At 39.0% G+C, this 144179-nt stretch overlaps 3 protein-coding genes across 10 annotated transcripts; 1 reads left to right on the plus strand and 2 right to left on the minus strand.

The window, feature by feature from the left end:
• Positions 1-4188: 4188 nt before the first annotated feature.
• MSANTD4 (Myb/SANT DNA binding domain containing 4 with coiled-coils) lies at positions 4189-12419 on the minus strand. The gene is made up of 3 exons (XM_059838633.1): positions 12314-12419; positions 7855-8483; positions 4189-6125 (listed from the first exon to the last, which is right to left on the minus strand). The coding sequence occupies exons 2-3, from the start codon at positions 8314-8316 to the stop codon at positions 5547-5549; spliced, it is 1041 nt and encodes a 346-aa protein (XP_059694616.1). The 5' UTR covers positions 8317-8483; positions 12314-12419; the 3' UTR covers positions 4189-5546.
• Positions 12420-14882: 2463 nt separating this feature from the next.
• On the minus strand, positions 14883-32336 carry KBTBD3 (kelch repeat and BTB domain containing 3). 6 transcript variants are annotated; one of them, XM_059838637.1, is made up of 5 exons: positions 32169-32335; positions 31224-31299; positions 24813-24945; positions 23265-23506; positions 14883-20503 (listed from the first exon to the last, which is right to left on the minus strand). In XM_059838637.1, the coding sequence occupies exons 4-5, from the start codon at positions 23486-23488 to the stop codon at positions 18883-18885; spliced, it is 1845 nt and encodes a 614-aa protein (XP_059694620.1). In that variant the 5' UTR covers positions 23489-23506; positions 24813-24945; positions 31224-31299; positions 32169-32335; the 3' UTR covers positions 14883-18882. The 6 variants fall into 6 exon arrangements, with proteins under 6 accessions (XP_059694620.1, XP_059694621.1, XP_059694617.1 ...); XM_059838638.1 differs by lacking the exon at positions 31224-31299 and having other exon boundaries at positions 23927-24945; positions 32169-32336; XM_059838634.1 differs by lacking the exon at positions 31224-31299 and having other exon boundaries at positions 32169-32334.
• Positions 32337-32513: 177 nt separating this feature from the next.
• On the plus strand, positions 32514-63069 carry AASDHPPT (aminoadipate-semialdehyde dehydrogenase-phosphopantetheinyl transferase). Of its 3 annotated transcripts, none has more exons than XM_059838640.1 (6): positions 32514-32698; positions 33485-33710; positions 46697-46818; positions 47548-47709; positions 54371-54448; positions 59030-63069. In XM_059838640.1, the coding sequence occupies exons 1-6, from the start codon at positions 32555-32557 to the stop codon at positions 59186-59188; spliced, it is 891 nt and encodes a 296-aa protein (XP_059694623.1). In that variant the 5' UTR covers positions 32514-32554; the 3' UTR covers positions 59189-63069. The 3 variants fall into 3 exon arrangements, with proteins under 3 accessions (XP_059694623.1, XP_059694624.1, XP_059694626.1); XM_059838643.1 differs by having other exon boundaries at positions 32628-32765; XM_059838641.1 differs by lacking the exon at positions 54371-54448.
• Positions 63070-144179: the final 81110 nt, after the last annotated feature.

The following is a 144179-nucleotide window of genomic DNA, read 5'->3' on the forward strand; positions in this document are numbered from 1 at the left end:
TCTGTGATGGGGCTATCCATCACAAGTGAGCTATCTCAGGATTGATCACAAGTCTGGCACAATGTAATTACTGAACCAAAAGCATTGTATTATATAGCATGAAATGAAATAGCAACTTTGCCTTCCACATTATGAACCCGTTGACTAATGATGGAGTGCTGCAATTAGAAAGTATGGAAGTAACAAGACAAGGTATTTCACAGTCTACTAATGTATAGAATAAAACTACTGATAGAGTGAAGCAGGGAAATTAAAACCAATAAAACTGGAACAGAAAATAACAATGGCATTCTTAATAATCTGTAAAAGGAGAGGATGGAAGTGTCCTCTAAAGCAGGTCAAGTTTACAAGGATTATGCACAGCATCTGAAAAGGGCTTCTTCTGGTCTTCTGCCAGGTGATCTATTTTTTTTCCTAGTATGTTTTGTGATGGCTGAGAACTCTTGAATTCATTGGCATCATGTGACCTACCATCAGGAGATTTTGCTTTAAGAGACTAGACAGAAAAACCCAATGAGGTGTGGGCAAGAGCTCCCATTGTCCAGAGCTCCCTCCTCCATTTCCATTTGATGCTGCCTGAGTGGCAAAAGGCTGATCACTGTGTCACTGCTAGATCACCTGGGGCACCAAGCCAAGAGCACAAGTGGCATAGCTAGTGCCTTGGAAATCATGGGTTTGGTACAAATTGGCAACAAAAAACAAAAACCAAACCAAAACAAACTAAAAAAAGCACAACAACAACAAAAAAAAAATCCAAACACACACAAGAAAAAGAATAAAAAGGAAAATATTAAGTACTACAAGTTGCCTCCAAGTCCATACTAAACATGTTCTTTGCATTTTCAAATAAGCTGATTATCTGGAAACAATAAAACAGGTGGGAATATATTTAAAAAATGCAATCATTTTTCTTTTCTTGTCTTTCTTTTTTTTTTTTTTCTTTCAAACTTGGATTAAACTCTTTCTATAGTCCTAATACCAACTAGAAACATTCTGAGCCCCTGATGCAAAACAAACCCATTATCCTACAGAATAATCCAGCCTACTTATATTTCATCTTAACGTTAGCTGCAAACTTCAACAGTGTCTGAGTGATGCAGGTATTCAGACTTATAGTGATACACAGAAAAGAAAATGAAAAAGAGAAAGAAAAGAGAAAAAAGGTGAATACTATTGCATGTGGTGACATTTTCTGACACAGTCTGGTTTAAATTCACTAATTAATTTCAGCAACAACAGGGAAAAATTAGTCTTTCCTCCTCCCTCTTCTCCCACCTATCACTTCTGTCAAGGCTCCTGACTGACAGAGAGTAGGATTTTTGAGGGTGTTTTTGTATTTGTAAAATATCAGCCCTAGGTCTGGCTCCATCTCCTTGGAGCACTCCGTGCCTTTCTGCAGGGAGCTTTTGGGGGCGAATGAGCCAGAGAGGATACTCATCAGTGATGCTCTTTTGTGGTAACTGCATGAACAGTTCTGTGAAAAGGTGAAGAAATATAAATTATGGGCTTCTGTTCCCACTTGCAAGGGGGCTTTTAGAAACTCCTCCTCTCCTGGCTGATAATTCCCTGGCTAGTAAAAATACCTTGAGGTGATAAGTATACAAATGCTTATGAAATCCTAACCATCTCTTGTTTATCTTAATAAACTAATATTTTATACCTTGTGTATGTTGCTTGCAGCACCTCTTTATGCACAATGAAAGTTGCTCAAAATGTCCTAGAAATAACAAAAGACCACTGACTCTAGGAAAGGAAGTTGTCTTTGAATCCTACTGTGCTTTGTCAGCTGTGTCCTGTTGGGACACTGCTCATCCTCTTCTTGGGGACTGCATTTACTCCATGATCAGTGTTGGTAGAACAGTGAGTTCATGTGTATGTTCTACCTTGGGTGATTTACAGGGTCAAAATCTTGACCTTAGGCTTCACCATCAAGATCACAGGTTGGTAAATGAAGCAAATAAAGTTCAAGGGATAGGGTTAGTATTTAAATATATGACATTTTAATTCAAATTATCACAAAAATGACTGCATTTTCATTATGAAAAAAGTAAGGTATAAAATAGATGTATTAAACTCTGTAATTTTCTCTAAATTTTATATTGAAACTGTATTTTCAATGATTTATCTCAATACTTAATTTCATCATTCAGTATTTTCCAAGACATTTTCTATAACCAAATGATGCATCATTTCCCTAGGAGGCTGAACAATTGTTAGGAAAAGTAACTGCTTACATAGAGCTCTATTAACATTTGGAAAAGTGTTCAAATTTCTGAAACAATTAAGAATTCAGAGATAGTTCAGATTTATCTACCTATTTTTCCCTAAAACCTTTAATGCTCTTGGGGTACAGTTCTGAAGACATTAAATCTAAAATACAAATAATTATCCTAATGAATAAATGGAGTAATTCATGCAAACAGAGGTGCTGGGATCAAGCAACAGCTCAACTACCTGTCCAAACAGGAGCCAGAATCTACATCTTCTCCTCCCTGGCAAGACACATCTTCCAGATAAGATTGTAGGAATGTTCTCTCTCTCCTGGTTTGGTCCTTCTGGTCACTACCTCTTGCAGAGCTGGCTCTGCTGCTCCTCGTTCCTACTCTGACCCTGTTTGGCAGTCAGAATAGTTATCTAGTAAGTTGGTCACCTCAGGGCACACAATCATAAAATCCATGCCATCCCACTATCTTGGTCAATGTCCTATGCACTAGACACCCAACTAACTCCGTGAATTTTGCCTCTTTCATGCTTTAAAAGATTTTCTCCAAATCACAGAAAGTTAATTTTAAAATCAATTTGCATGATGCATACCAGGGAACTGCCAATTTGTCTCTTTGTTTGGTGTATTGGATTTGTGAAGTAATGTCTTGGCAGCAGGAGGGGCTACAGGGGTGGTTCGTGAGAGAAGCTGCTAGAAGTTGTCCACATGTCCAACAGAGCCAATCCTAGGGGCTCCAAGATGGACCTGCCCCTGGCCATGGCCAAGTCCATCAGTGATGGTGCTAGTGACACTGGGATAATGTATTTAACAAGGGGAAAATGCACAGAAGCAAATGCAGCCAGAGAAGAATGACAGTATCCAAGCAAAAAAGCCCCAGACACCAAGGTCAGTGCACAAGGAGGGGCAGGAGGTGCCCCAGGTGCTGGAGCTGAGGTTCCCCTGCAGCCCACGGTGCAGACTTGGCAAGGCAGCTGTGTCCCTGCAGCCCATGGAGGAGCAGAGGTCTACCTGCAGCCCGTGGAGGAGCCCACGCTGGAGCATGTGGAAACAACTGAAGGGGAAACATCTGTGACCCTGGGGGAGGCCTGCACTGGAGCAGGCTCCCAGCAGGACCTGTGGAGAGAGGAGCTCGCAATGGAGCAGGTTTGCTAGCAGGACTTGAGACTCCACAGGGCACCCACATTGGAGCAGCCTGTTCCTCAAGGACTACACCCTGTAGGAACCACACCAGAACACTTCAGTAATAACTGCTGCCTGTGGGAAGGACTCCTGTTACAAAAATCCATGGAGGGCTGTCTTCTGTGGGAAGAACCCCATGCTGGAGCAGGGGAAGAGTGTGAGGACTCCTCCCCTTGAGGAAGGAGGGGAAGAGACAGCATGTGCTGAAGTGACTGCAGCCCCCGTTCCCCATCCTCTTGCACCCCTTGCAGGGAGAGGTAGAGAAAATCAGGAGTGAATTTAAGCCTGGGAAGAAGGGAATGCTGTGGGAAAGGTGGTTAAAGATTTGGTTTTATTTCTCATTACTCTACTCTTAACTGATTGATAGCAAACTAATCTCCCCAAGTCTAGCCAGTTTTGCCCATGACTAATTGCTGAGTGATCTCTCCTTATTCTTATCTCCACCCATGAACCTTTTGTTATGTCTCCCCTGTCCAGCTGAAGAGTGATGGAGCAATACCGGTGAGCACCTGGCATCCCATTGAAGTCAGCCTACCACATCCAGGAATAAAAAACTCAGGGAAACTTTCCCCAGGGCATTTTTATCTAAGTGGTTGGTATCTCCTTCCTTTTTCCTTTCTCAAGTAAGTCCCAGGTGATTTAAGTTGGCTCTGAGGAGTCCCATCTTTTTGACTCACTACATAGGGAATACAGGCAGCAGCAGCTCTGGGGTGCTGCAGGCTTCAGTATCCAGGTTTCTCTTCAGATGTAGCCTAGTTTCTCTGTGAAGAAAGCATCAAAAGCCATTTTGGAGTGTAGTAGTCAAATTTATTTCCACTGTAGAATCACACTTGTTTCAGTAATAAAAAAATAATCTTTGCAGAATAAAAGTAAACCTGTAGTGGTATAAATATTATTTACTTGCACACAAATTCACCTAAGTCACTCAACATATGTTTAGACTTAGTATTCCCACAGTTCTACATTTCCAATGGAGTTAACAAGACAGTTACTTGCAGAAAAATGAGAAAGGTGAAGTCTGGCTCAGTTGGGATTTAAACATATATGAAATATTAGAAAGCTTACTTCCTTGGCTTTTTTTTTTTTTGTTGTATGACTACACTGCCTGTGAAAAATACTAACAGCCTTCAGCACTGACCATTTCTGTTTGTCTAATTAAAATATATTACATAGAGAGCCACACAGCCAGACCTTGGCACTGGCCAGGCAGAACCAGCAATGAATGTAGAAATGTTCAAGCTCAGAGGTTCTTAGGCTGTGCTCAGTCTCCATATCTGAGATTCCTATCACCAGCTGCTGCCTTCCAAGAACAAACAAGGTCTAGCAATTTCCTTCAGGGGGTCATCACAGACTCATTAGACAGCATGCCTGATCAATCAGTAAATCCCTGTGCTATGCTAACACAGGTGCTTTACCCCATACAGCATTATTAATGGTGAGGTGAAACCAACAGGCCAGCTCATAGTATGTACAACTGATGTGTAACTTTGCCTAATATGAATACGTCACCCAAAAAAACCCACCATAAAATCTCAAACCTATTTTCTGCACTCCCATTCAGTTCAAGCCATGGAGCAACAGTAAACACAACTGCAACAAATTTAACTTGCACTTTAACTTCTAGATAACTCTTCAACTGTTTTTCCCAATTATGGGGGTGGAGAAAAAAAAGGGGGGGAGGGAATAAAATTTAATGAATCGCTCTCATAATGACTCTGTATTCCTGTGTTCTGCCAAAATCATACTTCTTTACCATATAGGCTATTGCCAACACCATGTCCTCACAGCAAATGCTGATTTATTCTGATCCTTCCTGTTAGTACAGTGACAAAAGTACAAGGTTCAGCCTGGATTCTTCACAAGGCCTCTATGAGAGGAGGACACCGAACTAATACAGCACAATACTGAAGACAAGAGAACATAACACTTAAATTCTGATACACTGAAAAGCAATTTCACATGTAAGATCATTTATGTAGGCACACTGACATATTGAGCACCATTTTTTTTTTTCAATTTAACATCAACATTCAACTCTGAACAGAAGAATGTTAAGCCTCTAGGACAGTTTCAGTATCAAGGAAAGAACTACTTCTAATTTAGAAACATCAAAACACTACTTTTGACACGTTAGCTGAGATGTTCACTGCAAGTGACCCTCTCTCTGAATTCGAAGGCGCTCCTTCTCCACTTGCAAGCGCTCCTTCTCAATCTGCAGCTTTTCTGACTCAAACTTTAGGAACTGCAGCCTCTCTTTCTCTAACTGCAAACGTTCTTTTTCAAGTTTTAACTTTTCAGTTTCTAGATCCAGAGGCTGCATGATGGGTTTTTCAGTTTGGGTGAGGTCATTTTCCAGGGCAGGTTTTTCAGCCTGCAGAGTCTCTAGCCTGAGTTTCTCCCACTCTATCTGAAGTCGCTCCTTCTCAATCTGCAGGCGCTCACGCTCCAAGTCAATGTGGCGCAACCGCTCCTTCTCAATCTGCAGGCGCTCCTTCTCCACTTGCAACCTTTCAGCTTCGATGTCCAGTCGCTGCTTCTCCAGCTCCACCTTTTGCTTCTCCAGATTAATGAGCAAGTGAGAATCTTCATAGGCTAGCCTAGCTTGAGCAGAGCTCAGATTTCCAAACTCTTCAATGTGGGGGAAGTCTGGTAGGTCATTTTCCTTTTTCGAATCTGGCAGAACTGATGACAATATTTCTTCTTCTTCTTCCTCAATAGGAAACTGCAGAGAGGAATGCAACAGACAAGAATTACATTCCAGTCTTTGTGCCAGAACAAATTTGTTACTTACAACTTTACTGAAAAGAACATACTGCATTTTTTTCATCATCTTTAAAGCAATTCAGAAGTGTTTAACTTATATTTTGTGAAATAACCATGCTACATCAGAAGATTTTTTTATTGTTACAGGAAAAGAAACAGGCTTTATCTGCAAGTTAGTGGAAAATGAAAAATGGAAAATCTTGTCAGTGAACATACAAAAATATCCAGAAAATACACCAGAGTAGTTATTACAGATAATTCAGAACAACTGATAAAAAACTGGATCTAGAAGACCATATGTCGTTCTTACCTTTCATGGAGCTGAGTGACATTTATGTAAGCCACCAGGCATTTGTTGTGACTAATTATTTATCAGAGCAGATGGATCCATAGGCTATGTGTTATGTAAGCTAGCCTAACCTTCGATAACTTGGGCTCATCCATTCCTAAAAAACATTTAACACTGACATTTTTCACATGCTCCTAACTCTTCCAACTCTATTAAGTGGGTCAATAAGCAGGACTTGTTTAACCATTTTGTATTATCACATTTGCTTTAAAAATATTTGTGACACATAATGAGATGGTTAGGACCACTGCTCTCAGCAGACTGCAACATTTTGTGTAGTATCACAGCCCTTACAAATTCATAGTACAAAAGAGATAAATTCTCTCCCAATATGCATGCTGCAAGAGAAAGGCAAACTGAGGAAGGCAAGCATTCAGAAAAACGTTAGCACTAGGAGAGCCACTGCCAGTCCTCTAGCATTAGAGAAGACACACACTGCTCTTCAGGAGTGTCTGGCAGCAGTTCTCACTACCATCAAAACCAGCTTACACTGGTTTTCTCCCAGCATACATATCAATGGAGTTAAGACAGGATTTGCTTCCCCACTCCTTCCACTCAAAAAAAAACCCCTCAACAAAAAATCTCCCCCCCCAAAAAACCCAAAGCAATAAAATGTCCCAAACAAAATTGTTTGAGTACCCCTTTTGGAAAAGAAAACTATGTATGTAAAGAAGAACAGCAAAACTATCCCAACATTTGATTGCACTCCAGCTGGTTGGCTATCCCAGGACAGTCACAGTACTACTAGGAATATCAACTTGTCTATAGAATCCACTACTGCTTGCCAAATTCACAAGAAAATTCTGAAAGAGAGGAAAGGCTGACTGACTAATTCAAGTAATGTTTTCATCTCCTGTAGGTTCATTTCAAGAAATGTAAGCAGTATCCTATTTCTTTCTGCACCATATTTCTTTCTGTATTCTATTTCTTTCTCTACCTGCAAGTAAAATTTACTTTCATTTGTTAAAGATGAGCACTTCTCTGTTCATCCATTGAGGCACTCTGAATACTAATATGACCAGTTTCCTTCAACAGCATATTTTCCTTGCGTTGACTCAACTAATTCTTATCTGTGGCACACACAAATGGAAATACACATGCAAAGACATACTCAAAGTTTAGGGATTTCAAATCAGTAATCAACATCCAAGACCTTACAGACAATTCCAAGTTGCTAGATTTGAACAGCATGTCTCTGAATTATATTTATTTCTACAGTTTAATTCACATGTTCAGAAAAAAACAGAAACAGATGCTATGAAGAAACACAGTAAAAAGCCTTATGCTGAAATGAAGCAAAGGCCATATTGCATATAGCTCATGTGTATCAGTCACTCACTTCAAAATTCTGCGGGTCTTCCTCTTCCTCTTCTACTTTGATTTCTGTTAAAGATCCCCCGGCTTCTCTGAAGTCAGTGATATTCTGCCACTCAAAACTAGATTCAATTGCAAATCCCATTTTCTCATCCATGTCTTCATTGAGAGCGTCATCTAAATTGGATGAAGGAAGGTGAAACCCAGCACCTACTACTTTGATGTTTGCATTCAGACGTTTTCTCTTCATGAGTGCTCTCCAGTCAAGGTATCGCCTTTTCACTTCTGTCCCTGTTCTCTGCTCTCCTTCACCTACAGCATTGACACACTCTGCTATTTCCTCCCAAGCTTTCCGTTTCATCTCATTAATTGTTGTATTAAGTTGCTTCGAAAAGAGTACTTCTCTCCTTTTTCTGATTTCCTTAAGGAGAGTTTGAGTTTCCTGAACACTAAAATTGCTTTTTCTTTTTCTTTTTAACTGTTTCATTTTTTCCAGGCTTAACCTAGTAATTTCACCACAGCAGACTACAGAGATGATCTGACACTAATCAGCTACTAATACAAATAAATTTAAAAGCAAATGAAAGCAGAGCTCAGTTCTCATGAAGTAAATTTTCTCTTCACTTTGTTGTATTTTTCTATTTGTCAGGCTTCCTAAGAGAAAAAGAGCAAACAAGATAAATCTCCAAGGTATACACCAGATATTTTCATTTAACAACTTGACTCCTAAGTAATCATTTAAGAATTGCACACTTTGAACTAACTGTTTATTTGATAAAGGAAAACCATTTTGATAAAACTTTCAATACAAAGTCGTCATAGATACTTCCTCTAATCTCCTATAAATTATAAAACCATGGATATATTAATATATCCATGTCACAAACTGTAAAGGTTGATTTAGTATTTTCATTACAAAACTACAGATATTTTCCTTCAGCTCTTAAGAGTTTTGTCAGTCGGGATTTCCTTAAGACTGAAATTTGACATACACATTTCAGTTTGAATACTCAAGTATTTACAAAAGAAGCTGCAATTGTTATATCATTACTTCAAAAACATGAAATGTTTAGGGGACTGAAATTTCTGAGACACATTCTAAATAAGAAACCATTTTCATTTTAAAAAAAAGTAAATCAATATGAAAAAGTGACATTTTTGAGGCTTTTCTAACCTAACATAATCATAAATAAAAGAACTGGAGCAGTCCTGTAGAATGTCACAAAATAACTACTAGTTCAAACAAATGTCATTCATTAGAGACATTTTAACAGGAAACAGATTTAAGGCACTATACGCCCACAGTAAAACCCTCCTGTGTCCTTCTCAGGCTGCTGAACATCTCCTGTCAGATACCATGGCAGCTTTACAGTTCATTCAGTGCTCTACCCTCAGCACCAGCTGGTCCTGTGCCTGATGCTGAAGAGAACATGAACCCCCCTAACTCACCTGACAGACTGTATGCAACTCTGCAGAGAAGTGGACAGTGAGTGGGAGGAACAGGGGACTATTAACACAGTAATGAATATTATTACTGCATTAATAACAGATCATATTACCAAAAAAAAAAACCCCAAACAACCCACCAAATCCTGGAAGCAAAGACTAAGAATCAAAAATGGCTCTTGCTCACAGACTGCTTTGCAATAGGTTCAATTTAGGATTATTCTGAACAGTCTTTTGTCCCACGTTACCTACCACTGCAGGTAGCTTTAAAAGTCAAGCGGGCCAGGGATTCACTATACACTACAGGCAGCTTCAAGCTCCTGTTTGTTCACTGTTCATGCAGTAGAGACATCGGTCTACCTGAAGGGAAATGGCTTCCAGATTATAGATTCAATTGTTACCAACTAACGGACTTAATTCTTAAATAACTCCCTCCCAGCTATACAGGATTCTTAAATTACTAAGTATTTTTCCTCCTATTGTTCTCCCTAAACTTGGTTAAAGCATACACAACAGCGCACTGCACTACAACTCCCCATCTGGGGAATAAGGTCAGATAGTTTAGACGTTGTTCTTCATCTCTGATGTACTACTGACTGTAAATAAGTGGCTCACTTGCAGTCTTCCACGTCCATGTTTTCTTTCATAGCCAACAAACACAGAAAAATAAACAAAAAATAAACTGGGTTTCCCAATCAAATTTTCATCATCTTCCAAATACAATTCTACATCAACATGGAAAATGCTGACGGGTAAACTTTTTCCTTAGTTCCGGAGAGGGCTGAGAGTTAAGACATGCAAATGTCAGGCCACCTTGTGGGCCAGCTCACTGCTCCTTGCACCAGTGCCCTGCATCACCTGACTCATCTCCCCAGCCACGCTTTCCTAAGTGTCTAATCTAAGTTTTGGATTTGATGCCATAAGCCAAGGACGTGACCTTTAAGAACTACAATACTAACCTGGAAACTATTGGCATCAAATTCCTTTACTAGGTGAAGCTTTCTTTTAGACTTTTAGTTAAAATTTTTGCTAGAGCACATCTGATACAAGCCCCTGACTTTCCCAGTGAAACATCAGCAAAACCTATATATTTTAAAATTACTATCAACTTCCAATTGGTAAGGACATCCTGCCTCTTTAACTCTTTCCTTTTTGATAGCACATTGCTTTATCAAGGATAATTCCTTTCTAATTAATAAAAATTGAGTCAGTGAATTGTCTTAACAGTATATTTACTCTCAAAGATGGCTCTGTGTACCTATCTGATATATTAACTAAAAAACATTATTATCTAACAAAAGCTGAGGTTTGGGATATTTGGTTCTTAGCCATTGCCAGATGTTCTCCAGGACATTACTCCTTAATGAGGAAAAATGAGCTGTTACATACTCAAAGTACCTAAGAGATGGGAATGTAAATAAGCTAGGATTTGTAGCCTTCTAGATAGCTACAGGAAAAAAACCCTAATATTCCAAACCTCAGCAGCTGGGATAGCATTAATGCTCATCCTAGTAGCTGGGACAAGGCTGTGTTTTGGATTAGTGTGCCAGTAATGTTGGCAACACACCAATGTGTTGGTTGTGCTTAAGCAGTGCTTACGTTAAACCAAGGACTTTTCAGTTTCCCATGCTCTGCCAGTGAGATGGTGCATAGAAGCTGGGGAGAATTGCAATGCAAAATGCATACTTTGACAGTTTGGGTAGAAACATGAAGTGCTGGCTAAAAAAACCCAATTCTGATGACATCATAAAGACCTCAAGGTCTTCCAGAAAAGATGGCAAAGTGGAACTTCGATTTTGGGCCTGTCAGGCCAAAAGCAACCTGTGATCAAGAAGGCTGTCATCACTGCACAAAAGAAATACAAACTGTTGGGGTTGAAAAGAAACAAGTACTGTAAAACTAAGCTGGAAACTCCATAAACAGACAGAATAGGCATACACTGAGTACACTTGGCATAGTTAAAGACAGAAGCATCCTCATTCTGCCTCTTTTCTGTCTCTTTTGTTCACACTTTATTGTCCAGCCACATGTTGGACCAACAACAACAAAAAAAAAAATTAGCAAATGGACCAAACAATGAAGCAAACAAAAAGATCCATGCATTCACCAGGAGTGGAAGACTGTTGCTAGCATGAAACTTGAATTTTACGAAAATCATTACTTTTTACAAAAGATGATGTCTTGATTTTATTTTTAAAAAAAACTTTTAGGGCTCGTGCTTGAATAAAAAAAAAAAATCAAATTACAAGGACCTACTATCTGTTAGTTTTCTGAAACAAAATTAGGGTCTTGTGTATCTTCTGCCTAAGGCTTTCTAGAAAACTTTGGCTTGGAGCAACTTTATGCTTTTGTGCAAAGGTTTTTACTACAGGAGGACCTGAGTGCTCAACTCATCAGCCCTGCAAGAAGCCTGCGGTTTACACAAACTGAAAAGCAGGCACAGAAGGGAACCAACAGCACCTAAAAGGATAATTCAACGAAGCAGGGAGAAAGCGCGGAAGATGGGAAGCAGCTGGGGTTCAGGCAATTGAAGGAAAAGACTTATCAGGCCGAAGCTGCCGTTCCCCTGGACGAGCCACGGCCACGAAGGGGAACAGAAGGCCCCATCCCTGCACGGGAAGCGCGCTGGGAGCGGCGGCTCCGGGCTCAGCGCGGTCCCAGCCGGAGCGCTGCAGGGAAAGCAAGGCGGCAACAAAGGGAGGCGGGGGCACGGCCGGCTGCCCGGCCAGCACAGCCCGAGGCCCGCGGAGCAGACGGGCCCGTGGGCCCTGCGGCAAGCCAGGGCCTCTCCGGCCGGCGGGGCCCTGCGACTCTCCCGGGAGAAGGAAAAACAGGAACGGGACCTCGCCGTGGGGAGATAAGACGGCGGGCAATCGCCTCATCACCCCGAGGGGCCGAGGGCGGCGGAGCCCCGCCGCTGTACCCCCGCGGGGGCGGCGGGGGCTGCCCACACGCCGCGGGGAGAACGGCCGCCCCATTCCCGGGCCGGTCCCGCCGCCCGCCCTGCCCGGTCCCCGGGGGCCGCGCGCGCGACTCACCTGCGCCCGGCGCTTCCCTCCGGGCCGCCGGCCCTTTAACGGCCACCGCCCTCCCATTGGGCGAGCTGCCTGCCTGTCACTCTTCTCCGCACGTCTATTGGTGCTCCGTGTCTGCGCTTCCCCCGCCCCGCCCTGCCCTGCCGCGCCAGGCGGGCCGGAATCCCCATCGCTCCTCCGCTGGCGGTGCCGCGCCACGCGCACCCGCCGGGCAGCCATTGGCTGCGGTCGCCGCTTGTCTTCCCCAGGAGTGCTGGTGATTGGCTGCGGGCTGCAGCGGCCCGCCCCCCTCGGCAAGGGACCCTCCGCGGGGTGGGTGTGATGCTGCCGCTTCGCCGGAGGGCGCAGCGCGGGGTGGGGCCCGGCGCCTCTGGGCCGCAGCCTGAGAGCGAGCGAGGCAGAAACAGGGGCAGCTCGAACGTGCGCGAACGTGCATAAGCCACCGGTGTAGCCGCCAGGATTATGATGCTGCTACCCAGAGCGAGGGCACGATAACCGGCTATTCGTCCTGAACTTCGCGGTTTGTGATTAAAATGGAGAAATGACGTCTATCACGTCCTGTAATGAAAGAAAAGAGTATTTTTCAGGAAGCGCTGCACCACGCCACTGATGTGGGTGAATATACACATAAAACGCTTTCCTGGAGCTTTCGGGCTTGGGCCTCCTCGTCCCTTCCGCCACACAAGATGTGTCTGGTCCTTGCCTTCGGTGTTAGGTCCTGGTTCCTTGATGATGTAACCCTACTTTTTCGAAGTTTGGTACGTCTAGTCTGTCGAACCTGATGTGTGCATTTAGTACTTCACATATTCGTTAACAGTTACTTACTCAAGTCTTTCCAAATTTTCACTGGATGGGTAGTTATTTATTACAGCTTTAAGGGATCATAACTGTGATGAAACTACAAATCTCCCTAAAATGGTATTTTCCAGTTTCAGCCGACTATTCATTTACCACTTTGCTAACTGGTAAATGTTAGGTGGTGATAGTTTTGTTGCCATGCTTGCCCACTGTGCACTGAAAATCCAGTTGAAAAGGAAAATGGTGAGGAGTAGTGTACCAAGACCATGCCACACTGCTGACAAATATAATACTGGGGTATTTCTTACTGAGATCCATGCATGAACTTGGCTTTACATTATTATCAGTATATTTTAACTGGTAATTTTCTGGTGCTCAGAAATAAGATTCAAGCACACCATAAAGGTCTTGCAAGCTAGTTCAAACTAGACTCAGGTGCAAGGAGGTGGACAGATGATGGAAAGGGGGGGTCATTAACAGTCTGATCCTCTACTAGTCTGCAAAAATAATTTGTCCTAATTGAATATTCTCATTGAATATCCTTCTTTTATTGTGACAGACAAACCCACTAAGTATGACTAGTATCCATTAGAATAATTTTAACTAAATATAATTTATTTATTATTTCCGTTAATAATTTTAACGGAATCATATGATTTCCTAGAGTAGCTATGCACATAAACCTAAATATCTCTACTTTCTTCTAGAATTGTTACTCTACTTTTATGGAGGTTGTTGATCACTGGTGAAAAATCCTGGTATGTACCAGATTCCTCCAACAAAAATCCTTGGACCTCCTTCATTTATGTGAATTGACTAGATTTTATGTGTAATTTCTGTGTATTTTAGTCATTAAATCCAGAAGCTTTCTTCCTTGCTTTTGATGACAGGAAGAAAATCCCTACCATATGGTCTACTTCAGATGCAAACTGTTTAAGTCCATGGTGAATTCCTTGGATCTCTAGAACATACATATACAGTTTCCTTTTGATTGTGCACAGGGTTATGCAACTTAAGCTCTCAGATTTGGTCTGTGAATCCCTTCCTCATTCAATATAAGCTTTTGATATTGTGAATGCTGCTGGAATGCTTTGTACATGTCTCCAAAAGGCTTTTGCTGGCTGAAAGGCTTTTGGGGCAAAGGCCTTGGAGTGTTGGACAGTTAATTTGTATTGCTGTAACTCTAATCCATCTATAGAGGAGTCTCGTGGTTACAGAATTTTAAGTTTTGGAAGGATACAAGACAACACTGGGCTCCATCACTTTGTATTGATGCCATTTCTGCAAGCTTTGGCATGAAAATTTTGGACTCTAGCTTTTCTCTCCTTTTAGATAAAGCTCCTTCTACTAGTATGAAAGATCTATTTCTGTAACAATAAACACCCAATCATTTGCAATACTTAAACACTTAAAAAACTGTGTATATCAATCTAATTAAAAAAATTATACCAATTTAATTGAGTACCTTATAATGGTAAACTTAAGAACTTTTCAGCAGATAATTAAAATTAGCATGGGAACAGTAATTCAGTATGCAAAGGAAATACAAATACAAGGTCCAAGGATAATTATAAACCCCCCCTCACTGCAGTTTTTATCCATGCTAACTGCATTCTTGGTTATGTCATTCAAAATGTTCTCCAATTGAAGGGAAAAAAAAAAACCAAAAGAGATTACCTGCATTAGAAACACTGTAGAGTCTCTGCAGTTTAAAACTCACTGGAAAGGAAAAAAAAAAAAAAAAAAAAAGAGAGAGAGAGAGACCCAAGAAGGATTCAGTTGCTCAGTGCTTTATTTCACAAAAGAATGAACATCTCAGCAAATGTGTAGTATCGTACTTTCCACATACCCGCAGAGCTCAGGCAGCAGCGAAATGTTACTGTTCTCTATGCTTTACTGGGTGTTAGAAGGAAAAAAGTAAATTGAGCATAATGTTCAACTATAAATATTGTCAAATACATTCCTGTTTCCAGTCTGTTTTAATTAAAATAGATCTTATGCTGCCTCCTGTTGGTCACTTACAAACAGAAGCATCTAAAATTTAATCTCCACATTAGGAACTGCAGTCAGCACATTCTATAGCCTATACCTTACCTACTACCCTATACTAACCAGAGGAGGTAAACAGTTTTCTTCACAGAGTAATACCATAAATAAATCTGACCCAGAAAATCTACTCCATTTAGTGTATATAACAAATTTTTAACAGCAGTAAACTGACTTACTACAAATGTATTTAGAGTATAGAAAACAAATTAATTAGTCCTTAAATAATAATCATTAAGTCTGTGCAAACATAATCAATAAAACACCTGAATAATTGATATTTATTATAACAACTAAACCAGTATGATAACATTAGCAAAGTGCCATAATGTTTTGATAGCATTCTTTAAAAATTAGGATTATCCAATATAATCATCACTGGATATTAAAATCCCACATACAATATATATTATCTTCGTGTATATTATACTGGTCATGCTTATAATGTATTTTGTGACATAAAATAGAATACTATTAGAAATGTTTTGGTTACATCATTTAAGTGCAAATAGTAGATTATAATTTTACATGCATTTTGTATGTTTAAACATCACTCTATTTCAGTGAGAACATACGTAATCGTTAATCTAGGTACTATTTTTAGAGGAAGGTACTTTTTCATAAAGCTTTGATTCAAAGAGCTTTGAAAAGTCATAAAAGATATTTTAAAAAATCACTTTGCAATAATTTTGTGACTTTTGTTTTTAATTGCATAAATGGTCTGTAGACTGAAAAATCTGTTTGATCCAGACTACAACTGGATGTACAACTGAATTACTCAAGCAAGTAATTCATTTTTGTGTAGTTCACTGAGATTTCTTACATCTTTAGCAATTAATCACACGGTTTGGAACATAGGTCCTTTCTTCTATGATAAAGCCTTGTTTTTAAACATGACTTTCTAACACTTCTGCTTCTTCTGCATTCAGTTCTACCTGATTTAATACTTTGTATGTGGAAATGTGGCAAATGATCCATTTTCTTTCTGTGAGAGCTGTAGTACAGGTTTACCTGCATAACTGCAGAAAATCAGTACCATTTCACAGTAACTTTTCTGTAAGCAATGCTAGAAAGTAACTGATATTGCTACATTATTTCCTGATCACTGAGTAAGAGCTCAACTCCCTGTGAAACCCATGAATGATTTTTCAGACTGGGAACTGACATTAGTTCCTGCACAAGTATAGTGTAGAATATTAAAGAAGCATGTCTATTTTCCCAATTCAGCTTCAGTCAGTTTTCACTGTCTATAATTCCTCTGTACTGAGGAATTTCTCACATACGTCATTGCTCTGGCTGATGTCAGATGCCAGAGTCTTATAGCAAGTAGCTGGGTGGAAGACTGCCAAACAGATCTGCTGCAGGGAAAAACTTAGAGGAAGGAGCATCACCTGAATGACTTACTCGCTTGCTGTTTATGTGACCCAGCAATCTGGTCATGACAGTGGCAATTAAAACACCCTGGCAATTCTCTAGTCTCTTCCAATTTGCATAGCTATTTATACCCATGTACTACGGGCATAATATGTTACTTTTCTCAATGCATAAATTGTATACTCATATTACTCAGGTATAAAAACACAACACAAATACATAAGCAAAGGTGAATTGGGCCTTGTATTCCAATGATGTGACAAGTTGCAATTAATGGTTAATGAAGTCTCTATGCTACTCTGAGTAACTTCAATAAAACTAAAACTACCATTTTCCTATGTGTTTGGTTTTTTCCTATTGTTTCAGTAAGTAGGAATAGTATTCTTCCTCTCTCTACTCAATACATTTGCTTTGCACTAACAAAAAGTAGTTGTGTCCCAATATAAAAATACTTGCATTTCTGCAAGGTGATTGTAGAAGTCACCTAGCTACATTAGTTAAAATATTATTTGGAAACTTATGAAAAAAAAACATAATAAATGTGGAAGTTGCCTGAAATACTGTAGCAAGCTACTTACTTCTACAGAACTGACACACTTATTACTATACAGAAATTACTGAGTGGAAGGGTCCTGCTCTATTAACATCTTCTCCAAATGTACACGATTTTATTTTACATACATATGAAAATTGTTATGACAAATGTTATCTAAATTTGTAAAGGTATATGATAACAAATTACAGAGTCAGTCGCAGAATTAGAACCTTCCATTGTTCACTGTTTAAAACAGAAGCCTGTTCTAGGCAATATTAAGCTTTAAGCATTAATATTCAGCTTGGGTTTTACAAAAAGTACATGCAGTAGTGATGTGATAATGAACTTACCACAGTTGTCTCAAGACACATGAAAGATGTCTCTGATGCCTCACTAAATTTTATTCATTATTTAAACTGCTTGAAAAGATGTGATTAAATGTTTAGAACCATTATTCTGTCTGGCAGAAAACAACCTTACTGCTTTCACAACACTTATATGGAACATAAGGGCTCTCAATGTCTTATCTCAATACCCGGTAAGAAAGGAAGTTCTCAGGCTGTGGAAGATTACAAATTAATTTATGAAACCTACCTAATTTCAGTGTCCTCCTGTCAGAAAGAAGACTGACTTTGTAAGCAAGAGATCAAATTTACTTCAGAACGTATGGCTAGACTAACATTAGCACTAAAAGTCCATTACAATTTTAACATTATCATAGCTGACTACTTAAAGTTTATCAAGCAATATATTTACTGCGTAATATTTTAACATCTAAAATACAATGAAGTTCAAGATAAAGTGTTTTATTTAATTTAAACCACGAGAGATGATTTCTCACCTCAGAAATACTATTTACTATTGACTTTTAATATGGGGGGGGGTGTAGTTTTGTAACTTTGTATTTGATGTATGACAAGATACAAACTTTTCCCATAATTAACGGAAGCAACAGCTACAATTCAGTTTACAGCTTGCTGCTATAAGCAGCCTAGTGACTGCTTAGTAGGTAGCACTGAAGACTTCGGAGATGAAGACTTCTGTTAAAAAACATCCTGAAGTGTTTTTTCTTTAGTTAGCAACATGACTGAAGCAAAGATATCACATGAATCATCTTTCATCTGTAGAAATCTGACCTACCCTGCAGTATGTTATTGAAGTTTACTTTGCCACAGTTAATGCCATGGAAACAGAAAATAAAGCTACTACTAAGGCACAAGGATGGAGAAAAACTGGTAAAACTGAAGAGCTGAAGTAAGATGACAGGAATTATCAATCTCTTCAAGTTAGATACCTGGTTTTAATACTGTGAAGGTCACTTTGGCTCTTGTCCTTGCTAAGGTCATTGTGATAAGATAAAGCTGACAATGAATTCCTCTTACAGGTTTATGAACATAGAAAATCTAAATAACACTAATGCAAATGTCTTTTAAACTTCAGTTACATAGGGAAAACAGTATCACAGTCAGTTTTCTCATTTAGAATTTGTCTGTTGGGACAACTGAATATTACAGAAATAATGACACATATTACACAACTAATTCCTCATGAATATTCTTTCTGGAAAATTAGTATTATTTTGAAAATTATTCTGACAATTACAGAGAAGAGTTGTATATAAAATTAAGCATATAATACTGTCTGTATAACGACTAACGTGAACGACATTTTAATGGAGCCTTCCAAGAGCAATCCTACAGCATTGAATCTAAACTGAAAATTTAAACAAATGAGTATATATTTCTCAAATCTGTAAACTAATACTTAAAAACTGTTCTACAACTTGTGCATTTAAATAGACTCTTCTGACTTGGGAGTTTCAAAATTCTCCAGAGCAAATCGTCAGTACCGGTGACCAGGGGTCCCTATATTTATTAAACTGAATGACCTGACAGTAAAACTCAGTTAAGGCTCTTGGCATTGGGGAAACTTCTTCCCACTCAGACCTACTACTGTGGTAGACTTGAACTTCATCTGTGATTTCTTCTGGAGCATAATCACCACCTAGTATATAAATTTTGTCTTCTGTCCCAACTGCCCCTGCATTAAAGCCAGCGCATTCAAAAGATCCTTCCCCTTTCCAAACACAGGTTTCTGGGCAAAAACTGTAAACCTTGTAGGTGGAGAGATCACATATGTACAATGTACAGTTCACCGGAACAGCTTTGATTAGAGTTGCATGGAAAAACTGCCCAAATTCTGCAACAAGCTCAGACCACTGATCAGTCATAGCATTATACTTAAAGAAACAGTCAAGGGATGGATTAAAGGCATCAGTAATCTCTACTTCTGAGCCAAGGACATAAATTATATTCTGGCATGCACTTGCTTCTGGATAGTAGATACCTCTTGGTAACTGGCTTACAGATTTCCAGTCTTTGGAAAGAGGGTTATAGGATTCTACATCCAAAAGACTCCGAGTTTCTTGAGCTCCTCTGGTCTTTCCACCTATTACAAAGAGCTGATTTAAGGTTACAACAGATGTGTGCATTGTCCTCGGTTTTTTCATAGCTGACACTATGGAGAATTCATTGCTGACTGGACAGTAGCACCAGGTTTGGTCAGTGGCATCATGAAACGGTTCAGCAATATGAAGCCTGACAGTCCTATAACAATTACCCTTGCATCCTCCAGTTATAAATATTTTTTCTCCATAGCTAGACAAACTTGACCCTGGCAGATCAATCATGTGCGTATGTGGTAGTTCTTTCCATTTATCTGTTTTGATGTTGTAGCAGAACGTATGTCTGTTTTCTCCATCTTCATCAGTTTTATGAACAAATATATATTTTTCTGTTGTTGAAGGACGTGCATCTGGAAACAATCCACTGAAGTTCTGCACACTTTTAACTGCATCATTGATTATTACTGAGCAATTAGCACTCTTAAGTAAATGTTCTTCAGAATGCAGAAAGTCCTGCAAAGTCTTTTCAGGTAACTGGTGTAATCTCACTTTTTTAATCAAATTAGGCAGGTATTTCTGCCGTGTTTCTAAGTTGTGTTTGGTCCACTGGAGGACAGCTTTCAACACTGATTCTTCCTCAGGGACATCTAGTTCATCAGCCTCGAGACATTTTTGTAATATCTCAAAATTCATCTCCAAGAAGTCACTCGATCTGAGCAGCAATGAAAAGTGGTGTTGTACAAAATCTAGTGCATGATCAAACAAGCGGACAGACCCATAACTTTCTGACAGAGAAAGCAACTGTAAGCAATTCACAAGATCAATACTTTTTATTAGAAAGTCACTACAAGCTTTGGAAAGGAGTGAAACTTGAAGAAATGACGACAGTTGGAAGAGCATTTCCACATTATCATTTGTTATCTCCGTTTTTCCTGTGTAAGCATAATCAAGAAAAGCTTTCACTGCCTTGGGTGATAGGTTACTAATAGTAACATTGCCATCATCCCGTTCTTTCATATTAACTTCAAACATGGCTCTGTGAATAGAATACAGAAGATATATACACAAATTAAAGATTCAGAAATCAAATGTGAACACTGATGTGGAAGGAGACAATTAAGGGCACGTAATAATGTGGCTGGTCTAAAATGTGGAAGTTCTTATATGAACAATGAATTTACTTGGTGTGTTTGAAGAAAAAAAATGATTGGTGCTAAGAACATATTCAAAGTGATGGTTTAACAAAATCATAGCAGCACCTGTGTTTTGTATGGATTTTCACAAACCGTGATGAAGTCTGCAGCTCTCAGCGTGAGAGAAAATGTGAAGTTTTCAGTACAGCATCAGTTTCAACTTTCGGAAAGAAAGCCTGATTTTAAAAAATACATAGTAAAAAAGCCCCATGAGTTAGGTCATGCAATTTGGATGAGTACATAAAATTATGTGGAAAAAAACCCCTTCCAAATTGCAGGCTGAGCAAATGGCCAGACAGATGATGGGTGTAGTCCTCAGAAATTAAAAGTAAGTAAGGAGTAAATGAGGAGAAAAAACATAAGGAAACTTAATTCTTGCTTTAGAGTTGACAGGGAGATAATATGAGTACAGGCAAATGTCAGAGAAAAAATGAGATTTTGATATGACTGCATGACACAATGAAACGGTGCAGAAAGTAGATTGTGACTGGAAACAAAGATGATGGTTGAAATTGTGGAATGAACTACTGACCAGGAGATTTGTGGAAATTTTATTTCAACTTTACCTGCTTTATTCTAACTATGTAGTAACATTTAACTCTTTCACACAATGTAACATGGCAAGATAAAATAATTAAAGTTTTACTAGTGGGTAAGTGCTAGCAAAAGAACAGTGCTGCAATATCCCTTGCCCTACACTCCCAGGGACTAAGCCTCAAGGTAGGATAGCAGTGGCTTCTGAATGTGACACAAAATAATAGTGGAAGAAGAGTTGGGTAATTCATCAAATGAAAAGTAGAGAATCTGGATATTAATACATCATAGTTAATTCATAGTAAAAAAAAAAAGTGTTATATCACAGTTCAGTTATAGACTTAGTATCTCTGTTGTATGGGATTTTTAAAATCTCATCCTTTCCTGAAGCCAAAGAGGAAGAAACATCCTTGTGTATAGCACATACTCTTTGGGATGTGAACATCTGGTAAAGCAGAAACTTGTCTGACTTCCCGAACAAGAACATAAAATCACAATAAGACACTTGTGTCCCAAAGACCTCTTTGCATACTAAGTCATGACCTTTATAATCCTTTCCTCATTAACCCATGAGCTATGAAATCTCTAATTAGGGAGTAAAATAGCAACTGAACAATACTAATAGAAGAAGAGCAATGTAGGCAAAGGCTTTGACTCCGAAAGCTAACAGGTGAGGATCAAAATGTTGCTGATTATTCGGTTTACACAATGAAGCCAAAACTAACAGAAGTCCAAAGGCCAAGGAAGACAAAAGGTGTTCCATTTCAAAATGTTTGTAGTGGACCTAGGTGCTTTTTACTCCTTGAAGGTAAAAAATGGGCCTTGCATTGCAGGACAACTTATGAACCTGATGGCTGCTATTATCCAGCATATCAACCGTTAGGAGCAGGGAGAGATCTCTCCCGGCAGATTTTAATCTGAAGAGTCTGTAGGTAACAAAAAGGACACATGCGTTTCCATGTGCTTAACTTCAGTTCTAAAAATTACCACTGGAAGCTATTTCATTCTAGTATTTCTTTCTACCAGATCATCTTGGTACTGTCAAGCAGTTAAAGACAAATGAAAGTAGTCCTGTACGTCAGAGAAAAAAACCAAATCTGCTCCAACAGTGGAGAAAGTGCTCATTTCATCTGCATTTCTTCTTTTTTTCAGTAATTCTTAGAACACATCTAGCTATCTTCTGTCATATATGGCAGACAACTTAGACCATGGGATTCCAGGACATTTGAAAATAACACTCACCTATGTATGGGCAACCGAACTGGGGCTACTAACTCATTCCCAAGAGTCCAGTTTTTCATTGTTGGAGTCTTAGCTTTGTTTTTAGTAAACTCTATTCAGAAATAATTTCAGTGTAGAACTGCAAGTTTGAACTTAATAAAAAGGATAGCAAGGCTTATTTATAAATTAATATTCTGTATGTGAAAGAAGTCTGTCCTTTAAGAATACATAGGTTTAAGCACAAGAAAGAAGATCCATTTCATGCTGGAAGGCTGCAATCTGTAGTTTAGGAAAAGTTTAAATACCTCTGAAGACAATTTCTACTATACTGACCACTCTTCCTGGACAAATGAAAACCAGTTTCATTCCAAAATTATGTACAATTTATCCACAATTGCTCAGTACAAGATGTATTTGTAATCAATCCTTTCACAACATAAATGTTGTGTACATAGACTATCATATAAAGTACATAGACTATCATATAAAAAGTCAAACAATATCCTTGTAGACCTTCAAGTACTGATATGAGGAACAGGTAACTCTTAAACATACATAACCTGTGTCAGTTTAACCTAAGAAAAGAACCACACATTTATGATTTGAAACTTGTATTACAGTTTCTCATGCTGTCAGAATCTGATTCATAAAGTCCTCATGGCTTTCTGAAAATACAAAGAGCCATAACTGGCATACCCCTAAAACAATGTTTGAATGCTGTGCTGAAAACTCTGCAGACATGTAAATTTTGACAATTTTTTAAACTTTTTTTTTTTTTTAATTCTATTCCCTCCCTCCCAGAGAACTTAGAATCTATTTCCTGCAAACTCACACCAAAATTAGGTTTACCTGAAAAAATCACTGCATGCTGCCAGTACACAACGATGACAGGGAATTATTTCATCTTTCACACGAATCTTAAAATCAAAAAATATATTTTGTTCTCTGAACTTTTGTAGTACTTTTAGAATTTGTTGTCCATGACCTTCAGCCACTAAGGAATTGATTTTATTTTCAGGAACAGAAATTCCATTGCAAATAGGTCTGCTAATGTAATCCCGTTGATTGGCCATGTTTTCTTCAATCTATTCCTGAAATGGAAAAATAAGTAATTGATTCTACAGTCTTATTATTAAAAAAACCAAACAAAATCAATACACCACAAAACAAACAAAGAAGTTCCCAGCATTGAATTTAGTTTGTATATCATATGTACAGTTAAAAATGTGTGTTACAAGTGACTTTTACACTGAATTTGATAATACTACTACTTTGTAAAATATATTCACATGGCAAATTTTGTAAAGTAGATTATCTGCCATATATCAGAGAACAATTCTACAGATAATACCCACCTGTAGGATTTTTTTAATAAAGTCCACAGGAAGCACATCAAGGAGTGTGTTTAATTGTCATTTAAGAGAAAAGACTAGTCCTAGGCTTACCCTCAAAAAACCCCAAACTCTTACAATTTTGTGTAAAATTAAGATGGAAAAAGAAAACTTTGTTACATATTTTACATTCCTAAAGGCTGATCACTCTACATCTTGTCGTGGAAGGAAGACACAGGCTATTAGACTGCATCCTAACTGGATTCCCATGAGGCACTCTGGACTGCAATAATGGAATACAAACAACACCAAGAGCCTGGCTGAATAACAGGATTGCTGGGGTTTACCAAACAGGGTCATTTAGAGACGGTTTGGTGACAGTACACCTTTGAGTGCTTAAGTCACTTGAAACTGATTTTGTCATGTACTGCTAGTCTTGTTAGGAAGCTTTGTGTTTGCCCTCTCTAAGTTTCATTTACAGTGGAGTAAATTAACTGGCTTTAGAACACATTTAAATTTAAGACCATCTCCTTTTCAGCAGCCAAGTTTTTCTTCTGGTGAAAATCCCTACATTGAAGTGTGGTTTTTTCTATGGTAAATTGGTTTGAACTGTTTTTTACAATTAAAATATTTTATACCACTTTGTCAATGTAAAGAAACTTTAAATATGAGTATACCTATTTAAAGAGCTATTTATATATTGCAGATGCATAAACTGCCCTTACTGCAAATCTGAGTCAAGATTGCCTATTTTAAAGCTTAAAGAAACATTCCAATTTTTTTTGTATTCCAGGGTTTTGCTTCCACAATTCCAGTTAAAATCAGCAACAGATGATGGCCCACCTGAATTGACAGGGGACAAAATATTCCAAGCAAAACCCAGAAACAAGAAAATACTGGTTTTGGTTTTTAATTTTCTGAAAAGGCTCATCTGATGACACGATATATTCACGATATATTTAGCAAACTAAACCATCAGGCAGTCTTCTTCATGTAAGGTACTTTCACACTGATCAGCAGACTGATCTATACTTTATCTAGTCAGGTAGCTCCAACCAAAATAGACCTCCATGTCTCCTGGAAGAGAAGAGATCCAGTGATCTTGCTGCCAGCACTGGCACCCTTGGAGCAGGCATCTTCTCCTTCCCATGGCCAGACAATCTCAACGTATTCACTCTTTCCATTCTAAGCCTGAGGAACTAGGAAAATACAGAAGAACAAGACCACCATTTATTCTGATAATGTATGGCCTCATAAACCCCAACTTCCATAAATCATGAAACTTTTTCATATGTCAGAATTCTCTAGAATACCCTTTTCTTATGAATTTAAAAGCCTGCTCCTCAAAAGGCTGAATCTGCAAAAGCAGAGTTGCTTCAATAACATTAGTTTCCCACATTCGAATGAAACTTTTTTAAAAAGTAGGTGAATTTCAAGGTTTATTTGGCATTACATCAAATAACAATTCTTCTAAAAGAAAGATAAACCTTTCTGGAAAATTCTTAAACTGACAATTGATATTAGACATCTTTCTCCAGTTACAGGTAATTTCTATAGCAAGCTCCAACCTACAATGTGCTTTCTGATGATAAAATTACCAATTTCAGTAATATTCATATTTGTATTATGAAGATGAAAACATCTGCTCTAATCAAGTCGAACTATGCTATTTTAGGCAAGACATCATACGATCACCTTCATACAAGCAATCAATGTTTTAGAAAGTTTTCTTTTACCACACTATTACCACAAAAACTCTATTCCAGTACATTGGTGTAGAGACTGTAAACCTCTAAATTACACATCAATTTATTAAGGCTTACATCTATTTGTTCTTCTGTTAAAATTCTTATTTGACTTAATTTTCCATTGTATATTTATTCATTCTTAAAATTATCAAGAGTGTTGATATCCTCTCTCAACTTTCATTAGAATGAATAATTGTCAAACTTTCCAAGGTCTGCTTATAAGGTTGAGTTCCTGGTTTTCCTTATTATTGCCTGCAGTTTTCTCTTTACTCTGGTTTGATCCTAAATTTTTATCACTGATACAACATTTGTTGTACAACGTTGTGGTTCAGACCTCATCATTGTCTCACTACACCAATTTCCAAGTCATCTAGTGCATTCTAATCCTAATCTCTAAGAGCAGTATCTTATTATTCTCCTAAAAGCAAAATACAGCAGTGTATCTTTAATGTTTTTGTCCATGATGAAGGAATATAGTAATGAACACTGTGCAATGACTTAGCCTAATTCACACTTCTCTCCATTAAAAAAATACATATTAATAAATTCAATTTTCTGCTATCTTGTAGCCAATTCCTGACTTACTTTATAATTTTGGTATTAATGTACCACTTCACAGAATCTGTTGATGATTTTAGAGCCCTCCAAACCCTCTTAACAATTCAGCTAAAACTTGGTATGTTAAAGAAGGCATTTATAATTATTTCATGCACTCTTCTACAAAGCCATATTAATTATCAGTAGGGGTTTTAATAAATATCTGATCAACTCTGACAAAGGGGTAACAAACGTAAGGGGTGCAGATATATGTTTAGGAGGTCTGCAGCTCAGGAATGCTGGGGAACACCCCTCCTTTTATTTGCTCCACAAACTCCCACAGGATTCCAATTGCAAAGCCTGTCTTCATGTGGATTACCAAGAACCAAGCTCCAGTAAATGGTTCATTAGAACTCGGATCTCTTACTTTTGCTTTTTAAGACACATCTATGAGAAACAGCTACTCACTTTTCATAGTTTAGGAAGGTTTATGAAACCTTATCAAAAATACAAGAGAAGACTGAATAGAGAAAAAAGGTCAGGGCGCCGGGAGCAAAAGATTTTCCCCGCCATGTGCTCTCTCTCTCACAATGGAGGTTTCCCCTTTTAACCCTTTAAACCCTCCCAAAGTTCTCTCCATCAACCCTTTCTTCGCTGTCCAGTGGTGGAGATCTCTTCCTCAAATCCTGACTGGAGGTCAGATGTCACCATAGTGACAAGCCAGCCCTCCCAGATGTCCCAACTCCAGCTGTCCCTTGATAACCACGCGAGGGGGTAACACATAACTATAAATCTATAAAACTTTTCTTAACCTATGTACATGATATTTGTCCATTTTTTGTGAGAGCCAATCATCCCATTACTCATCTATTACATGTCTGTGTGCTGTTCAGCAACCAGCCTTGCAGCCTCTCCTGGAACATGACACACGTACTGCTGAACGTGATCCCATCTCTCACCACTTGACAAAACCGCCTGCCTCGCGTACTGGATCTTTACAGTCTTACACTGGCAAATGCTCCCTTAGCTATTAGCCTGATTTTCTGAAAAAAACCCCCAAAACAACAAACCAACAATTGGTTGACAAAGACAACTGAAAATATTTCCAAAACTAAACTCTCCTAAAGTTTGAATTTTAACATTTGCCCTGGCTTATTTTTATTGTAAGACACCTCAATCAGAAGGCCAGTTGGCTGCTACAGTGAAAACTGATACAAACATCACAGTTATTAAGGTCAACCCCATATAACACATGTGTAGGATACATATATGTACCCCTCAAAACTGTCTGTACAGGTGTCCAGTTAAGGGGCCAGGCATTCTGCATGCCTGACAGTCAAGTGGTGAGCAATGGCCAGTCTGTGTAGGGCCACAGAACAGCCAGCAGTTGAAGAGAAGGCTGGGGATAGTAAGCTACTTTTAGTCATTATGATGGATGAAATAAGGGACCCCCTGAGATCTCGGAGTGTAATAGCATTCTTATGATCTGTCACAAAATCCAGTAATAAGGGCCCAGATCTCATTAGCTGTGCTGTTTATAAGACCCCTCTGTCGTAGAAGCATAGAGTGGTTTGGATTGGAAGGGCCATTAGGGATCACCTAGTTGCAACCATTTGCCAGTTTTAACACTGTCCTTTTCCCAGGACACTAAGGGACAGAGCAGTCTAGAACATAATGAGCTCATTGACCCAGATGCCAGGTAACCACACTGAAAACTCTGATAAGACCTCAGTCAAAATATGAGATATACACACATTCCTCTTAGTATCTAAGCATTTGTAAAAAGCTACAAGAAAGTGTTTAACTGACCTTGATTCCATGCAAACAGCTGCCAAAACTTCACTGAATTTCTAGTGGAACTTTTCACTTCACCAATGCTAATGCTCCCTTTCCAAAGATATATATGGAGGATGTAATGTATTTATAATTGTCTTTTAGTTAGCACCATCAACAATCCTTCTTAAGTGTTCTTATAATTCTGTACCTAGAAGACACTGAAATGTGTAATTTATTTTCTTATACTTTTCCTTTGGGAGGTTCAAATGACCTTTAGACATGAATTTAATAACCTGAATATATGTTGAATCCTAGATACTATACTGGGGGACTATAAACACAGCATACTGTTAACTCATAAAGGAGACCAAAAACATCCAGGATAGACATTTTCAGAACATTCAGGCATACACTAAAATCATAACCACTGTGCAGACGTCCTAGAAATGACTTTCACATTCATTCCACCAGATCAGAAACAGTAAAGCAAACAGAACTGTGAAGTGACCTTTGAGCAGAGATGAACTTTTGTTTGTGCAGAATCTGTTGTAGTTCCTACCAAAGCACTGATGTGAACATACTCACATAATGTACGTATATTAATAAACACTTTTGTTGAAAATATTTTGCTAAACCAACAGTCCAAATAGCCTTAGCTGCTACAACTGATAAATAAAATGGTTACAGAAGTTTAAATATGGTAATGAAGTTGAAAATGGTGGAAGATGTGCAATTATTTCTTGGTGAATAGCCAAGGAAAAAATATCAAACTAGGGAGAGGATGTGTAATAACAGTGGAGCATGAACACCCAAATGAGGGTCCAGAAAGACAGTGGCAAAGACATCAAACTGTTTGATCACTTTATAATAGTGAGATAAAAATATACACACAAATAAGTGTGACTTTGAAATAGCCTAGGAATATCTGTTTTGTGGAAGCACTGAGCACACATAAGTACCACACATAGCTCAGCTTGTACTTTACCAGGAAAAGCCCCTTAAGGCTTTGTCTGCCTGACAATAAATAGGACCAAAGCCTTGGAATGGGACTGAGGCTCCAGACTGTACCCAGCACAAGGGAGTGGCCATTCATAAATTACAAGTAACACTGCGCAGGTAGACATACTTGCATGGAAGAGTTCTCTCCTCTTCCAACACAGCTGGCAAAACCAGTCTAAACTCAACCCTGATTTGGTACTTTATTATTTACAACCAGTTGTAAAACAATCTGTCTGCTTTTATCTGAAAGCACAATACAGCTGTGCTACAGCACTTGCCAATTAAAAAAAAATTAAATCCTCATACTTCATAGCAGGTAACTTATGAGAAATAAACTGTTCTTCAATGGAACATGGCCTTCTCCCACCTTGGACAGTATGTCTTGCTATGGACCAGGATTTTAAAAAAGGGAAATCTAAGAGCTGGTGTTTTACAGAACACTTGATGTAGCGAGGATGAAAGAATTAAGCACAGTGAAGATGAAGTAATTGTATCGATTTCTCTAGAGAACATTCAGGGGGTCTTTTCCATACAAAATTTAACGGTGCATTAATATATGTTTTGAAAAGGTCAAGATCAGCATTCTAAGATCTAATATTAAAAGTATTATTTAGTCTACTGTATACCCATCAAGATGATTTGCTATTTTCATTCCTTGTTCATCCAAAAGGGGAGAAATTAATGACTTGTTAATAAGTTTTAAAGACACACTCTACACTATGCATCTTATTTAATATTCAGTAAGATGAGTATGAGTGGAACACATATCTGTAGGATTTGGTGACACTTCTAATGAATTAAAAAGACTGACTAAAAAGACAAGAGTAGTTTAAAATGTAATAAAACTATAAACACTGAGTACAAGTTCTGTGCTTTTATAGTCCCTTAATGTATTGATTGTCACTGATTGCCTAAGATTGAAAACACTAAGAGAATTCCAAGTTCCTGCCTGGAAATTTCAACGCAACTGAGTTATTTATGAAGAACTCACAAGTTCTTCATAAATAACTGAACTTCAAAGGAAAATAATATTCAGTCAATCATTTTAGCAAGCAAAAAAAAAAAAAAAAAAAAGAGGACAGGACCTGTTGAGACATTTAATCCACAAAAATGACATTTATCAATAATAAATGTTGGGATAGTATTCTTAGATTAAAAGGTGACACAGAGACTTTAAAGCTTTGTGTTCTTTAGAAGTGATTAAAAAAAAATCAACACGGAAAAAAACCTAGCATGGTATCAGTAGGAAGTAAGGAAATTGCAGTAATTCCTGGAGGCATTTCCAAAGTGGAAGATTCCCACTCTGCAAGCAGTGATTATTAAGTGCATGTTCCCCGATAAACACAGGAACCCATTAAGATAAAGCAGTAATCCCTTAAAAGAAGTAAAACTGGCTGGATGTTCTCTTAAAATTAAATTTCTCCAATTCATCAAGTTAGTTTGCAAATTATTTCCTTAGCCAAAAAAGATCAAGAACCGTAATTTTAATTTTCAGGAAAAAATGAAATTAAAATGACACACTGTACTTCTAATTCTGCTGAAAATAACTGCAAATTCTGTAAAAGAAAATGACAGCTTTTAATGGCTTCCATAGTCTGTCACTTTTGCACGTTATTAAAATGTGGGTTTTTTCAAAACATGCATGCAATACTGAGCATCTTTAGAGGTTAATTTAGCATATCTTATTATAATATCATGTTTTACTTAAAAATGTGGGTTTATATTGAATACACCCATAATTATATTACATGTTACACAATGCATATTGAGCTTCAGATTGCACTTACACACAAAGCTCATTTAAAAAAGACTTTCATCCACTAGTGAAAAAAAGTGCTACATGTTTAAATCTCTTAAGAAGAGAACATGGACAAGCCAAACCTATCCAGCAAACCAGAGGGGTTTTTTTTGAACTAGGAAAGATCCACAATTCATTAGTATTGTAATCTATCAGTAACTAAATATACAAACTGCCATAATTTTCTCTTCAAAGTGCACAGAATACAATGTTTGAAATGTAAGCCTCAGCTACAGTTTGATATCGGTGAAGAGCATATTCCTGGGATTTTTTCTTGACTGTGTTAAACCCTCCTCTGCTGTCAGTTAGCTTTGTCTATGGGTTTGGATAATTCATAAGATTATGCCATTCCTTGCTTCATTAAATCATGGAGAAAAATAGGAATAATATTTTGAAATAAGTTAAATACACAACTGATTCCTTGATTAAACATTTTTTTATTCAATGTTACTTCTGTGTTTAAAATATTTTGCGAAGACCAATCTATACTCAGCTATAACTGAGACTTATTCAGGACAGAAAGACCTTCTGGCCTGTGCAGAAACAGCAGTTTTCCACATTAACAGTGAGCTAGCAACGGTGAACAACAACAACAAAAAAGGAGGATTGTAACAAATACCTGCAATAATACAATTTTCAGCAAGTTTACATCATTTGTACAAGGTCAATAGAGGATGGATGACATGTAGGTATTTCTAAAGGCAAACAACAAAAAAGATGGGTTGTAAATTTTCTAATAGTCCCTTGTTTTTTAGCTATGGCTCAACTCCAGAACCAAAGGGCAAACAAATTTATTACCTTTTGAGGATTTACAGATAGCCTATAATTGAGGAAAAATGGGAATCCAGTTGACAACCATTGGAATTCTTAACAGAACAATGAGCACGGGATACAAGAGGCTTTGGTTGGCAGAGATCCTTAGGAGCCAGAACCGTGCTAGGGTGATGTAGCGCTCTGCATCTGCTCTCGGGACAATCAGCTCCTCTTTATAGTCAATATAAGGTACACAGAGCCCAACCCGCTGCGACAGCTCTGCCAGGGGACCAGACGGCTCTCCAGCAGGATGGATGCGCTGACACCTCAGCAGGACGCGCTGCTGGCAGAGATGGGCCGCGCATCACCTGTCCGCAACGGGGCGCGCTGCCACTAAGAACCACCTCCCCTGGACCCCTTCGAGGGCATAACCACCTCCCAGTACCGCACAGGGCCGAGGGAGGCGGAATTTAGCGGGCAACTACGCTCCCCGTGCCACAGCCAGGGTTATCGGCCGCCCCAGCCCCGCAGCAGCGACCGCCATTGCCCTCGCCCCGCCCGCCGGGGAGGGCAGCCCTGTCAGCGCCCCTACTGCGCATGCTCAGCCGCCCGCGCCTGCGCCCCGCGGCGCCTCCGTTCATTCTAAGGGAGGACTAATTCTGACAGGACGGGCGGGATGGGGCAAAGGGATCCCCTTCCCTCACAGCGCGACCCGGCCGCGGCATGCGGCCCTCCCCGCCATTGCCGCCTCTCCGCAGGCGGCGAGACGCCAGTCCCCCCTAAGTGTTCCCTCCGAGCAGCGCACACCCACCTGCAGCCAACACCCGCAGCTCACCGACCGGTCTGGCCCACCCTCCGCAGTAGCCACTCCGGCAGATTGGCTCCTTCCGGCATCATTCTCCTGCTGCTTGCACTCGGAATGGCTCCACAGGCCGCCACTCCAAGTGAGAGCCCGCCCATCTGCCCTCGCTGACGACACCGCGGGTGCCGCTCCGCCGCAGACACCGCCTTTTCCCTGATAGGTCGCTACCTGGCGCATTTCGCTGTCACTCACAGGTCGCTCTAAAATCGGGTTGGTTATTGCTCTTAGGGGCGGGGCCCGCCGTGCTTCCCGCACGCCGATAGGCTCCCGCCAGGCCCAAGGGGGCGGGTCGTGGCGGCGCGGGCCGGGCGCTGGGAGCGCGGCCGGGCCGGGCTATGGGCAGCGTGCGCTGGGCCTTCCCGTGCGGCGCATGGCGACCCCGCCGCCGCGAGTGGCTGCTGGCCGCGCAGCTGGTGCAGCCCGAGGAGAAGGAGCGCATCGGCCAGTTTGTCTTTGCCCGCGATGCCAAAGCCGCCTTGGTACATGGGGAACCGGGGCGCGGTTGTCTCTCTGCACAGTCAGCGTTGCCCAAATTCCTGATTTGTGGTAGGAAAGCGTGCCGTGCGAGGGCGTTTCAGGGATGTAAAGCTAAAGAATAAGGCTTGTATAAAAGTATGAGGCTCTGCGTCACTGAGGAGCCAGGAGGGACAGCAGGCTGCTGTCAGTAGTTACTCAGAAAGAGTTCACAACTTCTAAGTCGCGATACCAAGTCAGGAAGCAAAATCAGCGTACCCTGAGGGACTCTACATAGGACATCGGGGTAACGACTGGGAGAATAAAGCTGTTTTACAAGATCCAGGGTTTAAATCTCGCCTAATAGCATAGTAATACACGCCTGCTAATTTGTCTGAAAGGAGTTACTCGTCACTTTTAGCTGTTGAGTATTTAATTCAGCACCTAGGTAGTAAATGGATGTACTGAAAGGAAGATTGAGATAATTTTACTGTTTTGGGTGGTGTAAAAAGTGTTTATTTGTTCCATAAAGTACCGTAGATAAGTTAGTAAGGTAGAGAAAGCAACTACTGGGATTTGTCTGGGCTTGGACTTAATTGTGCTAATAGTGACCATGTGTTTGATGCTCTGATGGTCTCTTCTGCTTAAACTTACTTGACACAGCTTTTATAAAAGGAAGAAATTCAAACGATTTGGCTAAAATACACTAATTGATATCGACAGTAATAAACCAACATTTTTTAGGTGGGTGGTTTTCTAACAACCACGTAGCACAATAGTTCTGTATGAATTACTTCCATTTTATTTCATAGGCTGGTCGCCTGCTGATGCGGAAATTAATTGCAGAGGAGCTGTGCATACCTTGGAATGAAGTACGCTTGCAAAGGACACCAAAAGGAAAGCCTTTCCTTGCCAGTAATTTACTCACAATCAACTCAAATTACAACTTCAATGTCTCTCATCAAGGTGATTATGCAGTCCTTGCAGCTGAGCCTGAGCTTCAAGTTGGCATTGATATTATGAAGACCGATTTACCAGGTAATTCATTGTGGTGACTAAAGCAGATTCTGCAGTGTTTGAGTACTGAACATTTTCACATTTCCCAAAGAATCAATCTGTGTCCTAGAAATGTAGTGTAATTAGCAGAGAATGTGTGTATGTATTGTGTATTGGGATTTTTAGCTGTTAAATGCACTCCTCGTTGTTTATTTTGGTGTGCATTGTAGGATAGATACGGATATATTTCTCATTTAGAGAAGCAGAACTCTGGGAAAATGAGATCATGAATCCTTCTATCATATGGGCAGCATGTGTAGATACTTTGATTATGGATTTGCTCTGTGTGAGGCAGAAGGAGGAACATCCTTCCAAATAGGGACAGTGGGATCCACCCCCATGAGAACTTCACAGACTGTGTTACTCAGTTGTCCCATATGTATGGACATTGTACGTGTCAGCCAACTGGCAACACAGATTTGATGTGAATGTGCAGTAATCAGTCCTCAGTGATCATGAGGAGGGAACACGTGATGTGGTCTTGGGAAAAGACTAGACTTTACCAACTTTAGCTATTGGCCTATTTATTAATATGAAATGAATGTGTAGGTTAGTGAACTTTAGGATCCAAATTAGGGTTGTAGCAAAGTGTATTTTTTAAATACAGTTTTATGGAGATTATTTAGTTTGCAAATGTTCATCAGTGCATAGTCATGGGCTAAAGGAGAAACATACTGGGATTTATGATTCACTGGAATCCTTTTTCTTTTTAGAATCTTCCTTAAACATTTAACCAGATATGACAGTTGTGTTCTTAGAGAATCTTTCTCCACAGTTTTTGGAGTTGCCTGGCATTTTATGCTGCAAAATCTGTTGTGTTGTAAGGGAGAGATTCAGGTAAACCCTGACTGGATAACTTTCTGTCTGATCACTTTACACCTTTTTAATGACAACTACAAGTGTACATTTTGGATTGTCACATTTAGCTAGGATGCACAGAAGCTTTGCTGCATTCTGAAGTTCATTCCTGTGACTCACACCTGCTGTAGACCCTCACTCTGAACACAGTGGTCAGCATGTGAGGCCACAGGACAGCCTTTGGAGGGCCCTCCACCAGAGCTGTTGGGTGTTTTGTGACAGGAGTTGTGTCCAGTGGGTGAGGCTGCTTTCCTACAGGGGCACACCTGACAGGACTGCAGTAACACAGGCCCCAAATAACCAGACTAAGCTTGAAGCTGGTGCTTTTATCACAGCTCTCTCAGTCAAAGCAAGCAAGGTGGTGTCCCAGCTGTGTCTCCTCACAGCATCTTGCACATCCTCATCCTATTGTTTGCTGGGGGAGCAGAGTTACAGAGAAGGCCTTGGTGCCATGCAAACACTGCTGATACTGCTGTGGCATCAACACAGGGTTAGGCATAGACCTAAAACACAGCACTCCACAGGCTGCCATGGAAAAGGTAACAACTGGACCCAGTACCATTGGAAACACTCTGGTTGGGCTGCCACTGGCCTTACCACAGGACTCACTAATTTTTAATTCCTCATTCCAAAAAGTTTCTAGTTTCAGCAGGTAAATAGTGAAAATTAAAACATTCAAGCACTTGTATTTGAAGCTTTTCTTGGGAACTGTAAAATTCAAATTTATACAGTCAAATAAAAAAAATTATTTGTGGAAGTAGGGATATCTTACATCCTCTGCTGGTATTTTATGCAGGTGTAAATGTAGCTGGCATTTTAAAGGCATGTTGTCAATGTCCAGCTGACAAGTTTTATGAAGCATGATAAACTTTATTTCTGAAGTCTAAAGACTAAGTAATACTTGGAGATCTAATACAGACAGACTTTAGTGGTTTTGGGAGATGCTGGTGATTCCAAAAACTGAACAGTGAAAAATGACTCCTGGGTCTTCCTTTTTGTAATTATAATTTGTATTTTTGAAAAAGAAATAAGATAATAATGGAAATGTAATAATTGTATGTCGAAAAGTGAACCAGTACATAAGTAATATTAAGGTTAGAACTTCATATTACAGAGACTGTAATTGAAAGCTGGCCCTCTTTTCACCTGGAATTATTCTGAGGAAGATTTTTGTCTTTGTAGAATCACCTGCAACTCTTTTTTGTTGCTGGGCTATGAATAAGTAGCCCTGACTTTACCAGTATTATTTTCTCTGATAGTTCCACTGAGTGGTGCTCTTGTTCTGCACTTGCTAAGTACATTCTATTTCTGAAAGTGGATCCACTATAAATCTCTTTCCTTGGAACAGCTACAAGGACAAAGAGTTCCCTATCAACAAAGTACATTTCAGCAGGTTTGTTTGTTTTCTTCAAACACTTGTTTAAAGACAAAGTTCTTCATCTTATGATGTTATCCAACAGCATCTTGATTGAGGTCTGTCGTATTGTAGCTCTTGTATTGCTTTCTTGTTCGACCAGCGAGCATGCAAAATCTGCAGTGCAGATATACAAGAGTATCATGCAGCTGAAAGTTTTGAGAAGTCTGCTGTTTGTGTGCTACTCAAGGAGTCCTGGTGCATGTAGACATTTTATGTCACTTCTTAATCCATCCTATGTATTTTTGTTTTACTTATTGTTCTTAAGAAGCTGTCTCTTTCCATATTACTTGTGCTTCCTTATTAAAATCTGAGAAATGGAACTACTACAGGACATAGCCTTATTCAAAAGTGAAGGCAGGTCACACTAAAAGCTATTCTTACCCCTGCAAAAAGCAGCAGTTATACAAAAGTTCCACAGATGTGCAACGGTTTATCACCTTTTTCCCTCTATTCAGATATTGTAGTAAATACTACAGTAGTGATAGTACTGTTGTGATGGTAGAAGAGAAAAATATCCTCTTCAGGTATTGCGTGTTGCTGCTTTTTTGTTATCTGGCAGGTTATTGTAGATTTAAATAAGTCTTTCAGTTTAATTATTTTTGAGGTATTACTGAGATCAATGGTTATTTTTCTTCTCTTTAGATCAGTTTAAGATGAACTCTTGAGTCATTTGGAAAAATGCACGCTGCCCAGTAAATTTGTTTGTAGAAGTGTCTGTGGACATTATTTGGCCAGGTAATGCATATGAGTTTGTTTTAAGCTTTTCAAAAAAGAAATGAGAAGGATTCTCACAGTACTGTTAACTCCTGTGGAGAAAACTGAGCTTGGGTTTGATGTTTTTAGCTTATGGAAAAGAAATTCTGCAACAAGTGTCAACTTGGTTTGAGTGGTGTGTGGGATGTTGATTGACCAGTCACTTAAGCTTTGCAAAGTAGAACGTTTTCAAAGACTTAGGAAATAATTGTAGCTTAATAAAGATTGCCTTGAGCATTTGAAAAAAGTTTAGATCTTAGGCTCAAGAGCTTTCCTGCTGTGCAAGTGAATTTCACTAATGCAATTTTTTAGCTTTGATGGATTTGCAAAGATAAAAAAAATTAATAGTTCATTCCATATCTTTGAAAATCAGCCTGCAATCTTTCTTACATATCCCACTATATTTACTTTGATCCAGACGTCTCCAATCTCAATTTTATTCCAGAATTAAATATTTGACATGCAGTAGAATTAGCTTTTCTCATTAATATTTTGATTTTATGCTGGGCTTGCTTGCTAAAAGACACAAAAGGGGAAATTATCTGCATGTGAATTTCACAGAAAAATTAATTTGATCTAAAAATACTGAAATAAATGCTTTTTTAAGAAAGTAGGCTATTATGTGCAAACACCTAATTATTTGAAACTGGTTTTCTCTGAGGCAAGGAAATATAAAAAAAGAGCTTGACTCATTTTTCTCTTTTTATTCTCATTATCACATTATTGAGGTGAAGTAATGCAAGAGATGATAGAGTTCTTCACATCAGAAACAGGTCAAACATGTATATAAGTCCCACATGAAGAAGCTAAATACGGTACTTCAGTCTAGCTAGTGGAGGAAAGCTCTCTCTCCAGACAGTTTTGAACTTTGTGCTGTTAATTTTGGTGTATTCTTAAGCCTGATTGAGTTATGCTCACCTACATCATAGTTCAGATATTTGATATGTCTTTTAGCTAGCAGCCATGTTCAATTTTTTTTAATTGCAATGCTTCTTTAATTGCTGCATTTCAGCTTTTCAATAAGAATTTCCTGACCTAGAAACAAATTCCAAATCAGACTGTTCTTTACAGTGCTTTTGTCCTTAAGGTGATTTACCTTTGCCTTAAAGAAAGTTTTAACTGTTTCTGTTTTTATTGTTGTATTTCAGTAAATCTTATAGCAGCAATCAGTATCTAATCTTTTACTGCTAGAGAGAATCACCAAATTGTTAACTAATGTTACAGCTTTAGGTGTGTAGGTGCACTGCTTGGAATGAAGAAATTAACAAAGAGTTTGATTTAAATGTTACTTCTTACAGATCAAAGAAGTCTTAATTTATAAATACTTCTGTAAGCACATCATTTTTAGATGTGAAGGATGTTAAAACAGCTGATATCCTTGCTGAGCTAAAGAATCACAATGATGTTATGCACTTACACTGAGTAAACAGGGAGGCATTTCTTTGTTCTTGTTCAGTTTGCAACTGGGAAGAAACAGCCATCTTAAACATATTCTTAAAGAATGTATAATATGTAGCAATTTCATTGCTGTGCTTTATTCACATTTCTAACACAGTTTTAACCGGGAATCACACAATTCTGTAGTTGATAAAGCACCAGTGCTTGATAAACTGTGAAAGAGAGTTGATATTGTGATTAAATCTCCTCTTTTAAGGAAAATGTCTTTATTTTCCAAAGAAACACTCTTAATCTTTTATGACTATTTCTTTAATAGAAAAATGTAAAACCATTTGGATTAAAATATAAACTGATGGCAAAATGCAAAACTATAAAATTAGGCTGTGAAGAATATATATTTAAAATGAGGGATAAACTAATGATTAGGAAAAGAAAAATCCTAAACTAGGAGCTTTTATTAAAAATAAGAGTTGGAATAAAGAGTAACTATAAAAATTCTTGTCAGATTGTTTTGGTGTTGTGGTTTTCTTTCATTCTGCACAATAATCACAATTTATTACTAAATTGGTGTTTTGGGAAATTAAGTTGTACAGTCACAGTGAGCAGCTAAATAGAACTGATTTTTTTAACAAAACTAAAAGTGCTTCTCAGCCTTTGACAGTTAGCTTTGGCTTTCCAAATTAAGAAAGTGTAGAAGAAAAATCTGATCCAGGACTAAGGTTGTGTAATTACTATGTAGGTGTTAAAAAAAATTGCCTTTTGAGGAGTTTCTTGCTAACACTGCCCAGTGCCAATAGCTTCAGCTCTACAGATACATATATTTGTTGCAAGACTGCAACATAGAAGCTGATTTTACTTTGTGTTATCCCAAGCTTATTTGGTTGTTGTCTGTGCAGGTATTACAGTTTGGAGCCCTTACTGTTTCAAGGTTGTGAGACAGTCTTTTAGAGACAGATGGCAGATTTTTTTTATACTGACTTATGAAACTTATCTTAAATATTTCACAACTCTTCTCAATAAATAGAAGAAAAAATAGCCTCAGCTGTATTTGCCTGATCTATTTCCTTTCTAAAAGAAATTCTTATTTTCAACAAGACAAATATTTTTATATTTCCTTAATAAAGATAACAGGTTGCTTATGTTATGTCAGGTTTTCAGAAGTGTTTAGGATTGGGAGACATTTGCTAGTTCCATAGGTAGATATTTTCCTGCCATTTATTGGGTTGGTGCTGGGAATTCTAAGCATTCATAGCTATTTTTTTATGTTCTGTGTTGTATTTTGATAGAAAATCCAATTTTGTAGTGTATTGAAAAGTTATTACTTGCCCTGCACAGTTTTCTGGTTTATTCATCAGACTTGTTGGGTTCTGTGTTAAGCATGTATATCTTCCTTTTTCTTTCCTAGTAAAAAGAAATTTAATAAAAGCAAAGCAAACACTTGGAGATGATATCTACAAGACTAGATACAGCTGATACAGGTGAATAGACCATTGAAGTTCATCAGTTTTTCATCTGTGGGCCTCTGCTTTTTCATCTGCTTTTGCAATGTTGCAGCATATTTATCTTCCACTTGCATCTTTCCTTGTATATTTTGGCTGGATAAAAGACAGCTCCTGTAGTGGCAAAATTTAATTTGTGTGATGTTAAGGGGAGGGATATGGGGGAACAACATGCCAATGACTAGCTGAGTGCTGTCTCTTCGCTGTGGGAAGACTAAACAAATCAAAACGTGCTGGATTTTAGCTGTCAAGTGGGGCAAACAGTCTTTCATCTGCTGGCAAGCCAAACAAATGACTTTATAAGGTTTTGGTTTTTTGGATTTCTGTTCATTTGTTTTTCAAGAATGTTCTTATGTAGGAGAGATTGAGTCCCAAATTTAAAACACTAATACTACTTCTGTCATCATGTGGGATTTTTAGGACTTCATTGTGAAGGAGGGAAGGATGGTGTACAGACAGAGGTGGGAAAGTTTTAAGTGTGAAAATAAGGGATATTTTTACTGCATTAGGCTGTGCAATTCATGTTCTGGAACAGGCTTCAGTGCCGTGACCTGACTTCTGCCATTAAAGAGCAACTCTCATAAGACCCTTTCAGGGAAACCAGCTCAGTTTGAATCAGCTTCTGCTTTCTAAGGTCACAGAGCTTCCCAGGAAAAATTTGCATTAGTCAGATGAAGGAGGTGTTAGAAAGTGGGAATTGTGTAGTGAAATTCATGTGGAAGATGAGGATGACTTAGGTACTGAGAATTGGCTCTCCCCCCCACCACTTTTATCCAGTATAGTATTTTATATACCAAGTACCAACTGGATTCCAAAGCAACCCAAGGTTCTGCAGTGATGTTAGCTTCTTAAAGATGGGCCTGCGTTCGTTCCCTATAATTACACTGTCACTAAATACCAAACTTTTTCTGCTTGATAAACTGTGACAGGGAGGTCTGCTGTTGTGATTAAATCTCCTGTCTGTTTTCGTGGACTAGTAAATGAGACTCAGTTGTCAGTTTTCTTTAAAATGTTAATTTTAAGCAGAGTATTAAATACCAGAGATTTCAGTCAATATCTCTGAATGTGTAGAAAGACCTTCTAGTATATTACTTCATGTAATTAAACTTTTCAGAGATCTGGTGGCTTGGTAGTACTAGGTAGTTTAAGGCTGTAGGTGGTCAGACACCATCTGGACTTTTTTTTTACATCTGTAGTTGTGTCCTCATGACTTGCTTTATAAAGCAAAGTGTATTTTTATGTTTATTTAGATTTTGGAGGTTTTGTTTTAGTGTGATGCAGCATAACTTCCTAACTGGTGAAGGGAAATAGAATTCCTGCTGTTCAAGCAATGCAGTGATTGCTGTAACTGTTTGATATATGTTCTATAATGAAAAACTGATTAAAATGTCTTTTTTGTGGGGTAATTCTTGTTTTTGCTGAAGTATTATGGCTACCTAGAGCTCTGCTAGCTGTGGTCATGCAACTTCTTGTAAAGAGCTTAAGCAAGAAAAAGGTATAAGAGTTGACAAAACACAAGTTAAGAAACTTCATTTTTTGTTACTGTTAGTTTTATTATTTGCTATCACTTATTTAGTTGTAAGTGCATTTTTCTCAAAGAATTTGAGGTCCCTGAGTCGTCTTAGTGATTACCTTTTGTATATTAAAAGCTTTTATTTTCTTCACTCAGAAGTAAGCTAAAACCATGAGCTTGCATCTGGGTGTGTTTGACTGCAAGCTCTTCAATAGCAAGTGTATATTCCAGGTGAATGTTTGGCATGGTAAGAACATGTAGAAATATTCTGGAGTCTGAACAAAATTTAAGAGAATCTGGAATTTTTATTTTTTTTTTTTTAATTTTCAGAATAAATGACAAAAAGCTTGAATCTGTTGCAGACAGTATGCTACTTGTCTTTAAATTGATCAGCTGTGTTGTTAACAGCTTTTAATTTTATTTCAGGGTTTTTTTAACCAAGTCATAGCTGCTGTTTTTCCAGTCAAGTTTTAGAATTAGAGCTGTCTAAGCCATTATGACTCTTTACTTCCTTTTGTTTTACATTGACTGTCAAGGCAGCTTGCTTAAAGTTTCATCACTGCTGTCAGACCCAACCACACTAATGCAATTGAAACCTTAGCAGTTTCTCTCATATTGCAAAGACTTAATGATGCTATCTGCAGAGAAAATATTAAACATTATCAAATTATTTCAGTCTCTATGGCTGAATTTTACAGATTGACATTTTTATAATCTGGAAAATGTTGAGTAATTCATAGGAGGCAGTGTCAAATTTTCAGGCATTTTAGAGTTAGTGCTTCTCTGGGGTATGCCAAGATAAAACACATTGATGTTAACACGATGAGAATAGATGTTTAACATAGATAAAATTGGGAGAATTGTGGGATACCAACAGGAAGTGTGGAGGTCAGAGAATGTAAATCCAATTTCCAATTCACACAAAAGCTGTGTGAGCTGCTAGATTGAGAAAACATGCATTGTTAATGTTCTATCTGGTTCTTGTAAGTTACTCATTTATCTCACTAATTATTTGCGTTGTTTCTAAACGTCTGTACAAGGGTTAGTTGGTATTAATAAACAATTAGGGCTTGGGCATCTGTTGCAGCAGAAGTGTTTTCTCCTATCAGGTTACTTTGGTTTCCTTTAGAGACAGTAAAATGTGATCAATTATGGTCCTACACTAAAAGGATTTTCAGCCCAAGAGTTCAGGACTTTAAACATTCATCCAATACAGTTGGTTAGTTTAGAAGCTTCATAGCTATCTTGTGTTTCACATTATTAGGTAGATTGAACTGTTCACACTTCAGTTGTTTGTTTTGCTATGTATGAGGTGTCACACTGCCACTTTACATGTTTTTCATCTGAAAGTGAACTGATTGTATTGATTAGATACTAGTTCTTAGTCACTGACCTGTTTCTTTTATGCAGTTCAAGTTGGTGAGGAACATGTTCACATTCTGGGATGTGTTTGATATTTTTGTTCTGAGTGTTTGCTTGGGTTTGGTTTTGTTTGTTGTGTTTTTCAGGAGATTAGTTGATCAATGAGCTGGCAGTAGTAGCTTTATAAGCTGGTTCGTTTGTATCTGACCAAACCAAGTTGAAGACTGTAAACTCATAATGGTCAGTCATCTACTGACTGACCATTATGAGTCAGATGGTCAGTCATCTACTCTTCTCATTGTTTTTGAGAATGCATGGCATGGTTTAAAAAATTGTGGTACAAGTCTGTACCCTGCCTTTGTGAAGTATACACTGTATTACCAAAGCTGACTTAAAATTAACCTGATGTTTGTAAAAATGTAAAAATTTTCTGTATTAGCCTTATAGGTAGTAATTTTCACTATTAATAGCATCAGAGTTTATATAGATCTTAATTCTGATTGCCTTTATCTTCCTACAAATGTAGCTTGTTGGGATTCGTTAGCAGGCAGAAAAATGGGGGGAAATTACAGTGAATTTACGTGCTATTTCTACAGTGCATTTGCAAACAGGACTAGAGAGTATAGTCTGTTTTCTTTTTTTTCACTTCTGCCTCTTTTTAAAATCAGTCTCTTATATCTGGTCTGTGGCATTTCTGTTCTACAGGGAAAATGCAAAGCATATTTTTGTCTAATCTTTAAAAAAATATAGCAAAAACTCAGTTGTCACTGCAGTGGAAAACATGGCATTATGTATTAATGTAAATATCTCATGCATAAAATCCAAAATGCAGACACATATGCACAGATAGGAACACACACACTTACTTGTATATAGCATGTTTACTTTCCAGGCTTAATATTGGAGTCTTTTTCCCAGTATCAATCACTATTTCCTCTCATCACTCTTCCTGAAATTTCCAGGGTGTTGTGTGCTTTTAATTTTATGAAGGAACTTAACTTTGGGTTTTGGGTTTATTTTTAATGACTAGAATGCAATTTTTGAAAGATTACTCAGTTTATATTCTTAAGTAGCTGATGTACTTAAAAGTTGATTAACAAGGCATGTATTTTAAAATCAGAGACAGCAGTATGATTAATGCTCAGCATTAAAAGGAGTTAGTTTGTTATTTTGAAGAACTCTATTTTCTGACATAGGCAAGTAGGAAGTACTTACTTAAGAAGTCAGTTTATTTCTGAAACAAGTTGACAAGGGGGAGCTACTTTAGAAATGCAAATTTAAAACCAAATAATTAATTGCTATATGGACTTGTTCCAGTTCTTTCAAATGAAGTTTTTTATAAATTGTGGCAAGTAGTTGGCCACAACTTGAGGCTGTTTTAAATCAAGCTAAAAGCAAAAAACATAGCATTTAAACATAAATGTTCTGCTGCTTCTAGTTTTTTCCCCTTCATATCTCCTATGTCATGAGAGATGTGGGAAAATTGAAGGAGGTTTAGCAAAGGGCCACCCAAGTGATTAAAGGGTTGAGGAACTAGACTGATGTAGAAATGCTGATGGAGCTGTATTTGTTGAACCTGAAGAGGGGAATCTAATCACAGCCTCCCTGAAATATAGCTGCAGAGAGGATGTTCATAGTTGTCTTCATGAGGGTGCACTGGAACAGGGCAAAAGGCAGCAGGCTCAGGTTGCTTCAGGGGGAGTTCTGTCTCTCTAGAACAAGTCTGCACCATGAGAACAGCAGAACACTGGACTAGGTTCCCCAGAGAAGGGATGAAATACTGTGCTTGACAGAGCCCTGGGTAACCCAGCATAAGGCTCTGTTTTTCAACAGAAGGTTAGACCAGGTGGTCTTCAAAGGTCTTTCTCAACCTACATTTTCCTCATGGTTCTGTGAATCTGTCTTTCTCTGATAGTGAAGCAAATACAGGGAAATGGACTAGGCAGGCTGTGGTACTGCAAGTAACTTGTGGAGAAGAGGAATCCTAAATCCTCTGATCCACTCTTCAGAGCAAAGCAACTGTGCTGCCTTAAGGAAACAGGGAGTGAGTGCACTTAAGGACAAAGTGGTGCCCAAGCTTTTCAAAGGAGGAACGTGACAGACAGTGGGAGTGGAGGGGAAAGTACTGTGTGAATTTGAACTTGAATGTTGAGAAGGATAGCTGAACAGTTGAAGAAACCTAGGACTAGAAAAGGGGTGAACAATGAGGAAGAAAGCAGTAGCAGGATGCAGGACTGACAAAGCAGGAGCCTTTATATACCTCTATATGCTGAAGGTAGTCCAGTGTGAATAGTCTTGAGTGGTTTTTCTCTGGTAGTCCTGGGTTATTGAAAGGAGAACTTTCTGAAAGTAATAAGGGAGGAAGGGTACATCAGGACATTCTGGAATGTTTTGCAGTTTGAATCACAAGAACAAGCTGGAGCCTCACCACTGTTGTCTTTAATATTTGAGAAAAGAGAGAAGGGGGCAAAAAAAGGGTGGATTGTCTAGAGCAGGTATTAATGGAGTGTAAAATGGGCCATACAAACACAGAGGAAAAAGAAAATATCTTTCTCCAAGTTCAACAATTTTTTTGCTTTTTTTTCTTTTCATTTCAGGGAAGTTGGATTGTGTAAGTAGATGGATATGGAATTTGCCTTGGTAATTCATCAAGGCATACTTAACATTGCAGTTGCTTTTTTCTTCTACTGTTATTTTCTCCAGAGGGAAGTTAGTCCTATCCTTAAACTGTTCTGGATCATTCCATTCGTAGCTTAGTGCTTCAACTGTCAACAAAATTCTGTCTTAAGGTGTTCGCTTTGCAATGCAGTTGAGGGCATCTCTGAAATGTCACTGCCATGTCTTGTGGGATGTATATGTCAGACTTTGCAGTATGGTTTGGAAATTGTGAGAAAACCTGAATGTGTGCTTTAGTGTCACATTAGTTTGTTCAGATCAGTTATTACTGCTGCCAATACCTGTTTTTATTTACTGCTTAGATATCTGTATAAGACAGCCACTATATAGAGAAGGCTTGATGCCTTTTCCCCTGGTTGAGGATGGGGAACATGAGCGTAGAAAAGGAAAGTTCCTTGCCCAGTCAACACAAGAAATTACTGGCACAACTAGTTAGAATCTGCATCTCAAGCAATTTTTTAGTGAGCAGGTTCTTCAAAGTAGTGTGGTAGTGGGAAGGGGAAAATGGTTTGTATTAAATATGACTAATATTATTTTTTTAGTAAGAACATGGAGTAACCTATCAAAAAAGTTGTCTCGATATGTGGAATTGTCTCTGTCCAGATTTTTATTATCCCTACTAGAGAAAAGAGATTGTTAACCAGTATCCCATGCAAGCATACAAGTCCAACTGGACTTACAGGTGGCTAAAGAGACAATGGCAGTAAACAAAGCCTATGGGTAGCCAAGCTTGTAACAAGGTCCATAGATTTCAATGTACTATAGAAATGCCATTGATCAATATAACTATACACTGTAGTGTCTTCTATAAGGTAAATTTGGACTAGTGGGGAAAAGTGGTGTAGCCCCCAAAGAGCTGTTGCAGTGCCACACAGCTGTGATTATTTTTAGAGGAAGCTTAAATTTAATCTAATGATTTGAAGGTTTGGTAGTTTGAGGCTGGGTTTTTTGGAGGATTTCTTTTCCTTTGGTATATTTCTTACTGTTATTATGGGCACCTCTCTATTCCCATTTTCTTCCAGAATAAATCCAATCCAAATAGCTTAATGTGTGTGATAAATTCGGAAGACTGTGCTTTTACAAGTGCTTAAAAAAGTGTTTCTTCTGGATCCCAGCATCCAAGGGTGGGAGGCAGAATCGCTTGATAAATTTTGACAAACAGCATGTTATTTTATAAAATGTTACTAGATCAAGCTGTCAGATGCCAGAGACTGTATATCCTACTTTTGTCGTTGAATATAAATTTTTTATGTTTATATAAAATTATCATTGATTAAATACTTTGCCTTTTAGAGAATGCTGGAAATACTGCATCCTGAAAAACCATCAGCTCACTGCTTTGAGGCTGTATAAATTCAAATTGTGGAGCAGAGCTGGTTCATAAATTTTTTTTTCTTACGAGCTTTTTCTAGAGCAATAAAATGAGGTAATTCATTTGCTTATTATTACTACTCTGTTAAAATTTCTGTAAATATCTCTGTCTGATTTATAGGTAGTAGGTCAATTCCAAATTTCTTTCACATAATGAAGCGACAGTTTACTGAAACAGAGTGGGATGTAATCAAGTCCATGAGTAATGAATGGATGCAGCTGGATATGTTTTATCGGCACTGGGTAATGCTTCTTTTCCTGTTTAAAGTCTGCAAATGTTCACATTCTTTTCTGATGTAATTTTTGATTTTCATTATAGTAAAAATGTAATCTTTTTGTAATTGCATAGAATCATAGAATGGTTTAGGTTGAGAAAGACATCTAAGATCATTAAATCCAGCACTGAACTACGTCTCTAAGCACCACCTCTGCACCACCTCTACTCGTATTTTAAAGAATTTCAGGGTCACTCAATCACTTCCTTGGGCAGCTTGTTCCAGTGCTTGAAATGCCATTTGATGAAGAAGTTTCTCCTGTTATCAAATCTAAACTCCCCTGGTGCTACCTGATACCATTTCATGTGAAGATATTTGTGGACTTTATATTTCAGTGATTATCTTAATATCAGAATAACTTTGAGAACCATGGTGCAGCTGACATTTCCAATGGGATTTATTAGTAGTTTTAAACACATAGCCAGGAAAAGGTAAAGCATTCATATCTGTATGTGCCACTGAATAATTTCAGTTGCATATTTATTTTAATGCAGCAGGTTAGGCTGGGTATAAACTATGCTGATAACTTTTTCTCTTGATAATTTCACCAGTCTACCCTCACATTTACAGTAGTGTAAGTCTTAAATTTATTTTATTGCAATGTGTGCTCAGAAGTAATGTTTATAGAGCAGTAAATAGCAGTTTAAAAAACAGTTTGTAGCCAGTATAAATAAAACACATTTTTTGTCTCTTTTAGGCCTTAAAAGAAAGCTTCTTAAAGGCCATTGGAGTTGGAATTGGCTTTAACTTGCAAAGAATTGAATTTAATGTGTCTCCATTGCAACTGGAAATAGGGAAGGTGTATAAGGAGACAAAAATGCTTCTGGATGGAGAAAAAGAAGAGGATTGGACATTTGAGGTAAAGAAAATGTTTTCACTAGTGATAAGCAGTCTCAACTCCTTATCGTTGCATTGCACATTTGATTTTTTTTTTTTTTTTTTTTTTTTAATTGCAACTTCACATCTTTCCTCTGTGGAATCTCATTGAGCTTATATTAATCAAAACTTAGAATATAAATCTGCAGCATTTTAAAGATTTTTTTTAAGATTACAAAGACACCCCATAGATGGATTAGTCATAATATCTTTTTGTTTTTTCTTGTGTCTGGAATATATTTCCTGCTTTCTGGGAAGGACATTCCTATGCAGGAAGTTCACAGAAATATATTCAGGCCTGATTTCTTGAACAGGTCTAAGATTTTAAAGTTCTTCATCGGAAGGTCTAGAACTGTTGGTCTCAATAGTCTGAGTCTTAGGGTTTAGGCTTTTGTTCTTCAAAGTTATTGGGGCTTATCACTAAAACATCCATCCTTTACAGATTTGGTAAGAAATTGTCAGTATCATCTCATGTAGCTTAAAGGATATGTAGAGAAAAAACTGATAGGGAGATACTTAATGATGGACCTGGCAGTACTGGGTTAACAGTTGGACTTGCTGGCATTAAAAGTGTTTTCCACCTGAGATTAGTCTGATTCATAATGATCTCAAATTATTTAATTACCTAAAAAACAAGCTTTAAAAACAAAATAAATGACAATACCATATCTCTACACCCAAGAGGCATGTTTGTTCAACCCCTTTAAACAAAGCAAAGAATGGAACAAACTAAGTGCGCTTTTCAGTAAGATTATTCAGTTTAAAATACATATTTGCATTTTGAAAATACCTGTATTGTTGGAGACAGCTGTTCCAATAGAGCTGTCTAAATGACAAATTTCTGCTGTATATTTGTTTTCTTTAGTATACAAACTACATGTACCCTGTGCATGTGGCCTGAAAGAATGAATGTTCCAGTGATGTTTAATTTCAGTGTATAAGTTTCTTCACAGTTCATTCCTTCATTCAGTATTCCATTTATGGTTATGTGTTACAAGTCTATGCATACTAAATCAGTCTTCTTACTCAATTCCTATATAGTGTAGCAATATCAGTATGTCATGAAATTCACTAGTTGGAATTACACTGGCAAAGGAAGTTATTGGGGAAGCCTCTGGTAGGTCTTGTACCAGAATGCTTTCTGTGTTACTGCAGTGTCCCTTGGCCAAGGGAGCAACTGCCTGTCTTCATTGATTTCTGGAACTCCTAGTTTTAGTCTTTGATGTGCCTGTGGTTGATTGACAGAAATAGCCTGAAGATAATGATGCAGATAGCTCCCTGTAATATTTAAATGCTTTCTAATTGTTTGGATTTTTTCCTATTACTTAGTAATTACTGCTAGAACATTTATGCAGTTTTTTTCTGAGGAATGTCTCCACTTCCACGCTTGTCCACCTGCTTCCCAAAAGTGTAGTGTTATAATGAGGCAGATTCTTGTGTTTCAAAGAAAGGTCTTAATATCAAGTTTCCTTTAAATACAAGCTCAGTTGGGATATAATTTCAATTAAATATCATCCACATTTATTAAAATTAAATAATTTTTTTTTTCAGTCACCAATCTCTGGAGAGCCAAAAATCAAGCATTGCTTTACTTTTTTGTCTCTTCCCAAGTTTTTTTTTTAATTTTGTGTTTGCTTTCTTACTTGGAAAAGTCTTTTTTTTGTCTCAACAGATTTTTGAACTAACTTTTTAGTTGAAAGCACTAATTTTGAGAAATCTGAAAGTGTCACTTGTAAGATTACATATTACTGATACAGTCTTTTCCTTAGGTTCCCTGTTGTGCCAATTTTACTTTAGGGAGCTTTTTCTATCAAATAAAAAAAGTACAATGACCTCACTTCTACATTTCAGAACTACCTACATCTTAGTGAAAGGAAATGATCAAAGAGAACAAGGCTGTTTAAAATTCAGGTATCACATATTTTTGATTCATTTCAGTTTTAAAGAGAAGCTCATTTACTAAAAATGGATGGGAGAAATAAAGGAAATTTTATCCATTTAAGTTACACAAAATATTCTGAAATCTCCTTCAGAAAGTACCGTGTAATATGAAAAAGATAACTTTAAATTCATAAAGACCAAGAAAAGAACCTCCACCTTATACTTGTCATGACTAAAGGTCAAGAGAAATACTAATGAATCAGAACAAATCAAAGTTGACGCTATTTAGGCACCCTGTAATTGTTCACAGTCAGAGCAAAGCCAATTCAAATAGGAGATAGAATTTTCTGTGAACAGTGCAGAAAGGTTTCTCCTGTTTCATTGTAAATACCAAATTAACTACTGTGTTATGTAGTTGACTCTGTGTGGTCCTTTTACCAAGGGCTTAGTTTTGCTCGAAGTATCTTCGCCCTCATTCACACCCCTTATTTTTTGGTTTGAATGGAAGGCAGTTGATCAGAAACAGGCTCTACTTTTTTGATCTTGATGGAAGGATTTAGCTTTAGGGTCTTGTTTTTGTATATTACTCTAGAGATTGCTATGCAGAGTCACTTCAGCTGTTTTGGAAGGAGTTGGAGGAAAAGAAGCTTTGTTTAAAAGCATCAATTTAATTTTAAGATTTGTCTGCTGTACATGTTGAATATGCTTTATTCATATAGACAGTACATGCTTTCCTCATTTTAAAGAGGCGATTTTAGTTATTGCTAAAGAAAGGATAGCTAGCCCAGTGAAGAGTGATAAGAGTATTTTGTCAGGGTGTTGATTTAGGATGGAGTCATAATGATGATGGTGATTATGATTATTATTATGGGTAATTCTGTATGCTCCGTTTACTTCCTTTGAAGAAAATAACTTGGAAAATTGTCCTAGTTTCATCTCTGGTACAGTTAATTTTCTTCTTAGTAGCTGGCGTAGTGCTGTGTTTTGAATTCAGGATGAGAGTAGTGCTGTTGACACATTGAAACAAAGTCAAGGACTCCAGTTCCTCATAGTACCCTGCTGTGTGGTATGAGCTGCCTACTGCTATGACAAGAATGAAGTAGTAGTTAATTCTAGTAAAAACAAAAGAAGTTGATTGAAAACAGTTATGACAAGTTCCATAATTTAAAGAAATCAATGCAAGTTTATAAGATAGAGAGATTTGTAGCAGATCTTAAATATGGAGAAATATATTGGCACAGGAAAAGGTTTCCCAGAGAACTTATGGATGTCCCATCCCTGGAAGTGTGTAAGGCTAGATTGGATGGGGCTCTGAGCAACCTGGTCTAGTGGAAAGTATCCCTGTCCAAGGCAGGGGTGTTGGAATGGAATGCTCTTTGAGGTCCCTTCCAATGTAAGCCATTCTATGAGATTATGAAAAGTAAATTCCTGGTTAGTGATTTGCAAAATATTGAATGTATTCATGAGTTTTTCCTTATTAGTCCCAGTTGTGTATAATTGATCAGGAAGAATAACTGGATAGTACTTACTGGAATCGACATTAAACAAAACTCTTAAATGAGACATAACACATTTTTTTTTGTACCTACCTCAACTTTGGATACAATTATTTTATACAGGAAGCATGTGATTTATCCTAAACTTTGCTCTGGGATTAAGAATCACCTGGCAGGACTGCTGTTGCACAGATAACTTTTTTAACTTTTTGCATTTTTTTCACAACAAATATTTGCTTGACTTGTTTATATGCAAATAAATTACTTCCAGAATATGAATTTCAAAGAGAGATTACCTGGGTCAGTTTGAAGCATATTTAGTAATTGCTGGTGTGCAACTGTAGTTGGCATCTTTCACCCTCAGTAAGAGAAGTTAATCCTGTTGCATTGTCACGAATAACTAAGAATAGAAACTTCCATTTCTAAGACTAGCTAATCCAACTGGATTCACTCATCAATTAGTTCTGCTGGCTGGGAAGGTACAAATTCATCATAAGCTGTCTGTTGTTGAGTGAATTCATAATGATTTGAATTCCAGACACATCATTCTGCCGAGTCTTTGAAATGAGATCATTGTAAATCTCTGTGTGCTCTAGTAACACTTTTGTTCTGTGCAGACAAAAACAAATTTTGGTCCATTATATGACTTCTGGTTTATAGAGAGGAATCTTAACAGAACAGTCTCTCTACCCTGAAGGAGTTCTATAGGATTGTCCTCTTTTTGTTAATTATCTATTTCCATTTAAGATACTAATTTTATAAGTGGTGTAGCAATATCTCCAGGGAAACAAGCTGATCCACTGTTTTTTATAGTTTCAGTAGGTTTCATTAATTTTATTGCTTAAGGTTTTTGCTGGCCACTAGTAAAGGCCAGGAAAGATGTTCCTTTCTGTATTTCATCTGGATTTACATTGCTCTGAAACAGCAAAGATAGATGAAGGGCATAGTTAGTGTCTTATTGCAAGATGCTAAAAACTCTCTTGTGACCACAGAGGATACATGAAATAAATGAAATGGAACCTTTTTCATTTACTGTTCATTGGGCAGGGTCTCTGCAGGGAAGGTCTATCTAAACAATCACTGCATTTTAAATGCAGCTTTGAACTGAAAAAAACATTACTTTGCTAACAATATATGAAATAGTATCTATAATACGTTTTTAGTTGAACAAACAAGAAGTAATATAAGTTGACCTCTTAGTTGACAAAAAGAAAACTCTGTGCTTAAAGCTGTTTGCAGATTTCTGATTACAGGTGTAAGCCACTGCTGAATGTGCTGTACTCTGCCCTCTGTTCTGATCTGTCTTTGACCTCTTGGACATGCAAAAAAAAAATGAAGAAAGGTGGAAAATGAAGTAATTAAAAAGGGGATATAGTAATTTTTCTATCTAAAAGAACATAAAGCACTGCCACCCCAGAACTATAGAAATGGTTTAGCAACACCTGATCAAGCATCTAGTATTCGTAGTCTTTCTTATTTTTGAGGAAGTTACAGAAATGTGCACACTGACTACAAGTGGTTACCTCTGAGATAGCATTCTTTATGTTTGACTTACTTTCAGTTTTGTATCCTAGTAAAGAAGGGGAAAACCCAGTAAAATACCCCATAGGAAGTACATTTATAGCTCTTGCAGTCATATAAAGTACTGCTTATTCTGTAGGTTTATTTGTTTTTCTTATATTAAATATTTTTCTTAATCTAGACAGAATTGAAATAGTCGTTTTCTTACTAGCACTTTGCAGAAAGGTATGACAACACTAGCTTGATGGAGTTTTTTTAAGTAGGTGAGGTTTCTAAAGTTCATTGCTAAAGCTGTCAAATGGGCACAGTTTTGGTGCTGAAGAGATCAAAATAAAAGCACAGCTCTATTTCCTCACCAGCACCTCTCAGCCAAGGCACCACATTTGCCAGACACATCCCTCAACCTTACAGTTGTACTGGTGCTACACTTGACTGGAGCAGCTGCTGCCTTGGCTGAGCTGGGCTGAGTAGATTTGAGCTGAGCAGCTTGGCTTTACATGTATGTGTGTGTGTGTGTATATATATATATTTTTATATATATATTTTTTATTTATTTATTTAGTATATATTTATATATTTTTATATATGTATCTATGCACAGGGCTGTTTTGGAATCACAGAAATGGTATCCTGGCAACCGAAGCCTTTGAAAATACTGTATAGTAGAGGAACTGTAGAAAAGCCTGATGCACACTGACACCATTGTTCTAAAAGACATTTTGCTTAGATTAAAAGGGGAGAAAAATGAGGCAACCAACAGCCTGTTGGAGGAAATAGGAGGAAATCATGGTGCTTTCTTTATATTATAATATAGTGCAGTTAAAATATTTCTCAAGGAAGCCAAAACTGGAGATTCAATCTTAAGTTCCAGGAGAATATCCCAATGACTTTTTAATTTTCAGATTAATGGCAATATCGAAACGGATCACCTTCCTAGGTAAAATTCTTGTTATTCTTGATTTCTAGTTTAGAAAGTGTACAAAAATTACATGAAAAATTTTGAATAAATAAGCAGGGAAAATTTTATTTTGTCCCCTTAGATATATATTTTTTTAAAAGTCAATGGAATTATGACTTGGCTCTAGAATAATAAGCATTATTCAGAAATAGTAAATGTCTTTGGGGTTCTTTTTCCTGTAATTGTTTAGGATAAATTTTTAGTCTTTCTAGAAGAAAACACTTTCAAACCAAACTATTAAATAGGTAGAAAACTATATTACTAAATATATAGTTATACATCTAAAAATGTTGATTCTTATTTACACATAGCAGTACTCTGTATGTCAGGAATTCAAAGTTGTGCTCTTACATGCTGTCTGAAGCCAAGAGGGAGAGAGTCATTGTTTTAAGTTTACACTGACATTACTGTTTTTCAGAATACCTTCTAGTTCATCTCACAGTTCATCTCACTGGAAAAGGATAGCTAAGATGGTTTGGGACTTAGAAGGGACTGGTAAAGGAATGCTTAGGTCACAAACTTGAATGCAAATATCTTCAAATGGATAAGGTGGTGGTAACCTATAGTAATTTGTCCTCGGCCCTGTGAACATTTTAATGTGTCTGCATCATTGAGCTCTCCAACAAAGCTGCTAAAACACACTGTTGCTTTTTGAATGTCATTATTTTAAGTATTTTACATGATCTTGTGCTATTGTTCTGAACCATACTCTAAACATTTATATAGTCTATACTCTGGAAACAGAATAAAGAAAATGCGTTTACATTGCCATTTTTCATCTTTACTAGGAAACCCGCTTGGATAACAATCATCATGTTGCAGTGGCGCTTGGGAAACAGGAGGGATTTGTTCAGAAGGAGTCTGATGTAAGGAATTGTGAAGTAGTTTCATCTCTTGGTGATCACTTGAATACAAACTCAGGCTGTAGCTAAAAGTGTGTCATCTCATATACAGGGCCAAGAAGGTTTATCTTAGGCATGGTATTAACCAGAACCAAGCAGTGTTACTGAAGTGTTTCCTCTAGTTCTGTTGTGCCTATTTTAGGAAAGGCCTGTGAAGGAGAAATAGTTTCAGAGGACAGCAACAGATAATGTCAAGTCTGTAATGCATGTATTTAATGTGTTCATTCAAGAGAAGATTAAGTGATTTTTGTCACGGCCTGCTAGTACTCATGTGGGAAAGATGGTTTTCACAGAGGGAAGAGGAAACAGTGAGCCAATCTGGACTGCTAAACTTGTATGACACCTCACCAAGCTGATTGTAGTGGGGGACTGTCAGTGTATGTATCCCAGAGCAGATCCATTGCTCCAACACCATTATGACAAGATAACCCTTGAGACAAGCAGCAACAACCAACAGATGGGAAGAACAGCAGTGTTAGTCTTCATTCCATGTGGTGTCTCTACAGAGAGAAAGAGAAAAGCTGCTTAAAAGCTTTTCTTGATTTTCTGTGTAATTTAAAAAATACCTCAGTCCTGAAAATAGCAGTAAAAGTCAAATTTAAGGGACAGGCAGATTGGCAAGTTGTAGCCAAAACAGCCAGACAGTCAGCAAATGAAAGTGTGACAAATTGCCAGATTTTTCTCTGCTCTTCTAGTTGCTCACAAGAGAATTGGTTAGTTGTTTTCTGTTATTTAGATAAAAAGATTCTGCCAGGAACTAAAAAAAAAAAAAAAATTAGTATAGGAATGGATAAAAGCATGGAAGTGGTAATGCACACTATCTATCATGGTAACAGTCTGTGTTCATGGATAAAAAAGAGATGCAGACCTTTTAACTAGTATTGATTAGATTGAGAAAAAGAGGTGATAAACTACCTTTGAGGATTTACTGTGATAAATCAGTGAACAAATATTTTTTAAGAAATTATGTGCATTTTTTTGGCAGGACATACTTAAGTTAATGACCCAAATATTCTACAGGAATCCAGGATTTTTAAGTATCAACCTTCACCATCATGGTCACTTATCTTAAACGTACCATAGAAAAAATAAAGTCATGATATCAAAGGTTATGATGAAGTCTTTGAATCAAGAGTCTCAAAGGCTTACTTGTCTGCTGACTAAATTTATGATGGCCTCAATTTCATTATTTTTAGTTCAATGAAGAAAGGTTATTTTAAGCAGAACAAGAGAGCATTCTGAGAGTCCCCAGTAAGGAAATTAAGTGAAAATTTATGTACTGTTGCATTGTGCTTTTTTAGGCCTCCTTCTAACAGGAGCATGGAGGAAATGAAGCTCACCCTCTCTCTTTTTAAAAGAACCATAAAAATTATTCTATTTATTGCTAGAGGTGTTGAAAGAAAAAGTTGTTCATTCTAGCTTAACATGTGTGTAAATGTTACCCAGTTGTGTTAGGATGTCAGTGTTTGTGTCTGTTCCTTCTCTGCAGTCACAGGAGTAATTCATTATGGCCTGCTTGCAGAACATCTCTTTAAAGCTTTCTTCACAAAATGATGTCGTGTGCCTACAATTCCCAGGAAAGACCAATTGTTATGTCAATGTACTGTAATTAAAAATCTCTAGTGTCAGGAGTCTTCTCAAAATGCTAGTGGCTGCTAAATGCTTGAGGAAACAGAACTTTTATCTGTGCTCTTCACCTCGATATAGGCATTTATCTGAGGCTAGTCTCAGTAAAAGATGGCTGAGTTTAAAACTCTTTATAAATCCTGTGTAGGATATGAAATGTCTTCTGTCTATTGCTTGGTGTTCTTCACAAGAGTTGCGATGCATTCCGTCAGGACACACTTCCTTCAGACAAGCACATGCTGAAGTTCAAACTGCATCTGTTAAAACTACTTAGCTTAAAGGCTTGGTTCATATTTGCTGTGCATCTGTAATGTCACTTGCATGGCTCTAGGCATCATTCCTGCAGCTTTACGTCACCTCCAAAATGTCACATGAGCACAAATGTCTCAACACCATGTCACTTACGTAAGGACAAACTGAGAGGCAGCTCAGTCTTTCTCACTTTCAGTCTGCATTGACAGCTAAGAGTTCTTCTGTGTTGTTACAAACACAAATCATTTTGTTGTCTCTGCATTTATTCTTAATAGTAGCCTATTGCTCAAATACTGAAGTGGAGAATTTTTGCTTTTTGCCAATTTACTGACCTACCTTCACTGATGTGACAGAAAGGGATAACAAAATCCTCAAAATTGACCTTAGACTGACCAACCTCCAGCACTTGCATGTAAGCATGGAAGGGTCTACAGGGCACAATTGTGAACAAATTCCCCAAATCTTCTCCTGAAACTCAACATGCTGGAGTGCCTCTGAAGTGCCTGTACATCAGTGCACTCAGGATAAAGAATAAACATGATGAGTCACAGATCTGTCTGTGGCTGCAGGGTTCCAACAGCACGAGATGGTGGAGTTCAGGATCCTAGGGCAGTGAGGAGGACTCACAGCCCTTAACATGAGGAGAGGAAACTTTCTCATCCTTGAAGGACAAAGAGGAGTCCTGGGGCATAAAGACTCAGAGGAAAGCTGAGTCCAGGAAAGCTGCTTAACAATCAAGGGTCATCTCCTTCCCTCTCAAGAGAGTTCCATCTCACTGCATATGAAGTCAGATATAAGGGCCAGGAGGCCTGCATGGAACAGGGAGGTCCTAGCCAAACTTGGCTTAGAAAAGGAAGCATCCAGAGGGTGGGAGCAAGAATGGGTAACATGTGAAGAATACAGAAATATCTGAGCATCTAGGGATGAAATTTAAAAAGCTAAAGCCCAAATAGAATTTAATGTGACCAGGGATGTTCAAAGCAACAAGAAGCACTTCTGTAAGTGCAAAGAAGCCAAAGGGAAGGGTTTTACTCAACCAGACAAATGCTGAAAGAGGCTGAGATGCTGAATCTCAGTGCATCAGTATTAGCAAGGCTGGATGTCAGGAATCCCAGGTTGCAGGGATGAAAAGAGGAAGGAGCAAGGAAGCTGCACCCTTGGAGGAAGAGGATTAGGTCAGGGAATGCTTGAGCAAGCTGGATGGGTGTAAGTCAGTAATATTTATGGGATACAGCTGGCATTGCAAGGCCCCTCTCAATAATCTTTGGTTGATCATGGGGACTGAGAGAAGTGCCCAAAGACTGGAAGAAAACATGGAAGAAGGAGGACCCAGGCAATTACAGGTCTGATAGCTTCACCATGACTGCTGGAAAGGTGGTAGAACAGCTAATTCTGAACACCATTTTTCCAGGCACAGCAAGGACAAAGAAATCATCAGGACTAGTCAGCCTAGCTTTGCTGAGAGAAAATCATGCTTGGCCAACTTGGTAAATTTCTTCCGTGAAATGACTGGCCTGGTAGATGAGATTAGAGAAGTGGGTAATTGTCTACCAGTATTTCAGTACCTTCTGTCTCTGGCACTGTGTCTTATAAGATCCTCCTAGAAAAATGCTGAGTTAGGTGTATTGGAAACTGGCTTAACATTTGGGCCCAGGGTGTGGTGATAGAGGTACTAAGTCTGGTTGGAGGCCAGTTACTAGTGCAGTGCACCCTCAGCAGGTTTGCTGGTGACACCAAACTGGGAGGAGTGGCTGATACACCAGAGGGCTGTAGTGCCACACAGAGAGACCCTGACAGGCTCATCAAAAATGAGTCAGTTTGGATGATGTACTGAGTAACATCACTGCAGAGAAGCCCTACTGAATTTTATGAAATATTAAACATCAAGAATAGGTCGCTGCAGCAAATGCCCATTTAGAAGAATCAGCTATATTTATGTTTGATTCATGCAGGCTGTACTATCTGCCCTGCTGTCTGCAAACAATTACATTTGGAGATGACATACAGCAGGCTGCACAGTAGCGTGCTCAAAAAAAAACAAACCAAAAAACAACTCAAATCTTTTTCTAATTTGAAATGTGATTCTTTTTTTCTTGAAGTGATGAACCTAACATGGAGACTGTGACACCATCGTCTCTAATATCTCAGTCCACATTTAATTGGTTTTAACATGGGGAATTGCAGGTTGATTGTGACCACTTTGGTTTTTAAGTAGCACTTGAGTTTGAGAGGAGCATGCAAAACATCAGTGACTACTGGTATTAAAATGAGTACAAATAGGCACACCTAGTGGAATAAATCCTCACACAATTGTCTCAAATAATTTTACCTGCTGAAGAATGGAGTACAATTTGTTTGATGGTGGTGTTTCTCTTCTTTACTGAACTTAAACAGTTATTGTTTCATACTTGTAGCATTCTATAGCCCTTGTTCCATCAGTTTTGTGAACTGTGTTTCAACAAAAAGCTCAGTTTTTCTGTGTGGCCTGTTACATGCTTCTAATACTGACTGCATAGCCTAAATGAGGGGAAGTGACATTAGTCTCAAATATAGACTGTCTTCTTTCTTCTTCAGTTAGCAATGTGTAGTTTAAATGTGACAGAGAATTTTACAGGAAGAAAATTGATATTTATTGATTCATGTTATGCTAATATGTGTTTTCTTTAGGTCCATTCCATGGAGCCTAACCAACCACAATTTACATTACTGACTTTTGAAGATTTAGTTGCTTCTGGTATTCCTGTTGCACCTGAGGATTCTGCATATTGGGACAATTTCTGTTCAAAGCAGGAGGGTCCAGTGAAACAGAGTTCACATTCAAGATAAGACTGTGTATAAGAAAAAGAAACTTGACAAAGTTCTTACGCTGTTATCCTGTTTAATTTGAAGTATAGGAATAAGTGCACATATGTAAATGAAATGTATCTCTATTTTAACTGATGACCTGATTTTCGTGACACTGCATTGGAATTGTAAGGGAGACATGTTTCCTTGCTGAAGGAATCCGAATGAGAAGCCTAAACCAACCTGTGTTATTGCATCTCCTTGCCTGTGGTTCTTACACTTCAGTAACTAACCAGGCTAGGAATAGAAAACAGCTGTACAATAATGTTGTTTATTAGTGATCAAGTGATTAGTATATAAAAATGGGTTTCCATGCTAATTTATGCTGAAGCTTAAATTATGATATTACTTTTTCTCTTACAAAAACTATTCATTTATTCTCAGATGGATGAATTAAAAAAATGCTAGAAATTGTTATGCTGTACAACACTTGGTGTTTGTGTAATGCCAGGCTGTAAAGGTCTGTAGTAGCCCTGGAGCTACATGTGTGCAAAAATAGTTTGAGACAGGGAATTAACTTACAAATATGTCATAGTCTTTTCACTTCTTTAATTATCTTTGTTAATTAAAGCTTCCTGTACACAACTTAGCATTTGTCTTTTAACAGTTCTTTTTTGTATTTTTTTCCTCAGCAATAGATGCAAGCCAAGCAGCAGTTCAATTTTCCTAGGCTTGCACTTGCATCAGTCATGGGGGGAAACCCAAAGAAAAAAAGAAAGCTGTTTCCTTTTTTCCAAATAGTCTTGTCACATCTGATGATAGAGCATTTCACTGTCCTAACAACAAATGAAGGTTTCTGGAGATTTGGAGATCTTGAGTGCACATCTAGAATATTTTGTCTTCTTTTTCAAAATGAATTCTGTTTTGTGCCATTACTTCTCACTCTTCTTTCTAGAGATCATAAATACATTGTGGTCCATCTAAATTTGAGAAATTTGTTTTCTCAAATTGAACAGAATGACCTTTGCACAAAAATAATATTCTGTCCTACAGTTAAACATAGATCTTCATTGAATTTGGGGTTGTGTACAACTAGGCTGCACCCTGTATTCTGGTGTATACCAGAATAGTGTGAGAAGGAGAATCTACTTGTAGTGTAACCACTGAATCTATGCCTTATTACAAAGATGATGAAAATTTTGTGAGAGAGGATGTTTTTTTCAACTATTATACAAGCATTTAGAGTTCTGAACTCCTTTGAATAATTCTGAATTCAAACATGCTGCTAAACTCTCCTGCTTCCAGTGCTGATTAATTTTTTTTTCCATTTCTATGAATCTCTCATCCTGCATACTAATGATAGTTTTTAATGTTTTGCTTTTTTTCCCCTCCAAAACTGCAAACAGTGAAGCAATGACTCTTCCCTCCAGTCTCCACAGGGGCAAAATTAGATGTTCAGTAACTTCAAATCTGAAGTTTAAAAAAAGGCAGAATACTTTATATACAAATTCTAAGTTATGTATTCCAGATTGTTTGTCTTTTAGAAAAATGAAATTCAACTTGCAATAAATAATTTGCAATCCACAGAGGTCCAGTATATGCCAGTCAGTCACTGGACCCATCAATTGCAGCTTTGCCAGACGGTTTGAAGTTGCCAGCTTTTTTACTAGGCCAATGAATCAAACTGCAAATATGGGATGAGCTGAATAGAAAAATTTCCAAGCTAGATGTCTGGGGATAAGAGAATTAACTTAATATTAGAGATTAGTTATTTTTGCATGGAAACAGTGTCTCAAACCAGAAATTTTCTTTCATTGGAAAGAGTTTTAAAAGTAATAATGAAATTATTTATAATATTGTGCTTGCATGTAAGTAGAGGACAAGCCAATTTTGTTAAATTAGAAAATTGTGCTTGGTTTTCTTGCAAGGAATATGATAGTTTTCAAGACTGTATCTAATTAGAGAGTTTCTTTTGGTTAGTTTTCCATGAAGTAAAATCTTAGTTTAGAGTGGCTCATAAAGAATTTTCTAGAAGACTGCAGTTTCTCATGATGTGTTTTTTTCTGTGTCTTTCAATTTGCACTGAATTGTTTGAAAAATAATATTAATCTCATTTTCAATTTTAATAGCAATAAAATAATGTTATTATCATTTTCAATTTTAATAGCAGTAAGGTTAGGTGATGGTAATGCTTTTTGAAGAGCCACTTGAGTCAGGTTGTTTCATGTCAGTGCAAATGGACACAATTGTTATACTTGCTTTTTACCTCAGTGAGAAAGAGCAGCTGGATCATTATGGAATTTTTGACTAAAAGCATGCTGCTAAAAGGCCAGCAGGACATTCTGACTCCTTAGGAATGTAAATGATCCTTCTTAAAGTCAGAAGTAAGTTTTTCTGGATATCTGTGCTGTGGAGGCACATACTGAAATGAGTGTTGTTAGTGTGTACAAACAAATTAATGTTATTTTTCGGTTCTAAGAAAAATTTCTTTTTTAATTCACCATCACGCTTTTTGCTGATAAAAAGATAATTGAGCCGTTTCTCTGCACAAGGCCACAACACAGACCTACTTGCATTTCCACAGAATACAGCCCTACAGGCCACAGAGTCCCTCTGCCACTTGAGAGCAGCTCCAGCTTCCCTTGCTAGGTCAAGTTGTCGACCCAGTCCAGGCTTGGTGAGCTGACCAGTGCTATCTGCCATCATTCTTCTGTCCCATTTACATCTAAAAGCCACAGGGCCTTTTGTTTCCTTCTCTGGAGCTCCATTCCTTCATCTGTTTTGTTTTCTATATAGTGTTCTTGACATAACTGTATCACATGCCTGTGAGGATAAGAAGCTGTAAAAACACAAGCTCTGCTCCACATGAGCCTTTGCCAGCAGTGGCTGCAGCTGGCTAGACTTTTTCCCTATGGGACAGCGTTGACTCGTCCTCCCATTTCTCAGATTCTCAGATTTCGGTCTTAGATTAGATCCTAGGTTGTCCTAGGTGTCATATCAACACAGTGTTTCTGAGAAGTATTTCTTAATAGTCTCTGACCAAAAAATTAATTTTAAAAGTTTTGGTCTTCAGTGAAAAGATTGTCAAAATCTAGTTACTTTGGACTTGTTCAAAACTTTTTGTATTTTACATCAAAAATGGTCAAGTGGATTAGGATCTTCAGGGGGTAAAACTGGGTTCAAGGCAGTTAGCAACTCTGTGACAGGAGACTGGTGCCATTTGATGTGAAAATCTGTAACTGAAAAATGGATCATGTGAGTTCACTCAGCCTTTTACAGAGTCTGTAAACTTACACAAGATGTAGATTTTTACTATCTTACGGGATCGAGTCCACTGATGTTGATCAAGTATGTTCATCTTAGACAAGAAATCAGAGGTGCATCAACAGAAGAAATGTATATATGCTTGTTATATGTGTGCTCTGGGAAACATCCAGGCAACAGCTCAACTTTAAACAACCATCTTTACCCAAGACACTGCAACAAGGAGATGATTTGTGAAAAAGTTGAAAAGATGGTTATGCAAGTCAGCATAGAGTGCCCTTTGTTGGAGCTTTACAGGATTACACTGCTACATTCTTCAAAGAAGATAAGTGGTTCTTGGCAAAATTGAAACCATGTCTGAAACAGCAATTGAGACTGTCAGCCTTAACTGCTGTCTAATTCTGCAGGTGTGCTTCATTATCTTCCAGAATTCAGTTAGTTTTGATTACTTTGCTCTTTGTAGAAAATGTAAGCATGAAAATAAATTCTGAATTTTCAAGGGAGACAGCATTTGAAATAAGGTTTGTTTCTCTCAAAAAGTCATTTTTGCAATATGTTATTTTCTTGCTGTGCACAGGCAAATTATTATGATGAATGTTGTTTCTTCTAAGATTAGGTATAATTTCTTTACTGCAATAAAATGTGGACTATTTTGTGTTTGTGTTGTCTATTTGTGGTTATTATTTTATCTTGCTATAATTAGATAGAAACAGGTAAGATAGTAGAAACACTTGTCTAGGACTCCTTTCCTATTTTGGAAACAAATTATGGGACCCTGAAACTGTACACTCTTAATGACATCCTTTGGATGAATCATGAAGCTAAGGTCTGGACCAGTTCTCCACTACTTAGCTTCTTCCAGTTTTAATTTTATAACATGCAACTCAGTTTCTGACTAAGAGGACGTTGAAGCGGCGAGTAGCCAAAGGAAGGCCTGTCCCCTCCAGTCGCCCGGCAAGCCAACAGCACTGCTTGCAGCTGGGGCACTCCCCTGGGTCTGGTTACCCGGGAGGGCGCCTAGGGAGAACTGCTCCACGTTATAGTGGACACAGCTCCCTGTCACAGACGGGGCTCACAGCAGCAATCCAACAGAAAGAGAAGAGAGTGACTCCAGCCGAGGGTGAAAACAGAGTTTAATGGAGCAGAGGGGAATCCCAGGGCTGAAGCCCAGAGCGCACGATTGCAACAGTTTATAAAGGGTAAGGGAAACAGGGGAGGAGACAACCTCAGGACCAATGAGGAGCAAGAAGGGAGTGGCAAACAAGGGATTGACATTGAGGGTGGACCAATGGGAGTGCCTTGAGGGCGGGACCCTGGCCCCTGAGCCAATCACTTGATGCTCCAGCTAGAAGTTTCTAGAGGGAAGGGAGGGAGTGCCGAGTGACAGACAGGGCAGCAGGGAGGGGTCAAGGGAAAGATACATTGGGATTTAGGAGGAGTGGGGTGATGGGCAGTGAGGAGGAGGGCGGAGTGAGTCAAGCCTGAACCATGGCAAACTGAGGGGGAAAACAGAACAGTCCAACATACAAACTGAGGGGGGGAACAGAACCTGACACAACACAACAGGATGTAATATTGGTGCATTCTGTGCTGGAGTGTTTCTCATCTTGTGGTTGAAACTGGCATAGTGTGAAGTTCAACACTCTTAGGAAGAAGCACATTTTCAAACACAAGACTACTGTGCTGCCCAGTGTTGCTTAAAATGAAATTTCTGAAGATTTGTTTTTTAATTAGGACATGGAACAAAAAGGTTTTTTAGGCTGTAGTAAGAGCTTCTTCACACAGAAAAAAGCTCTTTTACTTGCCCAAGACTTTCTCTAAAACATGTGAAAACCTGTTTTGAATTTATAAGTGAGTTAAACAGTAAGGAAATGGGTTTTTCAATTGAAATGCATCTTCTCTTTTCCAACACCTCTTAGAGTACTTCAAAGGTTTACCAGGATGCTTGTCAGATATGTCCTAAGGATTTAGTGATGCCTTTTGACATTTGGAGCAGGAATACCAAGATTCCCAGCATAACCAAGATTCAATGCCAGACCAATAGGCAGTGCCAGAACTTGGAAGGACTTTAAGAGCTTTGGTAAATGGTAATGCTATACTTATAAATGGCAAAGCTCTGAAGGGCTTGTATAAGAGTTTTCTTCAGGTTCATACTTTTTAAGTTGTATAAGTGTCTCACTTTGGATTTGGTAATTACCTCATAAACATAGGCATTTAAGTCTAGTCATATTCCACAAGAGCACTGAGATTTTCATTGCAAACTTGCCCCTTTTTTGTTAAAACACCTGAGTAGATAGGTGCCTCATTTCTGTCCTGTTTCTGTGTGTGTTGGTGTGCCTCCTTGCTGTGCCCTTGCACCCACCTGAGGTGGTTTTGCTGCAACAGCTTTCAGTGGGGCTAGTCCCCGCATGCTGACAATTCCTGCTGGCAAAGTTGTATTTGAGTTGAGAAGAAAATGTACTGGTACTATTACCAAACTCTAGTAGATTAATGGAAAATATGAGTAAAGAAATTGCATGTAAAGGCTTCCATGCTGTAATGCAAATAATGAAAAGTAAGTGTAAAATAAAAGGTATACTAATGCTAGCTTTTAACTCACAGAAGTTCTTAGTTTTGTTGTGTTCTAAGTTCTCAAAGCAGCTGAACTTGCTTCAATCCTATTATTCCGGTTTGCAGGGTTTTTCCCCCTCAAGGTTAAATAGTAGCCTCTGTGTTACAACTTCAAAGTCCCGGTTAAGATTTCCCAGTTGTGGGTTTCTCTTGTCCCTGTAGCTTAATGTTTCCAAGGTTCAGTGTTCTAGAAAATTGCTTTCCTTTTATCATGAAATAGTCTGAAGTTCACCCAAGTAGCCAGTCACATCCACTTAATCCCTGGAAATCTTTGTCCAGAGACAGAAGTCAGGAGCTTGGTGTGCCCTGCTTCAGCAGCCTGGTGCTACTTGAGCAGGCAGTGGTTTCTCAGCTGTTGGGTGTGACACTGTTTGCCCAGAGGACGAGAGGATGTGCTCCTGCTGCAGGGGCTCTAAAGCTGCCTCCTGGTTTCTGGAATTACCTCACTCAGCTGAGTGATGTTGCTACTTCATGTCACTGAATATCAAACTTTCCATGGCGTGACTGTTTTGATTTTTTGTTTTTGCAGTGTTGGAGTTAAACATTCTGCCCCATGAATTTGCTACCACCTGTTTTCACCACTGTTTTCAGGTTTTGCCTTTGCATCAATAAACCTCTGGTTTTGGCTTTAAGGTATCATAGATAGCAATCTTAATAACTAGTGCAGAAGGGAAATGCAGTAAGAATAGAAAAAATATTAATAATCTTAATAAAAATGATTACAGATTTTATATGTATCATTGCATGTTATATGTACTAACCTGTATATGTAATATTTTACAATAATAATAATAAATGTGTTATCTATTTATAAATGTAGAGTTCTATATATATGCACACAGTGCTTATCTTTCAATTAAGCACAGGTCTGTGTTTTCTTCTGCAAATAAGTAACTACACAATTATCTATACATAGTTGAAATACTCATTTGTTATTTTTCATCATGGGGGTGTTTTGATATATTGAAATGATTCCCTATTGAAATTACTTGGGGTTTGCATTTAAAACAGCACACAAGCAAAAATAAAAAATACTGGCTTGAAAATATTTTCTCTTTAAAATTAATACCCTATGTTTTCTCAGCTTCAATAGCAAAGTTTTCAGTAATTTATCACAGCTGCCATCAGGTGAGTGGATTCTCAATTCTTGTATCTGTTGTACAAAGTGCTCCTCATTCTAATTGAGAGCTTTTGTGAATGACACAGTGAGCTTCTTATTCAGTGAGGTCACTGGTCTCTTTGTTAGAGAAATGGAATTTTCCTACAGTTATTAAGTTCAAACACTGTTTCCTGAATAGAATAATATTCTCAGCAAGCAGTGTTTACTACCTGCATAAAAGTATTTTGTTAATCTTGTGATGGTTACGTGGTCTACAATTAATTAGCTGCCTGTACAACATTAGGAAAATGTATTAGATTAATTTTGTGTAGTAAAACTGTGTGGGTAGAGGTTGTACTCTGGTTTTGTATTTCCACATACCACAATTACTGTTCTCATGTGAGTGAAAACTGTGTATTACAAAGAGACTGATCTTTCTGATATCATTGTTTCTGCCTAATTGCTTGTTAGGATCTTTAAATTATTTGCTTTGCTAATTTAGAATGTTTTCCCTAGAGTGCAGTAGGATATTTATTTGCATTTCAACTCTACCAGTCAAACAACTCCTGTTTGCAGAAGTCATTGTTATCTCTTGGTCACCTTTTGGGATAAAACAAGAAAATAACAGATTGCTGATTGCAGTAGAAGCACATTAGTTTCAGTTGGATTGGATTAAGTCAGATGTGTTGGCCATAGGGCTATATAGCACTGCTTGTGTAAATCCCTTTTAAAAATCATAAAATACTTTTATTCTCTGAGGTGAGCCTTCAGTTAAAAGAAGGAAGGAAGGAAGTAATGTCAAATGAAGGCAATAACTTCTCCTGAAGGACTGCTGAAAGAGTGAAAACCTCCTGAATGTGGTAGGAATTCTAAAACACATATGATTTATTTATAGATGCCAATTTGGGGACTTCAGAAGTCTTCTAATAGAATGATTGTGGGTTTGGTTTTGTTGGGGTTTATTTTTGAGCGACAGCAGTTGGAGTGCAGCATTGATTGGGTTGAGTTGTTTAGTTTGTATAAACAGGCTTTTAAAAGGCAAATGAAAATTCAATTGCATTAGAATTTAAATGTGTTGATGCAAGTATCTGTTTGCTACGTTGATACAGATATGTAGAGTACACACATAAACCTATGCATATATATAGACAGACATAATCAGCCTTACAAGAGCTAGAACCCAGCTTTATTAACTCTGTAACCAGGAAGTGTCAGAGAAGTGCTCCAAGAGTGGGTAATACAAATGGTACAAATAACTTGGGCTGATGAAAGAGAAAATTTAAGATCCAGCAGCTGAGAAATAAAAAACTGCCTGGAACAAACAGAAGATTAAGATAAAAAATAGAAGATTAAGATAAAAAAATTATATCTGTTGGAAGCTTTTATTAAAAATACATGAGTTAAAATACTGTGAAAACGAGTGAATATAGTAGGTAAATATCTATTTTCTTTATCATTTAATGATTGGTATTTTGTATGAAGGAAGTCAACAGGAACAGAAGAAACTGCACTGAATTTATTTTGCTTTAGTCCATTGCTTTTAAGGGCTTTCCCAGTTCAACATTCAGCAGGACACAGGAAAAATCCATGGTACCTTTACAGTGCATGCTTGCAATATTTTTGAGAAGGAGAGACCAGATGCAACTGTTTCAGAAAACAAATGCTTCTGAGAAAGAAAAGCTCGTGGTGGCTTGGCAGGTAGAAAAACACCTGTTAATTAGAAAAACTGGTGGGCACATCACAGTGAAATAACTTCAGTGTCCTGCTTTGAAGAGATGGTTTCATGGTGCTGGTGTAAGGCAGGGTATCAGAAATGCTGCCTACATTTTTTTGTGCAGTACAGGTCCTTAGACAAACATGCTCTTAGTGTTTGCAAAATAACATTATTGGTAAAAGAGTAATCAAGAGCATAAGTGTTAATGGAAGTCTGAATCTCAACTCTTGTGAATTCTTCAATCCTGAGCTTCTGAGAATGGACACCTGTTATCTTTTATGTGTGATGATTCCCCTGCTCTAAAGTATCCCATTTCTACCATAGGACATTGAGTCAGATGTCTGTCCATTACAGCTTGCAGGGATTCCCTCCTGGACCCATGAGGGTCTCTGAGAACTCACATAAGGTGGGGAAATTGGGTGAGAAAAATGAATCAATCCAATCACTGCAAACCAGTCTAGCACCTGAGCTGACATCAAACAAGACTTTGGAAGAAGCAGCTTTAATTCTTAAGGTAAGTACAAAAGCAGCTAAAACTGGAATCTCTGGTGTGCTATTTGTGGTGAAAACTACTGTTCTAGGATTTATAGAATCTAAGATAAGAGCCCCAGTCTGTCAGTTTTTCATTTAGGTATGTCAAAGCATGGACTTTCAATTACGAATAGTACAGCACAATAGCACAATGGGGAGATAAGAATTAAGGAGCTTCCAATTCTGGTGATAAAATATTTTTTAAGAAGTCTTCCAATACTGGTGGTAAAATATTTTTCTCCATTCCTTTAGCTTCCAAAGTGCAGTATTTCTGCATGTCTAACACATTTTCTTGTTATTATGATATATGACTTTTTGTTTATTTTATTGGTCTAAAATTGCCTTTCTTCTGTTTAGACTGTTGAAGGGTATGTGGTTGTGTTTTAACTGGATGTCTGCTAATATAAAAGTGTCATTTAAGAATTAGTGTCTGCTTGCTGCCTGTATTTCTGTGCAACCATAATAAAATCTCTTCTTGTTGCCTCTGTTTTCCCTCTGTCTGTGTGTCATTAGCTGAAACTGCAAGCCCCTTTTGAGAAGAAAACTGTCTCCCAGTAAAATGGAGACTTGGTCCCAGCTGGAGCCCCTTTGCATTACTCTTACATAAATATTGCAGGAATAATTGAATCCCACTGATAGCAAACCTAATAATCCAACAGCAGCTCCTTCGAGCTCAGATGATATTGTTGTGCGTGGGGATCATCCTGAGCTGCTGTGCTGATGCAAGAATGTCTTGATGTTTTTCTGCTAATACACTAAAGAGATGAGCAGAGCCTTGGGTGGCTCCTGTGAGTGAAGACATTGCTGCCATCCTGGCACATTGCATTTCTCTGTCTGAACCAGAGGTGGGTTTCAGATGAAATTTCCAGCTGATTTCATGCCTGCCTGCTCCTCCATTTGAATTAGTAAATCTGTAATGGAATTATAGAATATCTGTGCCAGTAATGTTTATACAGCAGGCAGTATGCCAAAGGCTTGACTATCATAACTTAATTAAATGTGAGTGTATGTATGAACAAAAAGATAATTCAGTTGTGCTTAGGGTGTATAGCCTCTGCTTGTCAGGCTTTCCTGCTTAACCTACAACTTCTTGGACAGGATATTTTTATCTTCTGCTGGCCAAGGTCTGTCTTGTGATGCTGCTTACATCCCAAGCCAGTTCACAAACACTTTGTAATCACAGCACATTACTAGAACTCTCTTCCTCCTGCTCCTATTCTTTTACCCATTTCAGTTTAATTTCCCTCTATGGGGAACTGAGTCTGAGTCCCTCCTTGCAGTGAAGGTTTTCCTTCCCTTGGCTGCAAAGGCATTCTGAGCAATAGACTCCCATTTTGTACAAGTGAAATTGAATACCTGCAGTGTGAGTCTGGGTAGTTTCTCTCCCACTTTCATAATTCCCCGTTTTTCTTTCTCAGTTCCTTTTTTGTCTCTGGATATATTTTCCTCTTCTTCAATCTAAAGACTCTTCTATTTTTTCTCATAGAACATATCCACATTTTACTTCCCAGTTTTCTCCCTCTTGACAGCCTGAAGATCTCACACTGCTGTGTGCTGGCTACAGAGGTGGGGAAGGTGCATTGAGTTAGACTGACTCAATCTGCCCTGTGACACTGTTTTCAGGCAGGAGTAGAGTCTTCCAGATTCTGGCATAGATGATGTTCACTCTCTTTGAGCAGCAGTCAGACTAGGGTTATGTTGATTTAATAAATATTTTTTTATTTTATCTTTTTGGGGCAGGACCTGAATTTATAATGAGGCAAGGAAGGTGTGTGGGTTTGTGCCACATGGGTCTCACTGGCATTGTTTTCCTCTTTCCTTGGGACCTGCATCAAGTTATCAATGCATTTTCTTCCTCACATGTAAAATGGGCTGATACATTTCTATTACCCAGTGGTTTGATTTATTTAGCGCCTCAGAGCCCTTGGATTCAAGCTTTCAAAGAGATGAAAATGTCCTAAAAAATTGTTATTCTGGTTGGGTCTATGGGTTTTGGAAAGACATCAATGGATTTTAGAGGCTTTTCTGTGTTCAAGCAGAAATCAGCATAATCCACTGTGAAGGCTCCTGAGTGCATCCACACTACCAGTAGAATAGAGTTAAGTTTTAGACTATACCTGAATGGGTTTAAGTGGTAGCCTACTGCTTTCCTTACCTCTAGTAGTGCAGGCAGAGCCAAAGAAGCCAAGTACACAGCCACTGTGAGCCCTCTGGGATGCACTGAGCCACTGCTGCTTCTTTGCACCTCTCAGGCTGGTCCAATCTGGCATCGAGTCAATTAAACCAAAAATGTTCAAATTATCGGTTTGATGGAAAGGATGGAATCACACACAAAATAGTTAAGTCTCCTCACTGAGGTGGCTGATACTTGCCAAAAGACTGCAAAAAGTAGATAACCTCACCAAAAGACTTCAAAAAGGAAGTACCCCAACAGTGTGGCAAGTCAAAAAAGAACACTGTTTTTCTGTGGTTTGTGTGAGCAGTCTGAGCGCAACTGTAATCTTTGATAAGATCATTTGCATGAAGGGCATTTAAAGTTTCATTTTAAGTCTTAGGGTATTTAGAAGTTTGTAAGGATAAAATTATTTCTCAGAGGTATCAAAATGTAGCTGGAGGTCACACAGCTAAGCTGTAGGAATTGGATAAATGTTCATTTAATGTGACAAGTGAATAATTTTATGTTAGCTTAATGTTTTCAAAAGCTTGTTTTATATTATAATTGCTTATCAATGATTTATGTTGCACACCATAGGAAGAGAAACAGTGACTAGCTTAATTATGCATAAAAAGTAAAGTGCTTATGAGTTTATTATTTTCTGCAGTACATAATAAGTTTTCTATTGTTTCCCCATGAGAGAAATATAAATATTTCAGTAGATTTGAATATATTATCCAATAAATACAAACTGAGCCATTGCTTCTCTTCAGTCTTTGTCCAACAGACTTATGAGGTCCAAATCTGTCATTATGTCATCTGTGATAAAGACTCGTGTATCTGGGCATTCACCTTCTGGCTGCTGACTTGTATTGGACAGTGAACAAAGCTGTAATAAAAGCAGCACTTAAACTTGACATACAACTAGTTTGCTGCTTCTCTTCCACTGGATATGTAAGCCATAAGAAATGAAGATTGTCGTTGTGGGAATAGCATGAAGCAACCTAGAAAAGATACTTTTGAGGTTTGATTTTGGGCCCAGATGTATACAAACTGTGAAAGAGGAAGCAATATCTTCTGATTCCTGGAGGACAGACAACAGGTGAATGTATGAGATGGAATTCCATCATTGTAGGTGACAGAGCCCATGAGGTAGAGACCCCAGACCTTTTATGCCCACAACCATTTGAGAAATAAGAGCAGTAGAGGCAGGACAGAACATCCCATGCCCCTCTGGGCACCCACTGAATTTCATAAACTGTGACAGGTTACAGGACGATGGGTTTGAAATTCTGTATTATGTTAATTTAGTATTATGCTAGTTTTTAAATTCTTAATATTATGTCTGACTAGGGAAGGAAGATGTAATAAGCTCTGACTTATTGAAGTCTGCTAAGAGCCGGATGATGCCATATAGTGGTAGCTCATGAGAAACAGACCTCAGACTCCTTGCAAGGTACAGCCCTGTACAGCAATGGAGGCAAAATCAAATTTTGCCACAGAGAGGATGAAAACAAAATAATGAGAATACATTGGTTGGGCTAGAAAATGTATCATTTCCATGCAAAGAAGATGAGATGATGAGAATGTGGTTACCCTGTGCTTCCCTCCCTTTATTCTGCTCTATGTCTATTGTAAAGACATTCCTCTATTGTGACCTTCTCCTGTCACTGTCATATTTTTTGGAAAAATCCCCTTACCCAGGATTCTTCTCCTGGGAAGCTGAGAAGCCTCAGAGAAAAAGGAAAACAATATTATCTCATTTGCTTTTCCTGTGTTTGGCTGCTTTGGAATGTGGTCTGGAGATTGTTTATCCAACTGGTGATTGTTTGATTGGTTTCATGTGAATTGTTTTGACCTAATGACCAATCGCTGTCCAGCTGTATCAGGACTCTGGAGAGTCACGAGTTTTTCATTAGTATCCTGTTAAGCCTTCTGTAAGTATCCTTTCTCCATTCTTTAATAGAGTTTTAGTATAGCATAATATAATATAATATAATATAATATAATATAATATAATATAATATAATATAATATAATAATAAATTAGCCTTCTAAGAACATGGAGTCAGATTCATCATTTCCTTCCTGCCACGGGGACCCTGAAAATGCCACATTCTCCCTCTAATTCAGGGGTGGCCCATGGACAGTCACTGGGCGAGGACTGAGCTGGATATGCAGCAGTGTGGCCCAGCTGCCACTGGGACTGGGGAGGTCCTTAGATGGAGTCACACAGAAGTGGTGCCTACCCCTACCTCTGTTGGCAATGGCAGCTGAATTCCTGCCTCTGCCTGAAGGCAGCTGGGACTTGTGTGATCATTGAGCAGTGCTGCAGCCAGGAAAAATTGATACATGGGATCAAAGGCTTGTGTTGACTATTGATGCTGGACCTTTTCTGCAAGTTCCCTACTGTCCCACATTTACAGGATCAGCATCCAGCTTAGCCTATAGGTAGCCCTACCTGGATGCAGCAGAGGAGAGTACTAGAGCTAGCAGAGCGATGTGAAACAAGAGCAGTGGGAGTGTTTGCAACTGGTGCCTGTGGGGGATTGTCCTGCAGGCACTGACTGAGAGATGGGCTGGGAGAGAGTCAGACCCTTGTGTGTGAGATGCACTGCCATATGGGAGCAAATGATACTTCCCCCTCCTTGATTCCAGGCACTGGAAATCTCCAGAAAGAATCAAAAAGCAAAGTTCACTCCTCAGCTTCTTTCTTTACCCTCTCTGTGACTTGTCTCAGCAGCTGCAAAAAGAAGAAAGCATTTCAAAATTTTACTTAGGCTTTTGCTCTAGTTTTTGGTTTGAACTCACAGGCTTATCCTCTCCCTCAAGTCAGATGTAATCATAAAAATGTAGAGAAGTTCAAATAGTGTTTAGGAATGCTTTCTGGAGAAAAGCCTTTCCTGGTTTCTCTTCTCTATTTCATATACTAGGCTTCTGATTAAATTTGTTTTTTTGGTTTTTATCCATGATTTTTTGTTTATAAAAATTGCGCCCTATAATTTTGACCAGACCGAGTCTCTTCTCTAACTTTTCTTACTTCAATACCACATATTTTATTCTTGAATTTGAAACAACTTACAGAATATGATGAAGGAATAAGAAGAACTCTTCATATAAATCAGCCTTGGCTAAACAGCCAATATAAATTTACCTTTAAATTATTTCTATAATATAATTATTATTTAAATTATTGCAGGAGAACACATTTCTGGTGCTATTTCCAGACAGCTTTTGATGGATATAATTGAGGATGAATTTACCCTGAATCAGAAAAGGCAGATATGTGGGCAGACCTCTCTGCCACTGAGGTCTGTCATGCTCAAAGGCTCCCAGTGGAAACACTGGATTTGAATTTCCAAAGGATCAGGAGTTGTGCCTAGGAAGAGCAGGGGCTGTACCCACTCACTCTAATTAAGTGTGTGCTGTATTTAACTTTTTGTTTCAAATTTATTTTCAAGTTACATCTTCTGTACAATTGTTTCAAAATCCTCCAGCCTGTTTCCACCAGATTATAGTTTGGCCCAATATTCTGGAAATAATGATCCCATTCAAAATCCACACCCTGCCTGATGTTTTCAAGGCTGGCCTTGGTTTGAATGTAGAAGTACAGGGTGTCTAATGCAAATCTAATGATATATAGAAAGTAACTATTTCAGCTAAGTGGAGCATAGCATTTACAGCTAGAAGCGATTTAAATATTCTCAGAATCGCTACTACTTAAGCTGTGTTTATAATGTTTATCTAAATGCAAATGAGAACACTGCTGTTCATATCTGTGTTAGTCATTTTGTCTCAGTTTGTCAGGAAAAGAGCTTTAATAAACTTTCTAAAAAGAATTCTTAGAACTTTCTAAAATTAAACTTTGGTTGGTGCGAGAAACGGATGTGGAGTTTTTTTTAAATTATAACTCTTTGCCTTAAAAAACTGCTGAAGTTTTACGTAAATGTTTTCTGTATTAGGTGTTTAGAACAGGTCCTGTACCTTGGTATATTGCAAAATAATAAATAAAGCTAAATCAATAGATGTTCATGCAGTTTGCCTCTCTTTGCTGTAAAAGACCTCCTTCATCCGATTCACGATTCACATGCTTAGGCTACTGTCCCCTTTTCACTACTGCAATCCATCAAGCAAAAGGTTGAATTTGTCACAATGCTGAAGAACTGAAGTGCAATGAGATGCTACCTCTAAAAGGTGCAGCTTGACAACACAAGTCAAACACAAAGCATGTGTTATGCAGGTGTCCTCTAGAGAAGCACATGGACTTCTGAGGGCACAGTTTTCAGCTGGCTCAGTTCCCTTCACCATGGCTTCAGCCCTGGTACCTGGGAGGGGAGGCTGAGTGGGAGAGGACAGGGCATATGGAACATTCTCAATCACAGTCTCTAACTGCTTCTTCATTTTTCTTGCACAGGCTTCCAAATGACAGAAAGGCCCATTTTTAAAGGTCAGCATTTATTTCAGCATGAAACAGTGGAGAGATATCCCTGCCTCTTACCTCATCACTCACATCTTTTCATGTTGTAAAAAGAATACCCGTGGAGACCAAGGGTTCATGTTGAAGCAGGATTTGATGTCTTGCTCTCCACATGGATGACAAAAGTTTTGCCTGAATTCTGGTGTGGCGGATGCTCCTTACGGAGAGCAGAGTCTGTGTACCTGCTCAGCCCAGGAGTGGGTGGTGACTGCAGTGCCCTCAGCCTGCTCTGTGGCTTGTAGGGAACAGCCAACTACAACTGCAGCTGGGGGATTAAGCCCATGCTTCACCTTTTACAAGGTACTTTTCTAGCAGTGGATTTGGCTTTTCTTGGTGCTGGAGCACAGACTCTAGAGAGGAAGAAAGTTTGAAATGTCAGTGAGGTGCCTTCACCTTCAGCAGTGCTGAGCACAGGGGTGTCTTTGGAGACAGACATTCATCATTAAATGGAGTCTGTTGGTGCCCAGCACTGGGGAGCCTAAGTGCTCTGTTGGGCTTTAAATGCTGTAATTTGTGCTGTCCAACATGAGAAGAGTGGCTGTAATTTGCTGCCTGCTTTCCTCATAGATGGTGAAAGAAGGCTAATTATTTGGCCAGATTCATTGGTGTTTGGGGCTTTATGAATTTATCATACTACTTGATTAGTTTCCCAAAGAGATGTTCCAAGTTATGTTTCCTCAGGGTACAAGCAATTTTGAGAGCTCCTTCTGAGTATCTCCCATTGCCCATCTACCACTCCCCACTCCAAAATCACACACTCTCTCTTAGCCCTCAGTTGTCAATCAGCCTGGGAGCAGCACCACCTCCCAGGTTACTTTGCCTTTCATGCAGCTCAGTTTCTAACCACATTAATGTGCAATGTGCTTTTTGGGCAAAGGCTCCTCTCGTTTCTTGGAGGTACTTAGCTGCTGTTCAGTTTTACTCTGAGTGAAAGTTGAATACTAATGTTCTCGTCTTTGGGAGTCTTCATCCACCCTTGTGGTTAAAAAATTTAATAGTGACTTACCTAAACAAGGTGGTGCCTTCTGAGCAGTTAATGATTAAGAGCTTGCACAAGATGTGGAATGTGTAAAAGCCTTAACATCAGCAACAAATTAGGAAAACAGTCATTTCAAAATTATTTTTAAATTAAAGTATTTAAGTGACTTGCAGTACATTAAAATCTATCATATTGTATTAAATCTATCATATTGTATTATACATGATTAAAAACCCCCCTAAGAAACACAACAGAATGTAAGGTTACTGCATCATCATTGTAATTTTAAGAAGCGTTATTATGCTTTGTGCTTTGCTCAATGCTGCATTGGTGATAGCTCAGAGAATTACTTCAAGAATGCAATTTCATTTGTGTCAGACAATTATTTTGGTGAGTGTGTACTGACTTTGGTAAGAATGGCAAATTAAATCCAGCCTAAGGTGGAGTCAGCACCAGTGCTGGTGTAGGGAACTGGTGTTTATTTTGCAGTCTGTCCCCAGTGCAGATAGATTTAGGAGGCAGGAATGCCTCCTGCCCTGCTGGTCTGAGGTGTCTACAACTGAGGAGTCTTCCTCAGAGAATATATAGTATTTTCTTTCTTTATTTCTGTAACGTATTTCAGAAGTCTATCTAAAAATGGCAGAAAGCAGAACATAGCGTAACTTGACTTGTCTTAGACTGGCACTCTCCAGGAGAAGAGAAATACGAGACTAGTAATTACTAATTTTCCCTGCAAAGCTGCTTGACTAAATAGCTGTAGCCACTGTAAGTCACTATTAAGCCCCATGACCAAGTGTTGCTGAGGAAAAAGCATTTCTTAAAAACCTTGCTTAGCTGTTTTCCATTCATGTTTAAACAATCATGTGTGATTACTTCAATTTTCAAGATGCAATGTACAGAGAGAGCTCTGGAACTCATTGCTTTTCACTGTTCAAACCTTATATAGCTAAACCTGTTCGAATAAAACTAAATAAGAATGTACAAAGTTGATAAGGGGTGATTTTTTCTTTCTGATAGAAAAGGAGGAATTTTTAGTAAACCACTTCAATTCAGCATTTGTAGGTAAAATTGCAGAGGCTAATATGTGCTGCTAAGATAGAGCTTCTGAAAAAATTGTTTCCTGGTATTTATATGGAAGCTATTAGCTACAATCTAACCATCAAAAATATAACAGTTACTGTTTGCAGTATGAGTTTTCCATTTCTTGAACATTATTGACAAGTTCTAAAAAGTGGTCCAAAAAAGAAAATTTTGAGAGAGTCAGCAGCAGAAGCCAAAAAAGAAGGATGAAGACAGTCTGGAGATTTACATGTTTCTCAGAAATAATTGCTCTCCTCTTTGCAAGAAAAGGTCACTTCAAAAAGTATGAGATATTGCAAAAAGAGAATTTAAAAAAAATTAAAATCAGGTGTGAAATCTTTTGGAAAATAGCATAGGATGGAAACCAACTGAATTTGCTGAGTTATAAACAACTTCTCCAACTGGCTGTCTGACAAATAGATGGCTGTGCCGCTTGAAGCAGCATGGAAATTCTGCAGCACTTCATGCCAGATCTGAAATGGGGCAGACTGCTCGTTATCTCTGCAGCATTTCAAAACTGTAGAAAAGAAAGGAAATTACCTATCCAAAATAAATCCCCAATATAAAAATGTTTTGCACTTGGATGTGAATTTTCCTGTCTGGAGAAAAAGGACTGTCAAGAGTGAGATGATGCTTAAAAGACAAGCCAGAGGATGCAATCTGGCTGTTGCTTTGAGTTCAGGGGCCATCTGAAAGTGAACAAGTGACCCAAGAGCAGCATCCAGGTTGCAAAGTTTTTGCAACTTTTCCTGAAAAAGGCTGTTTATACTAATTAATGTAAATATTAAAATGAACAGCATTAACATAGAAAAAAGACCACCTCTCTGCAGAATCACCTATGATCAAGCATTGAGCCAAACACAGAAAGTGGAAAAGGGCAAAGGGATGGAAATTAAGATTTTTTTTCTAATTCATTCATCAGTTTCTAACAGGAACATCAGCACAGCAAATGCATGGTCTCACTTTGAAGTTTCCAAGGGGAAAAATAAGAAAAGATGAACCCTTTGTGTGTTGATGGCTCTTCACCCAGGGCTATTGTCCAGGCTCCAGCTCCACAGTACTGACCAGCTTGGCTGCTGAGAGGGACCCCAGTCACTGCCTGGGAAAAGCACTGCAGAATGAAATAAGAGGCTGAATACTTATTGAATCACTTGGTGGGAAAGCAGGGACAAAGGAATAAGTGATTTTCCCCATGGAGCTGCCCACTTAAACAGGGTAGTCTTGGAGCCACTGACACTGTCTCTTTGTTTCCACAAGCAGATTATTTTGATGGCAACACTATTCTCAAAGACTCAGCCTATAAAGTATTTTTCACTTCATGAAGCTCCCTTTTGCTGTCAATGACACCTGAGACGAATGTCACTTCACCTTTTCCCCTCTCCAGGGTACCCCAGTGCAGTTACAGAGAGATGAGAATGGGGAGAGCGTTTCTTTGTAACTTTCACTGTCTTTAACAGCAACTCCTGTCTCCTTTTCGTTTTTTTTTTTGACCGCTCCTTTGCCAACATCATGCTCCCAACAGTATTTGATTCCAAGCAGCACCTTTGTATCCTTTTTTTTTTTTAATTGTCATTTTTAACATCAGAATATGTGACTTGTACTTGGTGGCAACGGCAGCAAATCCCAAAGACTTTAAGCCTGAATGAAGGATTAGTATTTTTTGGGTTTTGCCCATATGCTACTGAAAGTTATGGCCCTTTACCAAATGCACTGTGCCTAAGACATTCAGGTAGAGTTTGTATTCAAGTATTAGTGTTACTAGGAAATACTCCAAACCTTTTTTTTCTCCTAAGACCCTGAGGAAATAATTGCATATCTTAGAATAACAGTAAATAGCATAGATGAAGTGACCTCTGTGTGTTATTGTAGATATTTTGTGAATTACCTTTAATTCAACTGTCTATGAATTCTCTTACAGGTTCTTCTCACAACTAGCATTTCCAAGGAAATCCATTTGGTTAAGGCAAGAATTAAACCTTCCAGAAACTACATACAAGCAAACAATCCCTCTAGCAACAGTTTGCAGATAAAAGTTTTAAAAGCAGTTGCAGGTATGGGGACCATGCATGGAGTTTCCCCTTTTTGGAACATCTCTGGTTTGTACTAAGGTCACACTAGTGAAAGTCACTCAGCTGTGTGGTCAACCATCCACCCATTTGGTGGAGGTCCCAAATATCCTTTGGGAAAGGCAATATTTGTCTGCTGGAGTCCTAAGGAGATCTGTATCTGTAGAATTGGTTCTTCAGTCCACTTTGGATGTGATTAGCTGTCTCATCCCCTTATCTTTAATTGCTGGTTTTTGAAGATTAAAATCTGAACAAATAGTGACTATTTGTATGAAAGATTTTTATATCTACTGGTTTATTCTAATTTCCATTTCCACTCAAGGCTGCTGTGGACAGTAATTAAGCAATATCTGAAATGTCACCACAAAATATAATTATAAAAATAGCTGATTTTCATGCAAAATTAGCAGAAGGCATAAAACCATGAATTTGAAGAAATCCACTTTAGCAAACCTAGTTTAAATATTTTACAATTTTCTTTATGAAATCATGAGCTACAGTTAATGTTCTGTGCATATCTTAACATTTTCCTTAAGTTTTCCACAATGCTTAGTTGAAAACTATTGAAACTTCTGTTCTTTGGAACAGAAGAGCTTGGGCAGATTTTGAAATGCATTTTCAAGAAAGACAGGAAATAGATATTTCTTAGACTTGAAAGCAGTCACTTCCCTGTTAGGGAAGTTCTCTCCATGTACAGAGTTGTAAACATCTCCAACACAAACACAGACATTTGCAGCCTGCAACATTTGCTCAAAGAATTAAAGCAGAGGCAGCTGTGCAAACTTTGTATCTGAAATTCTTTGAATGGACTGGGCACTGACTGAAAATCGTGTTTTTTTAAAGTCATCCGACCCTGTGACCAGAATATGCAATGTTTGAACAGAGGGAGAATAAAAAATATAATTGCAACAGAGTTGAATTCTGCAAAGACACATTTAAAGATGCTGGGTCAGTGAAAGGTCTTCCAGCTTACAGTTCCCTCTGGGATACACAGTGATGCCAACTGTTTGTACCAGCCTCAGGAGCACAACCTCTCCAGTACCTCATACAAGTTTGATGGTGGTGTCTCAGTTCTAAGGCCTCATGCAAAGCCTTTTAGTTTTGTCTCACAAGAGAAGGATGATCGTCCAGTCCCTTCTCCTATCAATATTTTCTCTTTAACTCAAATTTTTCTTTTAAGCTGGGGTGGAGACTGTTACTGTGTACAGTAGGTGTTAAAAAAAACCATGTTGGGTCTGAATTGTCATCTTCTTTCCACCCTAGAAGAGGTCTTCACCCTCGGGTCTGTCTGCTGTGGCACAGCCCATAAGGGAGCCCAATGGCAACACTGCAAAATGTTGATTTTCTGATTCCAGTAACAGCAGAATTCATGTGCCAGTCACGAGGTACAGGAGTTCTCCTTTCATTTCTCTCCCAGTTCCCCTTCTCTTCGGACCCAGCAGGCAGCCAGGGAACGTAGCACACCTTCTTTCTCTGCCCTTAGCAACCTGATGCTGCCCTTACAGGCAGGGTAGACAGATGGGAAAGAAAATGCCAGTCCCAAGTATTCTCTCCCTACTTACCAACACAGACAGCTTTTATGACAGCACCCTGTATGTGCCTTTCCTAATGCAAATACATTTACAAGTTCTTTTGAATATAATAGGTTAAAAATTTAAAAAGAAGTTTGGAATGGATCTGCCAACCTGAATTTGCTTTTGTCAGTGTGTTGCATAGCAGCCTAGATGACTGGGTTTCTTTTAAGACCATGTTTTAATTGAAGATTTTTTTTTTTTAGTGTGTCATACAAAGCATGCAGGTTTCATTTCTTTGTAATATTTTTGCTTGCTTATCAGTTTCTGTAGCAGTGCATAATCACACCCATTCTTGGAAGGAACACTGCAGCACAGAGTATTTGTTTGCATTACGTTATCAGAAATGTGGTTCAGTCTGAGCTTAAAAAAAGAAAAAGAATAAATTACAAGTCTCTTGAGATACGATAACTTAGTTCAGCAATTCAATTTTGTATAAGGAGGGCAGGAGAATAAATTAAAATTACACAGATAGTCCTACTCTTCTTAATTCTAGAATTCAAGTGCTTTGTCCTCCTGAGATACTTCCTTCAACCTATCTTTTTTTGTGCATAATGTATGTAAGTATTTATATATAGCCTGCCTCTTCACCTACTGTTTCAAAAATTTCAGGTGATAAGAGAAGAAGAGACTTTTTAAAAGCCTGACATAAAATTGGTGCAGTGCAGGGGAATGGTAAATAGGAAAGAAAAGCAGCAGTATAGTAATATTGACAATCAAAGCCTGTAGCACATAACCTTTGGGCTGGCAGCTTGGCATGCACAGCCAGTCTGGCATTAGCATTGCCTCGAGGGAGGGCTCGGTCTCTTTGACCTTGAGAGTCTTTGAAGGAGCAGAAAATGGGATAATACTGAGGTAATACCTTCTCTCCTGAGGGATGTGCTATTTATTAGCAGCTTTTACACATTGCTATTTTGTTTATCATGGAAAATAGCCTCAGAAAGAGCACGTTGCCTCAGTTCCCTGAACACAATTATGCGTTAAGGGACTGTGGGAACATCAAGTTAGGAGAAGCAGACCACAAAAATAAAGGAGAGCATTGCATTAAAGGCACAGCTGACACAAAAGCTGAGCAGAGCTTCTCCAAACATGCCACAGTGAGGTGTGAAGGTCCTGATGTATCCCAGCCACAAACGTCCTGCTGTCCTGCTCAAGCAGGTCAGCATCTCTGGGCAGGTTGATCCACTTTCCCAATGTCAGAGACCCTCAAGGGCTTTCTGGTTAAACAGTTCCCTGTTGGAAAGGGCTGCCTCGGTAAGGCTGAAATGTGTAGTCAATTGTGACACAATTCTGCTTTGAAACAAGCTTTGGTTTTACTTTGAAAAGAAACCTGTTTGTTTTGAAGGTGACAAATAAAACATTTCTTCAGTGATGCTTTGCTTTGCCAGTTCTGAACTATTTTGGCTTTTATAGTGCTTTCTGGCTTCCAATTTGTTGTCTGAGAGTTGTACGTATAACTAAATCAGACATGAAATACAGTCAGTGATCATTTAAAAATAATATTTAATAGGAACTTTCACAAATTTGCCCTTAATTTTAAGGAGAAGCCATTGTAATCACCTAGACCCCAATCCCAGCATGATATGCTTCAGATTTTCTTCTGTACATTTCAGTTTTAACTCCAGTGGTCAGAATAGGAATCCTCTCCTAGTACAACATCATTACACATCTGTACAGTCACTGCTGAGTTCTCTGGAAAACAGAGCTTGGATGTGCATTTTTCATTGAAAAACAAACAATGGGAGTGATGCACAACCATTCTGCTCTGCTAATACAAACTGCACTCTTACAAGATCAACTACAAATTCACTGGAACACTATGGACTCCAGAGAAGCACATAAGAAAATTAAAGAAGCAGCATCTGTAATATAATAAGTCGACATAAGGTGGGCAGGTACTCTAAAACTACCTCAGTCCAGTCGCCCAATAAATTTATGCAGAAATGAAAATTTTGATAATACAGTGCATCTAACTAGGTTATACCACCATTAAGGGATGTTCTGAGTACATTGGTACAGTAATTTACCATAAAGAAGCAAGCAATCTGTTTTCCTTACAGGAAAAAATCAAGTATGACAACACCAGTCAGCCAGATTTAGAAAAGGCTTTTTGCAAAGGAGTTTGACAGATAGCCATCCATTTTCCAATTATAATCTAACTGAGTGTCAGATTTTCTCTGGTTTGTAACAAAAAGGCAAAAAAATGTACTTGTTTTCATCATATAACTGTACATTTGAGCAAAACATTATTTGCTTGGCTATAGCATATTTCCCCAAAAGACATCAATATCTTCACCTGAGGGCAATAGAAATCTTCAGCTGAGGACCCCAAATGGTGGAAAACCCCCCACCTTCTCATGTGCCTTATTAATAGCTGTGTTCATATCACATTTTTCATGGTATGTGTGATTTCATTATTGCTCACATCATTGCTCACATCAGGCTTCACCATTCCTCATCTGCATGTTTTGCCTGCTGGACATCTGATACCTACTCTGAGATTATGGATTAAAAACATTCAAAATAGGTGGTCTTTATTCTGATTCCTGTGAGCGTCTAACAGGCATGCTTATACACCACAAGCAGTTTAGGCATGAAGTCACCACAGGGTGACCTTGCTCATCATATTCTTTCATTCAAACAATATTTTTTCTCTTTTCAAATCTTCTTGTGATACTGTCTTGGAAAAGCAAAGTACATTTTTTTTGCTCCAGCAGTTCAAGGTGGTTTTCAAAATTTATATAAAAACATACTGTTTGACAAAGATATTTATTATTAATTTGTCTTCTGAAGTTCTGAAATCACACTACTTAGAAATATTGCATCTGGGGCAATAGCTGTTTCCTAACACTGATCAAAAAAATTTTGCAATTGGTGTTTACATTAGAGTTACCCTCTTACTATAGGCATGTAAAACTAGTAATAACAGAAAAAAAAAGACTGGACTTGTTCATAATTTTGAGAACAAGGGGTCTATGAACCTGTTCTAAGACTTCCCAAATATGGATTAAACACATCCACAAAGTGTCAGTAGATCTTTATACCAGCTCCAAGTCAGAAAAGAGTCACAAAATGTCTAACATTACTAACAGTAGGTTTTGAAAATGCTAAAAATTATGATCTCCTGATGTTGAATTTTGCTCTTCAAGAGCTGGATTTCAATGCTTAGTTCTGGTTTGTCAAAACTGCTCAGAATTGCCATTCCTGTTAGGAAGGTACTCCCACACACGAGCAGCCTAGGGTGTCATTTGGGTGCCAAGCAACCTTTGGACAGAGTGATATGGGTATGTTTTAAATTGGCAGGTCCCAAAATAACAAGCTTAAATTCCAACCAGAGAGGTGTTGGATTGAATAGGATTTCATGTGCAGGTGGAAAAGTGGGGAAACAAGCTACTAGCCATATTGTCACAGGTGCAGAATAATGCAATATTGATTTTAAACTTGAGCTGTTTTGGCATGTAGAACAGTCATGAAGAAAATGTGTGTCTGCTTATTAGACCTAATTCAGATAAAAAAGGATTCGATGCAAATCTTTGCATCAAACTGATAAACAATCTTGAAAGGCAAATATGATACTGGCAGCCCATGGAGTAATGCTCATTTTTCAATTTTAGAAAGAAAATGCAGGAACAATAGAAATACTAATTTCTGAATGCTTTATGTACTTGAAATTAAAAATCCTCTACAGACTTTGAAATTGTTTGGACCATCTGCTTGTCAGAGAGCAGCAGCTGCAGGCTGCTTCATGGAAGAAGGAAGTTTGGGAACCCAGGGTGACAGCTACAATAGCATGGCTGTCCCCATTCTGCCAAGCTGCCATGCCCCATGGCACCCAGACAACAAGGACAGAGCAGGTGCTGTGTCCATAACCACAGCCAGTGATTGCCAGACAGGTCTGCAGTGGCAAGGCAGGACCACGACCAAGCCAGGAATTCAGGTCCTGAATTCCCCACCAGACTGGGGCAGGGGAAGTGTGGGACAGTGCTGGGTGCAGGAAGCCCTGCAATGAAGCTCAGGCAAGGACTGAGTTCATTAACAGGGAAGAAGCGAGGCCCAAAGTCTTCCAGCTCTTGTGCTGCATGTCTGAGCCAAGGTTACCCAGCCATGCTGGATCAGGGCAGCCAAATCCATGGGAGAGGGGAAGGACTTGCAGAGCCTCCTAGTGCAGTCTGACACTGCTCACCTTTGGGTAACACAGTTGAAGTCCTGGGCTAACAGAACTTACAAACTTTGAGAGACCTGGACACTTTCAAAGATCCTTGCCAGCCTGTGGTTACTGCCCTATTAAGAAAATGCTATGAGTAAAATGATTTTCTGGTACCCCTCTGCTGGTAGGTTTTGAACATTGGAATATTCTAGTGGAGCAAGTCATACTCCAGCAGATATGACAGAAGTGGAAAAATCTGAATAATCAGTGCATCTAGGTTTTAGTGAAGAAATAACAACTACAAACAAGATATAATGTGCTGTTTAGCAAATCTAAGAGCTATCTGAGCTGTACAGGATCCACAGACCTGCTTTTTCTCACTGATGCTTCAGAGAAACAAAAGAAGAATTTCACAAAAACAAAAAGTTCTGCAGAGCTGTTTATTCAAAACAAACAGTTTTGGCAATACCCAACAAATAGCTGCAAAAAAAAAAATGGAAAGTCAGCAACATCTTTACAACAACATCTTAATGTGCTTACATTCACATTAACCTTCTGCACTTTGATTAGCCGCTGCCTTTTTACTCATAGATCATCAAAACAGTGAAGACATGCCTTAGTCTGCCAGCATGGTCTACTTTCAATTCTGACAGGAGAAGGATGGTTGAATGTTTCAGAAAACAGATTCTGTTCCAATGAGTCCAACAAAATGACTGTCAGTAACTTTCTGCTTGTGGTGAGTGCAAACATTTAAATACCATTGCAAAGTGTGACTTGCACCTGGTCTTCTTTGGTGTGAAGCTAGCTCAAGTGTTAGACTTTTAGGAATGTCAAAAATAATCCTTGTAATGTGTTTTTGTACTAACCAGCTGGCTCAACCTGGTTGCACATGCTCGTATACTTCCCAATCTGCAACTCAGCTTCAGAACTCTGTTCATCTCTGTTGTCATAGAGAGCTGATTGATGTGTGGTTCTGTTTCACTCTGTTTAACACATGAAAATGTTTCTGTCTTCACAGTTGCTGGTGTTAAGCATATGTGTTCATCACAGGGATGCAGCTCATTAACTACTAAGGAAATTCCAAGCTATCATTTGTCTTCTGTTTGTAGTCTTTGAAATAATCCCCATGGTGTAAGACTGAACACAGATAATCTGGAGTCAATTTGGTGAGTAATATGTTCCTCTTCAGGAACAAGAGAAAGACTCAGCAGTCCTACAGTCTGGAATGAACACTCTTCAATGGCACCAGCTGAACAGTTTGCAAACTGGCCAGTTTGCAATCAGTTTATAACCCATGGGTGGCCACTTTATTTGCAGAAATAAATATAGAGTGGCGAATAAAGAAGACAGAAAGCAGACTCTTAGGAGTGGTGGCATTCCTCAACATGAACAAGCACACAGGGAGCTGATGATGGACCTGACAAGGGGAGTGTGTTTGTTGAATGGCCAGCCTCCCTAAAAGACAGAGTTTTGCAATTCTCTGTCTGTAGCAGTTCATTCTTGCAAAGCTTTTGAAGTTGCTGCCATGATGGAGAATTCTGCCTCCATCATTACCTGTGTGACCATAGCACAAGGGTTACTAACATGCCTTCTGCCTTGGATGGATCCTAATGAGATCAGGACTTAGTTGTATGTCCAGTCCCAAGGACCACTTGTTGGTAAACACATCCAGTTTAAAAAGTTCCAAACTTCTGAAGCTTAAACATTTTTTGAAGTTAATACACCTGAGCTGACTTTGGGGATTTCCTAGTTTGGAGAAAGGGAGGCTGAGTGGTAACCTCATCTCACTCCACAACTTCCTGAGGAGGGGAAGTAAAGAGGGGTGTGCTGAGCTCTTCTCCCTGGTATCCAATGTAAGGCTGTGTGGGAATGGTTCAGCTCTGCAGTAGGGGAGGTTCAGACAGGACATTAAGAAATATTTCTTTACCTAGATGGAATATTTCTTTACCAGTGGTCAAACACTGGAGCAGGCTTCCTGGAAAGGTGGTCAGTGTCCCAAGCAGTGTTTAAGAGACATTTGGACAATGCCCTTAATGCAATTGGACTGGAACTCTTCCAGCAATAGCGAGTTCATTTTAGGGGCAACTCAGTAACAGAGACATGCTTGCACAGATGTGTTGTGCAGAGCATGAGCAATAAGTTCATTGCTGCATAGTAGTGATGGATCTACTGTTTTCTCAGGTGGCCACTGATTTAACACATTTTAAATATTTTTTAGGATATGTTCTGGTAACAAAAGGCTATCAGGGAATTTACATTTTAAAAATTAAATTGGATCATTGTGTCTCTATAATTTAATAATTTTATGTAGTTTATGAATAATAATCTGATCAAAAGGTACAGCATTCACTATAAAAGCTGTTCACTGTATTCCAGTCTAAATTTGATTTACCTCAAATTCAAGCCATTTTACGTTGTTATGATCTTAACTGCCAGATCAGAGTCCACTAATGTATTTGTGTACTGTACTAGAAAAGGAGCTGGAGAACCAATTTGAAGATCAAAGAAGATTAGACAGATATAGCTGCTTAATTCAACCATTTGGATTTATCAATAAAACCTATATTGCTTTGGTCTAGACACTGAAGTTTTAATCACTGTTGATTTTCAGCTCTCAGAATTAAATTTGATCAGGATTTTCCATTATGGGAAAGGATTTCTTATTTAGAATAACCTCAAGATCAGAAATCCTATGGCTATATTTTGCAAGGAGCATCTGTATGTTTGCTTCCAAGAACAAAACACCCTCTAGGCTGTACTGTAAGAACTTTCTTATGCAGAAAAGATAGTTGCTTACAAATAATGCTTCAGGGCAGCCTGTGAAGACTTGTAGCACTGAGAGTCAATCCCTTTACTGAAAAATCCCTTCTCACTCCTTTAGAAGCTTTATAGCATCATGTCACATAACACCATCTGAGTTAATGGCTGGAACTGTTATTTTTTGACTTCACTGAGCATGCCAGTGAGGTAATGCATGGCCACAAAAATCAAATGATGGGGAAAAAATCCAGCACTATCAAGTCAGACTCTAGATAGTTTCAGAAGTTCAGTCAGGCAATTGAATTAATTGTTATTTGTGTCCAGTTCCCTCCTCCTGAGTGTGCTAAGATGTACTACCTTTAATTGCATGGGAACTAATATTTCCCTACCTTCTGGTGACCATGACAAGGACAGCTGACACAATCAGTGAAAACATCAAAGGCTCTGCCTTGCTCTGCTCTGTGCCAGAACATAAGAGGCTGAAGTAAGAGCACACACACAGTGTCTTGGCACTGATGGACAAAGGGCACCTTCATCCAGCTGGGTGTGGTTACAGATCAAGCCAAAAGCACATGGGTTAATCATGTTCCTACATCTGTGCAGCCTTAAAATCAACAAATATTGCTAGATTAATAAGAACGTAAGGAATTACAGCTCTGAATTGTTTTTTGGAAGTCTAAATGTTAAGCCTCCAGTTTTAACAAGTAGTTATATCAAAGCAGTAATTAAAGCTAGATTCCCATTTGCAAAGAGCTCAGCACAGAGTTGCAAATATGGCCTCCTGAGGTAAATTTGGATGCCTGCTCTAATCTGCTGGCCCAGCTTGAGAGATGATTCTGCCCTGCCAGATCAGGTTGCAAGGCATGTGCTTGTCCAGCATGGCCGTGGGGGGGTCACTGTCTTGTGCTCACATCGGCCCCTTGGCGTCCCCCGGGAGCAGCACAGTGCAAGCTCTTCTGCTACCTGCACAGGGCCAGATGTGCAGCTTTAAACCTCATTGTAGAGGCTTGCAGGCCCCTTAGCAGGGCTGACTTGAGAAGATGCGACCATACTGTCTGCAGTTGCTGCCATTTGGATTTGTACCTCAATGTTTCACGTTTTCCCAGAAGCATCCTCTCTGGGAGCCATGTAATAGTATGGGATTCAGCACTGGAAAAGCTGAGTATAATGAGATTTAAGGGCATCTTTCCCAAACAATAGCACAAGGAAATCTCCTTCTTCACGTATTGAACAATGTAAGCATTTTGATCATGACTTATGGAAATTTGAGAGTAAGTTCCTATAGATCCTAATTTCAAAAACAATCACTGCACTGCCTCCAACTCTGCATTGCATTCGTCTCTGCATCAGGACATGTGTGTGACAGAAAATGAGACTGCTCTGTGCTGTATCTTCATGTGGCATCATGTGGCAGACATTTAGGGCTTCTGCATGGTTCTGCTGACTTTGCAACACCCCTCGTGATGAACAAGACAGGGGATCTGGTTGCAACTCTTATGGAGAAGATTGATGTTTTCAACAACTTTTCGGCATCAGTTTTACCGGCAATTGCTCTTCCCACATCTCTTGAATCCCTGAACTCCAAAAAGGAAAAAATTGTTCAGTGAATATTCCACTGAAATATTCACTGGCCAAGCAAGAGATAAGACTTCTTGATCAGGATAATGCCCTTATGTGTCTCAGATGATTACATGGTGGAAGCAGAAGAACATAAAATTACCATGATTTTAGTAGTAACTTCAGCAACTTCCTACAAAAGTTTTTTTTCCTCCAGGCATCTGAATAGCAACAGACATTTCCAGAAGCACCTTGCTTCTCTGAAAGCATAAGTCATCAAAACACACAATGAGAAGGAAAGAAAGCAAGAAAAAGAAGAGAAGAGGGAGCAGGTGAGAGGCAAACCTCAAAACCAACTCAACTTCCTCCTCTCTAACTCCCAACCTCAAAGAACAAAAAAAAGCCTCAGGGCAAAAGAAGCTCAAGTGAGTCCTAGAGATTTGAAGGGCTGTATGGGAAACCTTCTAGGGAAAGCACCCCTGCTGGTTTCGAGAGGAGGCACTTCTTTCTTCACTGCATCAAGAACCAAAATAAAAGCTTTTTGTAAATGACAAATTCATCATCTTTCTCTTTGGTTTCCAAATGTGGGCAGAGTTCTCACGTTCATCTTCCCCATGAGCAACAATCAGAGCTACCAGGAGGAGGAAGAGAAGAAGAAGCAGCAGGAATGTTAGCTAACACAAATAAAGGTTTTAAAACTTTTATTATCATGATGCCCCTTTGTTCCTGAAACCTCCAGGCAAAAGCAAGAGGAGTCTTCTAATAACATCAACAATGGGCAACAACGGGCAAGCAGTGCAGTGTGCAAAGGGAAAGCCCTCCCTTCCACATGGTCCTGGATCCCAGCTGCACCCCAGGTTTGGTGATATCTGCAGTCTTGCTGAGGGGGGAATTCTGTCTCCTCCTTTAGATAATTGATAGACATGTGTTATTCCCCTTGTCCTTGGCCTCCAGAAGGAGTACAGCCCATTAAACACTGCTCTCCACCTATCAAAACCATCTGCTTGTCCACCTTCCAGACCATCACGTCCTCACGTGCCTCCAAAGATATTGTGGGAGACACTGCTCTCCTTTCATCCAGAAACACAATCACTTCATTAGAGAAGGTCACTGAGTCAGGTGTGTCCTGTCTCCCCACACTTACCCTATAGCCTCAAGCAAGGTCTCGGGGTTTTTAGGGCTCTGTCAACCAAACATTCCCTGTTGAAAAGGCTAGCTATGGAACTGGCTGTGGACCTGCAGGATCTATCACCTTCTCCTCAAGACCTTCCCTCTCAGGCAGGATCAGGTAGAAACCATGTGGGACCCCTTGGTCTTGTCTATTTTCCCCAGAGCTATGTGGTTGCTCCAAGCACACTCCAGCTCTTCCAGACCATATTGTTGGTGCCCATTTGGAGGAGCACTGTGAGTTATAGTCCAAGGACTGCATGAACCTCAGCAGTCTTTCTCCTGGCCTGTACACCTTAGCTAAGCCCCTTTTCTTACTTCTGGCTGAGATAGTTGTGACCTTGCCCTTTCCCCCAGCAAAAGTTACTGTAAAAAAGCCATCTGTATAATGACATTTCTCCTCTAGGACTCACATCCAGTATTCACCATTTATTATGAGAACCTGCCAGTTCTCCAAAGATGCTGAAAGTATCAATTTGTGTTAGTTTTGTTTGGGATGGCATTTTTTGGTTTTAGGTTTTTAGTTTGTTTTGGGTTTGTTGTTTTTGTTTGTTTTGGTTTGTTTGTTTGTTTGTTTTGGGGTGTTGGGGGTTGTTGTTGTTGTTGTTGTTGTTGTTGTTTAGGTTTTTTTTGTCCTGGAACCAGCCTGTAGCAGGATTTCACAGTTCATACCCATCCAGTACATGCACTACATAGAAATAAAGAAACCTGAAAAAAATTAGAAGACCCTATTTTCTCTGAACAATTCAGCAAAGACATAAAACATCTAAATTCAACAAAAATAGTCACAGCAAATAATTAATCCAGCTCTGCAAGGGAGAGCACTGCTGTCATTTGCTCTGCTCTCTGATCTAACTCATGGGTTGGTCTGTCAGTCTTTCTTCTAGAGTGAGTTGTGCTGCCTTGTCCAGTGTCTCCAGGAATTTGCAACAGCAGGATTTCAGTCAGATTATTTAGAGAAGACCCATTTTTATCCCTAAGAAAATATCTTCTGTTTTTCACCAGCTGCACAATTTTCTCCTTTAATTGATGTCGATGGCAGAAGGAGATTATTTCTTACCTGCATAAGAAATACACCCTGGTGCCCTGGTTATGCTTTTTAACTTGTGGCAGGGAAGGAATTGTTTTTCTTTTTTCCTCTTTCTTTTAAATTACCTTAACACTGGAAGTTGCCTAGCTTTTCTTTTGGGAAAGCCACCCCTAAGGGACAGAGACCACACACCAGCTGTCAGTTGACTTCTCATCAGTTGATAAACACTCAGAGCTTTCTGTAGGGCAAATTTATCAGCTGAGAATATGGCCTGAGGATCAAACTGAGACTGGTGTCCGTCAGGGCAAATGGGCTCTTCTTCCCTTGTCTGTGCATGTGGGGGCAGTTTTGTTTCTGGAACAACTTGAGTCAATTTTAAGAGTTCACATCTCTCAGTTTTGCTCAGACTCCTCCTGAGACATTGCAGGACTGTGGGCCCACCAGGACAGAATAATCCCAAGCAATTGCTGCTCCTATTCCACTTCTCAAAACAGAACTCCATTTCTCAAAACAGAAGCATCAATTCATCTTTGAATTTCAAGAATATGCCTGAACATGGAGCAGATGCCCCTATCATGGATGGGAAATATAAATTTAGTCTCCAAATCCCTTTGCAAATCTGACTCTTTTTACCTTACTGCCTGTTTCTGTCTTCATCAGAGCTAATGAAGACAGCACAAGATCATGTGAAATTTATTGTGTGAATTGTAAATAATTGCAATGGTCATTAAGCATGCTGAACAAAAAGTGAATATGTAAATGGAACTTTTTCAGGTGGGTCTGAGCCCGACAGAGAAGTGCATGCTCTTACATAACCTGCTGGAAATGCTTGACAGTGAGGAAAGATAGTATCTGGGAAGTATTTCTCAGACTGGGTCCTCATTACAAAATTCTGTGTATTTTACATAAAATTTTTTTTTTTTTTTTGCATAAAAAGCATAAAACTCAGAGATCTTTTTTGGCTGTTTTTTACTTAAGTTCCTTTTGTCTGTGTAGGAGGGAAGGTAATCTCATGGAACGAGAAGCCACCTTGTCATACATTCAAATATGGCCTTGTTTCAGGGTCTAACTAGTTTTACAGCATTTATAGTATCAGTCTGCTTATAACTCCACTGAGAATATTACACGATGAAATCAAGATGTCAGAGGATGTCAGAGCAAGCTCACTGACTGCTTATTATCATGTACTTTATTTGTAATTTTTTTAATACTACTTAATGCTCAGAAATCTTTGCAGGGACTGACATAGGCCCAAGATACTTCCATAAACAAAGCCCTTGAGGAATTCCTGAAGCTCCTGTTGCTTCCCAGGATGCTCAGTTTACTTGTAGAAGTCGTTGTTTTACATTGGTTTCATTTTTGGCTGGTTGCTTTGATACAGCTTCTAGGTGTTTTCTCTGAGCATATCAACATTATCATTACCCAAAAGTCGATCCACAAATGAAGAGGTTCTTATTTTGCTTTGTGCTTGGTTGCTACTGAAGGATTTCACTCATACTGAGTCATTAGAACAAACACTCCTGTTTAGAGGTGGATGAGATGAAATGGAAGGGCTGGGTCACAGAAAGTCCAAAGAAGGGCTTGTTAACAACACTTCAAAGGGGAAAGCTTTAAAATGCACACCTTTGAAATGCTGACCTTTGAGCATCTTTGAACAATGTTATTAAGAATAACCTGTCCTTCTTTACCTTTTATGCTTCAGAATAGCATTTTTGATAGAATGCATTTTCAGTACAGTCTACATTTTCAATCCAGTCTACAGTGTCTGCATTTTCAAAGTTTAGTGGCACATTAACATTTACAGAAAGTTTTAATCAAAGTTTGAATGCCAAAATCACTGTGGGATTAATTAATTAGTATTTTGAATGCACTTTGTAGAAGAAAAGTGCAAAAGGAAAGTATACTTTCTTATTTTTGATGCAAATGACATTTCCATAGCGCAGATTTTCCATTTAACTTAATGCCAAAAAGGTCCCAATACAGGACTCAGTTCAGTCATGTTTTTGCATTCAAACTGTTGAATAGAATGTTAAAAAACAGCTCAATGCTGTCCTGAATTAGGACCATGCTATAAAAAGAGCATGCAGAAATTGTCCTCCTGGACCAGTAAAGCCAATGACAACAGAATTAGAGATGCCAGACTTTCACTATGAAACGTTCATAAATGCATTGTCTTGTCCCTTAGTAGCCTGATAATGATTGCCAAATGGAACAGAGTGCCTCTGTCTCCAGAGTTAAAGAAGTTTTCTGCATGAAATAAACTGACTTAGACTGAATGAAAAAGGTAGCCAAAAAAGAAAAAAATACCTGGAAAGAACTGCAGTTCCATGTTTGCCTTGGCTAATTTGGATGGGCTGATGAAATTTCCTTTCAAAGCCCTGAGGATGGCAGTGAGGGACTGGACTGCATGAGGGGATAGTAAATAGCTCTGAAACTGAGAATTAACAGAACAGAAATGTTTACTCTTTGTGTTGAAAGCTTTTGACCTAAATATGTGTTCTTTGCCTCAGGTGTCTTGCTCACCAGTTCTGTCAGAGCAGAGGACCAGCACCTACACCATAGCTGCTGGGGGATCACAGTAAGGGACAGGAGGAAGAAAAAGTGCCTGGGATGAGGAGAAAGGCACAGGACCCATCCCAGAGTGGTCAAAGCTGAGGGAGCAGCGCTTGTACTGAGTGGCTTCAGAAAGCTTTGAAGGAAGAGATTGCCATTTTCATTTCAACTTGGCTTGTGGCTTGAGCTCTTGCATCTAGCAAACGAAGCACTACAAACTCTAGTGATTGGAAACTGGTATTAGATAAATTCAGGTTATAAATAAAGTTCTGTTCTCCAGAGGGAAGACAGCCACCAGCCAGGGAGCTCACCAGTATGCCAGGACGCTCACCATTATGCCTGCTGCACTCTCCATCACCAGTATAATGGTCTGCTGGGAAGCTGTGTAGCAAATTCAGAGCAGGTCTCTCTTCTTCAGGGTGTCACACTTGTCACTATAGGACACAGAACAACACGAGCGCACACACCGCTGCTCTCTAGGTGAAGAAAAAGGAAGTTTATTTTCTGACTCCAACATTTATAGTTTTCCAAAAGTGACAGTGAATTGGACAGTGAAAGTGCCACCTCTCCAATGACACTGGACAAACCAACAGTCCATCAAATTTCTCCTCCTCCATAAAAGAATGGAAAGCAATAAGTTATTTACAGAAAGTGTTTGCTATAAGAATGTAAACTTCAGAAGGCTTAGAAAATCTTAAAAAATCAGGGCGACACACACTAAAGGATCTGTCCTTTTTCCCATGAGCTTTTTAACAATAGTGTAATAAATTCAACTGAAAAGGAAGCATTTATATAACATTTAGAGAATAGGTGGTGCAGACCACTAGGATATTTAAGTTTTTGATCTCTATGCCTCTTATCAAGATTTGCAATGGCTTGTTCTACACCTTCTTAGGCCAGACTATCACTGCAGTCTCCATCTGTCCTCCTATTAAACTCATCTTCCTGTTTAATTGTGGATAAAGTTGATGCCCAATCTGATTCAGTTCAAGCAGCATAGATAAGAGTTGTCAGGTGTCTCAGATCTGGATCTGTCATTTGTAAGCATCTCTTATGTGTTTTCTTTCTGCCTGTACCCCCTGCAACCTTCAGAGGCACGGGGAAGTAGCATGCTACTGCTCATCTCTGCCTCTCTAGCTCCTAAAATCTGACCTTGAAAGGGAAAGAAAAGGAAAACTAAAAATTACACCAAAATATCCCAGTCACCAATACTGAGATAAATTGAGGCAAAAGAAAAAGACATAAGAGAGTACAGTGCATATGGACTTGCCAGCAGAGCTCAAATCTAAAAAAGGGTGGGGGGCAAAAGTTGACAAAAACCATTTAGACAGCAATTCTAAAGCACATGCCTCTGCTCTGTATGCAGCATGGGATGTAGAGGTATATAAAAATCCTATGAATTGTCCCCAGACATCCATTAAAAAACTAATCTTTACATGTTGAAAAAGGAATTGCTTAAAAATAGATTTAAGTAAAGAAAATAATAAAATCCTTGGAAATTTATTTAATGAGACAGTTTCTGATACACAGCACAAAACAAAGATTATATAATGAGTGTCAAGATAATAAATTATACTCAAATTCTTCTCACGCTTCTGAGTCATTTAGCAGGCTGTCCTTTTGAGCTGTCACTTGAACAAAGAAGCAGATATGAACTAATTTGATAGCTTCTCTCATTTGTCTTTCTCTGGTAGGCATTGCTTTTCTCCACAAGTCTCTAAAAGCAGGCTAAAAGGAGACACAAATATAAGTGAAAATGCCAGTAGGAAAGACAGCTAGGTCTTTTCATTAGCTGAAAATTTGAGATATCCATTCTAGCCACATTTGGTGTGTACACCGCATATCTCTGATACTCAGCTCAGAATTTAAAGAGAAGCCATGGAAATTCTCTCTCTCTTATTGGAGAGTCTTTGAGAATCCAACAACACAGCTACAACCCAACAGGGATACAGCACAACTGCAACATTGTGAAAGATCCCCCAAACTGGCCTGGCTATCAGAAGCTTTAGCAGGACTCCTCCCTGAACACATGGACAAATCACAGAGCCAGTTGTTTCATCCTAAGGTGCCTGCCCACAAATAATGTAGTTATTTGTGCTCCTCTGACCACTGAGGCTGGACATGTGGTGAGGCCAGCAGTATTCTCTTGCCGAGGCTCCTGGTGCTATGTAGCAAAAATAGATAACTACAACTCACACGCCTAATGAGAGATCTCTTTGAAGGCACAGGGAGGATCCAAGGCTCACCCATCCCTGTGTGCCTGCCTGGACAGATGTGTGCCTCTTAACCCACCTGTCAGGTTATCTTTTTCTTGCACTCTTAGAGAATCCACAATTGTATCTCATTTTTCAAACAATTATTTGCTGTTCTTTTCTTAGCAATCACCTGGATTAGGACAGACACTTAAAGGGAATTTAGTAAGGCTTGCTTCATTACCCAGCCTGGGTACAGTCATGCTTCCAGCATTCTGAAAAGGCTTAAGAGATTGAGGCATGCATGAAAACTGCATGAAGCCCTAAACTTCAAGGGAATTTTTCAGAGGGGATGTCAATGTGTCAAACTTTCTAACAGACAGGTGGACCTGGAGCTCAACAGAATAGATTTACTTTGGAATAAAACTGAAAACAGGTTTATGTGTGGGGAAATATCTAGCAGCTGGACTAAGGTGCTCTGAAATGTAGTGTGCCTTGAAACCAATCAAAATGAGATGAGTGGAGAATTTAAGATCTCACAGAAATATATAGAGGATTATTTGACAGAATTATCATCCACAGAATGAGATAGGGAAAACTAAGTAACAATATTCTCAAACATTGTTACCATCACTCGGTATTTTAGCATGAAACAAGAAATTTAATTCTTCAGCTTTGGTGCTCATGCTATTCTGCAGCACCTCCACTGCTTTATCTCTCCCTCTTTTTCTTTTTGGCATTTATGAATATTTCACATTTTCCATATGGCTGGGGAGAAAAATCATTGGCTTGTAATTCTCTAAGATTTAAAAAGCAAAAGGCAAATAGATCTTTAAACTTTTTTTTTTTACTTCATCCCTTCAATTTAAATAGAAGCTGGTTGATTTTTTTGAGCCAGGATAATGATATTTGAATACTTACAATACTTTTTATGGATTTTTTGCAATTTTGACAGAAACTATAGAGTGCTGGACTGCAGCACAAATGTACTAAACCACTCAAGTCTATTTGCACACAAACAATTAAAACATGGATGAACAAAAATGAAAATTAGTCAAAGCAGAGAAAAAGGGAAAAGCTAGCAGGAACACAGATACATTAATATATGTGTTAATATTAGGGATTGTTCTATTTTATTTTTATGATGAGCATGGATGAATAGCAACTACTTGAATAGCAATAAATAGAAGAATTATATGATAAGAAGGAGAGACAGCTAATACAAAGGAACTTAACAGATATCCAAGACAGTAAAAATAAATTTTAAAAAGTTAATCTGATGAAAAACTAGGTAATATAAAAAGGAAAATCAATCTTTTAGGGTGGAATTAATCTTGCCTAATTTAAAGCATTTGAAATGTTACCTGTTAAAACTTTAAGCATCTCATTTAATTATAATTGTCTAGTTTCTTGTGTAGTTAGTGGAAAGAAATATGTTACAGCCAAATTGAATTCATCTCACCTATTTTGAACAATGCTTTAGGGTGGCTACCTTGAGAAGATCTGGGCTCTCTTTTAACTGTGAGGGAATTTGGAACCACTGGCTTTGGAACTGCATACTGGATAAGTTACTCATTAATCTAGTAACTAAGATTAATTGAGATGAATTTCACTCTTACATGGGGGAAAACTGTAGGGAAAAAAAAAGCCAATACAGATTTAAGAATGATGAAAAAAAGAAAAATAATTCAAAAATATACAATTACATAAAATATTTTCTTACAGTTTTTAAATGGTATTTGAATATTTTTAGCCTGTGTTTTAATTAATATGCTAGTAATGCAGACAAGCTTGTCCTCTGAAGAATTTCTAAAATGTCTGCTTTTTTCCTCTTCATGTGGGGAATCTACCCATTTTCAGGAGAACTAATTAATTAAAGTTTGGAAGATCAGCTCAGGTGTTTAAATTTGAAGAATGAATTTGATTGCACAGCTTTGAAACAAATTTTGATAGGAAAAAATGGCAAAAGACACAGGGATAAATAAATAAATAAATAAATAAATAAATGCAATACGGTTTTGTCAAAGTTCTGTCAAAATATCATTAATTTTCTTTAAAAGCTAAATTTTTTTCTTAAATTAAATATAGTAGGCATTTTACATTATGAAAATCATAATGAGACTGAAGAACAAGAGAGCTAATTGTAATGTGGGTATTAGTGTAACTACTTTAAGGTGGGTAGGGAAGTGCACCAAGACCAAATGAAAATGGTATTCTCCAGAGGGTAAGTCACCAGGGAAAGGTAACAGTGAGGATCCTCAAAAATTGCTTGTGAGATTGATTTACTAGTATTTTCATTAATTATCATGTCTCAAAAACAAGTATGTGATGATAGAACTCTCTGCTATCATGACTTTCCCAGCAGACAGGCAGGAAGACTTTCCCAGGAAGAAGACCATGATGTTGAGACTGCAGTGATGGAAGTGGAATTAAATTTAATGGTATATAAAATGAAAGACCCTGTGCTCAAGTATTTCTGCAGTAATAAGGAATTCATCAGCTGAATGAGGCAGAGAAATTGTGTTGTGTGAGCACAGGTATCTTCTGAGAGACCACAGGGATGTGGACATAAAAAAGTAAGAGCAAACCTCAAATCTTTTGAGAGAGGTGTTTCCAGCAGACGCTACTTGTCTGTTTTACCTGCATGGCAGACTGAAGTTCAGGGCAGGTTTAAAAAATACTGACGGTTCTTGTGAGAAGTATTAATGTTTTTTGTGAGACTTCTCTGCTGTTCTGCAAATCTAAGTTCATCCCTGTGTGCACCCCTTTGCAGTTCCAAAGGAAAATGTGGCATATAATAAGGGATAAACACATTAAATGACCAGATAGTTAAACCAAAGAACAGTATTGCAGTGGGAGGGAGGAAGCCAAAAAACAATCCTTAAAAACAGCCCTTAATAAACTTCAAAACAGATATATACTGAGCAGGAATGCATTTAGGCTCAAAATAATAAAAATAAAATATTTCCTTATCATCGTTACATGCAATTAATGAGACTTTCAATAGAAGACATCTAAGTAGTTTCAAGATAGAGTTCAATTGTCTTCTGGAAAAAAAATCATACAGTAATGATGAAATTCAAGCAGGGGACTGGACTCACTGACTTAAGAGCTTCCTTCCAGTTTTCTGTCACAAACACGTGGAGTACTGACAGAAAGGAGTGCAGAACAACCAGTTCAAGAGTAACAGACTCTTTTTAGAACATTTTATTGCAAGATTTTAAAGGATTTTACAAGGAAGAGAGTCTTTATTTCCATTTGTGGAGGAATGAAATGAGGCATATGAAGGTAAAGTGTCTTTCCTTAGTTGCACACCGGGTTTGTGGAAGATAGAATAAGGTTCTTTAATTCCCATGTAACTTCCTACTTCTGAAAATGAGGGTGAAAGAAGGGGGGTTTTTCTGGTAAAAATAGCTATTTGTAAGCAACAAGCTTCTAATTAGAAACAAATACACACCATGGCAATTTTCCTTTTCATGGTAGTTGTAAAAGAGTAGGGCTCTTTCCTAGGAAACAGTGCGTTTTTGCATTTGGCTCTAGGTGTGAAAAAGAGTGTTGTTTGGAGAGTAATAAATTAAAAGAGTTCCTCAGTTCCCATGGGAAAGGGTAGTCTTGCTCACTTTCAGACTTGCATTGTGTTTAGTGTGGTCCTATCCATGCACAGGAGGTTTGTGTCTTGGTAGGTCTGGTACCAGGGGGGTAGGTCTGGAACCTACCTTGGTAGGTCTGCCCTGGGAACCCCAGGTGTCCAGGTCTGCAGACAGCAGGGGTGGGGCCATATGGAAAAACAACCTTAAGGTAATCCAAGTTCACAATGACACTTTATCCACCTGACTTTGACACTTTTTGCAAGATTAATTTGGATAATTCAAACAATCTCTTTTAATTTTTCAAAAGTTTGCTTTGGCATGCTGGGCTGACAATGGAGAAAGGAAATACCAGTCACAAGATGAACAGAAGTTATTTACTCTGAATTTGTTGTGTAGATGTGCTGTCTATTCAGATTAGCTGAAATGTAATTACCTCTAATTCCATTTCATCTCTGTTTTCAAAGTGGTGTTCATTCCAATAGAGATTTTCTTCATTTTCAGTGACAGACTTATATAAAACTGGTTCTGTTTACCAAACAAACAGAACTTTGTAATAAATTACTTTAATACATTGTTAGAAAGAAGATGCCAGAGAATTATTCAATAGGGTATGTATGTATTAGGTACTGCTCGCTGGCTCTCACACTTGATAGATTTACAGATTTAGGAAATAATGCCTTTTGCTGAATAAAAGAAAAATATTTACAAGTACAACAAAGCATTGATCTGCAGCCTGAGAATTTTAAATTATCTTTACAGTTCTGGGACACAAAATAAATAGTATGTATATTATTGACACAGGAAGGTTGGATTAGATCATAAAAATTCCTGTATTTTTAACTACATTAATTCTTTTATACGAATAAACCATGCAAACTACTAACAAAGTAATTTCAACAATGTTGTTGCTTTATCCTTCAACAGTCTTATCTGGACAATTACTGAATTTTCAGTTGCATTAATTATCCATTTATTTGGCTTTGTAACAGCATTGAAAAGGCACTCCATGCAATGGCACTCAAACCAGGAATTTATTCATCCTGTGTTAGGGTTATGAAAGGTCCAGGCAAGTGGCAGACTGTGGGACTCAGAATGACTCACTGAGAGAAAACAGCCTGAGTCATTCTCTCTCCTTAACTGTTTTATGATCTTTTCAATGCCCATGGTCCTCTGGCTTCAGAGCATATAGGAGTAGTGTCAGGCAGTTATGGTTGAGAAATCTCTTCTAGGGAGTTAGTGCATTGCCTATCCCATCCCTCACTGACTGGAAAGAGCTGAGGCTGTTGTAAAACGCCATGGAATAGCAGTTAAAAAGAGCAATTCCTTGAAAATCTGAATAATGTCTTTAATCCACTGTTCTCCTAGCCCTCTACCCTCCCCATAACTTAAATGTATTGTACTTCTGTGACTTATCATCCAGGTTTTGCATCCAGCTTTTTCCTTGCTTTCTTTTAATATTAGCTTAAATGTTTGATTGCATCTAAATTGCATCATACCTAATATTAATACACAGCACAAAGTCATTAATTTTGTTTTCAAAATTTGATCAGAAACTGCAAATTGCATAGAGGATAATTTGTGGTAGAAATTGTCAGCCAAGATTAAAATGCATTTGAATGAAGAATAGGGACATGCAATCAATTATGTTCTTAAGGAATACACAAATATCTTGGATTTTGTATGCAAATGCTGTCACAATTCTGAGCCCTTCTTATAAATATACAATTATAATTGTGACAGTGAACATCTTGCATTTCACTTGTATTCCCAAATGCAAAATCTCAGCACTCAGGAAAACTGTTATGAATTTATAACTCTGCCTAAAAAATTTCAAGTCCATGAACAAATAAATGGAGCTTCTTTAAAGAATCCATAATTTTGCCAAAGAATTTTTCTTGGAAAGTGGATTTTTATGCATTTTTACCAGGTACCTTCAAGCAGAGAATGAACTTTCTTATTTCTTTGACAGTAAAAAATTGTAGCCTTTCACTTGCTGTCGCAGACCCACCAAAATTCGCAAATAATCTTTATAGAGCTATTTATTCTTCATGGTTGTACCTTGTAGGGATTTTCACTCCATCTCACAGTCAGTCCCTGAGCAGCAGTGTTCCTGTGTGCTTCCCAGGACACAGGAGGACCCTAATACTAAGGGGAATCCCAAAAATAAACATCATAGTTAATTGGTGGCTAGATAACTCTTTCATATTTATATAAACAGCTATAAGGCCAAATCTACCCAAACCCAGGGAAAGAGAATTTTTTTTTTTCATCCCTAAATTCTCTGTTTAGTAAAAATGTATTGGTAAGATTATGAGTGGCATAATGGATATCTGTGTCTGTCATATTTTGGCTAGATTGTCTGAAATCCAGAATTACAGCTGAACAGTCTTCCTCTGTGTTTGAGACAGCTCTTGGACTCCTTTTACATGAGGTTTAAAGGTGTTTCAGGCTGCTTACTTGCCTGTATGATCCTGGGCTTTGTCACACTGTCTCAGAAGACAGCTCTTCTGTAAGCAGTAAAAAGTGTGTATTCCCCAGCAGTCTGTTGTTCATGACCACAATAAAGTCATCTCTGTGCATCAGCAGGATCATATGGAAGTGCCTGTTTCTCATCCTCACCTCCTCGCCCTGGTCATGGGTGATGGCTGATGAATCAGCCATCAAGATGTGGCTCTGCCCTCAGTTCTCCAAGAAGGGTGTGATGGAGTCTGGCCAGCAGGTCTGGCTGCCCTGGGCTCCAGGGTGTGCTCTGCATCTGCTGCTCTGCCACGTAATTCCCATATCATCTCGGGCTCCTACAGGTTTGTGTTGTTCCTTGTCTGCTGAGAAAAACGGAACTAAAGTGGCTCATATCTCATAAAACTGGTGTAATGGAGTATCTAAGCAGGTTAGTCCACTCCCAGAGATCTTGTGTGACTAAACAACTCTTTACAACAATCATTCCAGAAAAACTTCACAGCACAGTGACAACAACAAATGAAGGTATCTGGGAAAAATGGTACCAAGGGCAGTTTACTCCAGCAGATGAAATGAGAAGTATGGTCTCTACCAGGAATTATTTCCAGGGGACTGTGAGCAGCACTGAGACCCAAGCAGGGAATGAGAAGCAAAACCACGCTTGGTAGGGATCAACCACCTCAGGAAAGCATGGCAGTGAATAAATGTCTCATCTCCATGGCAGGGGCTCAGGTATATGAAATGAGATATTTATATTTGACATTTTGGTCATAGAAATGGTCCATATAATTTAACATGCTCTGAAACATTTGAGGAAATCTGAGGAAAGAGGCAACAACACTTCCCTCTGGAATGGTTGTGCCTGTTCTGAGGACAGAAATCACCACATCTGGGCAGAGACTGGGGCAAAATGCTGAGAGAACTCCAGGAGAAGACTGTGACACAGACACCAGCAAGGGCATGCAACAGGGGTAAGGGTCAGGTCAGGCATGTTCTGCCAGAGCCACTGCTGGAATATTGTGTTTGTAGCCTATAACAGTCACTGTTCTCTCTTGCTATTCACCTCACAAAATGAAGTAAAAAAAAGCATTAAGGGCCAACTATTGATTTTTCCTGTCACTGAAAATTGCCTCTGGTAGAGCAATTCTAGTTCTAGATGTCTAAAGACAATCTGTGAAATTAAGAGTTGAAATAGTTTTCAGCAACAGGATAAATAGAAAGCATAAATACAAAATCTCATTTCTGGGCACAGAGAGAACTCTTACATATTTTGCACTCTAGAACTTGTATTTTTTAAGAGTTACTTTAAAAAAGGTATTTTTAATGTTTTAATTTTTTTTCAAGAAAGTTATATTTATTTTATATTCCCCTAAACTTAATTGATGGGAAACTGTAAATTTTCATTAAAATAATGGGAAATTTTTAATGAGGGAACAGAATTTCTATTATTTTCATCATATTTGAACTTAAACTTGTTATACTTTGATTAATATAATTATAAAAAATTCTGTTATTTGTTTAACTTTAAAGTAAAGCTGAATGTGTAAAGGATGGTTGGACTTTTTTACTTTTTTGAGATCATACTGCACTCGAGTATTGTTTTCCTGAAAGCCAGTTTGTTTAATTCCACCATTTTTTATATCATATCTAGGTACCTTTCAAAGTATTCTCCTGAGCAACTTTGTCAATGTTTCCCACAACTTTCAATTTGACTGTATGCATTTAGACTTTGGTTTCTCAACAGCCTTCTGCAAATTTGTCTTGTTCTTCTGCAGTCTCTGGTTTCTTCTGCACAGATATATTGTAATTATTTTTCCCAATGAAACCCATCAACAATTAATTTTTATTTTTTTTATTTTTCATTCTCCCTTCTCAGTTCTTTCTCTTAGTTCTGAGCAGGGAAGAACAGGATGAGCAGAAAATATTTAGCTCCAGTTGCTCAGAATTTGCTATCTCAGAGATTTAGGAGAATTCATTCACCTATGTATTCCTTGAGGGAATTAACATCCCCTTAGCTGTGCCCTCTCCATTGCACTGTAACTGGAACTGTTTCATAATCCATAAATGACTCAATATTAACTGGTCCAGAAGCTGACTATAGTCTCAGTTCTCAGGGCATAACTTTTGACAGAGCAACTGCTGCTAGACCCCACATTCCCAGAGATTGTGTTGCGGGGGGTTTGGGTACCCTCACTGCAAGGGAGGATGGGCTGGATGATCTTTGAAGGTCCCTTCCAACCCAAGCTATTCCATGACTCAATGATAATGCTGATCCATCTGAAATTTCTATTGTTCTGGGCAGAAGAGCCACATAAAACTACACTCTGTTATCAGTTTCTGCTACTAAAGATCTAAACAGTGAAGCTGCCGCTGGTATTCCAAAGGGCAGGCTGATGACTCTGACTTTGGTTCTGGGGGTTTTTAAGAAAAATATAGTTTTAGGTATTCTCACCACCAAAAGTGCTTTTAAATGTGCTCATCAAGGAAAGGAACACAACGCCCCAGATGCTTCTTAGGACAATATTTGAGAGCATAATGTGTCTCTCCTGCACCGCCTGCTCTCAGTATCTGATCTCAATAACAGAAAAAAGATATCTCAGTATCCCAATAACAGAAACAAGAATGCATGAAAATGCAGATGGTGCATATTTAAAACACTTAGCCACTACTCCTGATGCAGTCATTCCAACGTGTGCTCAGATATAGAATATTATAACACCATTGACATATCCAGATGTATTTTACCTTAGCCTTGAAGGAGCTTTTCCTCACATCCCTGAACAACTATAATTCTTTGAGAGCTCCAAAGCTCGGCAAATAATGAGATTACCCAGGATATTTTAAAATTGTCTGCTTTCCCAGACATGTCAGGCTGGGTATATGCCCACGTGTGAGAGGTTATCAGTACCCAAGCATCCATGAGGGTGATGGGTCTGAGGTGATGGCATAGACACTGGCTGATGCTCTCTGCTGTGAGACAATCTGCACAACCGTGGAAGTACTGAGCTGTGGCTCCTCAAACACTGCCTCACATGCCCTGCTCCTGTTCCTCTTCCTGTGCAGAGAAATGATAAATGGGTAGGCACTTCCTCAAGAAGAGAAGTCAAGAACACCCGTATGAACTTCACTTAACACCTCAGACACCGTGAAAGACAAGCAATCAAGGCTGTACAGATGCAAAGCATTTCACCAAAGTCAGTGGGGTTCGAGCTAGTGCAGTGATCTGGGCCAGCAGCACACACTGAAGGGTCAGCACCTTGCTTAGGCAATATTACCATGGATTTGTCCATGGTACCGCAGGTTTTCACAGCAGGTGATGAATGCAACTGTTCAGCAGGGTTAAAAAATGACAAAATAAAGCCTAATTAGGATATGAGACACATTTTCACAGGAAAACATGAACAATGCAAGTTTAGTTGGGAAATGTCATAATCCAATATTATTAAAAACAAAAATAACACGTCTAGTTTAGGAAGTCCCAAAGCTTCAGATTGCTCAAATCTGGATGCTATCACTAGTCCTACTTTTAATATTCCAGGGCTGATAGCTGTTCTTGGAGCAGGAGGCTTGCTGAGACATATCTTTGGTTTGAGCCAATATAAATGTCCTAATGTATTTACATTTTCTACTTTTCTTCTTCGTAGAATGTGTATATGAGGACTCTACAGAAATGCAGAATATACAGAAATATGCAGAAAGTTAATCAAAGGATAAAAGTAAAGTTCTGTTTTTCAAGACATTACCATCCAAGACAAGCGACAGATGGAAAGAGGCAGATGGAAACAAAAAGGAATCAGTAGCACAACATCAGTCAACATGAGTGCCATTAGATCATTGCAGCAGCAGTTTCACCACTCTTAAGTTTGTTCCTGGCATTAGGGCAAGAAATGTTTTAAGATGAGGCTTGGAGAAGATAATGAGGCATTTTTACTGGTGTTTACAAAAAAGCACTCTAGAATGTAAAGATGAAAGTACTCATTTTCTCTAAATTAGGAGTTAGGGATTTCATTTTACATTTTCATGTTTAAAATTCCTGACCAAAATTGCAATTACTTTCCATTACCAGTGTTCTGTTACTCAAGATTCTAAAAAATCAAAGTAAACGCCTTTTCCTCTGTATTACAACTGTGTATATTTAGAGGTCTGAAGGCCTTTCAAAGCCTTGCATATTTTGGTGTATATTCTGTGGCATGTGGGCTCCAAAATAATTTGGTGTGACAGTTTCCAGCCTGGGAATCAGGGACAAAGATGTCTCTAATAAAGAGTTACTTGATGCGCTATTCAAATATGCTTGAGAGAGTTGAAAACTAAAAATCCAATGCAACAGAAGAGGGAACAGGTGATATAACAGTCAAAACCCCAGGAGATGAGAAAGAAGAGTTGATGTGACAAAGCCTTCACTGGACTCTGGGACTGCTCCTGTCCTTGCCCACTTTTTTTTCCAGAGTGGCTTGTGAGGAGATTTACATCTCCCCTCCAGTGAGCCTTCTGTGTTTCTATTTTGGTTTGGAAAGACAGGTGTCTGCTAAGGGAGGCACCTGAAATGGAAAATGTAAACCCCCTCCCTCCAAATTGCTATAAATTTTAAATTAAGGGGCTCTCAAGCAAAAAAATATGGGAGCAGGAATAACAATTCTTTATTAGGGAAGAAAATAAAAAGATAAAATAAACAATGCAGTAAACCAAAACAACACTGACAGAGTCAGAGCACAATCTGACACCCTGTTGGTCAGGGTGTTGGTAACAGTCCAGTTGGAATTGTGGCTGCAGCCCTCCTGGAGTGTCAGGTGTGGTTCTGTTGGAGCAGGGATCCTGGATGTAGTCTTCCTCTGAAGATACAGTGGAAGAGGCAGCTGTTCCTCTAGGAAATCCAGTGGAGAAACTGTGCTGGTGTTCCAGAAACTCAAGATTATATCCGGGTAGGAATGCTTGGCTCCTCCCTCTGGGCGGAGCATCCCACAATAGGATGCTTTAGTTCTTATCAGCCATGCAGTGACATTCAATAACCTGTTATCAGCAGGTGTCTCCCCAGAGGGAGGATTGGTTGTGGAAGATATAAGGAAAACTGCCCACTTAACAGAAGACAGCTGCCATACAGATGGCGAATATAATACAATTTGCTTGGCAATCCAGGACAGTGTCAAATGGAGATTAGATTGCTCCCCAGTCAGTGACCTCAGCTGGGTACCTGCAGTGGCCCACCACCTGTAAACAAAGCCCTGTTTTACTCTTCCAATATCTTCATGCTGGAGGGTAGTGGAGAAAGTGAGCAGCAGAGAACTACTTGGACTGTCTCATTGGAGACAGTGGCCTGTGTACACAGTACATGGGCAAACAGGACTTCTCCGTCACATTCCTGGACTCAGGAAAGCTGAAAGAGGCAGGGAAAGCAATTCAGAAATACCCTCACCTTCAGCACTCAAGGATCCCACTCCCACCTACAGCTGCAGAGGAGATTCAGCCAGGCTTTGCTGTACTTTCCATCTGTACTCTCCACACGCAGCTTTCCAACCTCTGCTGCTTCCTCCCCAAGTCCACAGTAGGCTTAGCTCTGTGAACAAAGTGTACTTCTATTTCTGGTTCATCTTCCAAATGTCCTCATTAGCAGGATAAGAATCATCTCATTCTAACTCGCTCTTTACGAAAGTGAATCGTTACTTTAGCTGGATGTTATTCATACTGAAATTAAGTTTATGTCTTTTTAAAGGGAAAAGTGCATCAGTTCTAGCCACCCACTGAGCTACCACATTTCATGCCTAGAGGATTCATCAGGCACCTGGTGATTTTTCAGAAAGGGAATGAAACCTATGAGTGTTTTCATCAGTTTTGAGGGGAAAAAATCCTAACCCTGAACAGTTGAAAATCTGAGTGCCAAGAAACAAAAGAAGTCTCAAACCATGAGGAAGCTTTAAAAATCCATATTTTGTCAAGATTCTGGTTTTAAACATCTAAAGAAATTTTAGAGACGAATTCCAAATATTTCTAACTTGAAAGGTAAGAAATCCTAACCCATTTCACCTTGTAAGTAAATTCACACCTTCTTTTGTTTGTGTAACAAATGTTACTATTTAACAGTATTAGTGTGAACTTCCAGGAAACAGCTGTACACTCACTTCACTTAGCAAGAAGAAACAAACAGAATAAAACCCATCTTGCTTTACTTCATTCCTTCAGTTTTACGGCCAAGATATTATGCAGCCTAGTGGTCTCTGACAAGTAGTGAAATTCAGAGCTAAAACCCACCAGTTATACCCAGAGAGACTTTTGGGAGCTGCTCTGTCCTGTTAAGCAGGATGCTTTAGCAGAGCTTCTCTTGACACCTGAAAGGTGTCCAAGCCTCCATGCTTCAGTCCCTCATGCTTCTGGAGCTGTCTCTCACTGCTGGCAGCAGATCCAACAGGGCACATTACATGGATAAAGCCTCTTGATGTTTCCCCTCCAAGGTCCCATGAACCTTTCTCAGGTGGTTTGTAGAGTCTGTTTTCTTTTCCTGTCTCCTGGTGAACAGCAGCAGCGATTGTGATCTGTGATCCCATAATGATCTGAATTTATGTTGACTGCCTGTTACAGACAGGAGGGTTTTGTATGTATGTAAAGATACTTTATCAGTAATGTTTGAAAGCATCTTGTTACTTCATTTTTACTTCAGTGTTTCCCACAAGTTAAACATTAGATAAACTCCACCTTGTTATGTGCTAACTCAGCAGTAAATTAATGCCTCTCCAGTAGTGGATAGGGTTTATCAGTCATCTTTTCCTATGATTTGTGGTTTTGAATGTCGGAAAGGAGTAGCTTGATTTTCATGCCTTTCTATAAAAGCATTCCAAACATTTTACATATTAATTAGGACAGGTAATCTTAAGAAAGATGGAGTCACTGCTCTTTTAAATGACTTCAAGCAATTAATGTCCACTGGGCAATCCACTGCACTTCTAGGTAGTGGCTCCAGTCATTAGTAATCCTCTCTGTTAAAGATGTATATCTCATTTTTACTCCAAAGGCCTTTGCTACAGCACCTAGCTATTTAATTTCATTATGTTTATATGGGCAAGACTGGAACCCTGACAACCCTTTGCTCCCTTTTGCCCACTAAGGTGTTTAGAGATAGGATTTGGTCATGGTTTCTTTTCCCTGCTTGATAACCAAGGTTCTTAATTTGCATCCTAATGCAGCTCAAGGTCAAAAAGTTGAGGCAGCAGGAAGGGCTCTAAGCTGCAGGGAGTCATTTTCCCCTCAGGGCAAGGAAGGAAACAAGTCCATCTCATTTTGCTTAATGGGTGTGCAGATCTATCCATTTCACAGTGAAGATCACCACTGCAGTGCTGCCCTCAGTTCTGAAGAGGATGGGATGGATCACAAAGCAAATGCTTGGGATTCTAAAGGCACAGTGCTGCTATTGAGTTTTCACTATTATGACAGCAAATGATAAGAAGGGCAAGAAATTTTTTTTTTCTGGCATAGTATTACCAGTATTAAGGAAAAAGTTGACTGACAATAGCATTAACATTCCCTTTTCCCTGATGTGAAAAGGAATAACAAGAAGCAGCATCTTAGGACTGAGGTCATCACACTCAAACTTGAAATTAGCTGGGATTTTCTATCAGTAAACTTCCAATTGCAGAGATTATGTAGAGAAGTGATATGTTTTCCATTGCACTGGAGTCTTCAAAATGAGATTAGGTGTCTCAAAAAGAACACAGAATTCTTTAATTTGACTTCTGTGAAAAAAATACATACGTAGATTACACGCAGAGGAAATGAGATAGGATATTTGGAACAACAACTTGGTGCCAGAATCAAGTACAAATAAGTCATTCCACTGCATTTACAATTTTTTAAGAAGTCAGGAGCACAGTAAAGGGTGTGGTACCATAAGCAACATCCAAGAGAGAATCCAGCAGTGTGGAGGAAGCAGTGCTTGGAGCTGTTAAGCTATTTTTCATTTATTCTTAATTCAGATTTCGGTGATATGGGAGATACCTGTACAATAAAAATTTGTTTTGACTTTAGTGCTTTTGATACCCTAATAGACTGAACTACTTTTTAAAGAAAAATATTGTAATTAATATTTACAATTGGTTTTCCTTGTTATTACTTTAGATGATCTACCTAAATTAATGGCTCAGTTACAAATTCATACACATTATTATGCTATATTTTACATTAAAAAATAATGACTGCTTAGGAGAATTACTGTATTCTTGACTCCTGTCATGTACCTGGCATTACTGGTACATATTTTCAACCTTTTAAGGGTTTTTTCTTGCATTGGTTTCTTTTTCTCAATTGCATCTTGTGGCAGACACACAGTAAGAGTAGGCTGTGAAAATTTCTGTATCTGATCCAGTAGTTTTCCTTTCAAATAAATTTAATATAGAATAAACAGTGTAGTAGTGCAGTTCTCTGTATTCAGAACTGATCCATGAAGGCAGTGCAGTCAAATTGGAATTGCTATTTAAGAAGAAAACAGAAAAGTTGCCCTGTTTCAGGAGTCTAATTCCAGGGCCTAATTAGTAGTCAGTTAGTTTGCCCAAGTGCCACTGAAATGCAATTTCTCTTTTACAAATCCTTTTTCCTCCTCAGCTAATGTCAGAGGCATGGAAGCCCTCCTTGCTTCTCAATGACCCCTAAATAGCAATGTTCTGTGTAAGAAAAAATTCTGTGTCTCAGTTCCCTAAATTTCATGTCAAGCTTTTTAATTTCTCTCTTTTTCCTCTCTTTTCTCAGAAGTGTACTATGGTAATAGCCTGTGGCTGATTTACAAGTTAAAGATTCATGTCCCTCAAAGTTTCTTTTGCCTCTTGAAAACCAGACATCCAGTCTAAGGCAGAATCATCTGTCTGCAAGGTACAACATCTTCAGCAAGTCCTCAATTTTCAAAATACCATGCAGCCTTTTAGCCATAGCATATCCATTAAAATCAATTCCTGAACTAAAAACATGCTCTTATTGTCAGGAAATCTTTCTCCTTGAGTGATTATTCTGGATACACCAAACTGCTACTCTAATTCTGATATTTGATGGATCAGAATCACCTGTAAAGGATAATGCACTCACTTAATGTATTATTTTCCTGTCTTCTTTATGTCAACACAAAGTGTTTCTTATTTAGCTTCATCTATGCCTTTTGAGACTGCTGCTAATATTTGGTATTATTTGATTATGCATTATAAATAAATTAAAAATAGATGGTGTAAAAACCATACACACACACTCAGATACATATATGCCAAAATGTGACCAGACTTAAAAAGTAAAAGGCTAGCTCTCCTTTCCTGTGCCTGCCTAAGGGCTTTGAGTGTTCAGTGCAACAGATGTTTGGAGAAACCTTGGTATTTAGTGCCTGCTGTGCCAGCACTGAAATTTAACACACTGAAGTGTCAGATCCTGCACCTAGAACAGAGTAACAGTGGGTTTATGTGCAGCTGGGAGAGGAGTCCCTGTGGAGCCCTTTGGAGAGGGGCCTGGGGGTGCTGGAGGGCAGCAGCTCAGTGTGAGCCAGCAGGGAGCCCTGGCAGCCTGGAGGGCAAAGCCCATCCTGGGCTGCATCAGGCACAGCATGTCCAGCCATGGGACAGTCCCAGAAGATGGGATTGTTCCCCTGTGCTTGGCATTGCCACAGCCTCACCTCCAGGACCATGTGCAGCTCCGTGCCCACAATTTCAGAAGGATGGGAAAGCACCTGGATGCCTCTGAAGGAGGTCAGCAAAGCAGGGGAAAGGGCTGCAAGGAATGGCCTGTGAGGAGCAGCTCACCTGGGCCTTGTCTAGTTGGAGAAAAGGGGACTGAGAGGGAACCTCATTGCTCTCCACAGCTTCCTGAGAAGGGGACTTGGAGAGGGAGGTGATGAGCTCCCTTCCCTGGTATACAGTGTCGGGATGTGTGGGAATGGTTCAAAGCTGCAGCAAGGGAGGTTCAGGACAGATGTTAGGGAGAATTTCTGTACCAAGAGGATGGTCAAAATGCCAGAAGAGGGTTTTTTTTGACCCCCTAAACCTGTCAGTGTTTAAAAGGTATTTAGACAATGCCTTTATGCCTTAATACCTTTATACCTACCTCTATGCCTTAATGCTTTATCCTTTGGTCAGCCCAGAAGTGTTCAGACAGTTGGATTAGAAGTTGTAGGTCACTTCCACTTGAAATCTCTCCTCTCCTCTCCTCTCCTCTCCTCTCCTCTCCTCTCCTCTCCTCTCCTCTCCTCTCCTCTCCTCTCCTCTCCTCTCCTCTCCTCTCCTCTCCTCTCCTCTCCTCTCCTCTCCTCTCCTCTCCTCTCCTCTCCTCTCCTCTCCTCTCCTCTCCTCTCCTCTCCTCTCCTCTCCTCTCCTCTCCTCTCCTCTCCTCTCCTCTCCTCTCCTCTCCTCTCCTCTCCTCTCCTCTCCTCTCCTCTCCTCTCCTCTCCTCTCCTCTCCTCTCCTCTCCTCTCCTCTCCTCTCCTCTCCTCTCCTCTCCTCTCCTCTCCTCTCCTCTCCTCTCCTCTCCTCTCCTCTCCTCTCCTGTAACCAGAGTGTGAGCTCTGCATCCCGCACTGTCCCCATTGACATTTTTGTCTCTCTCTGACTCTCCTGTGGGACACTTTGTCACACTCCCTTGAGGTAAACCTGCCATAGGATGAGGCATAGCCATAAAGGGTGTGACAGAAGCATCACTGATGTTCAGGCAGACAGTTCAGCAGCAATATTTGCAAGGCACTGACTTACTGTAACAAGTGAGACAATCCTCTCTCCTGAACTTGAATTATCAAGCTCAGCTTTTTTTTACTGCTCAGAATATCCAAGCACTGTGATGACATCACTCCCACCTTCCAAATCATAATTAAGAGAAATTCCATGATGTGAGACCTGCTTCTGCCTTAGGGCATATGAGTGATACATCCTCCTCCCCTGCCCAGTGATGCTTTGTGCATGGTCTGCCACAATTTCCCCACATCAATTCTTCTGTGTTTCTAGTTGTTCTTTCAAGGGCAGCATGGAGGAGGCTGTAAATCATTTAATCTTCATCCCTCTCCTCCTCCTCTCCATACATCTTCCTTTACATGCCCTGGTGTGCAGGTGAAAGTGAGGCAGGAATTTAGAGACTGGCTGTAAGAATGCCACCCTTCACCTGCATCTACCCTGATACTCATTGGCCAAAGCCTGAAATTAAAAGAGCATTGAAAATGAAAATGCTGAAAGGAATAAATTTGGTTTTTGTGTTTTGCCAGGCACAGGCTCAAAGCAAAATGAATGTACACTCGTGAAAGAACAATTGCTAAAATCAACAGCAAGAATCTGATTGTCTTCAGTGAGCCCTCAGTAATGCCCTTTCTGCTTAAGGATCTGTTATAAGAATAAGATCTCTCCAAATGCATACAAATAAGATACTTGCATTGTATTGAGTTAAAGCTGTCTCAGAAATATTTCCTTTTGAATCTGAGTTCTGATTATAATTACACTATACTTTCACACTGCATTTATTTCTGGTATAGCATCAGTGCCATGACAACCCCAAATTATGTCAATATATATGCATGTTTGAGCTAATTCTTTATTAATGAATAAAGAAGAGAAAAAAATTAATCAAGAACAGGGCTAGAGAGCACTGTCTATGACATACACACAACAGAACATTTGTACAAATCTCAGGGCATTTGTTCCCAAAGTTGCAATAAAGGAAAAAAAAAGCATTATTTTTTTCCTTTTTCTTATTCAGCCTTTTTTTGTTTGATCTAGCTGTAGTCCTAGAAGCTTGGCTGATGTCAGCTCTATTACAGCAGGGCTGGATTTCACTCATGGGGAGCATAATTTTTCCTTTACACTGAGCAATCAAATTTGCTCCCTTTGTCTCCCGCAGCCAGACTTGACCAAGTGCCCTTGCTGCAGTGCCCTTGGTCAGGAAGAGGTACAGAAAGAAAGGTCTGAACTCAGCATTTTCATCTCTGCAGAGATCCAGGAGCTGTCTCAAGGAGAAGAGAAGGAGTCCCCTTTCACTTTTTTGTTCATGTCTTTCTCCCTTTCACCACCAAGGAGCTGCTTCTGTCCCCAGAGAAGTCCACAATTCTCCACTGTGAACATCAAGACTGACAGACCTTCCCTGCCTCTTTGAGCTGGTTAGATGAGATGCTATTGGCCATCAATGCTCTTAAGAGCCCTCTAGAAAATGAGATGGTACCACCATTCAACTCCTTGCAGGACCAGCTGTGAGAAAGGCTTTTCTGCAAAACTGGATGAATCAAAAGTTTTAATCTTGGTGTAGGTTTCTGGGGGCTATCTAGCAGTCTTGCAGGCCTTTCTGACTCTTCACAGAACAGGGAAAAACATGTATTTCACTATTATGATTATTATAGTGATATTAAATAATAGCAGTTAATAATAATGATGCAGTCAAAATATTATAAAGATTGCTTTTATTGATTTGCGAAAATTAAAAAATTGACCTTTTCCTCAGTCTGATTTTTTAAAAGCCAGCTTTATTTGCCTCAATAAAGCGGCTAAACAGCAAGTAGGGGATGGTAACTAGACAAAAATGGGAGGAAAAATCAAATATCAGATAAGAATTGCCCGAACAAAAGAATGTAAAACCATCTTTTAAGTCATGGAAAGAGTCAAAGTGAGGTTGTGAAAGAAATCTTAACATTGATTTTCCTATGTTTCTTTGTTGGCTTTTTGATTATGATCTTAGCCTCCTCATTGTGTCAAAATCAATGGGAATTTTGAGTCCTACCAATTAGTCTGTGGGTTTTGTCTTCTTTTTTCTTTGTCTCTGTTCATTTGTCATATGATACAATAGAATGTGAACATACTTTTCTGAACATCATTTATGCCATGTACAGGGAAAATGATAAGGTTAAAGCAAAAAGACCTCTCGACAGTCATTTAAGGGTAGAGAAGCTCATAAAATAGGGAAGCATGACAGCCTTTCTCTATGGCTCTGAATAACACCCTTGCCAAGATAAACCCACATTGATTGGAGTGATTGCAGATAGCTGGCTTTTCAGCACCATCTGCATGCTGTGGCAGTCTATGGCTCTAATTATTTGAGGTTGTTATTCAGGCTGATAAATTGTATGAAGGATTTTGTTTTCCATCAAGTCATTCTTCCCTCAGCACTGATAGCATCATAATTAAGTAGCAGTCAGTGGCTCTGAATGTGGATAATTCATATGAATTACTTCTAATAAATAAAATACATAGAAGGTATTGAAAACCATCCTTAAAACAGAATCTCTTGCTCTGTGTGCTGCATCCACTCCTTCTGACACACCCTAATCAGACAAAAAGAAGAGAAGGTTTTGCATGTTTCAGCTTTCCTGCTCTGTGGGCTTTGTGCCTGTTCTCTCTTAACAAAGAATTTAAGTGCTCCAGGAACACATGGACAGAAGATAACCTGGACAGAAGGAAACAAAGATGTATCAGGGCTGTAAACTAGGAGTACTTACTAAGTAGTCAGTTTATCATGAACTGCACCATACACTGAAAATGAGCATTCGCTTTGTGATTAAGTATTTTCTGCAAAAAGTATTAGGTTATTCAATGCCAAGTACACAGAGGACTATTAGTTCCATTCAGCCTCCAAGGGCACAACACAATACACAACTGGGAAGTCCAGAACTGACCAGTTGTCATCTCCCAGTCATGAAAGTACCAGGCATGAGAAGTTTAAAGTTATAAAAGACCTTCTACATACAACATATCACAATAATTTCACTCAGCTTTCAAGGGCCATTTAACAATCCTTCCTTATGAGGTAAATATTGGTGTTTTCTGCAAACCTGAACAGACAGACACTATGAGATGGCATAAAAGGCTCTGGTTGGCCTATAGGATCTATGAACTCTAGAACTGGATGGTAACATTTTTCTGCAGGGGGGGTTGTTTATACAAAATTGCACTTTGAGAGCAGTATGTGCAAGATTGTCTTTTAGGAACTTCATAGAAATAGTGGATTTACTGACTTTTTCAATCTCAAATAATTCCTAGCTTTAAAATCTATGGCTCACTAAGAAGAAGACAATATACCTTAGGAGAATGTATAGCCTAGGCTCCTGTACCCTTTTAGTCTAAGTAAACATAATGCTTCTAAATTTTGCTCTGGTTAAAAGTATTCGACTCAGTGCACATATTCATAGTTTTTGTCCTTGATTCAATCTAGAAGGCAGTTCAGGGCAGTGAGTTGTATCCATATTTGTCATATTTACATTTATTCAGTTAATTCCACTGGAGAAAATGTTGTCTGTATTTAGCCCTTCTATTTAAATTTGATCAAACTAAATAATACTGGATATTATGTGGTCATATGGGCTCATACTGTAAGGCTATTAAATATAATGTATTAGATTACTGAAAAACTGCAGCAAACAGATTTGAAGCTTACCATTGTAAATTGTGTACAATTTTTCTTCTACATTGTATTAAATGAGAGTACCTTCTTTCTTTATGTAAGTGTGAATCTCATGTTTCTGCTATTTTTGGAGCTGATGCTTGTCTTATCCCCTGCCCTGACTGAAAAGAAAAAGAAAAAAAAAAGAAAAAAAAAGAAAAAAAGAGAGAATTTAATTTCTTTCTTATTTGTATCTTTTTCTCTACACAGGTACTTTGGGACTTTTAACCACAGACTGTGTCATCAACTAACCTTCATCTCATTAAGCAGGTTCTCAAAGGATTGCTTTGTTCTGCGAAGCACATTCCATTTTCCACCTTCATTAGCAAACTGCTAAATATTCTACTTTGTCACAAGACTGGAATGTATAAACAGATGCATCTTCCTTTCTTCCTGACTGTCTCTTCCAAACGTGTTCTGGTAATCTTCAAGGAAAAGATGGTTTTCATCCATTTGTTACTGATGGTTGGCAGAGATGTAAGGCAATAAGGAAAATAGAAAATGAATCATTTTAAAGCAAGGGTTTGTATGTGTGTAAATATTGCATCTAGGGGCAGGGCAGTGAAAGCAAACCACAGTGGCAGTTCAACCTGACTGTAGTAGTGTCAGAGTCTGCAAGAGTTTCTCTGAATCATCGTGCAGAAGGTTTCTCTTCTTCCTGTGGGACGTTCAACATACTCTCTTGCACTGTGACACTTTCCCCTGTAGCACATAACATCTCCTGACAAGGTTCAGTACTGCAGGTAAACAGAAGTTTTGCTAGACCATTCACATTTATTTTACATATGAAATGAGGTAATGAATTAAAAGCCCAGTCATCTTCCATTTTTAAGTTAAGGGAAGCACATCCATTTATTTTTAATGGACTATAGATCAGGCTTCTTTTTTTTTTTTTTTTTAAACAACTAAAAGAATTTTCCTCTCATTGAAAGTCAAAATTACGGTATCTGTTGTGATTAATGCCAAAGTCCGTATCTGCTGGAAGGGATTCAATGTCTGACAAAGCAGAGTACTTGACTGAAGGATAAATCTTTGCTGGTGGGTCTGGGTGGATGATGTGTTCCACCTCCCAGTTTACAGGCAGGACCCACTATCAACTCCTGCTCTGGAGGCACTGGGAAAAGGGCAGCGCTTAAAGGATGCAATTTTAAACCAAGAATGGTTGAGTATAATAAAATAATAAGAAAAATATCTTGTTTGCATTTTCAGTAGCCCTCCAAATTTTGTGACCCGAGAGACATCTTGAAGGATCTGTAAAATAAAGACAGTGCTTATGCCCTTTGAATACTATTTTTTATAGCCTAAGTTTCTCATAGCCCTATGTCCTTTGGATGCACATGACTCACATTGCACATCCAACTGCACATTGCCCTGCACTTGCAATTATAGCCCAATTCCCTCCATAGATGAAATTCCTGCCACTTAGAGCAGACAGAAACAAGACTCGATCCTTATCTCTCCCTTCTTGCTTAACTAGAAGGTTTCTGAAGCTTCTCCTGGACATCTGATGACCAGAGGTGGTTTCTGCACTTGCAGCCCAAGCAGCTTGTGTGTCTGTGAGCAGCCTGCCCAGCTGGACACTATCACTCCATTGGGGGCTGGAAGGCATCACTATGGGTCCCAAGCACAAAGACAGTTAACCACAGAAGATGAGGAGAATGAGCTGTGTGAAGTATAATAAATGTTTCCATTTATTCCTTTATTAAGCAAGCTCTTGGGAAATTCTTTTTGATTGCTTGAGGCTGCCACTTGATTCAAGGAAGCCCACTGAGCCTTTTACTATCAGGTTCATTTTAAAAAGCATTTTGCTTCAACAGTACTCCAAATGCTTTAATATCCATTTTTATTAAGCATTACAAAGAGAAGGTAAAGCTGATTACGCCTCTCCCATGCACTGCAGATTGGCTGGGCCTTGTGCATTTTAATGGGCTCATTGTGCCAGTTTCCCATGGTGGCCACAGCTCTACCAGCGAGGAGAGAAGGGGTCTGCAACCTTTCCTCCTATTTGCAGATTAATCTGTGTTGTGACTGAAAGCTGGGGAGATGCTTGCTGGGAAAAGGCAGCATCACTCGGGAGATGGGTATCTAAGTACAAGCAAAATTTGTTAAGTCTCAGACTACCACCCTGACAGGAGGGGATTTGAAATATTTCTACCTGAGAGTTAAAAACCAGCGGGGCCAGCTCTCCACTGGTGGTCATAGCACCTGTGACCCTCTGGATGAAACATGCTTTTACTGCAAGGAGAACCCGCCCCACAGTCACATCATGTGCCCCCTTATTCCATCAGTTCCAAAGCAGTGAAAGCCAAAAACCAAAACAACCTTCAGTGAATGTGTTTAATACTTAGAATAACTTTCTCAATAGCCAGTTTTGACAAGTTTTATCTTCAAATCCTGTATCTTTTTTGCCTTCCATTGATGATCTGCAAATCCCCAAAAAGAGATTTGGGGATTACCTAGCTGCAGCCCAGGCATATTCAATGGGAAGCTGACCTTCTCAGGCTGCAGGGAAAGGGATCTCAGGTCTGTCTGCAGTGGCCTCATATGTGTGTAGCTGCCCTGCAGCCTGTAATGTAGCACAGAGGAGGGGAGATTTGGTAAAATTTGTGATCAGGAAAACATCCTCTGTGAGGGCAGAAAGAATGCACATGAATATGACACAGGCTGCACTGATTGCTGTGCTAGCAGTGTGTCAAGCTTTCTTCTTCTTTTTTATTTAGAAATAAAAATACTGCATTGATGACTACAAGATTGTAATTTCTCAAAGCAATCACACGAGGGTTTTTTTCTATTATTTCTGCATTTTCTGTAGCTGCTAATACAGTTCCTTTTTCTCAGGTAAACTCTCATATATGCTTCGTCATGTTAGAAAAATATTTTCAAAAACCCTTTTGATCAGAATTAAGTGAATAAGGTAGTATTTTGTCACCATATTTCTCATTGCTCTTTGGTGCATTGTTGGATCCAAATTTTGTAGCAAATCATAGTCTCAGTTCACCATTTACATGCATTCTCTGGGACTTTTCCTCTCAAAAGTCTTAAAGGCAAAATTATTTTAGAAGTCTGAGGTAGATACACAGCTTTCAGACCAGATGTTTTTTCCATCTATATCTTAACAGTTTATAGATATGGCATACCTGATAGGCCTTTGTGTTAAACTTGTGCCTTTGTATCCATCAGAGGGTGTTTTCTTCCCTTCTGTCCTTTGCCTTTGCCATACCAGTCTCTTCAGCTGCTGAATGATGTCAGTGTTTCAGCGCCACACTCTCAGACAAGCACTTATCATCTCCAATTTGGTATTCCCTCCTTCCATACAGTATGACTGCTCCCATTTGACCATGACATCTCATTTAATTTTGTATATTCAATTTATCAAATGCCATTTGATTTTAATCACATTTTGTGCTCTAGTCTAATACATTCTGATTTTTTTTGTCTGCTGGTCGAAAACTAATTTTGAATATATTTTGTTTCAAAACATTGTGTGCTATACAATGTCTTGCATGTAGTACTTTCATATTTTTTCAGAAAATTCAATATAAAGCAATGTGTTTTAAAAGCCAGTCTCTCAAGTTCTCTTCAGCTGTGTCTCAGTGCAGATGCCTATTGAAATTGAACATGCAGTATGACCTAAAAGGCTAAACAGACTTCTCATATTCTAACACCAGATATTTTCCTCTTGTGTTTTAGTAAGAAACAGAGGAGGAGAGTACAATCCAGTGTGTCTGACTGTGTTTGGGGGGGATAACACTACTGGGTACTTAATGAGACCTGGTGACCAGTTGTAGGGGAATATTTACCACTCTTGTTGGCTTCTGTTCACACTGTTGTGGTCAGAGTCTTCTCACCTGTGAGCAGTACAGGAAAGAAAAACCAAACATTTCTGGTCCAATCTGACAGCACCTCCACACATAAGCTAAATTATTCTTCTTATTATTTCTTCTGCTGTGTGAGTTGGGGTTCAACTTTGGTTAATCTGAAGTAAATTTGGTCTTTCCTTTCACAGAGAACCATAACAGAGTTGCAGTTGCTCAGACACCTGAAGCCACCAGCTGAAGTCCTTCAGCTCTCCCTCTGCTCTGCCATGCACCCCTGAGGCCAGCCCTTGCTGCCATGCTTTGGAAAGCACTCAGTGTAGGCAGCTTACACTTTTTCAAGTAAGTCTAGCACTGGAGACCTCAAAATATGTTCAGCTTGCAATGTATACTAAACTGCTTTTTCTAGAATCTTTGGACATCTATTATTCTTGGTGGAAAGACTAGAAAGAAAGATTAGGATATGTGCTGAACAGAATTAGTTTTTTTCCTAAGGTCTATAGGGAAAAAACGTACTAAAGGTAAATTTCCATAATATTTTCAGGTAAAAGAGCTGAAAATTTTCTTGAATTATGGTGAAATTTCACCTGAGACACAATGAAGAAGCAGAATTGAGAACAGGAAAAATGAGTCTGAACAACAGGAAAATATGATCTGTCAAAAGTGTGGAATAATCTGTCAGGAAAACATTTAGTCCTGGTACATCCATTATGGAAATTAAATTTGACAAATAATCATTAGAACTACACTGTGTAGCTCAATCCTTCTCTGGCCTTGCGGGATGTGGCAAACCTCAGACCACGGGTAAGTTCTGTTTTCAATTCTCTTTTATTGCCTTCCTGGGTTTCTAACTTAACATGAGGGATGTGGGGAGAGATTAATTCTTTTGCTGTTTGGCATTTCTCTCAAACTCTTTCATTTTGTGAACAGTTTACACTGAGGTAGGAAACAGTGATGTTGTTTTACATTGACACAATACTTTCTAAACTGAAGAATGTTTCAAGCTTTGATTAGCCATGCACCACAATTCCATCTCAGCAAGATGCAATAGCCTCCAGCACTGATGTGGGAAGCCACATAGAAAAGTTTTCCTCTAATAGTCTGCACAGCAATAGGAGAGAGAAAATTGCTGCAGCCTGTGAGAAAAGGACAGTTCAAAGCTATTGAGGCAGTCTTGTGGCCAGGTACAATCTCCTCAAAGTTCACAAGGACACTCATGTTTGAATGTCTTCAGTCTTTAAGATAGACACATTACTGTGGTTCATGCTAACCCATTTCTCCATTTGGCAACTCACTTTTCTACTTTGTCATCTCATATATAATTTAGTTGGGGTTGTTGCTTTTTTAACTTGATATTGAAAGTCCAGTGGAGTCAATACATGATAACAAAAACCTTGCAGGAAGGTTATATCTTTCCTCCACAATATTAGTCTTGTTTAAGGGGTAGGGAAGCATCTGGATGAAAGATAGCCTTTCCCACAGAGCTTAAAAACAATTATGATAAACACCATATAGGTGTTTGGATTTTGGTATTGGATTTTGGTATTGGATTTTGTAAATACTTGTTCACACAGAAGCATTTACTTAGGGTAAGACTTCAGTGAAAGGGCCCCATTAGGACATTACCCAGCTGTGGAGTGGGGTGGGCAGCCGAGGCAGAGGAAAGGAGGAGTCTGAAAAGCCAAAGGAAACTCCAGGGACTTTCAGTACCGCCACGATCGGGTAGGATAGATGCCCCCTCTAGTGGATTTTACTTTAGAAGAGAGGAAATCTGTCTTCTAAAGGCATGGTGCAGAGACAAGGGGAATGCTTCGTGCGTTATGAAGGGAAAAAAGCATCTGAGAGAAAGTAGTTGTTCTTGGACATACCTAGGTAATACAGAAAGAGAAAATATGTTGTGAGTGAGTCAAAAAATAAAAATAAAACTCCAAGCCCCCAGACTCTGCCTCTTCTGTAACCAGGCTGTTGTCCTGAAATGTTTAGCAGCACATGGATGAAACAAATGGGAAACAACTGGGAAATACTTGGTCTGTTGCAAGTTTAGAGAGATTTCTAGAAGGCCTGAATGTAACTTCTTTGTTTTGCTGTTGAGGGAGCTGTTAGTAAGTCACCTTTCCAGCAGTTTCCCCTCCTCTCAGGCTGAAGGGATAACTGCATTAAGTAGCCTGATCCTGCCTCTGTAGAAATCCTATATTAGCCAGGCTCTCTCTGGGAAATCTGACAGTCAAAGGAAAGGATGGGGAATAGGAACCATCCTGCAACTGTTTCTTCTCATGTTTGCTGAAGTGCTGAAGTGCTGGAGAACATGGGAACATTGTCACACATAGAGAAGCTAAGCTGGGCACTGGACAGATCAGTCCCTGGAGGCCTAGCAGTCTTTCTCCTAGCAGTAAGGTCATAAACTTTTCCTAGAGTTGTCCCAAAAGATGAGGAAGCAATAGTCAGCAGCTGAGAATAAAATTCTTTAGTTCTTAACTCATCCCCAAGTACTTGCCTTATCCTCAAGCTTCATCCTTGTCAGTCTCCATTAGTCTCCTCTCTCAGCTTTTGGATTCTCCTTGAGTCTCCAAAGACCTCACCTTTCCTTCCCCAGCTATTTCTGGCTTTCAGTCCAATCATTGTAACTACCACAGATCTGCTGTGTGACCAGCTTCTCCTTCCAGCAGCACAGTTTTCTGATTCCTTTATCCACCTTTAATATCCTCTTTTCAACTCCTAAGTTTCTTAACCAAAATCCAATTATCAGTTTGTCTCTTCTTTTTATTATATCCCACTTCTTCTTCCCTATCCCCAGTGCCTGGGCAATCTCCATTTAAGTCTCCCCAACACCACAAAACCAGAACCAGTTTTCTTACCCTGCACCACTTCTCCTAGAGATATTGATAAGCTCTCTGTTGCATAGGCCCCATTTATACAAAATGTCTGAAGAGTTTAGAAATCATCTGAGTAGATGCATATTGCAGGCTTTGAAAAGTGCAGAGTATGGCTAAATGTGAGATGATACTGGCAGCACAAAGTGAAGCACTTAGCTGGACAAGGCACACTTACCTCAAACCACAAATTGAGAGAATTTCAAAGTCAAGCTCATCTGATGTATTTCTGTTGATTTCAGGTGTGCTTCAATGACAGGCAGAAGCTTCCTTCAAAATTTCAGCTCCAGTAGTTGAAGGGTTGAAGAACTCCATGCACTAGAAAATGTAGCAAAGAAGTGTTGTGAAGAATTGCAAGCCTTGAAGTAGCATCCCTGAAGAGGAGCGGCTATCCCGGGCTGCTTGATCCCACAGGACAGGAAATATGAACACCTCTCTTGACATGTGGAAGTTTTTACACTAAGTCATGCAATGTCACAGAAAGCATCATGCAAGTTGCTTCCACTCCAACCAGTCTGGCAAATCTGCTTAGTGTGCTTTTTTCCTAAAATCCAGGCATTGAGACTGTCAGGCCACATGCTAGTTGATAAAATTCCGGCTTTTACTATGTATTTAAAAAAAGGTAGGAAATGTTAGATGATAAATAGAACTTTTTAATACATGAGGAAGGTCACCTCTTCATAATCTGAAAATATTTACTGGTCTCTTGGTTTACTGATATTGCGTGTTGGCAAATACATTTTGTTTTGTACTGTGTTTTTCTGATATTTTTTTCTGTATTTAACCTGTCACACATTATTTGAAAACATCAAATGCAATTTCAGGTTGAATGTAATTTTGATTGATTCCAAGTAATCAATCATTTCTGGGCTGGTAAGTTTTATTTAGGGATAAGTTTATCACTCTAAGGCAGATGAAAACATTGAGGAGAAAGAGGTAAAGAGTCTGAAAACTGGACTGGTTTAAAGGCCAGCATTTCCCATCCTTCCCATTCCTCAGTGAGAGTAGGGAGGAAACAGGACAAGGGGACAGCATATTGCCTAGGGATGCAGCTGGAGAGGGCAGTGGTGGAGCTCTTTTGGCACCAAACATCTTTTCAAAGTTCTCTTTGCAGCCACTTAAGTTCAGCAAGAGCCCCATCTTCTGGCTCCAGATCAGGGATTTTGCCTGATTTCACTTCTCCACTTCTCCAGTCACATGTGAACTTGCAAGCCCCAAGCAGCTACACTAATCAAAGACCATTTTCCTTGGGTATCAAACCAAAACTCACATTCTAAGATTATTACATCTGTTATTTTTGAAAACTGTAGATCAGATCTTTCAGCCCATCTGTTAACCTTCCAAACTATGAGCTAAATTAATGCATTTCTTTGACTTTGAAGGACTCCACAATAATCATCCACTGTGAAGGCTGAGCACTGTTGGCCCCTGAGTTCTTTGTCTCCCTGTGCAGAGGGTGGGAAGGATTGGGAACTGAAGACTGGTGCTCTCAGGAGCTGCCAAGCAGGAAGGATCTGTAAGGTATTGTCCAGAAATGCCACAGGCAGCAGATCTGCAGCAATTACATTAATGACAGGCTCTGTTAACCAATTATCCTTCAGCTCAAAGGGGAATTAATTCCTCAAATTTTTAAGGTTTCTCTCCCAGGCAGAACAAAACTTGAATTATATCTGTCTGGACTCCCACACAATGAGCCACATTGCTCCAGACTCATGGCAAAATATCATTAGGCTGCTAATTACACAAAAATATTTTTTATGTGGTTACTCCAATCCTCCTTGGACAATCCTGTCAGAAGCCACTGACTAACTCCTAAATAACCATGAGTCCCAAAAGGCAAATCCAAGACAGACATCCCTCGTGAGACCATTCCCCCTCAGTGGGGCTCCAACAAGACTGAAGCCCGGCTGTTCCCAGCCTGGCTTGGCTCACAGGCTCATGGCTCTGTTGTCACTCCTCTCCTGACCACCTCAACAAATGCTCCACAAACCTGGATCATCTTTGGGCATTTTTGTCAACCTGATGCTTAATGCAGGGTCCATAAGGCAGATCTGAGTGAATCCAGCCCTTTGTAACTCTTTCCCAGATGAAGTCTGTGTTGTCTTTCCACATCAGCCCGGAGAAGGCATTTCAACTAGTATTCTGCATCCCTTACTGCGCTTCAGAAAACTGAGTGCCAGGTAATGGGGAGGAGAGCGAGAAAATGGAGATGTTTGGGTTTTGTTCATGGAATTAAGCTTCTGTAGAAGGACTAGAGTGAGTGGTTTTTAAGGAAAAGAAAAGAAAATGTCTCTGGAGCTCACCTCACACTGAACTGCTTTTCTAAAGCTGACTTTGCTCTCTCCCGAGGGATGCTTTTTCACACTAGATAGCCAGTCGTGCTTTTCCTTGATGTGCATTGCTAGCAATGGCTCCCAAACACAATGAGGCATCAGAAAAAGCTTTTTTCATGGCTGTAGTAGACCAGTTATTCAGTGGACTCTCTTTAGAACCTCCAGAGAGCAGGCATCTGCTGCATGCTAAAAGCAGTGTAGAGATATTGGGAATGAACAGAGAACGACGAGTCCCAGGAAAGACACTCAAAGAGAAACCTGTCACACAACTCTCTATGGTTGTCACTGTGTCTTACCATCTCCAGGAAGAAGATATTTCCTCCCCAGGCAATGAAAGGCCCAGAAACAGAAGTGGCCATACTGCTGTAGATACCATTTACAGGTTTTGTATAAAATAAATCTGCGGTGGCAAGAAAAAATTCAGATGCTGGCAGAAAAAGTCTGTTAACAACTTGGCTAATAAATCACAGCTGAAATGTTGTTCTCCAGAGGTGCAATGATGGTCCCAATAATGGATCTTGCCTCATGCAACCCTTTGAAGGAAACTTTTTCTTTCCAGAAATTTTTCTCACTAGAAATTCAATTCATAGTTAAAGGAATTTTTCCTCAACTTTCCACAATATCTTTGCTGTCTTTCACCAGCACAGTGTAAGTAGTTTTACCCTGTTTGTTCTTTATTGCTTTCTATTGCATCAGGGAGGTAGAGAGGTGCACCAATTTCTTTGGAATTCTTGAAATACTTCCCAAACTTCCATGAAAACAACAGAAAAAGAATGTCTGTTTATTATTACTCTGCATATTGAAACATCACAGAGTTTATCAATGCGTGAATATATATATATGCAATTTATAAAAAAGGACTTTTGAATTTACACTCTAAAATCCATTGTATTTACTTTATTTAATGATAATGAGTTTCTATCCAGGACAGCTGTAGTTTGAAGCTTAGAAAATTAAGGCTCTAGTTACATTTTGCAAAAAAAACATGTAGGGAAGAAAAAAACATAACAAAATACCACCTCCTCCAAAAAACCCTAATGATTTAAGCTAAGGATGTTTTATAAATTGTCTTTCTTTTTTTTCCCCTCAGAAAATATTCTGTAAATGTTAAACTGAGCTGATATCTTCTGATCCCTTTCTAGTTATCTGGCCAGCCATGGATTTACGCTACCATTGTCTGCTCAGATGAAAATGTTCTCTGCAGCTGCCTGTTTGTGCTTTGTTGGGTGTAGTATGTCTAAGAAGACCCACAGTACCCAGGGTTAGAAAACATAGGACAGTTATCTCCTTCCTCCCTCTGGACAATTTTGTTACCCTTTTCCAGAGAAAAAAAAGAGTCCAGTCTCATGATTTGGCTAATTTGAGTTCACTACAAATGGTTCAGTCTCTAATGACTGAATGACATCTGATTGCCAGTGTGCTGAATGAGGAGCACCCAAAGCCAGGAGTCCTTTCCCTGAGGCATATAAAAGACCCCCAAATAGGAATGGGCTTCTCATAATTCCCTCAAGCTGCCATACCAGCAGCAGAGGAGGAAGACCTTCCCACAGCCCTGCACTCCTGCTTTGTGCAGCAAAGCCACATCTACTCTGTGCCATGGCAGACTTGGGTGAAATTGCTTCCACGTCCATGATGCACATCCTTGATACTGAGAACTTCAGATACTGAGAACTCTCAAAACCCATTAGGCTTCAGCATTCTAAGAGGGGTTGAGATTCAGTAGTGTGAGTGGGGATGGCACTGTATATTCTTCACTCTGTGAAGAAACAACATTCCCTTGAGGGATTTAGTAGGATTTTCTGTTTTTAATAATGTGCTCTTTATACATGTTTGTGCTTTGGTACAAACTCCACAAAGCACAGCTCTGCTTTTTGCATTTTTACAAGAAAGAGTTTGGACAATATCAACTTGCTTCCTGTCGTATAAGTTTTTATAAGTTTTTAATAAGGAACTTTGGCAAAACTCTTTCCTGTCAAAAATCTCACTTTGCCTGGATCAGCAGCTGAAATATAATATAATTTCTACAGCCTCGTGGTGTGTTACATCGCCCACCACCACACCTCACACCTCCCCCCCTCCCAACCACACTAAGTTCTCAGGAATGCTTGTTAGGACTCAGCTTTTATTAATTGATGAAACCTGGGCAGTTACCCCCCTTTGAGCTTATCAGAAACATTGCTCCCAGAGCTTCTTTTGCCTAATGAGCTTCTATTCTAATAAGTTGTCTTGAGACTTTTAATTTTCCTGTCTGAACAACAGGTTGAGCAAGATAACTTCATTACTGAGCTTTTTGAGGAAAAACTCAGTAATTACTGACCCAGACTGCAGCCAGGATGGAAATTTACTGACGACTAAAGCCCAGCATCTTGAGACCCTGCAAAGAGTGGTGCTAAGTGAGGCCCTTTAACCTGAACCCCTGTGGGCACCATCCTCTGAGTGGACTCCTCCCGGAGCTCACCAAATCTCCAGTTTGCTATATGCAGATGACTGCTGCTGAAAGCTGATGATGAAGCCTGAGCCCAAGTCTCCACTCCTTGAGGATCAGGATCAGATCTTCTCCATCTGCCTATCGAGAAGATACAAAGGTTTCCAACATGAGAATTTCACTGTGCTCAAGGGGAATTTTTCATAGGCATACCTTTGTACGTGCCTCTTTATGTCTGTGTGCGTGCACATTAAGAATGTTGCATTTTTTAGATTCATAATTAAATTTATAATTAAATATTAAGAACTGCGTTGAACTTATGGTTAAGTTAGATTTATGGTTAAATTACTGTTGCACTTACAGAAAAATCTATTGAATCACTTTGCAGGCATTAGAATAATTAATTGATAAAGTGCTGCTGTTGTGGTGGGGATTGGATATTGTTATGATTTAGTGTTGCTGAATCCTTTAGACCTAATCTGCTGATCCTGTCTACTTTTGGCAGGGGGGGTCTATTCTAAACCTTGTGACTCAATGGGAGAGCCTTCCTTACTCTTTTCTTTCCTTACCCTTTTTGTGTCTGGTCTCCACATAAACCATTGTAGACTGCTTTTAATCTGGTTTCTCTTTGTGTGCTTTATCTACTCAGTAAGCAATAGAGTGAACCTTGCCATTGAACTTCCTCAAATTTGTATCAAACCTGCTTTTGCTGATACCTCACCAGTGATATTTTTAAAGTGACCTAAACCACTCATTTGCAGCCTCTCGCCCCCAGACTCTCATGTTGCCCCAAAGCTAAAGGAGAGCTCTATAGAGGCCTGGGGACATGGACATGAATAAATTTACACAGGGGTTTGTAAATAGTTTTTCCAGGCGGGTCAGTAAGCATTGAAGCCATCTCTGACTTTCAAAGTCTTCTTTCAATGAGAAAAACCCAAAGTCTTCCCTTAGATCTTAGTCTTATTTTCATAATAAATTCTTGAACTGGGATAATCAACCCCCAAAGGAGTTCTCAAGTGAACAAATTTTCTTCAAAGATGTTTTGAGAAGGAGGGGAGCCTGTGCTGTACTTCTCCTCTTTCTTAAACATGGCACATACTCCAGCTCTTTGGACTGGAACACTCCAGCTCTTTGGGCTGGTGTTAAGGAGAACTGAAGCTGTCTTTTGCTCCATCTCTGCATGGAAATAGCTCAGCTCTGTCACCTCCTTAATCATCAGTTTGATCCCCATGAATTTTATGTGTGTCCTCTTTCTATGATCTGATTTTCATTTGAGTACTTTGTCTGCCTTTTCACACTTTGCACATCCACAGCATACATGTCAAAGTAATGTTGGTTTTCAGGGAGGTTATAATGTGTCATTTTCAGCCCATGGGAGAGATGGAAGCAGAGCTGTGCCTGCCCCTCAGGAGTATTGAGTCAGCATCCCCAGTAATCAGTGGTCAAGTAACCAAAGTTACTTATAGCATAGGACAAGTAACCAGAGTTTCTTGATGGGTCAGAAGAACTGGGAATTTAGAAAATTTAGTCAATTTTGGACCTTGTAGAGGATTTGCAGATAAGGTCTGACAGGACACCAAAAATGGTATGATTTTTCAAAGCTGGCAGCAACTTGAGTGTATGGACTGTATTTGTGTCAGGCTTCATAAGCCTTGTCCAAGGATATGACAACACCTTCAGTCCTGAGTTCTTATCTGAAAGCCAGCTCTAACACTGTCTGTGAAGTTTTTTGGGTTTATTTTGGTTCTAAAACTGATTGTGTTTTCACACAAGTAGCAGCTCCTGGTGTACTCATGTCATGTGACAGTTTTTCAGCTTTCTTTTCGCTGATAAAAAGTAAGTCTTAGCCTTTCAAGGTAATAGATGCAAGTTTAAAACTAATGTCACCAGAAGGTGAATACAATGGTCAATTATTTATATACTCTTTGGGTTTATCAAACTGGAAGGTTACATCAATGAGTTTCAATTTATGCCCAACATTTTTATTTTCTCTGAACATTTTTGTTCCATCATCTTTATACTGAACCTATGAATGCTGTACCAAAAATCATATCACTTTTGGAAATAATTTTATGGGATTATTTCATTCTCAGAGAGGGTCCATTCCGTGGTTTTATAAAAATGCTGGCTTTGAAACAGTAAGTAGAAATACTTAGTTACTTTAAAATACTTTGTTACTTTTCTGGAAACAGCTTTCTTTTACCCCCAGAAGGTAGTGCCTTGAGAAATGAGAAACCTGTAGGGCTATTTAAGCTAACAAAGTCTTCTTACCCTTTCCAATAATGCCGGCAGAAGAAGGATTTTTGTTGTCATCATTGTTCCTTTGGAGGAAAAAAAGAGCACACAGGAAATGAAGAATAAACATCCAGATTCTCTGTACTGTAGATAAAAATGAACTCGTCAATACATTCATCAAAGAGCTCTGACTCCACGTTTGAAGGAAATCAGCCTTGCTCCCTAGCAATTACCCTGGAAGTGACACAGTGCCATTTTTCTTCTAGCAGTGACAATCCTCCATTACTGTGTAATACACACAGTCTGGGGCTGGATTTGCATATCATCAAACATTCCAAGAGGAAGAGTGTCATCTGCCATGCTGTCGCAGTTGCCTGTGTTTTGAGGCATTCAGAGGCTATCTTTTCTTTTGAGGTCCTAATCATGGACTAAATATGGGAATATTCTCTCATGGTTATTGTCTAAATGTTCCAAGACAAGCATAAATAAATGCATCTTCTGGACCAAACATCAGGTCTTACACTTTTGTGATCTAAAAAAAAGAAAGCCGTAGTGGACATTCCTGGGGTCTGCAGTGCAAGGTTTACAAACTAAGATTAAGCTTAAAATAAACAACATATTTTCCATATCAATTTCTTACTCTTATATCAAGTACTAAAGTTTTAAGAAGCACTGCCAAACTCTGTGAACATTTGAAAACTAGAATTCTGCTTTCAAGTAAAATTACAGCAAAAAATTTTGTGAGCTTTGGTGACAGCTCCACTGCAACAGTAGCTGCTCCCAGTTTGGTGTTACAAGAACTACTCGCTAAATTGTGTTGCTGTTCAAAAACACATATTCAGCAGTAATTTTCCTGAAGCTCCCTCATCTCTTCACAAAACATGAATGTCAGTAAGACAGATAATCATTTCACCAGTCCTTACACATTTTTATACCCAACAGCAACACTCTCTGAGTTATATTCTGCATATCTTCATGTAGAGTAAAAAAGCAGGAAGAGAGAAAAATGGGAGAATATTTATTGGTGGTGTGTACACAACACCAACACTCTCTGAGGTACTTTCCAGTTAACCAGCGGAGGAGAAACATCTTTCCAACTCTTTATCTAGACTTGCAAGAGCTGCTCATTCCTGCACCTCACTCTGCTGTGTGTTCTGCCTGAGATGACCTCTATTACACCCCCTCCCGCCCACACTTCCAATCTCATTTAAAAGTTATTTAGCCATGTCTCTGCCTAGTTACCCCAGTTTCTTTCCATTATCTGCAGCTACATGACTTCTGCTCCCCTGGGCTGCTTGCCTGAAAGGCAAGCTAATGAAATATGTAGCTTTTAAGAGTCAGCAAACATTTCTTATCACAATTAGACAATTTATTTAATGGAAGTTGATGAATCCATCCATACATTGAGCAGCCACTGCAAGGTTTTGTAGGGAAGATACCTGCTATCAACACAATGCTAATAAGTGGCACTTCTGTCAAGCATTAGAACTATATTTGCCCAAGCTACTCTGCATGTCACAGTCAGTGAAAGCGGTGTTTGTTCTTTGGTTTTTCATATTGTTCCTGCTTTCAGCCTATTGTAAAAAAATCCCCATCACATTCTCTGGATTATTCATCTGTGTATTGATCACTATTCTGTTATTTGACATTATCTACTATGCACTTACTGGTGCTGTGTCTGCCAGCAAACAATGACACCATGCTTGGCTAACATCCTTCTTGCAGTCTGGATTAAGGAAAGTTCTAGTATCAAAGCTCACCAAAAATTATTTTCAAGAACACCTTTTATATCGTGGGTCCCTAATTTAGGACTATTTGCAATTAAATGTCCGTGGTGTAGGTCCCACTGTGTTTGCTTGCCTAGTACCAACAACTGTGTTCAGGATGGGCAGCTGGAAAGTGAGACTGCTTTTCATCTGCTTCCACTTCAGCATCTGTAAGTTGGACCTCTTACTCAGAAAATGCTGCTCTAGGAAAAATACAGGTACCTACAGGAGGATGGCTGAGAAAGTGAGTAGCATATGATGAGCTGTGCTCTTGTACTGCTTGTTCTTTCTCCAGCTGTGGTGGTGGTGTTGCAGCTGCACCAGTAAAGTGAGCAGGGGTAGAATGTGGGTGTGAGCACTAACCTGTTGTCATCCATATGACTAAATTACTACTGCAGTACCTGAAATTCTTTTCTACATTTATGGAAAGAAGAGGGAATAGTGACTGGTAGGAAATTGATAGGAAGAGAGAGCATGAAATATGACAACAAGGCAAGGCATGACTTTATTAAATGTGTAAGGACAGCTACAAGGTATTCTTTTCTTTAAGAGCCTTAAGCACTTCAAAATAATACCTGAAAATAAAGTAATTTTTAGAAGAAGCATTAGAAAAGTCAGCTATCTCCCTGTATATGCAGATATTTACACTGATGGGCTTCAGATCCTTTTTTGAAGATTTGTCGGTAGTTTTTAACACTTGATAGAAGTGCACTGGAGTTCTGTCCTTTGAAGATAATATGAAAATAAAAGTTGTAGTTTTCATGTTTTGTCTTCTAAGTAGGCAAATTACTTCTAGCTTCCTGGGTTTTTATGCATATTTTAGTGCTTTAGCTGGCACATCTCTGCAGTTTTCCAAAAATAATTTTAACAACAGCTGGACCAAAGATCTCACTGGAGTTGCCTCTTTTAGAGGAGATATCCTACTCTCTTCTCCCAGGGCTGCCAATACACGTTACCCAGTTACCAGTGTCACTTGCCTAAGTGCCAGTGATCAGGGTCAGGGCAAAAAGCAAGCTTAATTTGTTGCCTCTTTGAGGAGATATCTGAAAGAGAGTAGGAAATCGCCCATGTCCTTGAAGTGTAGCTTCCTCACTGCAAAGCATGCAAAAAGCTTGGTGTTGTCACACGTGCCAAAGTGTCCATTGCAGGCACTCAAAGCTAAATGAGCTGAATCCCAGCATGACTGATTTGTGGCCCTGCTATTGTTAGCTGTCAACATAGGCCCAAGTATTTTATCTCAAAATATTTTCCTTATGCCAAGATCAGGAAATGTACTGCATTCTGCCAATGTTCAAAATTAATTTTGCTTCTGGGAAACTTGAGCATATGAGATGCTAACCTAATAAATTGGTTTTTTCCTCTTATGAGGTTCCCATGAAATCTGGAGCTGTCTAGATTTGACACTAATTCTAGCATCTGAGACATTCCTGCCTGTGAAGTTGAATTAGATGGTGCTTATAATTCATCACTGTCTTCCTGAAGATGGAATCTCATAAACATTTGATGGTAGTCTTTGAAGTCACCAGGTATACATGACTAGAATAACAGGAGTGGAGAAATCAGGCTTCTGAAATCACTTAGCATTACTATCTTTATCTAAAATAAAAGCAAACTTTGAAGAAGTAATGGACGAGATTCCAAGTACTTCTGGGCAAGAACTATCCTTTTTTACCATTACTATGAGATTAGAACATCGTTGTAAAAGTTTTGGTTCTTTTATTGTGGTAGGCAGAAAGGATCTAATGGGAGATCCAGGATTGTGTTTGACACCATTCAAGTACATAAACAGGAACGATTCACAGAGACTATGCTGCCTGCCATTTAGTGTATTTTGAGGCATAATTCTGTTAACATATAAGACTACACCATAGAATTTTAAATATGATTAATTCATTAGGTTGCCTTGTGACATTTGTATGTTGTTTGGGAAGGTATTATCCCCCTGTTTTAGTGAGCTGGCCAGCCAGTCTTTGTACCCTTGAATGCTTCTTATTGTGACCTTTGAAAATCTGCAATCAGGGCTGTAATTGGAGATGATCACTTGGCAGGCAACAAGAGGGGTACTGATGCAATGCTAGAGGATTTAAGGTCAAAGAGAATAACCAGTTTCTTCCAAAAGTGGAAAGAGAGGAAATGCAAAGATCTATAGGCCAGTTAATTATGCAATTAATAGACAGCTACAAAGAGAAAAGAGCCTGAATGCTTAACATTAGTCATTAAACGAAACCATACAAAACTGCTATAATCGTTGTTCAGATAAAAACTCTACTTGGTGATGGGGACATAATGACAATTTCCATTACATGTTAAAGGTCAGTAATAGCAACCAAGGGCCAAATTCCACAGTGCTCTATATTTATCATTGCCCTTTTTGTTCCTGCAATACGAGTGAATTTTGCATAAATTTGTCTCGTTACTCTAGACCCCATTAGGATGAAACACAGCTTTGGTTAGAATAATAGAAGGGGATATTTAGATTTGATTGCCACCTTTTAGCGTCACTGCAAACTGCTAGGTACCCATTTAAGATGAGAGAGGGTAAAAGCCATTTCTTTGCCTGCTCAGCCCTGCACTGTGGGTTAGAAACAAAACCATTGTATTGGGGTTGATAGACTCCGATTCAGAGAAGGCTTCCAGAGAGTTCTGCAGGAGATATCTTCCAATTCAGCAATGTTTGCTATTCTTTGGAACAAACCTAAGGGAAAAAACCCCAAAAACCCAATTCATTGATCAGAGCACTGAAATGGAAAATAATTTCAAAGATGTTAAATTAGGGGATGAAATACATTATAAAACTGGGACCTGGCTTTACTTTCTCCAGGAATCTAACAAGCTAAGGCCAATACTGAAGATAAATATCCTGAAACTGTCCCTTTCTCTGTTGTCAAAATGCTGTCATACAACAGCAGCCAAAAAAATCCAATTTAATGAGCTTATGGGAGAAAACTAACCCTTATCTAAATTTTTTATTTGGACACTCTCCTGCCTCCCCCCATTCATTTCTGGATGTCTTTCAAGTTTCTGACTCACTTTGTTATCTGTGGCACAGTAACTATCATGAGAACATCTTTTTGGGGCTTAATATCATCAGGAATGTTGATGTAACATTTGGAGTTTTTTTCAGACCATCCAATCTACTATGATTAATAGTCTTGCAGCTGCCTTTATTCAGGATTTTTTTCCCCCTCATGGGTTTTTTGTTCAGTTTACTTGTTTGTTTTTTTTTTTTTCTTTTAAACAGAAAGTACTCCTTCAACTAATATAAGCTTCAGAGGTTTAAGCGTTTCAGCCCACCCTGATGCCTGACATTATTCCTCCTCAGGTGCAGTTCTTGTAATTTCCTTTTGTTGAAGTTCTTGAGGACTCATGTCTTCGGGAACATGGTTTTCAAATCAACAGGTCTCACACCTTGTGCAAAATGAGGTATAGAGGTATCCCAAAAACTGCTTAGGAAAGCAAGTGGCTGCTGAGCAACAGGGAGCATAGTCCAGTTCATAAAATGGGTAAACTATCTCTGGAGAGTCAGGGATCTTCAGAGGGAGGATATGGGCACCCAAGACTTGGGACACGGGGAGTGTCTCGTGCTTCTGAGACTGGGAGTAATGGTGTTCTATCTGCTAGAAACACACTCTGGTTGAGGAGGTGACTTGTCACCTGAAGCAGCTGCCAGAGGATGTGAGCAAGTTTAGCTGCATCCAGGAGAATTAACGGGATCTGTACAGAGACTCTAGAGAAGCAAGAGACTGAACCTGCATCACACCAAAGGAGGGATGGCCAGAAGCTGTAGAGGTTCAGGAGTGGATGTCAGAGATGCAGGAGGTTGGACATATGAGACTTGGAAACAGAGGAAGGCTCCTACTCCATGTGCAGACTGGCAAAGACAGGTCCAGTGCCCTGGGAAGTGAGAGAGAACCAACTTCATCATGAGGGACTTCAGATTTGGCCAAACTTGAACCAAGCTTTTGCAGTAGGAAGAAGCAAGAGGTGAGAGTGGTTGGAGATTTCCCTTTGAAGAGGACAGAAACATTCATCGACCATCCACATGTATGTAATCCATGAGTGTGCATAGATCAACTCAACACAACAAAACCTCTGATCAGCAAAGGAGCAAGAGTTTCCATAGAAGAATTTTAGAGGAAACAGGCAGCAGTGATGTCTTAGGCACCTAAGCGGGCTAGAGGCTGTGTTTGTAGACTGTTCAGTTGGAATAAGGAATCTGTGTCTTACCAAGGTGAGTCTCATGCAGCTAGCATCCATTTAAACACCCAGCAGCACAGGTCACGGTGTGCTGTCCTTCAGATGCCTCTTTCCCATGTGTCATCAAAGTAAGTGGTCATGCCTGTGGTGTGGCTTGTGCAGCCACGCTTCCTGAAAGGAGCTGAGGGCTTCTCCAACATACAAATGAAAAGATATTCTCAGAATCAGAAGGCTTTATGCTAAAGGTCATGTCATGTCCTCTTTCTTGGCTCTCCAATGCACACCAGACAAATCTCACAAAACAACACAATGTATTTCTTGGATTTTTAGAGCTGAGGAATGTGACTTCGTTATCAGTGCAGCCACAAGCAGAATGTACAAAATCCCTGGGAACTTCTTGGAGAAATTAATTTATCAAGGGAATATTGAAGTCATAACAGCTCCCAAGAGATTAACAGTCAACACTTAAGACTTTGTGCGGTGATTAGCTGTTAGTAAGGATGGAGTTTAGGCTTTTGCTCTTCCATCCACAGTGCATAGCCCTTTTAAACAAAATTGGTCTTCATATATGTCACAGGAGTATTTCCTTTAACTTACTTTTTTTAACTTTCCATTCTTTCTTGGAATGCTGCATGTTGCATAGTTTCTCTGTAACCATGTTAGCGTTGTTTACTTGAAATTGATAAGGAAAATTGCTCAGATGGTTTATCTGGCAAATACCTTTCACAGGATGACACTAAGTAGTAAAAACTGATTGATTACCTATCTCAGCAGGATATTCCTCTTCTACCCTATCCAGATTTCTGTGAAGTGTCTGGAAAGATTCCCATCATTTTTCAGGGCACTTGGGCTCTTAAAGAGCTGTAAGGAAGGTGAACCACTCTCAGATTTCTTCTCCTATTCTCATAGCAAATGCAGAGACAGATTTCTGCAAATGCTGAACACACTGTGCAGAGTCTGTGAGCCTCTTCGAGTCCATTGCTATTTATAATAGTTGTTGATTATACCCCATTTTTGTCCCTGAAGGTCCCAAAGGACGTTGTAAACATCTGGTTGAACAGCAATCCCTAGATAAGTGACTGTTCAATCCAGCTGCTACCAAACTGAGGCATGACAACTGCTTGGTGCTTGGAGGCAGGGAAAATGATGGCATCTTTAATGTTCAGAACTGCTGCTGTCTCCTATTGCAGATTTTGAAAAACCTTCAATATATTTTCCAGGATTCTGTATAGCAGATACTTCAGCTGGAAGAGCATTTCAAAGTGTTCATAAATCATAGAAGAATGACTGAAGTCTATCAAGAACCTGAAATGAGGCACCTACATTACCCATGGGCAGCAAATTAATGACTGGTTATCTGTTCACCTGCAACATTCTAGTGAGAAAGCGCTGACCCTGAAGTATGTGCCCAGATGGACCTGCCTCTCCTTGTTGGGGTGGCCTTGTATGCACCACTAAATCTCTCATCTTTTATATGACTCAGGATTCTATCCAGTAACTCTTATATTCATCTTAGAGTCCTTGGTTGAGGTCTTGCTTTTTGAAAGCTCTCTTGCATTGTTTTCAAGTGTTCCAGTAACAAAAACCATCCCACGGTAGCTGCTGCATTGTCCCAATAATTTATTGCACTGCCTCTTACAAGGCACAGCTTTTTCTTGCTCTAAATTTGGTTAATGTCTTCCTTCAGCCATGAGTGCACTGAGTATGCAATTCTGAAACACTGCATTTATGTGCATAAATCTGCTCCAATAATAAACTTTTCATATCTGGCTTGCTTTATCTAGCGAAGATACTACAAACCTTTTCTGTTTTGTTCTAATTTTTAAAGTGTTCTTAGAGTCCTGGTGTTAAATGAGTTTAACACTTTGAAAAAATCTTTCCTAGCTAGTGTGATTTTTCTAGATTAACTTGTGTCCATGAGTAAAGCTCCTTCCTTTCCTAACATATCTGAACAAATTTATGGCAACTTTGCTATGTCTTTAGAAGTAAACTGATGAGAGTCTGGCCTTGGTCTCAAGCACATTGCATGACCATGTGTGCTGTTAAATATTTAGCACTCTCCATAGCATGAGTTTGGCCTGAGAAAATTGATTCCCTGCCACCCCACCTCAAAAAAAAAAAAATCAGGGAATATTGATATTTCAGAAATCTGAGGGTGGGCAGCAATGGGATGCCCACAGTGCATATTTGTTTTCAAAGTCCCTGAGATGCACTCAGTGAGGCCTCCCTAGCTGGGTGTGCAATGTCAGCTGTGTGAGGACAGGCAATGCCTTGTTATTTCATTCACAGAGTGTAAGCACAGCTTCTATGGAAGCCTAAGTAGGCATTATGGAAGTCATTAGGAAGAAATTCTTCACTGTGAAGGCACTGGAGGAGATTGCCCAGAGAAGCCATGGATGGCCCGTCCCTGGAAGTGTCCAAGGCCAGGTTGGGTGGGGCTTTGACAAACCTGGTTGAATGGAAGTTGTCCATGTCCACGGTGGGAAGGGTTGAAGTAGAGTGATAATTAAGGTCCCTTCCAACCCAAACCCTTCTATGGTTCTACAATTATGGCAGATAACAGATGTGTATTAATGAAACTCTTAGGCTTGTTCAGAGGGAAGGGGAAGCTCCTGGCATCCTCCAGGGGCTGAGTACCTGCAGGCCATCCAGAAGAGCTGGGAATCACCTGGCTGGAGCTGTTGGATGGCTGGTACAAAGCTGTGGATGCATGGATTATTTGTCCACTGAATGAGCAGTTGCCATAAGCCGAGAGGACAGCTCCAGCTCCCTCCCTGTGTGCTCAGAGTGCTTCACATGTTCTCAGTGGCTGGGGAATCCCAGCTGTGTATGCAGTAGCCAGAGGGACACGTGTGATTCTTGCCATCTATAATGCCTGTTGACAGGATGAGTCAAAACACCCATTCTGTTCCAGTGCTGTGTTTTATATATAACACGCCATCAGCTGTGTGCAGGAGACATCCACAGAGGTATGTTGGTGCCTCACCATTTTTAGAAGCCAGACTCCCCCAGTTTCACAGGGAATAGATATCTAAATGCCTTTGTAGTATGAGTAAAAAGGTCTAGAGGGAAAGTGGCTAATATTTTAAAACTCTTCCCACTCTCTCTTTGTTCTTTCTCTCCTTATTTCTATTGCATTCTTCTTAAATTACACAACATTATTTTTTTCTGAATTCGAATGAGTTTATACATTATGTTACTGTTTTATAATACTATTGCTATAGAGATTTTTTTGGCAAATAAAATTGTCTCCTACATACCAAGATGAAATATAGCACATTTTAGAATTCATCTGAGTCAGATTTAATTTCTCGACAAGTTGTACGTTTAAAAAAAGTTATTTCATAAAAATTAAACATGGTGCTTATTCAATCATCTGTTGCAACCATCTGCTGCTGATACACTATTTTGATTTATCATCCTAAGCCTGGCAGGACCCCATCCTGTCCCCAGGGAAGTCAACTGCAATTTTATTATTCCCTTCACTCAAAGCAGGATAGAATCTTCATTTGACTTACTACCCAAGGTGAATTATAATGTAATCTTCTTTCACTATGCTGTGGTTAAGAGTTTATAGGTTCTACAGCAATGGTATTGTCATATTGGAATTTTTCACAAGTTCTCTTCGAGCATAACATCCCTGTCACAAACATTTTTGCAATTGCCTGTAGGTTAACAATATCTTAAAATTCACAAGAAAGCGTAGTGCTTAAGTACAAATATTTTGAAGTGTACTGAGTTACAGTCACTGATCTCCTTAAGATGCTACTTATTTGGCACATAGCCAGCAGATTAATTAATGTTTCTTGAATAGGTATAGTTGGTTTACATTACATTCAGTTTCCCTGAAGGATATTATCTTTTCTATTCTTATATCAAATAAACCAACTACATAGACATAGTAATAGGAGTTTCTAGCTGCTGCCTTAAAAATTTATCTCTAATATCTATATAAACTGAAATATTTCCCTTAAGTCCTATTACTGCTCACTGCATTCTAAAATTAGAAATTAAAACCTTGTGCTTGCAAGTGCAACCTGTTCAAATATTTCAGATAAAACTCTTCAAGACTGATTTTCCTAATAAAACAGCAGCAGGGTGTTTTCTATTTATATATTTTTTTAAAAAAACTCTCATTCATATGCACATACAGTTTTTCCGTAGAAAGAAGGATTCTTTTTAAAACAAATGAAGCAGTGCTTCAACTATCCTTTGTATGTATGAAATTAAATACAACCATGTTACAGACATACATACACACACCACTGCCTGAACAGATATAATAATTTGATGTCCATATAAACATTTTTATTTTGAGAGGTGTACCTCATATTTTTCCATGAAGCACAAATATTTGTCATTTCCTGCCTTCTGAGACAGCTTTTTGAGGAAACAAGGCACTTTTAATCACAAATACAGTTTCAGACATGAATTCTTAACAGCTAGAGGAGCTTGACCATTCACAGAAATATTTATGAAAGTGACCAAGGTTAACAGTGAAGAGGGAAATTTCAAAGAACTGGGCCTACATAAAATCAAAGATAAGTATAAAAAAAAAATGAACACATTAAAGCACTTTTATGCCCCTAAAGATATTAAAAATTACTCAGACATCAGTATTTCATACCTTCCTACAGCTGGAAAAATGAAGTTGACAGCTCTGTATAAATTAATGGCTATTCAAGAAGTTATTGCAAAGTACACACAGACATTGGCTGTGGTTAATGCTCTGAAATCTAAGGGTATGTGGTTAAAAATGTGGTGTCAAGTGAAATTTTGTGTATCAACCCTAGGAAAGATAACACTAATGGTTGTCATCAAGTGGTTATGACCAAATTATGGATCTCATCTTAAATGACAGGAGTTGAATTCTGCAGGTTGCATATAGTATTTGTAAAATCCTGGGAAAGAAGGTATCCTACAGCAAAGCAGATACATCCCAGTCAGGAGAAGAAGAGTCATTATCTAACAGTGTGGTTTGGGGATCCCACAGAACCTGTTCAGTAGCTGCATTTATCATGCTTAACCAGATATATCACCTGCATTTTCAACTCCTCGACCTCTCCCTGGGCAAACTGTATCTATAAGTGAAGTAATTGAAAATTAAATGAAAAAGAACCCAAATGAAAGCAAAAATCATTATGATTTCTGAGTATGTTGACAAATCCAGACAGAGGTCACTGGGCAGAGGAGGAAGCAACTTTTTCATTCTATACAAGTCTTTGATCCTATGTGGCCTCTATCTAAAAAAGAGAGTTTCATTTACTCTTCCAAGCAAGCACTTTAAAATAAATAAGTCTTTTGAAAAAAAAACCAAAAAAAACAGAGCAAACCAGCCTGTTCCTCCTACTTAGGAGCCTGCTTCTGTTCACTGAATGTAAAGAGAAGACTGGTGATTGGAAGTCTCTGGACGCCAAAGGTGAGGTATCTACATCTTCACAGAGCACAAAATTAAAGTGTGACACTTTCATAGGTTGTTGGAGATGCTACCTGTTTAATTAGGTTGGAATTAGAGGTATTATTGGGAGATAATGTACTTTGATGTTTGCTCCTACAAAGATAGCAATTTTGGTTCAGTAAGTCTCTACCCCCGAAGTGTGCTGGAAACAGGGAATGCATGCAAGGGTAGTTATGACTTCCTGCATTCCCAACTCTGCATGTTTCCCTGAGCATAAGTTTCTGTCCCCTTGAAGCACATTTCTGACAATAGAGAGGAAAGGATAGTGACTGAGAGAGCATGTGTTTGCCAAGATAAATCATGTCAGACCAACATGATTGTCTTCTACAGCAACGTGGCTGGGTTTGTGAACAAGGAGAGAGCAGGGATACCAATCACATCAACCTTGGCAAGACTTTCAGAAACATCTCCCACAAGGTTCCAGTGTTCATGTTTGGACACCACAGCCAAGCAGGTGGGTAACTATATGGGTAAGAAGCTGGATAGGCAAGATAATCAAAAGAAACATAAATACGCACCGCAACAAAAGTTAGGGGGGAAAATAGTGGATTTTTCTCCAGGTCCTCCTTTTTTTTTCCTTCTGAAGGTGTATCTGAAGCAGTGTCCCTCTGAGGAGAGGCTGGGGAGCTGGACTTCCACAGCTTGGAGCTGTAGATTAGGGGAGAATGTAACATCAGGGAGAAGCACCCATGTGGAGATCATGAAGGATATGTAGCTGGGCTCATCCCGGCCATGCAGGGTGGGAGGACAAGGGAAAGCAGCAGTAGTAGGAGGAGGCTCACCCTCAATATAAGGAGAAACTTTTCCCATGAGAGGACAATCAGGCAAAGGCAGAGGTTTTGCAGCCTTTGTCCTTGGGGGTTTGCAAGCACTGGCTAGGGGAAGCTCTGAGCAGCTTGGACTGGCCCCAGAGCTGAACCTGCTGCAAGCAGGAGGTTGGATCAGGGACCTCCTGAGGTCCCTCCCTGCCGGAATTATCCGGTGATCCCATCATCCTCCACTGTTTGACATACATAGCAAGGCTCAAAGGACCTTTTTTCTGACGTGGCATCATCATTCCACTATTCACTAACAAATGATGAAGAAATATGAGGATAAAGGTATTTTTTAAAGTATATTCTTCCCCTCCTTGGTTACCTAATCCATGTATATTATTCCATATCATTCTACCAAAAATGCAGAAAAGTATAGCAATGAAATTTATTTTGCATTAATCACTTTTCTAGGAAATCCCAAAACAAAAGTCAGTTGTCGTCATGTGTTTTTCTTAACACATCCTGCCAGGTGCTTGCTATTTACCCTAAGAAACTGGGTTAATAAGAATACCCAGAATAATTTTTTATTTCTCTCAAGAAAATAATTATATGCATCACTTCCAAACTGTTTGAGTAGCAACAGGTACACATAAAAGGCCTACCAGAATAAAATGTCTGTTGGTACCATGCTACCAATGGCTGACAATTAGATACAAGCAACACACTCTTCTTCTGATACTTTTACTCAGAAGTTTTAATCTGTTTTGAGATGTCCTCATGCCATCTTTAAAAAAATAGCAAGCAAGGAAACAAACAAACAAAAATACAACCAAAAAACAACAACACAGAAAACAAAACAAACAAAAAACTGAAAGGAAAAATCCTTCGGGCAAGAGAGTCACTGGCCTGCTGCTTGCTTAAAAAATTGTAGTTAGAATTTAGCAACTGTGAATGAAGAAGGACAGAAAGAATTGAAGCCTCAAATTGTTATTCAGATGTCAAGCAAGGCTGGGTGAATCTGAACTTTGGGCACATTAGGTAAATGAGACCTGGGGGTTGTTTAATCTAGGACAGTGGGAGCTATAATCATTTCTCTGTAAGTGGATGCAACTTCATTTCCATAAATGAAGCTAGAGCTGTACTCTTTCCAATCACCCTCTACATTATAGCCTATATTAAATTAATGTACTGCTTTTTATTTCCTGTTTGTTCTATGGTCTTGGAGAAATATTTCATTTTTATGGGTGACACACATTTCACCTAATTTTGGCCTTTAAAAGTTGGGCATCTGTCATAAAATGCATTCATTTTGTAGACAACAGAGATTATAAATTGAGAAATTGCTTTTTTCCTCCTGCAATGATATGTATTTGTGGGGCTGTTGGGGAGCAGCAAGGACTCAAGCAAGCTGCTGTGGACCCTCCAGTCTGATCTTCTTCCACCAGACACTCCCACTACAGTTCTTGGGTGATCTGGCCTCACTGTCAGTAGTTCCCTACCTTGATTTTCCTGTTCTCAGCAAAAAAGCTGAGCACTAAAAATTAAAATTTTTTTCAGCTTCTTATGTCTCTCAGCCCACAGAAGATGTGTTAACAGCTGTCCCATCACGTTTCCAGTTGGATTCTCCTGCTCTCAGTGCCCAAACTCCAGATTTTCCTTTCCAAAAGAGTTATCTTACTCCAGACACTTTTAGAGATAGGTTTAGACTTAAAAATAGCGTGGCAATCAGAACCTTTCACTTCAGCATAGAATCATGGAATTAAAAAACAGTCTTGGTTAGAAGGGACCTTTAAGATCACCTAGCCCAACATTCCTGCCATGAGCA

The sequence above is a fragment of the Haemorhous mexicanus genome, chromosome 2, assembly GCF_027477595.1.
Source record: "Haemorhous mexicanus isolate bHaeMex1 chromosome 2, bHaeMex1.pri, whole genome shotgun sequence".
Lineage (NCBI taxonomy): Eukaryota > Metazoa > Chordata > Aves > Passeriformes > Fringillidae > Haemorhous > Haemorhous mexicanus.

Excerpts from the sequence above, each read along its gene's own strand:
- MSANTD4 (XM_059838633.1), bottom strand. The coding sequence starts at position 8,316 with ATGAAACAGTTAAAAAGAAAAAGAAAAAGCAATTTTAGTGTTCAGGAA. Across the intron at positions 6,126-7,854 it reads AAGACCCGCAGAATTTTGAA|TTTCCTATTGAGGAAGAAGA; the intron begins GTGAGTGACTGA and ends TCCTCTCTGCAG.
- KBTBD3 (XM_059838638.1), bottom strand. The coding sequence starts at position 23,488 with ATGGCCAATCAACGGGATTACATTAGCAGACCTATTTGCAATGGAATT. Across the intron at positions 20,504-23,264 it reads GCATGCAGTGATTTTTTCAG|AGCCATGTTTGAAGTTAATA; the intron begins GTAAACCTAATT and ends TTCTATTCACAG.
- AASDHPPT (XM_059838640.1), top strand. The coding sequence starts at position 32,555 with ATGGGCAGCGTGCGCTGGGCCTTCCCGTGCGGCGCATGGCGACCCCGC. Across the intron at positions 33,711-46,696 it reads TATGAAGACCGATTTACCAG|GTAGTAGGTCAATTCCAAAT; the intron begins GTAATTCATTGT and ends TCTGATTTATAG. Across the intron at positions 54,449-59,029 it reads TTGTTCAGAAGGAGTCTGAT|GTCCATTCCATGGAGCCTAA; the intron begins GTAAGGAATTGT and ends TGTTTTCTTTAG.